The following is a 144,179-nucleotide window of genomic DNA, read 5'->3' as shown; positions in this document are numbered from 1 at the left end:
AACAAAACCATGTCGACTTCAGCCTTATAATTCTGATGATTATGTCACTCACCATTTGTGTTTATTCATTGGCATCAGATACAAACAGATTAGTAGCAGACTAACTTTACCTACACATGTATAACAGCATGGCACCGCAGCAGCAATAGATGTAAGGATATCTGTTTTTGACTAAAAGACGAAAAACTTTGTATATGATCTTCCCACCATGTATTTGTTAATACTGTATAACATTCATACACCACAGATGGATAGCAACAGTTTTTGAGTGTCATTTAGATGTGATACTATCCTGTTGGATATTCACTCTTCCCTTCACCAGTGCAGATATGCTGCTAAAGTATCTGCATAGTTACGGTATAATTAATGACAATAACGCTGAAAATATATTTCACATTATGCAGCCTAACTGCATATGAACATGGTGACTGCGTAGCAGAAACAGTAATTATTACAGGTAACAAACAAGATAAATTCATTGCTTTCTAATCCTGCTATAGACAGCTTGTCCACGAACATAACTTATAAATCAATCACAGCCTGCAGTCTAATGGGCATGAAAGTAAGAGAGAAAACCCACGCTGCGGAGACATACCCGTCCCCACAGATTACACATGACGTGCCTAGTACATGCTACTTCATAGATTTTTTTGCCATCATATCTGTTATTAGGGAAATAGAGGAAGTGTTATTTCGCGTGTTATTACACCCGTTCGTGTTATGCATGGGAAAATGTGCTTTTCTCACTTGGTTTGTTTGTGACACTATTATGGAAAAACTACTGAACAGAATATCATAAATAATGAGTATTCTGAAGACTAAACGGAACAGTTATTGAATTATGGCAGAATAAATCATAGTTCAAGGGTATAATCAGTTAGCTTCTATTTTCAGATATAGACCGAATGTGGTAATAAAGTTGAGGGTCAGCATAGGATGAAGTGAATAATATTTTAGAACTGTTGTAAAAAGAGAAGAGAAACAAGGCAATAGCAATGATTCAGTCCTCTGTCTCAGCTAGCTATTCATTTTGGACAAAACCTAGGAAGGGTTAAAGTCAGACAAGGATGAAGTGATTTCGTTTCGAGGACAATAATTACAATTTTAGTGTCACAGGACAAAGTCAACCCAAACATCTTTAATCAATTTCGAACCAATATTCGTAAAATGGTTGAAGGTCAGGGACACATATAGTAACTGAATTTTACGATACTCCTTCGAGGTAAAGCTTACAGCATAGGGTCAAAAGTTACCACCAGAAACAAGTTGTGTGGCACGGATGCTGCACCCTGAATTCTCCTTATTATTTACTTTGAAAGCAACTCTGCATGCTCCTGGAATACACTCTGATATACACAATAGTTTTGAATATGTTATATTTAATACCAAGCACACATTATATGTATAAGCAGGCCAGTGATGCCTTCTGTGATGCTAAATCTGCTATCTTCCCTTGTGTTACTGAGGAGAATGTTTTTTCGTCGGTGAATATAACACGAGCCCTGTAATTAAAATCTTCCTGCACGTGGTTCTCTGTGAATCTACGTCTGCCCTCACGATACCTACTGTAGATGTTAGCTGCTGTTTTTTGGCCAGATTCCTGTGATGAATAGCCGTGGCATGCAACCTTCGTCACATAGCCTAAGCAGTCACATCTAGCTGTATTTGTTCTCGTGTGGCCGCCGTGTTAGTAAAAGGACTATTCTCCGCAGCTTCTTTTTATCTGCCGATCATCTTAAGCTATGGTCATCCTTGGTGGTTGCCCCCCACCCCCGCCCGGTTTATTGTTCAGGTCTCCACTTTCTGCCCAACGCGTTAGCCATGATTAAGCTGCTGTCTTCGATATTCCTAGGGTATTGGTGATCTCCCTGGTAGACTTCTCACTCTCTTGCATACCAACAATTCGACCTCGAAGGACGAGAGCGTCTTGCTGCCGGTTTATCTTTTATATTTTTGCCTCGTGCTAGGTTTCTAAATTGCCTGGACACCTTGGTTTGGGATAAATATTGGTAACGTCTTAAAATGGCAACACCAGCAACTTCAAACGATCATGAACCAACGTCACCTAAATTATTCTTCCAACGATAAAGATAAACAATATTTTTTGTCGCAGGTTATACTGGAGCTGTTTTCCATGTATTATGTCTATCTATCTATCTATTGCCAGACGCCTCAATCCCGTTTGGGGTGGCCACAAACAAATCGCCTCCAAGTCGCCCTGTCCCCCGCCATTTCACTACCCTGCTCCCAACTCACATCCCCCTCTCTCATATACCTCTCCACCCCATCCCTCCATCTCATCCTCGGCCTCCCCCTCCCTCTTCCCCCCTCCACCTCACTCACATACACTCTCTTCGTCAGTCTTTCACCCTCCATCCTCTCCACATGGCCAAACCACCTCAGTGTGTTCCTCATAACGCTCCCTATCACATCCACATCAACACCACAACGTTCCTTTATATCCTCATTCGTCAGCCTATCTCTCCATGTGACTCCACAGGCTCCTCTTAAATAACTCACTTCCACTGCTTTCACTCTTGACTTGTGTCCTTCCAACAACGTCCAAGCTTCACTTCCGTACGTTAGAGTTGGTATCACAATACTGTCATGTAGTAACTTTTTCACTTCCATGCTCACTTCCCTGTTTCTTATCACTGCTTTCAAAGAACCAGCAACCTTTCTTCCCTGCTGTACCCTTTCAAGCACTTCACCCTCCAAACCTCCATCCTTACTCATCACACTACCCAAGTACTTAAACGTACTCACATTTTCCAATTCCTCACCATCCAACCTCGCTGTACATTCACTGACTTCACCTCTCTCAGAGACCATCACTTTACTCTTCCCTACATTCACCTTCAAATTCCGTCTCTTACACACTCTCCCAAACTCATCCACCAAGCCTTGCAGCTCCCCTTCGTCTTCACTCAACAACACAGTATCATCTGCAAACAACAGTACAGGGAGTTTCCAAACACTATCCTCTCTCACCAGGGCCACTCCAACATCCACTACCCTACCTTGTACCTCTTTTATTATTATTTTATTATGTGTAGCACTATATTCCACGTATGTTAATCTTGTAATACTGAATATTTTATTTACCAGACTTAACGATCTACACTGTGATCTGCCGTAAGGGTACGCCGCTTGCCTAAGAACAGTGTTCATATAAAAATAGTAATTGTTTGTATAATGCTCCATGTTTATTTTGGCAAAAATTACATAATTTGTACTGGGTACACATTTGATGATATAATTACGTTAGAAACGAGATTGTATTAGCAGTTTGCATAATACAGGCGTCTCCGAAAGGCTATTATGCACGGGTGCGATCACACTTGTTGAAGACATTGGATGGCCCAGGTTACCATTGCTGGGCAGACAAAGTCGGAACCTTGTTTGAAACTGTAAGACTTGGTTTCTCTAGTCAGTAAACCTGCTTAGGACAGGTGTAACCGCACTAGAATCTTTAATGCTTCATCTTGTCTTAGCTCGTTAGATATGGGTCTCTTCCGACGTAATATAATTATCAGGAAGTGTTCAGAACAAAGTAACCAATTTCTACCAAGGCAGTGAAGCAGTAATATTCAACAACTTTGTGGAAGGCACTTTTTCTTGTCAAAATTGAATGAAGTAAGCCAGAACAGAATATCAGACGTTCTAAGATGGCAATGAAAATGTTAAATAAGCCTTGGTATATTTTTCACAACACTAAGTATGCCGTCCCAAGAGGTGTACCGAATTTAAAGCAATCTCCTTAACACCCTCAGTTCTTTGGCTTTCTGTTTATTTACTCTCTCAGCCGCCAGATGATTTTATTCGGCACTGCCATGAGCAGACGATTTTTCTAAGCATTTGTTTATAGGCTTGTTCATTGCCTTTACTGATGTAACACTGGTTGGGAGTTTAACTAGATAGACAGTGCTAGGTGAGAACGGGCCTAACCTTTGAGGAGCCGCAGGTAGGGCCGTGGTTGGAGGCCGCATTCCTCGTCAGAGATACAGTATATTGCATTTCTGGAAGTCCTGAGGCCCTGGCGGGGGACCCTTGTTTGACTCTGTGCAGACACACAGACAGCACATAGTTTCAGTCTGGGCCCTGGTGTGGGGTAACCTAATTGTAGGAATGAAGCTGGGAATGGGAGAGATTTATAAGAACAAAACCGCTGGTTAATCGAAAAAGATTTATACCGATCGACTACTGAAGGTCTGCAAACCCATTCTGATGGGTGACGTCACTGATATTTGTTTTCATATTCCAGACGTTGTTATTCAGTGACAGACAACTTCGAACAGTGAAGGCAGATAATGAAAACTATAACTAACCCACCAGTTTGCAAAGTCCCCATGTAGCCAAATATTTCTACTTGAAATCATGATTCATACTACTTAAAGAATCTATCGGATTATTATTACACACAAGCAAATACCAATCAGAGAGACAGCCACTTGGAGGTTAGTGGCTTCTCTGCTATCCCCGCCTCCTCTCAGAGCGCCCTGTGGCACTGTCGACTGCCGACTTCCAATTCTGGTAATATATGATGAGAGGTGGCCTGTGTGAGTGTGTGTGTGTGTGTGTGTGAAAGAGAGAGAGAGCGAGAGAGAGAGAGAGAGAACTAGTCAGTCTGTCTTAAGAATAGCTTATCGACCACACTTGGGGTCATTAAGGTGGATAACCACTACGGGTTGAAGGTGTGAGGAGAGCATATTTTGCAACCTCCACTTTCCTCAGTCAGTGGGGAGTGAGGAAGGCAGAGGAACTGACTGTTTAGAGGGGGGAAGGGGGGAGTGAGACGGGTAGGGAGTTCTGCGGAGGGAGTGGGGGGAGGGAAGTATGGGAGTGAGTTTCCAGCTGACAGAAAGGGAAGGGAGAATTATGTTGTATGATAGCGGTAGTAGACAGTAATCACATCTGTGTATGATGTATTGATTTTTACAGATTATGTCATTTTATAGTTTATGGAAATGATCTAATTTTCGTATCAAATAAAGCATTGATAAAGAGGTTCTTCACCCTCTGGCAACGCAAGACATCGGCGATTTTTAAGATAAGTGAACACCCACTAGATCAGTCTGTGATACGAAGCTTCATAATATCATATATCATTCCATATATCATGTGCTACTGCATTAATAGAAAACACCCGTACGTATGATTACTTATACTAGAGTCCTCTAATCATATGATTCGTATCTACATGTCAGTTTTGTCCAGTGATTGGCAACCCATTCATTCATTCATCTTCCCAGACACAACAGATGCGTTAATACGTCACGGGCTACAGGCCTGCCAACTGCCAGACCCAAGGCTCGCTCATATAGTGTACCAGGTTCATATGTTGCCAATAGTACATTCTCACTGACAACTCTCAATACACCCTCCTCCCACACCAGGAAAACCATACCCTCTCCTCCCCAGACATCACTTTCCATTTGCCAGCACTCAAATTTAGCACCACTTGGTGAAAGGAAACCAAACTCGCTACAGATCATCTCCCTATTATAATTATTATACAGTAGAAGCACAAGCCAAACTAAGGAAATCATGCCTCACATACACAAAATACAAGAAAAGATACTGGGTAAAATTCAGTAAAGAAACAGAAAACATTTCAGCACACTAAACAACACATCCATCAGAACATTATTTGACACATTAAAAAGTTTAACAGTATTATTTCAAAAACCACATTTCAGAAAGCAACAACAGAGATTACAACCCATACTTTACACAGCAGATTCCCCCTCCACTCATATGACAACGCAACAAACTTGAACACAACTCACCTCTCTGACACACCACAAAGCTCAATAACCTAAACACTGAGACAAAAATCTAAATTAGTACAAGAAATCTAGAGATCTGGAAGGCATTTTTAACGACAATCAGGTCACTCAACCGCCCCTCTCGGCTATACAAAATAATTAACAATATAGCTAAATCACGAACATGCACTTCCACAACCCACATCGCCATCACCTCCAACACCTAGCACATCCCTTCCTACAAAGAAAAGGCAAACATATTCGTACACCACTAGCAAACATAAGTCACTAAACACCAACACAAGTTGAGTCTAAAAAACAACCCTTTCAAGGCAGGTAGTCCTTTCCACTTCTTCATTTCTGCCGCATTCTCGGCCTTTCCTCTAACTTTCGCACTGATGAGCACCACTTCTCTGAACCTCACCTTCTCTTCTTAACTGAGACTCAACTGTCTGAGGCAACTGATAGCAAACCCTTTTCTGTATCCTCCTACTTTCTCAATACTCATTTCAATGCCAAAAGTGGCTGTTGTGTATATGTACACAACGAATTACCTTGCTTTCGTGTTCCATAACTTGATTTTTCTGAATTCTCTACTCTCTGGCTTCGGCTATCCTGTCATTCTCTGACTAATTATACCTGCTCTGTGTACTTATCACATAATACTACTGATTATAAAAAATTCTTCAACTATCTTACTTCTACGATGGAACACATTTTATCCATTTCTCCTTTCTCTGAAATCTCCATTCTAGGAGATTTCAGTGTTCACCACCACCTTTGGCTCTCCTGTCCTTTCACTGATCCACCTAGTGAACACGCCTATATCATTTCTATCCTTAATGACCTAGAGCAGCTTGTACAGCACCCAACCCATATCTCTGACTGCCTTGGACAGAGCTCCAACATATATGACCTCTTGCTTACAACTAATCCTTCTACTTACACGTTAATCCTTCCTCGCCGTTTGGCTCCTCCAATCACAACTTATTACCTTAACCTGCCCTATTGCTCTGGTATGGCCTGCGGACCCTTCAAAGAAACGTCGACTGTGGCACTTTGGAACTGCGGATTGGGAGGTCCTCAGGCAGTACTTCTTTGATTTTCCCTGGAATGATTATTGCTTCAATGGCAGGCAGTCATCTGTGTGCGCCTTGCATATTACGGAGGTTATTATCTCAGGCATGAAAGCATATATTCCCTTCTCATATACTTTGACTAATGCAAGAAAGCCTTGGTTTAATCACGCTTGTAGTAATGCTGTCCACAACAAGGAAAGGGCCTATAAAAGGTACAAGAGCAAACCCATCCTTGAATCACATCTTTTTTATGTTTTATCATTCCAAGTCTGTTCTTCGCTCTGCTAAAAATAATTTCATCCATACTAAATGCTCTCAATGTCCAGTTTGAATCCTTCCCTCTCCTTCTGACACCTTGCCAAAAACTTTTCTAAGAACTTTACCTGACCATCCTTTGATCCTCTTTTCTACTTTGATGGCTCTGTAGCTATTTCTTCTACTGATAAAGCAGATCTCTTCACTCAGATTTCTCCTCCAATTCCACCTTAGATGATTCCGGTGCTGTTCCTCCATCACTTCCCTCCTCTGACTTCCTCAAGGCTGGCTTTAAAATTTCTTCAGCTGATGTATTTTCTGCCATCACTGGCCTCAGTACTAACAAGGCATATGGGCCTGAAGGAATCCTTCCTGTTGTCCTCAAGAACTGTGCTTCTCTGCTTACACCCTGCCTAGAGAAACTCTTTCGCCTTTGTCTGTCAACTTGTACCTTTTCTTCTTGCTGGAAGTTTGCTCTCATTCAGTCACTCCCAAAGAAGGGTGACCATTCCTGACCCTCTAACTATCGTCCAATTGCTTTAACATCCCGTATCTCAAATGTTTTCGAGTCTATTCTTAATAGAAAGATTTTAAAGCATCTTTCCTATCCCAACCTCCTTTCTTATCGTCAATATGGGTTCCGTCAGGGATGCTCCACTGGTGATCTTCTCACCTACCTTTCAGACTCCTGGTCATCCTCCTTTCAGGATTTTAGCGAAAGCTTTGCCATTGCACTTGACATCTCAAAGGCTTTCGATCGAGTCTGGCATAAATCTTTAATTTCCAAACTGCCCTCTTGAGGTTTCTATCCTTCTGTCTGTGCCTTCATCTATACCTTCCCTTCTGGTCGTTCTATATAGATGGCCATCGTTCTTCTCCTAGATCTATCAACAGTGGTGGTCCTTATGGTTCTGTCCTATTACCAACTCTCTTCCTTTATTCATGAGTGACCTTCTAAGCTGTATGTCTAACCCTATCCACTCGTACACTGATGATTCCACCCTTCACCTTCCCATTCGGTTCCCGCAACGTCCATCTCAGCAGTTACTTCAACAAACAAGGGATGAGGCTATGGCACACCTAATATCTGACTGGGCTCGTATCTTTGACTAGGGTAAAAATATTCTTGTTTTTTAATTCATCAAGGACACAGTTTTTACACCTATCAATCCGACAAAATCTTCCACAGGAGTCATCCTTGAACATGCTTGGGGTTTCATTCATTAGGGACTATCTTGGAAGATCAAATTACATCTCTTGTAAAATCTGCTTCCAAGAGATTACGTGCGCTAAGCCGACTCCATACCTTCTTTACCCCTGCACAGTTGTTGACTTTAAACGAGGGTTTTATTCGCCCCTGTGTAGAGTACAACTCTCATGTGTGGGGAGGCTCCCCACAGACAGCTCTTCTCAACAGGGTGGAGTCAAAGGCTTTTCGTCTCATTAACTCTCGTGTTCTTACTGGCTCCCTTCAACCTCAGTTTCTTCGCCACACTGTTGCATCTTTACCTCTTTTCTGTCGCTACTTCGATAGTCACTGCTCCTCTGAACTGCCTGCTAGCATCCTTGCACCTCTACGACAGGTGCATAGCATCCATCTACCAACAAACTCTCATCCCTTTTCTGTCCATCTCTCTAATGCAAAAGTTAACCGTTGCTCCCAGTCCTTCATTTCTCCAACAGGTCAACTGTGGAACTGTCTCCCTCTGTCTGTATTTCCTACTTCCTGTAATCTCCAGTCTTTCAAATGCAGTGTGTCCAGGCATCTCGAAGTGAACTGATCTTGAATTTGGCTCTCTTTTGTATTGTTTTTGTTTAATTCTTGGAAGGAACGGTTTGTGGGCTCCTGGTTGGTTCCGTCTTCCTTGCAAAAAAAAAAAAAAACGGCGTCACAGTGCAAACCTCTTCACTCTTGAACAGTCACGTATCATTATCAAGCAAACCTCGGTCAAAAAACACTACAAGCCTCCTCCCCTTTGACGTCCACCCATCGACGTGTTCCTTACATACTGTAGAGTTGACCGAGTTCACCTGGCTAGGCTTAGACCAGAACATTACCCATCTCTTCTCAGTTACCAGCTTAGATTTGAGTTGGGTGGAATCACAGATGCCACATGTCCAGCTTGTTTAGTAAGCTCAAACAACATAGCTGACGTCATGGAACAAAATGCGTGGCACACTGAACACCTGACACAATATCAACGGTCTATGCAATGTATGGGAAAGACCTATAGGAACAACTGTTTATTTGTGGTCAGTAGTTCTGCTCGATCAAACGGACTGGAACTGCTGTACAAAAACTTAATGACAGTCATTAAACGTTGTTGCGATTTAGTTTACTTGATCAACATTTTTCCACAACATATAAGTTTCCCGATTAGTTCAAAATCTGCTAGCAGAAAATCCTGTACAATGCATACATTGCAGTCACAATAACAGTCTCTCAGCAGTCTTTATTTTGTGTATACTGAAATTACCAAATAGAACTAAAATCAAGTGCTTGTGAGGTCCACCCCTCTCTCTCTCTCTCTCTCTCTCTCTCTCACACACACACACACACACACACACACACACATACACACACAGTCAACGTCCTTAGGAGTATATTATGTTTTATTCTCTTCACTCCGATGACATATTATATTATGGTTTGGTAACTTCAGACGACTGTATTTAGGTTAAAAGAGACTTGTTAATGGATAACCTATATGTAACCTTAAATACCGGTAATCATTCCGCAACTAGCATCCACTCCCATGCTAAATCTATGTCTGTGTATTTATAGAAAAAGCATTTTAGTGAAGGGTCCAGAATCCTCACCTGGAGTATAATAAGTGACTGTTGCAGGACCGGCGATGGCGGCTGATCCTGTAAGATTATGGCTTGGACTGGGTATGTCCTGCCTCCTGGTCCACGCTCGCCTGCCTCGCTGCTGTGGTCAGTACACGGGTTAATGCTTAACATTCTCAAGTGCTTAAGACTCAGCCAATGAAATCGTATGGCACCAGCTTGAGCTTTTCCTACCATGCCAGTCTTAATGTTAGCATTATTAATACTACCCTGTCTTTATTGTTCAACTTTACCTAAAATATTCGTCCGACAGTAGCTGGAATAGAATACAAAATTTTTCCAGACGGTCAGCGGGTTAACAGTGCATGCACTACGACTGTAAGGCTCCTATACTTTATCTAATATATTCGTCTGGTATTAAACGGAAAAGGTGACCAGAGTAACCCCGACCATGAAATTCACTGGTGCCAATATTAATACTCCCAGGCAAGATTCTGTTCTTACTCATGAGGATATAGACGTGTGGCTTCAGCCGAAACTGAATACGAGAATTTTCCTAACCATAACATTTATTAATGATCCTAAATTGTGTATACAGACGTTCATACGCCAGTAGTCACCATATAAGAACTACAGTAAATTATTACACCTGCAGAACGGAGCCTGGGACACACGAAAACACTTCCAAAACACATAGTACTTTTAAGGTGTTATAAAAATTGTCTGATTTTCCAGTTTGACAATAAAATATAATCTTTGTATAAATCTTCAACAATAATTTCTCCAACAGAAGAACTAAGTACAAATATTATCACTGTTTAGATGTGAGTGAGTCAGAGAGTGGTATTGGTGCAGCAGTGTCCACCATGTTGACCGCACAGTGGTGTTCCCGCTCCTCTGTCCTTCTTGTCACAGATGGGTCGCACTGGCCGGCTCCTGTGTTGAAGGTGAGTCGAAACCAACCCAACCCAACCCTGGCTAGGCCTCATCACTTAAACAGTGAATAACCGTAAAATTAAGCAGTGAGTGTGTACTGAACAGTGTCACTATACTTCAGTCTTCATTGCAAACACTTTTCGAAAATACATTTCTATCTTGGCAGTTATTACAGAAGGAAATATCGTATATAAACATTTATCGCAGTTAATTTATTTTTTGCCACAAACAATTAAGATTCCTGTGCCGAGCACGGTCTATTAAAAATGCTGTAAAAAATCATTGTACTAGATTTTTTGCATAAGAGCCAAAGCCAGGTATCTCATAAATAAATGTACTTGTTAAAGGACTTACGTCTTGCAAAACAGTACGCAATGTAGGCTACAGAAAAACATTCTCATGCACTCATAAAACACAAAGATTCATTATTACTCTTTGGCTTATAGGACATGACTGTCGTACTAGTTGAACAGGGGATATTCCTGTTATTCTGAGCTCATCGTGGTGTTATGTCTCTCTACTAATTCGCATAGTTTTTTTTTTTTTTTAATTTATGTGAGTTTTCTCTTAGGAATACCTTTTAAACCCAAATACCAACTGTTGAATTTTTTCCTCCCGACTCTGCGATCAATACTGCAGAACATCTTTAAATTTACCACATATCCCAATAATGTCCCATAAGCTAAAACTGTGGATATGTCATATCCTTACCCTGCAGTACTGTTACAGTGACATTAGAGTAAGAGCCAGGTTTCTTGACAATCATGGCAAGATTTGATATATTTTCGTAAAAAACAATCAGTTGGCTTTTAGTATAGCATACATCAAGCAATATGCTACTTAATATTGCAGGAAAAAACTGAGATGCATGAGAGAAACTGGAGACGGATTGACATGTTGCTCTTTTCCTAAGGACCTCATATCTAGAATCAGAAAGACAGATAAAGTACTTTGCAGAAAATTACCAGATATGAAGAGTTTAACCCGTCACGTCCCGAGGTTTTCCGCACCTCCGACATCCCCCAATCCCAAGGTATTTTCGATTTTTTTTTTTTTTTTGCTAAAACCTCCGCTTTTGGTGAGAAACATCGAAAATTCATAGAGAAATCGCTCACCTGAGGTTTAAAATACTCGATCCAGGGAGGAGTTCCTCCTTACCTGACTGGGTTTTCTAACATGATGGCACCAAAAAAAACGAGTTCTATGGGAGGGTATTATTTCTCACAACTCATAAACGGTATTTATTTATTTATTTACTTGGTACAAATTTATATGTAGTATGAGAGTATATTGGTTTTCAAGCAGTAATATAGGCATTATAAGCATTGTTTCAGTCTCTAACTAATCACCATACCTGACCTTTTTTTGCCACATTACCTGATCATTATTTCTGACTGTTTCTTCTTCTAATGCTATGTAAACTTTGTCCTCCACATTGTCATCAATTGGGGAATCACTCTGGCCCTGAATATCTTTACTGGCCAGGTCACTGGTAACATGTGAATTGCCGAGACAATGGCATGAGGGGGGGAGGGGGAAGGTTATGCGGTGTAAGGCATTGTCCCTGCTTGGCATCTTGTAGAGGAATAGAGGAAGGTGTCCCGTGTATACGTACGAAAAATCACGCACGAAAATTGAAAATTGTGCAAATTAGGGACCTTGCAATTGCACGATGTACCAGTACGTCGCCAGGACTGGCAAATGCAAAATGTTGCAACGTACCCACACGTCGACGGGGCGGGGCGAGTTAAATGCCTAAGAGGTGTAAAACACAAGTGTACGCGTTTGCCTCAGTGTGCCTCACAGCTTTATCGTTTAAGGTAAGGCATATTCTTTGACTTGCCTTACTGTGGAACTTTCATTCGAATCATTTGTCTTAAATAATCTGAATTGTAGTCAAATATCCAGTCCACTTTATTTTTATTTTTTTTTTATTTATGTTTTTCAGGACAAGGGTAAACTGTTCACAACCTCACCCTGGGGCCTGACCATGTTCGAGATCAAGACTCAAGTTCATGGCGTCAATGTCACACAGATTACTAATGCAGTATCAGAGGCACGACAGGTAAGTTGGTAGTAAAGGATGTAATCAAGTCAGTATACTGGACGTGAAGGACGGCAGTGTGTGTTGTGGCGTTGTAGGTTGTGGTCAAGATTGAGAGACCTACAGTACAGGTTAACTCGCACGCAACCAGCTGGGCTGTGATGACGTCACAGAGCCCCCTCACCTCGGCCAGTCTGCTGAGTTTGTATGAGTGACTCTTAATAAGAACTGTTTTACTTTATGCGTTATGACTTTTGTGTTTCTTACATTGTGTTCTACAAAGTCTCAGCCTTCTTATGGTATAAAAACAAATTCGAAAATACAATTATTTCGTGGTTAAAAAAATGAAAAGAAGACATATCGTGTGTGAGGATGGATTCCTAAGCCCTCTTTCAAATTAAAATCACAGAAACTCTTTTATTTTATGCAATATCACTTTCTCTTTTCTTTTATCATATTCTACAAACTCTCCCCTTTATAATGGCATAAGAATAACTCTGAAAATACAAATATTTCATGGTGAAAAATGATCAGGAAAGTAGAAGACTCATGTGCACTTGTGTGCTCTTTCAGTTCTTACTCGTCAGGATTATTTTATTTTACGGAATATCACTTTCATTTACCTTTCATCGTGTTCTACAAAGTCTCAGCTTTCTAACAGTATAAAAACAAATACAAAAATCCAGCTATTTCGTGGTAAAATATGATCGCGAATACAAATAATTTGAGTGCCCGGCTGCAGCAGTACAGTACATTACACCCATCAGGGTTAAGAGAGAGGGACTTGGGGGACGGGGGATAATGTACTGACACTCCACCTTTATTGCTAAATAAAGTGTAAACTGAACTCAATTTTCTCACTGCATATCTGATATGCAAATGCCAACATTAACAGTGAAGAGAATACAGACCATTCTCATTGGCTGCCTGGAATGGTTAACATAAACAACAACTGTATGGTAACCCTGTGTGAATATTCAATATAACATTCAAATTCTGTAGCAGAATTTATCTAACCACTCTTTGAATAGAAACAGCATGCATCCCTTTGCTGTATATTATGCACACATCAAAATCACAAGTTTTGCACCTGGTCAAGTGCAAAAGACAGGCACAATGCCATCCTAATATATCGATAGCACACATGACACCTCAAGAAGCCTGAGCAGTATTTATGTGAAAATGCATACCTTCTTATTATAAAGACTGTACTGTACTGCATACAATGGGATTACACTAGTGTTAAGACCTAGCAATATACATTCTCATGAAAGATGAACATCAAATGTAAGGTTGTAGTATCATGCAATTTTTCATCACCTGTAGTGTCAGATTATTTTAAATGAAATGAGCATTGGAACTTTTTTTTTTTTTTTTTTTTTAGTGTTGTGAAAAGCTACCAAGGTTATCAGTTTACTATACTGCCACAGCAATGAAATGTTCAACAGATCAGTTTTAAAACACTAAAGCTGAAAGACAGAAACAGTAAATGAAATTCTTGTAACCTGAACTGTAATGCTGTACACTTTCTGAAATAACTTACCTTTACTAACAATATGCGTCTCACAGCAGTCAGTTTTTTGCTAAACACTAAACCAATTTCAGTTATAGGCTACAGGTACAGTATCACCATTCACACAGCTCACCTTTCCCTCTCTTATGAAGAATACATTGCGTCTCCTTTAACCCCTTCAGTAGAGTAGCATATACAGTATTCTATTCCATTTTTGTAGTCGTTCACATGAGAGACTTTTCAAACTTGAGGGATTAGTTACAGTTTTCAGTAACCCTTTCATTGAGAGCAGAGCTTTGCCAACCTAAGGAGAACAATTTGGTAGTACCCAGGTTAACTTTTAAAAGAGATGCCACTGCACTGCCCATCAACAGTACTTTACTTCAACATTTTTTCCATCAATATAGTTTTCATACAACAATATACTTTTATGAACCTTGGACTGGTAGGCTAGCTAATATACTGTTAGGCTACCTAAAATACCTGTAGACAAATACACTGGTAGGCTAACTAATATACCGGTAGGGTAACAAAAAAAAGTCAGGACATCAAGCAGGCTTACCGTGATTTGAGAGTGGTAGCAGAAGGGTTGGAACTGCATCATCCTTTAACCTTACACGGCCTTTTTGTAGTGGGACGCAGAGAGCTCATACTGAAAATTTCTCTGAAATGCAGACTTCGAAGTGTAGACTGCATATCCTTGCCGTGCTTGGATCAATTCTGTCACCTCTCTTGCAGAGATGGACCTACTTGCTTCTTATAGCATCAGTTTTGGGGAAATGATGGAAGGTAATGATTTTTTTTTTTTTTTTTTTTTAACTGGAGTTACAGCCAAACACTGCACAATTACTCGACATACTTCGCTGTAACTGTTCCCAGTGAAGACCAGATCATATGTTTACTAGAGTGACGATGAATTTCTCGCCTTAATCTGCACAGTTCACGCGGGCGGAGGGGGCCCTGTGATGTCATGTGCATGAGAGGTCACGTTTTAGGCGTGAAGTGAGCTAACCTGTAGGTTTCTCAGTCTTGGTTGTGGTGGTGTGACGTGTGTATAACGAGTTTATTTCTAGCATAAGATAAAAAATGAGGATAAGTCTGTAATACTGGTCAATATGTGGAAACGGAAAGGGCTTTATTACAGATAATGTATAAATAAAGTTATTATTAACTGAAAGTAAAATATATTTCAACTATAAACAAATAACGTATTCAACATAAAACATTACGTTAGAAAAATGTGCGCTCACCAGATGTCGTGGCAATTTTTTTTAACATTTCAGTATAATGAGTAAACCTCTTTCCAAGCTCATCACCTCTGTTCTTCCCATATCGATTGTGACTGTACTATAGTTGTCCTATTTAATGAAGGCAGTTTGGGTGGGCGCTCTGGGACCTCACTCTGTTAGCTCTGTTGCCACATCGTCGCCACACACGTGTTCTCTCTCTCTCTCTCTCTCTCTCTCTCTCTCTCTCTCTCTCATATTAATATACTATCTATCTATCTATTGCCAGACGCCTCAATCCCGTTTGGGGTGGCCACAAACAAATCGCCTCCAAGTCGCCCTGTCCCCCGCCATTTCACTGCCCTGCTCCCAACTCACACCCCCCTCTCTCATATACCTCTCCACCCCATCCCTCCATCTCATCCTCGGCCTACTACTAATTTTATTTTCTTTATTTTCTTTCTTGTTTTCGACTTTTTTCCATACCACTCCTGAGGTAGAAGTCTATAGGTGCGTTTTTTTTATAAATATATATATAGCTTCCATGGCGGGAGACTGACCGAGTATGACCCGCTCACGCAGTGCTGTCACTTGTGTCACCACCTGACAACGTCGCAAAAACAATGCTAACAGGTCTTATGAGATTTATACTATATTATAGCTTTTTTATTGAATTACATGTATACAGAGTTTTTAAAATTCACTTATAAGTAGTTACTAGCTTAAAATAGGAGAGAGAGAGAGAGAGAGAGAGAGGTGAGTACAAGTAATTACACGTGTGTCGGCGGCCATGTGACAACAGAGCTAACAGTGTGAGGTCCCAGATCGACCCACCCAAACTGCCTTCATAAAATAGAACGACTGTAGACCCCCATTAGCAAAAGTGTATATATGCATGTAGGTATGTAACTATATACATGATACATGCATATGTCAGTATACCCTCCCCCAACACACAGTTCTTAGATAAACAGTTTCCATCCCATAATCAGCCACATAACCAATCAGTTTTTAGCGACCTTTTTATGTTGGTACTTAAATGTTATGCCTTTTTTCTTCTCTTTCAGCTCCTCTCAGATTTATTTGCCTCTATATGCTATACACAATTTAAGTTCGTATCATCGCACCTCCCCTTCGTTTCCAAGCAACCCAGCATTATCAGAAATATAAATTATTGCCCTCCTTCTTATTTCAGTTTCGGGCTGATCCATGTATCTTTTCCTTTCTTCTGCCTTACTGCTGGCGTGGGAATTAAGTTCTATATTAGCTGGATGCTATCGAAAATTTTACTCTGCAACCCTGATGTAACTCATGCATTATCTATAACAAGTATATTATAACGACATATTTACTAATTTGCTGCTCATTTTGCATCTAGTTCAAATCAAGACCGTTGTAAAGTAGTCCATATCTGTCAGCTGGTGATATCAAGTATAGTCGGTTTCAACGAGTCTGACGCACTTTTTTTTACCAGCTGAGGACAGATGGAAATGATAACACAGCGTGATCCTCTTGGGGGGTGATTGGTTAATTCCCGTCGTGTTTGAACGTGCCCCAGATTGACTTCGTATTCCAACTAAAACTTATTTATTTGTAAGATACCGGATTATACAGGTGTAAAGTAAAGCATTTATATCTTTAATGATAAATATGCGCCTTTTGATTATTAGATAAACCTTGATGACACTGATAACAAAGCTAAGTCACGACCGGATGCATACGGAGAGCAAATGTTCACACTGCACGTGGTTTTATTATACAAGCGTAGTTCAGCTATTATTTTCTCATGAGGTTTGCTTTTATCTTACTTTCCTTTTTTGTACTGAATCTGATTATGAATACAAACATGAATGCAGAATTTTAAAGCTATTGTTACCTTTGTTTTGTTTTGTTTTTTAATATATGGTCAACTCTGGGCATAGGCTTCACAGCCTGCTTCCAAGGCCCAGTAGTCCTCCTACATATCATACACCTCTACATGTCACCACTTCGGCGCTACCACCGTCCATACTGAATACATGTTAGGGCTGTCTCATACAGTACTGGTGTATTGGTATTAGCGGGGGTATTTTTACGACATGTCGGCAGGTCTTCTGGTCAACGGGTAAAGTCTGCTTTACATGATATTCAAATCCTTAAACTGTTCCCTGCCCCAGCTGGGATTTGAACCTGGGTCCGGTAGGACCGCAGGCCACCTCTACCGATTGAGCCACCGCCTCCCCCCAAAATGTGGAACGCTTCACTTTTTTGCGTGTCATCCTTGCTATGAAGGTAATGAAAATGTGTATGTACAGTACACTGAGAATAGCATGTATTGGTCCCAGTGTGTGTGTGTGTGTGTGTGTGTGTGTGTGTGTGTGTGTGTGTGTATGCTTCCACAAATCATAATTATTAGTAGCTACAGTAAGTGTATCTAGGGTAAGGTTGTATATTGGCAGAGGAGGTAATGAAGGGCATGGTGTAGACTGTAGACCGTGACACTATGTATATAATGGTGGTGGGAAAAACATTCGAGCCTTCACAGGACCTCAGGGCAACCTTGCTTTGAACGTCTGAATTCCCGCCACAGCCGCTAACTGTGTCCGTATGCGTCCAGGTGCTACTTAGTTTTGTTATCAATGTCGTTCAGGTTTATCTCTAATAACTAAATAGGCACATGTTTATCATCAAAGATATCATTGCTTTAATCTGTATCTGTTTAATCCTGTATCTTACAAATAAAGGAGTTTTGGTTGGAATACAAAGTAAATTTGGTGCACGTTCAAACGCGACAGAAATTGATCAATCACCGCCCGAGAACAGCGCGCAGTGTTACCAAATCACACTTTCCTCAGCTGGTAAAATCATTGTGTCAGACTCGCTGAAACTGACTATAGTTGTCTTACCCTATCACCACCAGCTGGTGACATACCTATACTGTGTGACTGTGGTGGTGATTAGCGACGACCCAGCCTTCCTTGCCGCCTTCGCTGAATCCTCCTTCACGAGCCACCTCCTATTGGTCCAGACCACGAGGCTGCTCGCCTTCACTCGCCTCCCTCTCCACCGTTTCCACATCCTCCACCACCTTCACAAGACTTTATCACGCACCAACTCATTACTGGCTGTAATAGACGATGTTTCGAGTACATTAAGGTAATATTATCTGAAGTAAATTAGATACACCTCGGTGAACTGTGCTGAAAGTGTGAACGATACCACTAGGGATTTTGTCCAGTCCTAGATATCTGATAGTTGTATGCGCTTGTCTTCATATATATATATATATATATATATCATCATCATCATCATCAGCCATTGAGGTCCACTGCAGGACCGGCCTATCCCTACCGAAGCAGGGACGAAACAGCCAATGTATCTCTACCTAGTGGCTTAGGCTTTCTGGTAGAGACTGTATGTAGGGTGAGAAGTGCTTGTGAGTGTGACTGTACTGTAGTGTTGTAGTGGCTTTGGATGTGTGTGTAGTCTGCGAATCAAGTGTAATCGGCCCGCCTTAAGCCGATTGGGTGCAAGCATACTAGTATGCGACACTGGTTCAACCACAGCACCCCTTGTGTCCGCCAAAGTAGCAAGTGGCTTGGTGAACGCATCCCAAAGTTTTTACAACTCTGGCGGGAGGCGAACCCCCGCTCACCACCGTGCGAAACGCACACTCTACCACTGTACCACAGAGACCCACTGTACCACAGAGACTATATATATATATATATATATATATATATATATATATATATATCATACAGAAAGGAAGAAATGCAACACACAAATATATCAGCTACAGAATGAAGTAAATGCTTTTAAAACACTTAGTGATGTCCTTGAAGCAGTAACTTTGTACGTATAGAGGAATAAATCTGTCATTGTAGTTGAATAAGCTACACCTTGAGAATCCTATAATCTCTCCAGACGATATTACAGCCTCGTGGCAATCTGATGTAAGGACATTGTTAGCTTTCTCATGTGAGGATATTTCTTGGTTTTAACGATACAGAGTTTCACTACTATGTACAATAATGCCTTCCTCAGGAGTAAAAACTGAACTGGTCTTCTAGCTACAAAAAATAATGAAAGAAAAAAGTTGCTAAAGAAAATTAACTAGTGCATCTTAAAGTTTTTTTTTTTTTTACTTCAAAACCAGTACATCAAAAAAATGAAGGACACCATCTTTTTCCCACTCAACTTTGAAACTGAGGGAAAGTGTTTAGGAAACAGTTGCTACAAGTTCATCCATTACTTATTTATCATATGTCTGCCACACATTTGTTCTTTATTTCATCAATGTTCTCGAGAGCTCTCAGAATCTGTACTTTTGAACATACGCAGGAAGTAAATACTAACCTTTGAAAACTAGTCCTCATCTTAAATTATCCTGTTTGGTTCATAAAAAAATAAAAAATATAAATACCTTAAAGCTAAGCAGTACCATTTCGTTCCTAATGCTCTGGCATCTAAAATATTTCACTTCCTCACTTTGTCTTAAGAGCCAGACATGAATATGGATATTGGCATGTCATAATCGTTATGTAAACAATGATTTTTTTAGTTCACCTCTACCATAAAAATTTATATTAGTCAAGAACAACTCTACAACCAATTCAGAAGCAGGAATAAAGAACATTCCTTGCAAAGATGGTCAAATAATTTATGTAGGATAAACTGGGCGATGTCTGTAAACATGCCGTAAGGGACGCAAATAGGCTATTAAAACGTATAATGTGAACAATGCAATATTTAATCATGTCTGTAAAAATACTGTTAAATTATTCAACAATAATTTAGCGCACCAAGATCTCTTTTTATGCCAAGGGAAAGACGTTCTAACCTGTGTACAGGATATAAAAACAAAACCAATACTTCCATTGAAGAAAAAGCAATAAAGAATGACACAACAAATCAACTATACAATTTGGTGGAAATCCGCCTCCTGCAAAAAAAAAAAAAAATGTCAGACGAATAGTCAGATGTGCCCTTAAACAAGAACGACTGACAATAAGCACCATCTGCCCCCCAGTGCCTAAGAAGAAATGTCTGACACTGGTCCCTCAGACCAAGACACTAGATCAAAAAGTGACAGACAGTAAGGGGAACCACGCAGTCATCACAACATAAGCCCCATCACATACTAGGAACCGATGAGAATGTAGGGAGCACTTAATGCAAAGCCGTGCAACAGCACCATCTAAATGGCGATATGTACAGTTGTAGTCATAAATAATCACCTATCTTCCTGTACCCCGTGCCTCAAACTGGCTCCTTTATGCGCGGCAAGTCACACTGGAGTAAGAGGGGTTGAGAGGGAGGACCAGAGAGAGAAGGGAAGGTGGGTGGGGGGACGAGCGATGATGCTGGGGTGGAATGAGGGAGGGGAGGGAGAATGAAATGTGACGTTGTGGCGTCATAATTTGTCTATTTTCTTACATTCAGGGCTTCATATAAAGGAGTTACTATTCGGAAGGTAAAGCTGCATTGCACCTTGTATAGCGGCGTCAGATAAACTTTAAATAGGTGGTGATGACAAGGACTGGCTCATGAGAGAGATATACTGACGTGACATCAAACATTTGTGCGAGCCAGATATTTGTATTTATCCGTGTATTTTGACTTAAGACTCGGAATGGAAGCTGGATGGCTTTGACTTCCGTAATGTTTGTGTAAGAAACGTCCCCTACCCTTCCATATAATTAATTTTTGGAACTAAATATTATATATATATATATATATATATATATATTCTCAACTCTGGGCACAGGCTTCACAGCCTGCTCCCAAGGCCCATGTCACCACTTCGGCACTAACACCCACCGTCCATACTGAATAAATGCTAGGGCTGTCTCATATGGGACTGGTGTAATGGTATTAGCAGGGGTATTTTTACAACATGTCGGCGGGTCTTCTGGTAGATCGGTAAAGTCTGCTTTACATGAAATTCAAATCCTTAAACTATTCCCTGCCCCAGTGGGGATTTGAACCTGGGTCCGGTAGGACCGCAGGCCACCTCTCTACCGATTGAGCCACTGCCTCCCCCATGCAACCTTTGACATGGCAGTGTCCACAGAAAATATGATCACCCTCTTGGTATACACTCCCTCTAGACAGTCACCATCATGTCAGTTCAATAATTATTTAACCCCTACACCGTGGGGTTGTTTTTGCGCTCCTTGCACGTCCCGCAAGGATATTCGCACTCCGACTGACTTTTTAAAAATATTTGCCAAAAATCAGTTATTAGTCTTTGAATATTATAATTTTATGTGCATATGGCACATACCTTCAGCTTTCTCCTGGGATGTTTGTTGAGCCTTCGTCGAGTATCGTAGGACTTGTGGAGACTTCTGAAGTTGGGTAACGAATTCTTCACTTTACACCTCCTGACACCCCATAATATGATTACCACAGCCTGATATTATCACTAGAAACACTATCCTATGATTTTCAAATAGTTTGGAATCCATACACCAAAAAAAAAACACTGTGAAAGCAATGAAAATTACGAGTGCTTACGAGCTTCCTGCTTGCGCTCGTTCCCTGCTGGTATTCTGTCATTTATGATTCATAAACACACTCACACTTTATATTCCTATTACTTTATTACACTTATATATAAATACAGTATTAATCCATAAGTTTCCTTCAGTAATAGTTTATTTTCACTCCAGGCATTCACTTTCTCATTCAGTAAACTAGCATAGAGAGCAAAGCTTTCATTGCCATTACTCCAAATATTTGTACTCATATTCTTATATTAGTAATTATTTACATTTCTATTTTATATACACTATGTTATACACTGTCACTTCCAGTAAATAAGGGCTCCTTTTCCTTGGAGCCAGGATCAACTTGGGACACTGAAGCACTCGTAGTTTATCACCTATTCCTCCACTGGCTCATCACGATTCACCAGAATGATTGTATTCACTGTCCATCATTAACATAGATAAATTAGCCAGTTCACGCTCCACAGCAGAGTCATTTAGTCCTTTACCCCTTCCCACACGAGTTTTAATAGTGGTAGAGGTCACAAGGCCCTCTAGAAGCGGTAGACATGGAGGGGCGCGAGTGCTGCATATTTTCATCTCAAGAGACAACACTAAACTAAATGACGAGGTGGATATGGGGCCACCAAGGGTTGACAATGTCAGCGAGGTGACAGCTGCTAATTTATATGCTGTGAAATGATTAGCAGGAAATTAGGTAGTTCCAGGTGAATGTAAATATCAATTAGGCTTCTCCCTTCCTTTCTTATATATATTGTTATTATGAGAATAGATTATACAGCATATTTCAAGGGGAAATTACCAGGGAAAACTAGCGAACAAGTGCACGTGGGGTGTTGCCAGGTGATAATTAGCCAACTGCAGGTGTATGGCACTATCAGTTACCTTATTATATTTTTGGTATATATTATTTTGTATAAGAATAGGGGATAGGGCTTATTTCAATGGATGAAATCAGTGGAAAATTCCTGGGATGATTTGCTTAGTGCAGTGCGGCCGGGCAGGTGAGAGAAGAGGGTGATGGAGGGGAGGTAAGGAGGGGAGTCAAGAATGGAGAGAAATGGCTAAATTGTCAATGATGGATTGGAGTACAGATGACATTAGCAGTGCTGACTACTGTTGGACACTGGCAGTACTGACAGATGATAGAAGCCACCACTTGAATGCTGGGAAGAATTCAAAATATACACAGAATCGCAAAAGTGACGCCCTGCGGTATGATCCATTGCGCCTGAGTGTCACGAAAGTGATGCCCCACAGTTAAGGGGTTCTATATGGAGAGGCTATTTAAAATAATTGTGCATAAAAAGGTAAATGAATTTGATATCTGTGCTCATGGGTGGATATGTTAATGGTATCTCTGATAACTGTTAGATAGAAAATGAAACAAAAGCCTACCCAAACTTCCAAAATATATTTATGTCAATGTTTTCCGACACTGGTCAAGCCAAAGCAACCAGAAAAGCCTTAGTAAGTAGTCCAGTGGCCTCATGCCTTCAAAACCTCATGCATGCTTCACGGAACCGGAGAAACAATGTTGCTGATGGTTTGCTGGTTTCGTCTGAACAGCCCCCACTCGTCATTGGTGTGCTGGAGGAGGCAGGCCCATGTCCTCTCGTTCTCTGGCTTCCACACGTAAGGTGACAAGATTCACTGGAGTCATAAGTGGGACATTGTCACGTGTGTGTGTGTGTGTGTGTGTGTGTGTGTGTGTGTGTGTGTATCTCTTTCTCTCTCTCTCTCTCTCTCCCTCTCTCTCTATTTATTTACATATAATGTGGAGAGAGAGAGAGAGAGAGATACAGTGACTTATGCGAGTGACAGCGACGGCTGCTACGCAACACCTCACCTTGAGGCTGCTGATCAAACACTAACGTCTGAAACTCCAGTGACCAATATACAGTACGGTAAGGTGAATGGGCCGACCAAAGTTACAAGTTAGTATTTCAGATTTTATATTAACAGTTCAGTATTTCATTTGGTGTGGACTATGCATAATTTTACTCATTCTTCATGATTTCATAATATATTAATTTTCTGAAATGGGACATTTAGGATAATTTGCAAAAAAAAAAAAAAAAAAAGGGACATTTTAGTCACAATTTAAAAAGCGGAACAGATGTTAAAAAAAAAAAAAAAAAAACGTGACTGTCCTGCCTAAGGGCGGGAACCTGGTCGCCTTATCCACACGTTGACAATCTGGGGCCACACAATCTCGATGGCTTTGCACTAATATTTCATGTGTCACGTCAGTAGACTTCCCTCATGAGCCAGTCCTTGATATCACCACCTATCTAAAGTTTATTATATGACGCCGCTATACAAGGTGTAATGCAGCTTTTTCTACCGGATAATAACTCCTTTATATGATACCCTGAATGAAAGAAAATTGACAAATTATGTGGCAACAACTTCACATTCCATTCTCCCTCCCCTACTTACCCTCCCTCCCCTCCCTCACATCATCCCAGCACCATCGCTCGTCCCCCCCATCCACCTATTCTCTCTCTGGCCCCTCTCTTTCAGCTCCTCTTACTTCAGTGTGATTTGCCGCGCAAAAAGGGGCCAGTCTGAGGCACGGGGTACAGGATGATAGGTGATTATGTATGGCCACGACTGTACCTAGAAAGGAAAATCCTGGACAAAACCTCCCACTGGGAAACCTCCTTTAATTTATTATGAACAAGAGCATCGTACTGTCTCTGGCAAAAAATACGAATCATAGACTTCAAGGGAGATGTCATATCGATAGAAGGAAGTGAATAGATGCAGATGGTCGTCGAGAAGACGCGGCTTCAGCTGATGTAAGAGATATTTCACTACCCTCCAGTTCAGCATCGTCACGAACCCAACGATATTGGACTAATTTTCCACATCGCTGAATCAGGAAAAGCCACTTGATAATGGCAAGGACTAGGGAATGAGCTGAATAAAACTCTCAAGGACAACAAGGTCCTCTGAGAGTCAGTGCTAAAATCATTATAAGAACTAAAACGACGGCACTCAATTCTGAAGTAAAAATAAAGGTAACCAGAGGAAGACTTCCGTCCTTCACGAAATTTGAGAACATCACCCAAGCCTGACACCAATGTCTTACTTTGAACCATCTAGGAATGGACGAATGTTCAAAAACTAACTGAGGAAGGGTCTGTGAAGAGACTAAGGATTTAGCATCCTAAAAATTGTAACAGACTTGCACCTTTAAAACACACACACACACACACACACACACACACACACGTTAATTGTGGCAAATTTATACATGCCACACAAAACACTTGGGAAAGAGGCGAATATGAAGCCCTGGCAGAAAGTACAATTCAGAGTTTAAGAATATTACTACACAGAATGGAAGCGAAATTTGAAAGAATTATATTAACTGGAGATTTCAGTACAAATATAAATTGGAATACTCTAGATGTAAGCAGCCATGAAAGCTGCTTGGATCAAAAGCTCCTGGATATTGTGCATGTTTAAAGAAAACATCAGAAAAAGAGGACATGATGATCTATCAATACTAGATTTTATATTTACAAGGCAAGGAAATGATATTGACAATATAATGTATCACTCTCCACTTGGGAAAAGCGACCATGCAGTATTAAATCGCAACTTCAGGATTGCATATGATGTTACCAGTAATGAGAGTTACAAAAACAGTCTAAACTACAAAACGGGCAACTATCATGACTTAAAGCAGTTCTTCTTAGATATTGATTGGGAAAAGGAGCTTACAGGACAAGATTTTAATATTTTCTATCTATCTATTGCCAGACGCCATAATCCCGTAAGGGAAGGCCACAATCAAATCGCCTCCATGTCGCCCTGTCCCCCGCCATTTCACTACCCTGCTCTCACCTCACACCCTCCTCTCTCATATACCTCTCCACTCCATCCCTCCATCTCATTCTTGGCCTCCCCCTCCCTCTCCCCCCCTCCACCTCACTCACATACACTCTTGTCAGTCTCTCGCTCTCCATCCACTCCGCATGTCCAAGCCACCTTAGTGTGTTTCTCCTAACGTTTCCTATGACATCCACATCCACACCACAACGCTCCTTCACTTCCTGATTTGTCAGTCTGTCTCTCCATGTGACTCCACATGCTCCTCTCAGATAACTCATTTCCACTCTCTCACTCTTGACTTTCGTCGCCCCAGTAAGGTCCAAGCTTCACTTCCATACGTTAGAGCTGGTATCACAATACTGTCATGTTGTAGCTTTTTCACTTCCATGCTCACTTCCCTGTTTCTTATCACAGCTTTCACGGAACCGGCAACATTTCTTCCCTGTTGAACCCTTTCAAGCATTTCACCCTACAAACTTCCATCCTTACTCATCACACTACCCAGGTACTTCAACACACTCACATTTTTTATTTCCTCCTCATCCAACCTCACTGTACACTCACTGACTTCACCTCTCTCGAAAACCATAACTTTACTCTTCCCTACATTCACGTTTAGATTCCGTTTCTTGCACACTCTCCCAAACTCATTCACCAAGCCTTGCAGCTCCCCTTCGTCTTCACTTAACAACACAGTAACATCTGCAAACAACAGTACAGGTGGTTTCCAAACACTGCCCTCTCTCACTAGGGCCACTCCAACATCCACTGCCCTACCTTGCATCTCCTTTATAACCCCATCCATATACAGATTGAACAACCATGGAGACTTGACACATCCTTTTTTCAATCCAACATTCAAATTGAAAAATTCACACAGTTCACTATCCACACACACTGCAGCCTTAGCACCGTCTTACATACTCTTCACGGCCTTCAACAAATTGCCATCTACTCCATAAATTTTTAATACTTTCCACAATCCTTGTCTATCCGCCCTGTCATATGCTTTCTCCAAATCCATGAAGGCAACATACAACTTCTTTCCCTTCTCTAGAAACTTTTCCACTAAGGATCTACGAATAAATATCTGTTCTACACAACCTCTTCCTATCCTAAAACCTCCCTGTTCTACACAACCTGTTCCCATCCTAAAACCTCCCTGTTCTTCAACTAATTCCTCTGTTATTTCCCTGACTCCGTCAATAAGTGTGCTACCATATACTTTTCCTATTGCACTAAGAAGACAAATGCCCCTATGATTACCACACACTTCTTTTTCCCCTTTTCTTTTGTACAGGGGAATAATTATATCTGACTTCCAATCCTCCGGGACTCTACCTTCCTCGTAGGTGAATCTGAACATCTTCCACATCCATTCTACTACTATCTCTCCCCCATGCTTCAGCATATCACCACACACTCCATCAATTCCTGGGGCTTTCCCCACTTTAACTTTATTCATTGCTTCCACAACTTCCATCCTACTGATATCCTCCTCTCTTCTCACATCTCTCCTTCTCCCAGCCATTCCCTAGCCACTTATACTTGCATTACTTTCATTCTCTATATTCAACAATTCCTTAAAGTGTTCCCTCCATCTGCTCACTTTTTCTCCCTTCTCCACTAGTAATCTACCATTTTTATCTTTCACTCCCCAGCTAACTTCTTTGGCACCGTCTAACTTTCTTTACCTCTTTCCAGAACATTTTCTTACATTCCCTCCACTTTACACCCAAGTTCCTTCCAAATTCCTCATCCACTCTCTTCTTACTCTCTCCTACAAATCTTTTCACCTCTCTTTTCCTCTCTACATATAACACTTTCTTCTGTCTCTCAACTTCTTCCTCTCCTCTGTTTCTCATCCACTCACTATATGTTTTCTTCTTTTGTGCCACAGCCTCTCTCACCTCTTCAGTCCACCATGCTGTTCCCTGCACCCCCTTTCGTCTTCTCTTCAACCCACACACCACCTCACTTGCTGCACAGTTTTTTTTTGTGAATATCTTGCTCACACCTTCCACGTCCCCCATCTGCTCCAATCTATATTTACTTAATCGCTCCTCCACTTTCCTCCTATATTCTGCCTTTTTTCCATCTTCTTGCAACTTCTCCACTCTCCTTGTATGTACTACTTCCTCTTGTCCTTCCCTTCTTCTATTTCTCCATTTTATTTGTATTTTAATTTTGACCACCACCAAGTGTTGGTCCGACAGTCCACTCCCCAAGCCTCTATATACTCTTGCGTCCATTGTACACCTTCTCGTCATTTCATCCATACACACATAATCAATCATTACCTTCCATTCATGCAGTTCACCACCCACCCTTCTCATCACCTGCCATGTATACCTGTGGATCATTTTGTGCCTGAAGAGGGTTTTATCTATCACCAACCCCCTCCCGGCACAAATGTCCACTAAAGCACTGCCATTCACATCCATCTCTACAGGCACACCCCACTCACCAACTACTCCATCCACTTTCCCATTCCCTAGCTTTCCATTCATATCTCCAATCAGAAATACTCTCTCATTCCTTTCAAACTTTTCTATGCACGCGTCCACATTCGTTCAGAACTCTTCTCTCACTCTGCTTGCACGATCTTGCGTTGGTGCATACACGCAGACAATAGCCCACATTTGTAGGCCGTCTTAGCCACACAATCCTCGAGTCAACTGATCCATACTGTCTTATATTCTCCTTCCATCTGTTACTCACAACAATACACACTCCTTCTTTTGCTCTCTCATTCTCACCTACTCCTGCACATATACCCCTTCCATACTCCAATTCCCTCACACTCTCACCTCTCCATTTAGTCTCCGTTAACCCACATACATCCACTTTCGCACTCTCAAGCACCTGGGCAACCTTTCTTTCATCTCATCATTTGCATCCCTTACATTCCAAGTCGCCATCCGTATCGTGTCCTTTGTTCGGTCCTTTCTCGTCAACTTTTGGTCAGTCCTGGTCCGAGGATTCTTGTTCATATTTTTAGTTATTTGTTTTCCGGGGAGGGGTACTAACCCTCCACCAACCCACTTGTTTCACGTAGGGAATACGTATTGGTTGGTTATAGGGTTACCACCCAGCACTGTAAATGATTTCCTGGTTTACAGGAAATCATTTGGCTTGTCACTCAGTGTAGAGATAACATAAAAACAAAGTATCACTACAATAAGTGGGTGGATGATGGGTGCCTCCACCTACCCATAATATTATATATAGAAAATTCTGTGATTTTCATGAATTAGGTGTCTAAAATTACATCCCTCAGCACAAACAAACGGAAATGAAATTAAAGGAATGTTTTAATACGGAATGTAAAAAAAAAATCAAAAGAAAAAAGAGATTTGCTGTGGAATAGATACAGAAGACACAATAGTGAGAGGGCATATAACAACCATATACACACAAGAAATTATTTTACAAAGATAAGAAGGGAGGCTCAGAGACTGTTTGAGGAAGACTTTATAAATGAAGGTAGTGATCAGCCTAAGCTATTTTACAGCTACATCTACAACAAAACCACAGTTAATGGTAAAATACAGTTCATTACATATGAGGGGATCATCTATACACAAGTGGAAGATAACTGTGAAGCACTATGAAATGCCCACTTCCTCGAGACACCCAGCGAAGGATGTCGCAACACCCACCCCAGGAAGGACCCATGGCCCCACACCCACCCAATGAAGACACCACAGAGGGGCTTATGAAGAGTGCACCGGGCCTGAGTGAGACAGGTCTAGGAGGCCCACAGACCTAAGCCCCTATTCCACTCAACATGGCCACCAGCAGGAGAGCAGTCCCAGCCAACTACATCACAGCCTGGCCAGCCCTCGCCAGGATCAGGGTGGGACATGTCCACAGAAATTCCCAAGCAGCACCACGGTGACAGCCACTGTACTCACCAGGGAAGGGATGGCCAATGTATGCCCTTCAGCTGTTGCCCCCTGCAGCCCCGTGGTGACGGCCACTGTGTGCAGGACATGATGGCCACTGTATGCACGTTGGCTGCAGTCACCCTTGGAACCAGCCCTGCGGTGACAGCCACTGTATGCACCAGGGAAGGGACGGCCACTTTACACCCTTCAGCTGGTAAACCAGGCAGAGGCAGAACCGCGGTAACGGCCACTGTATGCACCGCGGAAGGGACGGCCACTTTATGCCCTTCAGCTGTTGTTTCTAGGGTCTGTGGAACCGTGGTGACAGCCACTGTATGCACTGAGGAAGGGATGGCCACTGTAAGCCCTTCTTCCACGGCCCTTGAGACTACCCCTTCGGAGGAAGTCCCTGGCTCGGCCCACTACCCATTCGGAGGCCGAGTGGGACATTGCTCTCCCTCTCCTCACAGGTGCAGTCCTCCAGAGGAGTGGCAGCTTGAGGAGTTGTGGCGAGGGCCTCTCCCAGGCCTGGGGATCCATGCCCTGCAGGCCACCCCTGGAAAATACATGATGCTGATGGATGCCATGAAGAAGGGATACCACAGGCAGCTCCTTACAGCGGTCTAACCTAGTGGAGACCACAGCCCCCAGACCTCCAGGACCCCGGGGCAGGACCTCCCGAGCCCAACCTCCAGACGACCCTCCACCAGGCGCTGACACAGACAGGCATGCCTATTGGCTCTGTTTGGTCCCAGTCCTGAGGGCCACACAACAGGTCGAGGCCCCACCAGGAAAGGGCCTCCCTGTACGCCGACCCACAGCCCCACCCAGACGACCTCGTCCTGGCAGTAGTTCCGTGCCTCCTGAGGGAAGACACACCTGACGACCTGCCTCCCACGCCCGGGCGCCACCTGCAACTTTCCCAGGCCCAGCAGTCCAGGAAGAATTGGACAGTGTGTTTTCCTGTGCCTAGTGTTGTGTGCGTCTAAACCTGACAGTGTCCATATCTTTTGGGTTGTATAGTGTCGTATATACCCGGGCCTAACAGTGTTTGTATCTATCTAGCCATATACTATTCTGCATATCCAGGCCCACTAGTGTCCAGATCCTGCAGGCCATATAACATTTGTGTGAACCGGAGCCTGACAGCGTCCATATCCACCCGGCCATATGCTATTGTAATATCGAGTATAGTACTGTGCATAACTAGGCCTGACAGTGTTCATATCTAGCTGGCCATGAATTGTGTCTATCGAGGCCTGACGGTGTCCCTTCCTACGTACCTATATATTACTGTGTGTATCCAAAGCCTGACTGTGTCTATATAATATTGTGAACAGTATATACTTGTTGTGTATTGTTAAGGATAAGAATTGAGGCAATATATGTATAAGGTTGGTCTGTTGAGTTTTATGCTCCGTTCCTCTTGTAGTGTCGTTTTAGTTCAGGTCTAGAAAGAGAATCCTGCTGAGTAGCTAGTGTTCTTAGGACGAGAAATCGACCTAAAAACACCTAGCATAAAACACTAAATAAAATCTTCCAATAAGTTTTTACAAAAGAAAATAATTTTGAAAGAGATGGTGTGGAACAAGCATGCCCATACGTATTACTAGATAAACAATTATCAGAAAAAGAAGTACAGGAAGAGTTAAGTAAATTAGACAAAGGAAAAGCAAATGGTCCTGACGAATTTTCAGGTTAAGTGCTACATGAATGTGCAAAAGAGTTAAGCAGACTATTATATTTAATATTCAAGGAATCCTTAGATCATGAGAAACTATATGATATTGGAAGAAAGCAAACATTGTTCCGCTATTCAAGAAAGGGAATAGACATAATCCACTTACCTACTGACCAGTATCACTGACCAGTGTTGTAAGATACTAGAAAGGCTGATAAAAAAAAAGTTTGGGTAATCCATGTAGAACATCGTATGCTAAAAGAAAGGCAGTAAAATCATGTGTTACCAAACTGTTAAGCTACTATGATAGAGTTACAGATACATTACAGAAAAGATAAGGATGGATGGACTGTACCTATTTAGATTTCAAGACAGCATTGGACAGAGTACATCACCAAAGACTTTCATGGAAACTGTACCATCAAGGAGGTATCCAAGGTAACCTGGACTGTTGGATGAAGGATTTCTCAGAAAAGGGGAAATGAGAACAGTCAATCAATCAATCAATCATTTCCTGTAGCACCCTCGGGGATGCATAGGGCCTCGATGAACTCACACCACCACATCCTATCTTGTGCTAACTCCTCAAGATCTCCCCAACACTCATCTCCAGCTTCCCGTCTCATTGTCCTCACCCACGTCTCTTTTGGCCTTCCTCTACCTCTCCTACCAAGTGCCACCCACCCTGGTGTACCTCGTACTATTCCCTGTCTCCTATACACATGTCCTAGCCACTTCCATCGTGAGAACCTAACATATTCATCGACCGGCTGCACTCCCGTTATTTCTCTAATTCTACTATTTGGTATCCTTTCCCACCACTTAACTCCTAATATTCTTCTAAGTGCTTTGTTTTCAAACACCAAGAATTTATTTTCCATAGTCACTGTGCTGTACCAAGACTCGTGTCCATAAATTAAGATACTCCTAACCATTACCTTATAAAGTTTGATTTTTGTATGCACAGAGAAATTGTTATTATTCCAAATATTTTTAAGCATTCCCATTGCCTGATTAGCCTTCTTTAACCTTTCCTCGAATTCAAAGTTCAAAGAACCATCCTTGGCTAAATAAGTACCTAAATATTTAAACCTATCAACTTGCTTTACAACCATACCTCCAATTACACATTCCTGCGCATTTTCCATATTCTTATTGATTATTTCAGTTTTTCCACAATTAATAACCAAACCCACCTTGCGACCTTCACTCACCAAACAGTCCAACACTCTCTGCATCTCTTCTGGCCCATCACAAATCAACACTATATCATCTGCATAATCTAAATCCAAAAGTTTCCTGTTCTCTCCCCAAAGTATACCTGCACCGGTTTCTGTTCCAACGCGTTTCATAATGTAATCAATGACCAATATAAATAGTAAAGGCGATAGAACACCACCTTGAATTACTCCGGACTTGACATCAAACGAATCACTCAGACAACCATCAACCATCACTTTACAAAATGTGTCCTCATGCATGTTCATAATGACCCCCACAAACTCCTCTGGTATTCCATAATGTCTCATGATCTTCCCCATAGTCTCTCTCGAAACACTATCAAAAGCCTTTTCAAAATCAACAAAACAAAGACTTAACGGTACTCTCATTTCATTAACTTGCTGCGCTGCATCAAATGCCTAACTATAAAGACCTGATCATTGCAACCACGTCCCTTTCTAAAACCAGCCTGTTCATCCCTCAGAATACCCTCAACCACCGGCTCCAACCTATTTAACAACACTCTACTGAAAACTTTCAAAGCTATCGATGACAAAGAGATTCCCCTCCAATTACCACATTCACTCAGGTCTCCCTTCTTTGGAACTTTAACAATTACACCATTCTTCCAAACTGATGGTAGTAACCCCGTCACCCATATCTTATTGAATAGCTTGGTCAAGATCATTATTAATCTATCCCCCTCCACTTTAAACATTTCCGGAAATAAACCATGCTCCCCTGGTGCCTTATTATTCTTTAACTGTTTTACTGCTTTCTCCACTTCTGCAAGCCTCAACTCTCCTGTTTCTATATTTAAATCTTCCTGAGCAGACGGTATATCCTCTTCTGGAGGTATTGGTCTATTAAGAACTGTCTCAAAATGCTCTTTCCATCTATTTTTAATATCTCCATCTTTGGTCAATAAATTTCCTTCCCTTGTTTTGTTGTTGTTGATGATTCTCTCCTCAATTCGAGGAGACCGGGCCTTGCTGTAGCCCGGTTGCTGGTGGTTGTCTTGAGTAAAGGTAAGGGGGGAAGACAGGGCCTGGGGAATGCCCAGCACACACGCCCTGTCTCCTGGCTGAGTTGCGGTGTGTGTGTTTCCTTCCCTGTCTCTAACTGGTATTTCCTTGCGTTTACCTGCATTACCACTCAGTTCTCTAATCGATTCATATGCTATTCTTTGACTCTGTCCATCATTTTTGTTTATTAAGATTTCAGTCTCTGCAACCTTTTCATCCACACATCTTCTTTTATCTCTCCTAGCTAACCTTCTTACTTCTGAATTCAAACTCCAGTACGCAGCTCTTGCTAATTCAATCTCTCGTTCATCAACGCATTGCATCTCACTCTTCAATTTAGCCTCACCTCTCTTTTGTATCATATCCCACGTTTCCTCTGATATCCATTTCTTTCTCCTGAATCTATGTCTCCTTCCAATCGTACATTCAGCAGTCTCATGCAACACTTTGTTCACATCCTCCCACATCTCATCTACACTTCTCTCCCCCTCTTCCAACGTTTCCAACACCAAAAACCTATTTCTGCATTCTAATCTGAATTCCTCCTTTTCTTCTCCTTCCCTTCTAAGCTTAACAATATCGTATCTACCAACACCAGATTTTTCCTTCTTCTGATTTTTAAGTTTAAACCTTATTTTTGCAATGCTGAGTTGATGGTCACTACCAATATCCGCTCCCCGTTTAACATGAACATATAGCAGAGAACTTCTATGCCTCCTACTGATAGCGATGTGATCAATCTGATTTTTATATTTTCCACACGGCGACACAGTACTAAGGGGTAATTATTCATCATTGAAGGAAGTGACTAGCGGAGTTCCACAGGGCTTAGTGCTGGCACCAATTATGTTTTTAGTATATCTATTTGTATATATATGTGACATTGACAGTAACATTGGAAATGGAGGCTATCTAAATATGTTTGCGGATGATGCAAAAATACAAAGCAAAATTACTAACACAGATTCTTGCAAATAGCTACAAGAATTAAATAAGCATCATGAATGGAGCAATAAAGGGCAAATGGAATTTAATGTGACAAGTGTCATGTGATCAGGTTTGGTAAAAGTGAGAAAAGACTAGATTGGGATTATAAGTTAGGAAGATCAAGCCTACACATAATTATCAGAAAGGGAGAAGGACCTAGGAGCGATTACCAATAAGACTATCTCCGGCTGACCACATCAGTGAGAAGGTACATAACATGCATACACTGCTTGCTAATATGAGAATAGCATTCGCATATATAAATGAAGACATGGGGAGAAAAATAATAACATCATACATCAGACCAACCCTGGGGTATGCATCAGTAATCTTGAATCCTCATCTCAAAAAACACATAGATAAGACTGAAAAAGTACAAAGGGCAGCCACCAGGTGGGTACCAAGCTTAAAGGAAGCTACAGAGAATGGGTAGAAAAACTGAATCTACCAACACTACAGGAGAGAAGGAAGAGAGTAGACTTGATTATTCTATATAAATGCATCTCAGGGAAAGGGAAATTAATATAAATGAATATATAACCTATGGGGAAGTATCAGCAAGATGACACCGCAAAAACTACATAAAAAGAGAACGAGGATTACGTAAGGAAATTCAGTTCCCCAGATAGTGCAATCGATCAGTGGAATGCACTATCGAAAGAAATAGTGTGTGCCAAAACTATTAATAAATTTTAGGATATGTATGATAATAATATTTTAATACACGGGACAGTATGAGCTTGACTCATTCCAATAAAGATACAATTAAGTAAGTACAATTAGGTAAGAACACACACACACACACACACACACACACACACACACACACAGAGGAACCCTTGGGAGCCGGATGGGGCAGACAGGTAGTGCAGAGAAAGTCTCCCATAATACTCTAGTGTGCTCATGAAATATTTGTATTGTCTGGCTTAGAGGGTTTTGTGAAAAATCGGGGTATCCCAACATTCCTGAATTAGAATATGTGTATGACTTTCCTTGTATACCAGGCATAGGTTATTGTGGAAGTTTTTCTTATATCATTACTTATATATTAATGTCCATAATTATTACATATCATAAAATATTAATGCTTACACACTCTTTTTTGGTTAATAATCACTGGGATCTGTCACTTTCTTCATTACTGTTTATACAATTTTCCTGAATGAATTATGATTTTGCAGAGTCAGTGTTTTCTCGTTCCTGCCCTTCAGTGAGCCAGACGATATACCGCAGCAAGTGGCCACGTGGACTGCTGGGGATGGTCTCACGCTCAACTCCCCACCAAACCTCTTTCCTCCAAAATTTTCATGGTATGCTGATCCTCGCCATGACACCAATACGTATATTCCAGTCACTTTTTCAGTCAATCGTTTAGCAGCTTGCGCCCCAACCCGCAGTGTATTTTTTTTTCTTTACATAACAGGCGAACGTATCTGAATGTTTTATGGTTAGGTGATTAAAACATCCATTCATTACAGGTTCGAGGCATTTATCTGGTTATAGATTCTGCAAATTTCATTTGAGCTACTTTACAGTATATTTTGTAATGTGGACAATATAAATATACCCTAAAATTTAAATGTTATGCGATTATTAACCACTTCAGTCCAGCGACATTGAATAATTTAATGTTGCTGCTTCCAACAGTTTTCATTATTTTTTTAAATCTTAAAGTTGGCCACGCCATAAACTGCTTCCTTCACTACCTGGGGCCTGTCCTACTGTTAGCTGTGTATAATTGCCTGACGGCAATAAGAATGAATTATAACACTCCATAGTACTGAATGGAATAAGACAACCATCCTTTGCAGGTTCCCCCACCATCCTCACATAGTAATAACTGCGGAGGAGTATCCGACAAATGTAGCAGTGATGGTGGACGACCCCACATCGCTCGGGGGCAAGCGACTCACATTCAGAGGACCCACTAGCAAGATGGTTGAATTCCTCTCCAGGAAACTGAATTTTAGGTAAGATGTCAAACAGGTAACTTTTAATTGTATTCAGATGTGCACACTGCAGTAAGGAAATAGGCAGGTGTAAGCTGAATGTTGGCACTGGTGGCACTGGTGGAACATGTATACTCTAAGAGACTGAGAAGTGTATGCTCTGTGATATCTTAGATGGAAACATATTAACTCTTTGGGTGAGTGTGCGAGAACAATGTACAGCATGCATTTGGGTGCTAGAGGACGATATAAAACTCTGGATCCCGCATCAAAATATCTCGTTGTTTTTTCCCCAAGGAGTCCACACTAGTTCCAGGATTTTTCCTCTATCCCTTTAAGAAACTTTAGAAACAGTAAAAAGAAATCATGTCGTGTTCACATTTCATACTTATAATCAGTATCTTTTGTTTTACAAGTACTTACTTTCACTGTATTTTCTACTCAGTCAATAATGGCCATCAACCACCAAGCCGAGCACTCCCGGCTACATATTTTTTTTTTCTGGTATACTTGGTCATCCAGCCATGTTCGCAACGGCAGTGCAAGTTCCTCGAGAAAAGAATCAGCAACGTTGCACCTTCCTTGTCTCCCCAAGCAAAATAGGTTATTAAGCAAGGTTAACATTACTTTAGGCCTAAGCTGGTTAGGCATTGCGTTGGTTTTATGTCAAAATGCGGATTTTATTATGACTTATGGTTTGATTAGCCGAACTGTCTTCTCTATTCCCAAGCTAAAGCGTGACGTAGCCGTGTCATTTCTCGCCGAGCTCGTTCTGAAGCTGCCAATATATATATATATATAGATATATATATATATTTATATATATATATATATTTATATATATATATGTATATATATATATATATGGCACGGGGGACAAATCTGGCCACACTATGGGGTGGTACTAATACTCTGAGGCGTTGTTGTGTTAGGAAGAATTCTGCCACCGTATTACCTGCGTGTCGTAAAAGGCAAATAAAACGGGCGGGGTAAGGGGACTAGGGATCCCCGTTTCTTTTTTTTTCTTTCTTTCTTTTTTTCCTAAAAAGAGACAGGCCATAGGAAGGGATGGGGGACTGAGTTATCCCCGTACCCTGAAGATTGGGACTGAATGTGCGTGGATGTTGTACGATTGAGGGTAAAAAGGAGGAGATTGGGAGAATGTTTGTGAGAAGAAAGTTGGATGTGTTAGCTTTGAGTGAAACAAATATGAAACGGAAAGGTGAGTCAAAGTTTGGAAGTGTGAATGGAAGATTGCCAGGTGTTGATAGAGGAAGGGCAAGAGAAGGTGTGGCCTTGTTAGTGAGCCCGGAAGTACAGCAGTGTGTGACTGAATGGAAGGAGATGTCATCGAGACTGATGTGAGTGAAACAGAAATTTGAAAGTGAGTTTTGGGTATTTGTGAGTGCATATGGGCCTGGTAGTGAAAAAGATGAAGAAGAAATGGATTCTCTCAGGAATGACCATCAGTGTCTGGAGAGTTTTGGAGCGAATGTGAATGTGGTAATGATGGGAGATCTGAATGCTAGAGTGGGAAATGTAGCAGTTGAAAGTGTAGTTGGTATGCATGGTGTGCCTGGAAGAAATGAAAATGGGAAACGAATGATTGGGCTGTGGCTGAGCGAGAGATGGTGATTGGAAATACTTTGAGAAGAAAGATATTTATAAGTATGCATGGGTGACACTCGCACAGGTGGAGAGTGCTGTGAAGCGACTGAAAAATGGGAAAGCAGCTGGGGTTGATGAGGTGTATGCAGAGATGCTTAAGTATAGTGGAGAGAGTGGAATGAAATGCTTGTTGGAGATATGTAAGAAGGCATGGATGAGTGAAACTGTGCCTGCAGAGTGGAAAAAGACTGTGATTGTACCCCTGTACAAAAATAAAGATGAGCGAAGTGAGTCCAAGAATTATCGTGGCATAAGTTTACTGAGTGTGGTAGGGAAGGTATATGGAAGAAATATTATAAAGTAAGAGAGACATCAGAAGTCCTAGTGAGTGCTGAACATGGTGGCTTTAGGAGTGGCAGAGGGTGTGTGGATCAAGTATTTGCAGTGAGACAAATAACAAAGAAGGCTTGTGAGAAGGACCATAAGGTGTTTAAGGCATTCATGGATCTGGAAAAAGCATACGACAAAGTAGATAGAGAGGGATTGCAGAAAGTTTTGTGCATGTATGGTGTAGATGGTAAGCTGCTAGGTGCTGTCAAGAGTTTTTATGATGGTAGCGAGGCATGTGTAAAAGGCTTAATGGGCATCTAAGTGAATGGTTCACGATGGTGTGGGCGTGCGACAGGGTTGTGTGATGTCCCCATGGTTGTTCAATATATATATGGATGGGGTGATGAGAGAAGTAAAAACACGAGTAATGGAGTGAGAGATGGCGTTGGTAATGAATGGCGATGGATGGAATATCTCAAATTTGTTGTATGCTGATGATGCAGTACTGCTTGGAAGTACCGGACAAGAACTTGGTAGGCTAGTGCAGAGTTGTGCTGATGTCTGTGAGTGTCGTGCCTTGATAGTAAATGTAGAAAAGTGTAAAGTGATGGTTATTGAGAAAGAAGGTGACTCCCAGTGTGTTACAGAGAATGGAGAGAGACTGGAATTGGTGAGAGAGTTCAAATACTTGGGCACAGTGATAGAAAAGAGAGGAAAATGTGCAAAATAAGGTGAAAGTAGAGTGACACAAGGAAGAAAAGTAGCTGGTGCAATGAAGGCCTTGATAAGAAACAGAGGCTTGAGTGTTGCAGTTGCACAAGGCTTACATGAGGGAGTGTTAGTGCCAAGTTTAGCATATGGATGTGAGACTATGGTGTGGCATGAAAATGAAACGTCAAGATAAGAGCAGTGGAGATGAGACTGCTGAGGAATGTATGTGGAGTACAGAGGGTGGATAGGATACGAAATAATGTGATTCGTGAAAGATGTGGAGTGAGGAAGTTGGTGGACACCAGAATTGAAGAGAGTGTACTGAGATGGTATGGTCATGTGGAGCGAATGGATAACAATAGAGCGGTGAAAAAAGGCATATCTGAACGAATTTGAAGGTAGGTCAAGGAGAAGGTGGAGAGATATTATGGATGAGTGTGTGAGAAAGAGAGTTTTGGAAGTCGGTGAGGCTAGGGAACTGACAAGATATCGAGCTGGCTGGATGAATGTTGTGAGAGAAGTACATGATCATGGATTTTGGCACCCCTTGTGAGCGTGGGAGCGTCCGGACTGACTCAGTCGGATACGTTTGTGTGAAGCTACAGAATGTGGTGAATGTTTTTAGCATATTTGATAGAGCCAGGATTCTGGGAATTTGAATGATGAGTGAATGGAAGCGTGGCCCATTGGATTGGGCAAGTTTGGGCTGCCTGGACATTGCTACTCCTCACCCTGCCCTTGGGTGGGAAAGGAGCTCCGGATGATGATGATGATGATGCATGGGTGAGACAGGAGGGTGGAAGGGTTGATGAGAGTATTGATGGACTATGTGATTGTGTCCAGGAATGCAAGAGAAAGATTGTTGGATGTGAGAGTTTTGAGAAGGGAGGGTGGAGGTGTGTCTGGTCACTACCTGGTGCAGGGAAAGTTGAGAGTAGGTAAGAGATGGGTGAGAGCTAGGAGAGTATATATATATATATATATATATATATATATATATATATATATATATATATATATATATAGTGCATACATTGCTAAAAACCATACAAAAGCTGTAATAAATCTCGATAAATCAAGCTTCCTTCAAAATCAAACATCAAAACTACTTAACAACCACAATGATAATAGAATATTCTAGTCAACTCTCAATTCTTTCAATAATAAATTTAACAAGTCACCTTCCATTCCTGCCAGATGGCAACATTACAAATGACCCGCATGGGAATGCGAATATCTTTGTTGGTAAATTTGCCAGAAATTCTACCATACAGGAAGTCAGCCAGAACGTCCCAGTCCTAGAGTTCGACTCTCCCGAGATTGTTCCACTTAAAATACAGACAAGAAACGTAAAATACATCCTAGACAATTTACCAACCAACAAAGCTCCAGGCCCATATGGAATACCTCCAATTGTTTTGAAAAAGTGCTCCCCAGAATTTGCCTCTGTTCTTGCTAAAATAATTATTCAGACTATGTGTATGTACTTCTTCATTCCTAAATTCATGGGCAAAAGCCAATACCCACCCAATTCCAAAGAATGGAAGTTCTTCTGACCCCTCTGATTACAGACCAATAGCTGTCACAGCTTCTTTTGGTAAAGTGTTTGAAATTTTAATTACCCAGCACATATTTAAACATCTTTAATCCAACAACTTAATAAGTAATAGACAATGTGGTTTTCGCCATGAAAGATTCACCATTGGCATACCCAATCTCCTGACTCATACAATCCATCAATCAATTGACCAACATGGAAGAACTCAGGCTCTTGATATTTCTAAAGCTTTCTACAGTGTGGCACAGTTCCCTGTTGTCCAAACTCCCTTGCTATGGACTAACATCTTTTTCTTTTCTAGTTTCCTCATATCTCAGCGACAGAAAAATTAGAGAAAAAGTAGATGATGCATATTCCAATTTCCACTCAATTAATGCCGGTGTGCCACAGGGATCAGTTCTGGCACCAACCCTGTTCCTGATTCATATTAATGATCTCTTATCTGTCACCCACAATCCCATCCAATCATATGCAGATGACTCATCACATCACAGTTCATTCACGCTCAAACACCCAATTACAATGTCTAATATCTCCAACTCTCAACTCAGTACAGCCATCACCATAAATTGAGACCTATCTAAGCTCAATGAACGGGGACAAAACAGCCTTGATTCATTTAACCCTTTAACTGCGGGGTGTCACTCTCGTGACGCTCAGGTGCAATGGATCATACCACGGGGTGTCACTTTTGCGATTCTGCATTATTTTGAATTTGCCCGGGCTTTCAAGTGATTGCTTGTATCATCTGTCAGTACTGCCAGTGTCTAACAATTGTCAGTGCTGCTATTGTCATCTGTACTCCCTTCCATTGTTGACAATTTAGCCATTTCTCCCTGTTCTTCACTCCCCTCCCTACCTCCCCTCCATTACCCTCTCCTCCCGCCTGCCCCAGCTGCGCCGCGCTAGGCAAATCTTGCCTTGATTTCTCCACTCATTTCATCCATTGGAATGAGCCCTATGCCCTATTCTTATACAAAATAATATATATAAAAATGAAAAAAAGTAAGTGATAGTGCCATACACCTGGAATAGGCTAATTATCACCTGGCAACACCCCATGTGCACTCGTTCGCTAATTATCCCTGTTTATTTCCCCTTGAAATATGCTGTATGACCTGTTCTCTTAATAAAAATATATATACGAAAGGAAGGGAGAAGCCTAAGTGATATTTACATTCACTTGCAACTACCTAATTTATTATGTATTGTCTAGACTTCCTGACAATCATTTCACAGCATATAAACTAGCAGCTGTCACCATGCTGACGTTGTCAACCCTTGGCATCCTCATATCCACCTCGTCATTCAGTTCAGTCTTGTTTCTTGACATGAAACCACATCACACTCGCGCCCCTCCATTTCCGCCGCTTCTAGAGGGCCCTGTGACCTCCCCTACTAAACCTCGTGTGGGAAGGGGTAAAGGATTAAGTGACTCTGCTGTGGAACGTGAACTGGCTAATTTATCCATGATAATGATAGACAGTGACTACAATCTTTCTGGTGAATCGTGTGATGAGCCAGTGGAGGAAATGGTGATAAACTCTCAGTACGAGTGCTTCTGTGTCCCAAGTTCATCCTGGCTCCAAGGGAAAGGAGTCCTTAGTTACAGGAAGTGACAGTGTATAACATAGTGTAAATAAAATAGTAATGTAAATAATTACTAATATAAGAATATGAGTACAAATACTTGGAGTAATGACAGTGATAGTGAAAGTTTTGCTCTCTGCGCTAGTTTACTGAACGAGAAAGTGAATGCCTGAAGTGAAAATAAACTACTATTACTGAAGGAAACTTATGGCTAAATACCATATATATATATATTATATATATATATTATATATATATATATATATATATATATATAAATATATATATAATATATATATATATATATATATATATATATATATATATATATATATATATATATATATATATATATATATATATATATATAATGTATATATATATATATATATATATATATATATATATATATATATAAGTGTAATAAAGTACTAGGAATATAAAGTGTGAGTATGTTTATGAATAATAAAAGACAGAATACCAGCGGGGAACAAGCGCGGGTGGGAAGCTGGTACTCGCTCGTAATTTACGTTGATTTCACAGTTTTTTTTATTTTTTTTATTATGGATTCCAAACTACTTGAAAATCATAGAATGGTGTTTCTAGTGATAATATCAGGCTGTGGTAATCACATTTCAGGGTGTTGGGAAGTGTAAAGTTGAGACTTCGTTATCCAACTTCAGAAGTCTACGCAAGTCCTACGGTAGTTGACGAAGGCTCAACAAACATCCCAGGAGAAAGCTGAAAGTATGTGCCATAGGCATATTTAATTATAATATTCTAGGACTAATAACTGATTTTTGGCAAATATTTTTAAAAAGTCAGTTGGAGCGAGAATATCCCCACGTGAGGTGCATGGACCGCCTCCGACATATCCTCGCTTTAGGGGTTAATGCTGGTAAAACCAAATATATGCAATTTACTATCAGACTGATATTGCCAGATTTGTATATTACCTTCAGTGCTACTAATATTCCCATTTCCAAAAGTATTGAAATTCTAGGTGTCTCACTTAACAGTGCCCTCGGCTGGACCTCTCATGTCAGATCACTTGCTAAAACAGCCTCAGAGAAACTTAGATTACTGTTCAGAGTCCGTAACTTCTTCACTGATGAGCAGTTAGCTATAATTTATAAGAGTCATGTGTACTCTCAGCCTGAACATTGCTCACCCTTGTGGATGGATGTGGAGAGGTCACACTAAAACAACTAGACAAATTTCAGAACAAAGCTCTTGAAATTATGAATAACCCTGCAGTTCCAAATAAACTAACTCCCCTGCAAGTAAGAAGGAATGTTGCCTCCCATGCACTATTTTACAGATATTTTTATAGCAAATGCCCAGACGAAGTTGCATCCATTGTGCCATCTCTCCATGCTTTCCCTCGTGCAACCCGGGCATCTGGTAGCGCTTGTAACTGGAATGTCACACAACCATATTAAGGAACTTCTGCCTATCAGAATTCTTTTATTCCCCAAACTGCATCTCTCCATAACTTGCTTCACTAGAGTTGTTTCCCCCAGAACTTCAATCTACTGCTGTTTAAGTTCAGATGTTACAGATATAATTATGAAGGGAGGACGTCAGTCATTTGGTGTATGGATTATTTATTTTTATTAATTTGTTTTTCCTTCCTCTTTTTTTGTTATTTAACCCCTCCCGTCCAGTAGATGTTGTCACAAGCACTCCCCCCCAGCCAGGCATTCCTGAGAGAAATTGGTAAAATCGTATATTTTTAACCCCTTAACCGCGGGGCGTCACTTTCGTGACGTTTGGGAGCAAGGGTTCATACCGCGGGGCGTCGCTTTTGTGATTCTGTGTTAGTTTGAATTCACCCGGGCTTCCAAGTGGGGGCTTGTATCATCTATCAGTACTGCCAATGTCCAACACTAGTCAGCACTCCTAATCTCATCTGTACTCCCATCCATTGTTGACAATTTAGCCATTTCTCCCCATTCTTGACTCCCCTCCCTACCCCCCCTCCATTACCCTATCCTCTCGCTTGCCCGGCCATGCTACACTAAGTAAATCTTCCCTGGAATTTTTCACTGATTTCATCCATTGAAATAAGCCCTATGCTCTATTCTTATACCAAATAATATATACAAGAAAGAAATAAGGTAAGTGAGAGTGCCATACACCTGTAATTGGCTAATTATCACCTGACAACACCTCACATGCACTCATTCGCTAATTTTCGCTGTTTTTTTCCCCTTGAAATATGCCGTATATCTATTTTCGTAATAAATATACATGTAAGGAGGGAAGGGAGAAGCCTAAGTGATATTTACATTCACCTGGAACTACCTAATTTATAATGTATTGTCTAGATTTGCTGCCAATCATTTCAGTGCTATACATAGCTGTTTCAAGAGCGAACATTGGTAGCACTGAATATCCCCTAAGTAGGCCTCTACCCCGACCCTCCGTTATCAGTTTACTCTCATCTTCCGAAGTAGAGGTACGTCTGTTTCTTCTTGCTGACTTCAGGGACTTTTTCACCCCCATGCAAAGGGCCCTGTGACCTTTACCCCCTACTAAACCTTGTGTGGAAAGAGGTAAAGGGCTGACAATTGATAAAAGAGTGACTACGATCTTTCTATTGAGTAAAACAGTGCAAGTGGAATTGTAAATAATGTGTAAACAGCAAGTGAAAGTAATGAATGTAAATATACGTGAACAATGGAAAATAGTTTTATAAGTTACTTCAAGTGACAGTGCATAACACAGCGTAAATAAAATAGAAATGTAAATAACGTAAATAAAATAGAGAACGTAAATAGAAATGTAAATGAGTAGTATTATAAGAATACGAGTATATACCCTAGGAGTAATGAAAGTGAAAGTTTCACTCTAGCATGTCTGAATACTAAGAGTTATGAGAGTGAAGATGAAAGTGACATTCACTCTCAATGCTAGTATACAGGACGAGAAAGTGAATGCTACGTATTTTACTGAAAGAAATTGAATCCCTACAGTGACAATAAACTAATACTACTGAAGGAAACTTATGGATAAAGACTGTAGATATATATAAGTGTTATATAGTAATAGAAATATAAAGTGTGAGGGGTTTTATGAATAATAAATGACAGAGTACCAAGAGCAAACTAGCGTAAGTGCGACGGTCAGACGCGCTCGTAATTTTCATTGCTTTCACAGTGGGTTTTTTTTTGGAGTATGGATCCCAAACTACTTGAAAATCATAGAGTAGTGTTTATAGTGTTAATATCTGGCTGTGGTAATCATATTAAGGGTTGTCGGGAAGTGTAAAGTGAAGACTTCGTTACCCAACTTCAGAGGTCTCCACAAGTCCTACGGTAATGGACGAAGGCTCAACAAACATTCCAGGAGAAAGCTGAAGGTACGTGCCATAAGCATATGTAATTTTAATATTCTAGGACTAATAACTGATTTTTGACAAATATTTTTTGAGAGTCTGTCAGAGCCCGAATAACCCCACGGCACATGCAAAACATCGGTAAACATGCCCGCGGTGTAGGGGTTAAACCTTCATATCTCAGTTAATACTTAACTAAATATAACTAACACGGTGTCATATTACTCATCAATCCTTCGACTTCAAGCTAATTGCATCAGACTGTCCGTGAAGTGCGTGTAGGGAGAGTGAGTGAGTGGAGAATGAGGGCATTTTTTTTTTTTTTGCCAATGTTCGTATGCATGGCTGAGGTTCGGTGACACAACTAAAGCTTACACTACCCCTCCATAATAATAACACTTTGACAACGGTTCCAGAAGACCAAAATCCATTATAAACACTATTTACGTGATTATTATTCCCTATTTGGTCGTCCTTGGTGCTGGTAGGCCAGTAACCACAGCAATGGCCTTGAGGGCAGGCTGTCTGCTCGCCTCCACCACCACCACCCCACATTACGGACAGACAGACTGACACTCGTGTACTCTTTCTCTCTCTCTCTCTCCCTCTCACACACGAGACGCCGTGCAAGCAGGACGTATGACACATCGCTCTGCACTTGTCCAACTCTGGCCATACCTAAAGTTTCTTTATATGAGTCAAGCTTTGTACCAGCTTCTACTAAATGGTATCAAAATATAAAAGAGGAAGTTCTAAGTAAGAGTGTTGTCCAAATAACAAAATAAAACAAAGTCTGCACACCAGGGAATGTAAGTAAAATCTTTGCTCTCAGTATCACAAGATGTCCACCTACTTAGTAAAGCAAATTTGGAAGGAGCTAAGAAAATGGATAAAGGTACAAAGCAGGATGATGATTTCTACCAGGAACTAATTGAAATGGATACGTACAATAACGTGTTAGAACGAATAAACAGATTGGAGAAGACATTTCAGAGTGAAATGGATGAAATTAAGAACAATTGCTCATGCAGAAGGGAAAAAATGAAAAATTAATAAAAGAAGTCAACAAGAAAGACACAACAATAGATGAGCTAACAGTTGAGGTAGGATCGCTTAGAAGGAAGATTAGTGAAATGGAAAGTACTGCTGTCAACCACAAGAGTATCATGGAAGAGTTTAGAAATGATAAAGGGGCAATCAGGCAAGTAAGCAATCTGCCAGATCAGAGCAGTGAAATTAAAAAGATAACCCAGGTGAATGAAGTGATTCAAAGCAACAAAAATGATGTGGAAACTAAGTATTCTGAAATGATGAAAATAATGAAAGACTTAGAAATTAGAGTTGAAGAAAAAAGCACTAAAAAGGAAGTGAAAAGACTAATCCAAAACAATCCCAAATTGGTCAAAGATACAGTAGACATCAACAAATCTATAGTACTCACTGCTATAGAAGAGGAAGAAATTAAAAGAACAAGATGTTGAGAGATAAAAACGAAATGGCAAATGTAATGAGCATATTGAAGGAAGTATCAGTGGAAATATGTGATAAAGACAAACAGGAGCAGGCTAGGAAAATATGAGAGAAATAAGTCAAGGTCCTTGAAAGTAACCTTCCAGAGTGTAAACACTGTAGAAGAGATATTAATAAATGCAAACAAAATTATGGAAGGGGATTTCAAAAACGTATGGATAAAAAGATGCCTAACTCAAGAGAAACTGGAATTACTGAAGGAGAAGAAGGAGGAAACAAAAACAAAGAATGAAGAAAGATCAGAGTAGGAGAAGAATACATTTTTTACAAAGTAATTGGACTGCAGGTACGAAAGTGGTACATAACCAGGAGGGAATAATTAGGAGGAAGGTAGTAGACCCAAGTCATGACAAGTATGTAAACAAGATGATTAAGTTGATGTACTCAACTGTAGATTGAATGGTATCTAAATTATTAGAGATGAATGATTATATCAAAGAAAATGAACTACATATTATCTGCCTAACTGAAACAAAATTAGCACCAAGGATATCAAACAATACCCAAAACCTAGAGGAATAGAATATATGGAGAAAAGATAGGAACTCAAAACAAGGAGGAGGAATTATAATATTAACAAAGAAATACTGCAAGTCAAAGAAATAAAACTAGATATACCCTCACATGTAGAACTAGTTGCAGTAGAGATTAATACATCTGAAGGGAAAGTAATTGTCACAAAATTATACATGCCACCCAGATCAAACACATGAGAAAGAGGCGAATATGAAGATCTGGCAGAGAGTATAGTTCAAAGTTTAACCCCTTAACCGTGGGGCGTCACTTTCATGACTCTTGGGCACAATGGATCATACAGTGGGGCGTCACTTTTGCGATTCTGTGGTATTTTGAATTGTCCCAGGCTTTCAAGTGGTGGCTTCTATCATCTGTCGGTACTGCCAGTGTCCAACAATAGTCAGCACTGCTAATGTCACCTGTACTCCCATCCATTGTTGACAATTTAGCCATTTATCCCCGTTCTTGACTCCCCTCCCTACCTCCCCTCAATTACCCTCTCCTCTCGCCTGCCCGTCTGCGCTGCGCTATGCAAATCTTCCCCGGAATTTTCCACTGACTTCATCCATTGAAATAAGCCTTATGCCCTATTCTTATACAAAATAATATATACAAGAAAAAAAAAAGGTAATTGATAGTGCCATACACCTGAAGTAGGCTAATTATCACCTGGCAACACCCCGCTTCTTTGCTAATTTTCCCTGGTAATTTCCCCTTGAAATATGTCATATAATCTATTGTAATAAATATATATACAGTGTATATATATATATATATATATATATATATATATATATATATATATATACATATACATATGTAAGAAAGGAAGGGAGAAGCCTAAGTGATATTTACATTCACCTGGAACTACCAAATTTCCTGCCAATCATTTCACAGCATATAAATTAGCAGCTGTCGCCTCGCTGATGGTGTCAACCCTTGGCGGCCCCATATCCGCTTCGTCATTTAGTTCAGTGTTGACTTCTTGAGATGAAAGCATGTAGCAATCGCGCCCCTCCATTTCTGCCGTTTCTAGAGGGCACTGTGACCTCTACCCCTACTAAACCTCGTGTGGGAAGGGGTAAAGGACTAAATAACTCTGCTGTGGAGTGTGAACTGGCTAATTTATCCATGATAATGATGGACACTGACTACAATCTTTCTGGTGAATTGAGTGATGAGCCAGTGGAGGAAATGGTGATAAACTACGAGTGCTTCAGTGTCCCAAGTTGATCCTGGCTCCAAGGGAAAGGAGCCCTTATTTACTGGAAGTGACAGTGTATAACATAGTGTATATAAAATAGAAATGTAAATCATTACTAATATAAGAATATGAGTACAAATACTTGGAGTAATGACAGTCAGAGCTTTGCTCTCTACGCTAGTTTACTGAACGAGAAAGTTAATGCCTGCAGTGAAAATAAACTACTATTACTGAAGGAAACATGGATAAATACTGTGTATATATATATATATATATATATATATATATATATATATATATATTACATAAAAGTGTTATAAAGTAATAGGAATATAAAGTGTGAGTGTGTTTATGAATAATAAATGACAGAATACCAGTGGGGAAGGAACGCAAGTGGGAAGGTCATACGCGCCCGTAATTTCATTGCTTTAACCAGTGGGGGTTTTTTTTTTTTTTTTGGTGTATGGATTCCAAACTACTTGAAAATCATAGAATAGTGTTTCTAGTGATAATATCAGGCTGTGGTAATCATATTACTGGGTGTCGGGAAGTGTAAAGTGGAGAATTCGTTACCCAACTTCAGAAGTCTCCACAAGTCCTACGGTACTCGACGAAGGCTCAACAAAGATCCCAGGAGAAAGCTGAAGGTATATGCACATGTAATTATAATATTCTAAGACTAATAACTGATTTTTGGCAAATATTTGTAAAAAGTCAGTCAGAGTGCAAATATCCTCGCAGGATGCGCAAGGAGCGCTAAAACATCACCATGTAGGGGTTAAAAGTATTACTACATAGAATGGAAGAGAAATCTGAAAGAATTATATTAACTGGGGATTTTAATACAAATATAAATTGGAATACTCTAGATATAAAAAACCAGGAAAGCTGTTGCGAGCCAAAGCTCTGGGACCTCGTGCAGGAGTTTTCCTAACACAACATGTCATGGAAAGCACTAGAAAAAGAGGACCTGATGTACCATCAGTTCTAGATCTTATATTTACTAGCAAGAAAACGATATTGACAATGTAATGTATCACTCTCCATTCGGTAAAAGGGACCATGTAGTACTAAACTGCAAATTCAGTATTGTGTATGACAGTCAACAGTCATGAAAGTTACAAAAAAGTCTAAACTATAATAAGGGAAACTACCATGACCTAAAGAAGTACTTCGTAGAAATAGATTGGGAAAAGGAGCTTACAGGAAAAGATTTAAATGTTATATTTAAAAAATTCTGTGAACTTTATGAAATAGGAGTCCAAAATTACATCCCTCAGCACAAAGCAGCAGAAAAGAAAAGAAAAAAATGGTTTAATACAGAATGTAAAAATTCAAAAGTAAAAAAGAGACTTGTGGAATAGATACAGAAGACACAATAGTAAGAGGGCTTATAAAAACTATAAACAGGCAAGAAGTGATTATACAAGAATGAGAGAAGCCGAGAGACAGTTTGAGGAAGACATCATAAATAATAGTAGTGATCAACCGACGCTATTTTACAGATACATCAGTAGCAAAACCAAAGTAAAAGATAAAACACAATCCATTACGGATGAGGGGATCATCTGTACACAAGAGAAACATATTTGTGAAGCACTAAATAAGAATTTCCAATCAGTTTTTAAAGAAGGAAATAATTTTGAGAGGGATGATATAGAACATGCATGCCCACACATATTACCAGATATACAAATATCAGAAATACAGGAGGAGTTAAGTAAACTGGACAAAGGAAAAGCAAATGGTCCTGATGAAATTTCATAATAGGTGCAACATGAATGAGCAAAGGAGTTAAGTAGACCATTATCTTTAATATTCAAGGAACCCTTGGGTCAAGGTAAACCACCTGATATTTGGGAGAAAGCAAACACTGTTCCCTTATTCAAGAAAGGGAATAGACAAAATCCACTCAGCTACCGACCAGCATCACTAACCAGTGTTGTAAGCAAGATAATAGAAAAGCTGTTAAGAAAAGTTCGGGTAAATCATCTAGAAGACAGTATGATAACAGAAAGACAGTTTGGTTTCAAAAAGGGAAACTCATATGTTACTAATCTGTTGAGCTACTATGATAGAGTAGCAGAAATATTACAGAAAAGAGAAGGAAGGGTAGACAGTATCTATCAAGAATTCATGAAAGCATTTGACAGAATACCACACCAAAGGCTTTTATGGAAACTTTACCATTAAAGAGGAATCCGAGGCAAGCTGTACTGTTGTATGCAAAATTTTCTCAGAAAAAGGGAAATGAGAACAGTACTAAGGGGAAATTACTCATCATGGAGGGAAGTGACTAGCAGAGTTCCACAGGGCTCAGTGATGGCACCAATTATGTCTTTAGTGTATATAAATGACATAGATAGCAACACTGAAAATGAAAGCTATCAAAATATGTTTGACGATGCAAAAATACAAAGGAAAATTACTAACACAGACTCTTGTAAAAAAGTACAAGAAGAATTAAATAAACACTCATGAATGGAGCAATACATGGCAAATGGAGTTCAATGTGGACAAGTGTCATGTACTCAAGTTCGGTAAAAGTGGAAAAAGATGTCAATGGGATTATAAGTTAGGAAGTAAAAACCTACACATATCAGAAAGAAAGAAGGACCTAGGAGTGATTATCAGTAACAGACTATCTCCGGCTGACCACATCAGTGAAAAGGTACAGAATGTGTATACTGTACACTGCTTGCAAATATGAGAACAGCATTCACATATATGAATAAAGACATGCTGAGAAAGATAATATATTTCGTCAGACCTACCCTGGAGTATGGATCATTAGTCTGGAATCCTCATCTCAAAAAACACATAGATAAGACTGAAAAAGTTCGAAGGGCTGCTTCAAGATGGGTACCAAGCTTAAGGGATCGAAGCTATGAAGAAAGACTAGAAAAACGGAATCTACCTACACAACAGGAGAGAAGGAAAAGAGGAGACATGATTATGCTATATAAATGCATATCAGGGAAGGAGAAAATAGACAAATGAATATATAACCTATGGGGAAGCATTAACAAGAGGTCACTGCAAAAAATGCATACAAAAGAGGCAATAAAGACGTAAGGAAATTTAGTTTCCCAAGTAGGGCAACTGATCAATTAAATGCAGTACCGAATGAAATAGTGCATGCCAAAACAATTCATAAATTTAAGGATATGTACGATAAAAATGGTTTGAGACACGGGACAGTATGAGCCTGACTCATTCCTGTAGAGATACAATTAGGTAAACACACACACACACACACACAGAAAGATATGTTTGGTTAGCATTGTCGCTCGGTTCCGGCACTGCTGAGTGATTAATAGTCTGGGCAATACAGCCACTAGAAATAATACTATTATTACTACTACTACAACTACAACTACTAGTACTACAACTAATACTACAATTACCACTACTACAACTACTATTACTACAACTATCGCAACTACTACTATTACTACCACAACAAGTACTACAACAAAAAAATTCAAAAAAATATTGTGATCAAAGTACCGGTAGTTATTTACATACTACTCATAACCTGAAATACTTACCACTATGACTTTCTCATTCCTGTGATTTGTACTTATTCATCATAAGAATTATGGACAGGTATAAACAAACATTTTCGAAATAATATAAGGCAGCGACTGTATCATGAAACAAACTTTTGTCTTCCATTATTCACATAACAGAGCAGTAAAAAAAAAAAAAAAAATCTACTTACACACACACAAACAAAAAAAAACATACTGGTATGTACAAAACTAACTTATGCATAATAACCAGACTCATACCACTCGGTCATTGACTGAAAATCGAAGTAACAGTTTGTGCACAGTGCCACCTAACATTCAGCACTCCACCACTTCATCATACGGCGTTGCTGTGGTTGGCACGATGAATTGGCACAAACATAGAAGTGCCGGAAGGCTTCTTTGCCTGCAGGTGTTGGAGGCAGTTTTTCCATGAAATGCCTGCTGAGGTAGTCCCTGCACTACAGGCGGTCAGGCCGTCCCTGCACACTGTACCTCCGTTTCACGGAAGGCTTTACCTGTCCAGACCTCTCCAGAAGGTCATAAATTACATCCTTCTCGAATTGTCTTAGGGATGTGCTAGTATGTTTAACATCCTTGTACAGCATGCAGGCATTCAGAACATAGATGTCCAGTACTTGTAGGAATGCCTTCTTATACCACTTACAACACCTCCTCAGTCAATGGTGCCGATCTGCATATCAGATTTATTGACAAGTCACCTATTCACATTATAGTCGATAACAGCATCAGGCTTGAAGACTGGCTGCCTCCTTCTCCTATCGACCTTGCCTGTGTCAATCAACCTACCTTCATGGACCGTGGAGGGGATATTCACCTTTCTCTTATCGTGCCAGTGAATTGCTAGGAGTTTACCTGATTTCAAGGTCCTGCACTCCCCGCTTCACGGTGCCTATGGGAAGGATGGCCAATGCTTCTTCTTTGCACGGACAGTGTCACACGATCCAGTTTTGTGTTTTTGCAGGTACTTTGCAAGACGTGGTGCAATAATTATCCATGTACATGATACGGTTGCCACCGAAGTACCTGTCTATCAGCTTCTTGACAACTGAGCCAGAGATGCCATGGGGATCGTCCTTCGACAACACCGCATCACTCGCTGTATGCACAATTAAATCTAACATGTACTCAGTCTTGCAATCATACAATACAAAAGAGTTTACTCCAAATTCGATGTCTCTTTGAGAGAATGTACTGAATGAAGGCAAGAAGTCCCCTGAACAAAACAAGCGACTCATCATTAAGAACCTTCTGGAATGGCCTGAAAAATGATTGACTTTTTTTCCTTCATCACCTCCAGAATCGAACAAATTTTCCACAGCCTATGGTTCAGATGTGGGCACATATTCGTGAAAAAATGCTGGTACCTCAGGATGTCAAAATAGTGGTCCCGTGGCATATACTTACCAAATATTGGGATTGCAGCAATATTGTCCATGAGCCAATAATCATGTATATTGTGTTTCCTTACATGAGGCATTAACACAGTCAATGCTAGCCAAACATACATTTCGCTAACATTTGTCAGTGGCTCAATCGGTAGAGAGGTGGCCTGCAGTCCTACCGGACCCAGGTTCAAATCCCCGTTGGGGCAGGGAACAGTATAAGGATTTGAATTTCGTTAAATCAGACTTTACTGATCTACCAGAAGACCCGCTGACATGTCGTAAAAATACCCCCGCTAATACCAATACACCAGTCCTGTATGAGACAGCCCTAGCATGTATTCAATGTGGACGGTGGGTGTTAGCACCGAAGTGGTGACATGTAGAGGTGTATGGTATGTAGGAGGACTACTGGGCCTTGATAGCAGTCTGTGAAGCCTATGCCCAGAGTTGGACACATAAAAAAAAAAAAAAAAATTCTCTGATCTTCGCACTCACTCTCAGGTGCGAAATTTGAGCCCAACTGCAGCTGAATTCCCTGAAACTATTCATTTCTTTCACAATGAACTCCATCACTGCTGTACTGAAAAAAGCAAGGAAGGAGTCCACTGCAGAAGAAGATCGATTACAGAGGAATTCTGGCTACACACCTGTGTTTATGTCTTCAAACACAGGTACAGTCGCCAAACTTTCCACCTGGGCCACCTGGGAGCGAGAGGTGGGTAACTGGTGCTGGCAACAGTGTATCTGTTTGTTCGTGTGTACATGCTCGACGAAAGTTCGGAACCTCAGTCAGAGTTCATCCCAATATTCAGTCGACAATTTTTAGCCGATAGAATTTCAAAGGAGCTTCTTGAAAGTATTGGATAATATGAGTATTGAAAACAATAAGTAAAATAATCGAAAAGACCGCATCTTTAGCCTACATATATTACATATTTATAAACGCATTCTTTTTTATTACTACATGATAAATCCACGGCTTAAAATTGTCTGCTGAATATTGGGGGGAAGAACCGTGTGACCAGCCCTTACGGTAGAAAAATAGATACCGGTGTCTGACTGTTCGTTTTGCATTTCGCCAGTCCTGGGCCGGTCTCATACCTATTGAAATACCATTCTTGATCCGAGACATGATTAGATAAGTTAGGTCATTAATCGTTACAGTATTACTCATTAAGAGGATATTAATTTAAACTAAGTAGGAAAGATAGGAACTGTAGATATCGGAGGTAAATGTGTGACCTCACACATAAGCGGCACCGCTCACAATGTAATGTGTAATTCAATTATTCATTAGATGAATGGACTATAAAGGTGTGCTGTAATGACCATAGTCATATGAAATATGATACGGTAAGTCATTATCATAGCTGATATAACAGCCACATTCGACAACAGTATGCATAAACTCTTTGCCTGTTGAGGTGACGGTATTTTAACCTCCTACCTCTTCGTGGTGCACCACAGAACACAAAAAATCTGCCTGAAGTACTACCAACGAGGAAATAAGCAAACGTGAACAGTGTGTGAACATCATCCTAATATTTATTGGTCAGTGACATTCATAATGTGAATATGACAGGTAATCTTACTTGTAACTGGACGTATATGTTAGGTAAATGCATTGCTCTTCAACCTATACTGATAATGGTATCAAGTGATAACCCTATGAAATGGAATTATTGATATAAGGGGAGTGAGAGAGAGAGAGAGAGAGAGAGAGAGAGAGAGAGAGAGAGAGAGAGAGAGAAAGGCTTGGAGCGATTCCAGTATATGTATTGCATTAACATGTTACGCTAACAATGTAAAAACAACATAAAAAAAATATGTTTAGTTAAGAATGCAAATATTTAGTAGAATGCTACTAGTTCGGCAATTATTATCACTGGTGGTACGAATAACGTAACCCCCCCCCTCCCCACCGTCCGGCGCCTGCCCTGACATTCACCATGCCAAGCTCTTCCCTTAAGCAGCTCTCCCACCGGCTCGACCAGCTGCAGGGAACCGGTCGCTTGGAATTGTTGCGTGCCACATGTTGCACGGACCAAGGTCAAATTAGTATAATATATATTATTGTATTACATATTAATGTGGTAGGTGGGGGCGCTCACCATCCACTCACTTGATGTAGTGCTGCTCTCGGGTGTCTGCCCTTTCCTCTCCTCCATCCTTCTTTCCATCCATCCTCTTCTGTCTTTCTTTCCTTCATCCTTTCCTCGTCCTTCTGCCTGCGGGTGACTTTACACTCCCTTCTGTGTCTTTCTTTCCTTCATTCTTTCCTCTTCCTTCTGCCTGTGGGTGACTCTACACTGAGTGACAAGCCAAATGGTTTCCTGTACACCAGAAAACCATTTACTACGCTGGGTGGTAACCATATAACCAAATTTTGGCTCCTGGTGGTTTAGTGGGTAATAAGGTGCTCCAATCGGATTGAGCCGGTGAAGGTTTATATCCAAGGGGTGGTTGGAGTTTATTGCTCACGTAATGCCACTCAGGGATGAGTGAGGCTGGTCACTCTCATCGTAAATGCCAGGACCAACCTTCCTAGCCCCGGGCTCCTACGCTCCTCATGGGGCAACGTAGGATTAGATGATGGATGGGTGGATGGATGTATTATATATTATAGTATATATTTATATCATATTATATATATTACCTTATTATAAAAATTATAAAGTCATTTATTTGGCCTTGGTCAGCGCGACTTGTGGCACACAACAGTTCTCCGTGCGACCAGTCTCATGCAACTGGCTGAGCCGATGCAAGATCCGCCTTACTCCCGAGACATTTTTCTCCCCACCCAACTCCGTACCCAGCCATCTATGGGATGAACTCTGACTCTGACTGAGGTTCACTACGGACGAAGAAAGTTGATGATCCGAACTTTCGTCGAACATGTACACACGAACAAACAGACACACTGTTGCCAACACCCGTTACCCACCTCTCGCGGCTAGGTGGCCCAGGTGGAAAGTTTGGCGACTGTACCTCGGGCTAAAACCCTTCCCTTCCTCCCAGGCAAAATTTCAAACCTACCAATCACAGGTTCCTGCCTTGTCTACGGTGCATGTGGCCTCCTGCCCTGTGCCCTGCCACAGCCCCTAGAATGGTGGCGTGGTGGCAAGATGGCCGACTCACCACTGGATGAGGCAGGTGATGATGCTGATGACGTTTATCATGGTGGTGATGGCGATGGTGATAGGCGTCGGTGGGCACGTGCCTGCCGGCGTGCACCTGCACCAACATAGCCTGATGTGCTAGACTATGGTGATAACCCACATGGTGAGGCAGGCAGGCGTGACAAGCCAAATGGTTTAGCAGGCTGGCGTGGTGAGCCACGTGATGAAGCAGACTGGCATGGCAAGGCACATGTTAAAGCAGGCCAGCATGGCGAGGCATGTAGTGATGCAGGCCAGCATGGCGAAGCATGTAGTGATGCAGGCCAGCATGGCGAGGCTTGTAGTGATGCAGGCCGGCATGATGAGGCGGTGCAGGTGAAGGTTGTGATGATGAAGGATGGGTGGAAATTTCCATCATAGGCTGCTCTAGTGCACAGCTCAGCCTGCAGCATTTCCTCCTCCAGCCATCCTCCACCTCCTCAGTTTCTTCACTCCCTACCTCCCCTTCCAGCTTCTCCACCAAGCAAATATCACCCTCTGCAGGATCATCAACATCTGACCCTTCATCATTAGAAAAGGCTGATGATCGTGCAGAGCGAAAATATCGCCACACAGTGGAGAACCCACGGTCACCCTCCTCCTCTGAGGAGTACATCCCCACACACAGCATGGTGATGTCACTTTCCTCATAGGAGGAGTCACTTCCCCACTCACTATTGGCAATAACGGCAGATCCAATTCCCTCCCTATCGCAGAATCACTAAAGCCTTTCCTCTTAGGCCTTTTGACTTCATTGGCGTTGATGTCAGCAGTCGCAGGCTGTCACCTGAGGGTCCAGATACAGGAATATCTTTTTGTGTAGGTCTATCCATTACAGAGGTATGCAAGCAACCGGAGTGTGACTCTAATGCATGTGAGAGGGTTGCCAGTGGCGCATGTGGTGGAATTAACTAGCTGAATATTCAAACAGTGTACTATGGGCCAGAACGGTCTGAAAAGTGGGATATATTCTGGCTTTTCATATGTAAGCATTAAAGATCCAATTCTATTTTTCTTTTTTTAACGTGGAATATGAATATGACAATTATTTCCTATATGATAGTAATTTCTACAAGTTTTGCTATATTTGTTGTTATTTTTAGCATGCACAAGTTGTTTAGGATATACGCTCTGTGCATCTGAAGGATAAGATCTGTGATGAATAGCATTAGGGTTGTGTGTGATATATTGCACTATATATTCACAAACTGATACTTTGCCAGTATGATTAAAATAGTAATTCAACAAAAATTAGTATTTCATTGTTGTTTTGCAACCATTAATTGCAACAATGTCTATTTTGATTGGTTGGCTCTACTGAACACCGAACCAATTAAAGCTCGTTTATTCTAACGAGCGCAAGTATGCACAGCAACAGCAAGTGGTAACAGGTAACTAAAGCATTAGTCTAAACAATGAGACAAAAATCGGTGTGTAGGGAGATGCAGGTTTCTTAAATTTTTTTATAATTTCAGAGTTTCATGCTCCCTGTGTAGCTTCCAATATCATGTAACTAACCACTCTGTACATCAATGCCAGACTGGCGATATAGTTCAATGTTTATTCCAAGCGTATCTTCATGATCTTGTCTATCTTGACGCTACGGATTTGTGTATCGTGCTGTGAAATAAGGCAGAGATTTTCGAGAAATTAAAAGTTGCATATTCTGTTCTTAACAACACAGATGAGCATGCTATGGTAGTACAATTTTATGCATAATTTGTGGATATGGGAGCTGACTCATCATCGATAACTGATTACTTTTGAATACTACAAACATTTTAAAGACAATCTGCAGTGAAACCTCCGTGTTTACATGAAATCAAATATTCAAATAATCCCATTTTTCAGATTGTTCTAGCCCATAATGCAATGATGCAAATTACTAGATCATGTATACATGGCCCCTGGACGTCCCCAGGAGGACATGTGTACATGTCACCCAGACAGGATGAGTGAAGCATCTATCTATATATATATATATATATTCATCTCATCAGCGATGAACCCATGGTGCCATAATTTCCATAAATGTTAAATAATGATGGAGATAACACCCGCCAGCATTTTCATTTGATATATTTCTCTGAATTTGTTTTTTAGGATCTATATAAATCTCTCTCTCTCTCTCTCTCTCTCTCTCTCTCTCTCTCTCTCCAGTAATCTTCCCATTATCCAATGTAATTCAGCCAAAGGCATGTCTGGAAAGTGGGTTTGCCAGGATAGTTGGCCCCTGCCTCCTGGACTGGTACTTATGGACCCTAACCCAGCCTAAGTCAGAAAACCACCTACATAACTCCCTACCAGACATGCATAGCACCTATTTAAGGCCCTCTTCACACAAATAACAGATAGCATGAAATATATTAAAAAGAACCACAGAATGAGGATTTAGAGGTATGTAAAATATTTAGCTGTATTTAGGGTACTTACAATATATCCGTGGCCATCGCAATGAATAACCAGCCTCCTCTCAGACTCGTAATAATAAGGTCCACCTGAAGCATTTACAGTAATCCAATGTTGCACTGCACTTAATCATTTGCACTCTGAATTCTAATTTCTTAACACTGTGCATTCTTTTCTCATTTGCCTTCTACTTGATTCTCACCACTGTTGCACTCTGCACTGAAGCCTATGCACTCTGAATTCTAATTTCTTAACACTGCACATTCTTTCCTCACTTGCACTCTGCTGTACTTGACTCTCACCAGTGTTGCACTCTGCAATTAAGCCTTTGCATTCTGCATTCTAATTTCTTAACACTGTGCATTCTTTTCTCGCTTGTGCTCTACTGTACTTGATTCTCACCAGTGCTGCACTCTGCACTTAAGCCTTTGAACTCTGAATTCTAATTTCTTAACACTGCGCATTATGTTCTTTACACTGCACAACACTGTAAATTCCCGTGTGGTCTAGTGGTGAGTTTTTGCTGTTTATTCACTGTCAGAGTCCGAAAGTAGGTGTTGCAGGTGGCCGAGGGGCGTGTCACTGGGATGTGGTAATGGACTTCCCACTGCAGATGACTCTGAAGACAGGCACAAACTCACGTCCAGTGGCAACTCCACCATGGCTGATGTGCTGGGCTGTGGCATGGAGGTGGAAGGCCTGTCTTAGGGAGGCAGTTGTGTGGAGCCTGGGCTGGGCACAGTGGGGGTCACAGGCCTGAAGAAACTGTCAATGGTTAATTGACGTAAGGAACGGCGATTCTAGCGAGTGATGATGCACTGCCTGAAAGCATGCATTTCCTCCACAAGTCCCAAGTGCCGCCTCACCCTGTCACAGTCCGGGTGTTCTAGGTAGTCGAGAACTAACTCAACGTGCTCCCGGAATGTGCTCAGCTTGGGGATGGCTGGAGTAGTGGCGCGCTGAGAGGAGTCTGCATCATCATCACTGTCCTCGTCGGAATCTTCAAGCTGGGTACTTGTACCAGCAACCAAAGATGCGATCTCAATATCAGACATGATCTGAAACCCAGGATCACCCTCGTCATTGTCCAACCACTCACACATTTCATCCACATCAAAACCTAGAAAGTCGTGCACCACATCGACTCTGAGAAGTAGATGAGACTAACTAATTTCCAGAGTCTTGACAGAGACTTCCCTCCATGCACGGGCCCAGTTGTAGATGGCTGACTTGATGTTGCAGCGGCGAAGGTTTTCCACAGTCCACTGGCCTCGCGTATCTCATCCCTCCCTGCACTCGTCCTTGTCCTCAAGAACAACCATCACCTCGTCCAGGAACTTCCAACGGTACAGCCTTTTCATTGCCACCATCACTCCTTGGTCCATTGGTTGGATGAGACCAATCATATTAGGTAGCAAAAATATGCACCTAATGTGGCCATTCTCAGCCACCAACTCCTTGTCACACGGATGCGCAGGTGCATTGTCCAGAAGAAGGAGGGCCTTTACCTGGTCATGTGGGATTACCAGTGTGTTCGTCAGGTAATGGATGACCTCCTTGACGAAATGGCAGTGAAACCAGTCTTTGAAGATCTTGGCTGTGAACCAAGCCTTAACAGAATGGTACCAAATGACAGGAAGGACATCCCTCACCTCACAAAGACACCAAGCCTGCTTTGCACGACCAGCAATAATGGGCTTGAGCCTGTGCATGCTGTTAGCATTGATACAACACAAAGCAGATATTCTTTGCTTGCAAAGCTTGTAGCTAGGTACACGCTTCTCTGTCTCTTCAGCTAGAGTGTTTGTTGGCAGCAAGCAATAGAATAAACCAGTTTCGTCAGCACTGTAGACTTGACCGAGAGAGAGGCCCTTCCTGTCAATCAAGCCCTTCACCTTCTGCCGAAACTCCTCTACTCCCTCCTCATTGGCATCCAGAGCTTCACCATGGGCCTTACGGTTGGTAAGGCCATGCCATAACTTGAAAGCGAGGTGCCAACCCTCAGATGCCTTGAAGTCTAGGGTGTCATATAACCTTGCGAACTTCTCAGAGGCAGCCTTCAACTCCATACCACACTCCATCACTCCAGCAGCATGTTGTTGTCAGTACTAAATCAATGTGGAGCGGTCAATTTCTGCAAAGCAGGGAGTGAACATAACTTTCCTCTCCATGTTGCATTTGGTCTTCAGTGCAAAATCAGCCGTGTACTGGGTAAGCTTGTCACGGGATCTCTTAATATCAAACAATATAGAGTGGGCCAGGTTGAATTCACAGAGGATGCATGACGTCAACCATCCCATGTCCACCTTGTCCAATATCTCCCTCTTCTTCTCCAAAGTCAGAACCACTCGTTTCCTCTTCTCAGGCAGCAGGGCCATAATCACACACACGAGGAAGAGGCAGCAGAAGAACAACAGTGTCTGCAGCAGGTAGGCCACCACCACAAAAGCAAGCACCTGGGTGGCCATGGTGACGAGCATGCACTCATGACGATGGATGAGTGGAAAATGGGGAGGAGGCTAATGATGGATGAGAGGAAAATGGGGAGGAGGCAGCATCACCCTGCTGGACGTTGGCAGAACTACGCAGCAAAACACAGCTGGTCTGCACCATGTGCCTAGATCAAATTACAGGTGGAAAAAAAGTTCAGATTTTTTATTTTATGTTTTTTGGGCCATTTTTGGATTCCGAAGGCCTGGGCCCAAAAATGTCCGGGTAGTGAGGAGTCCAGATACTGGGCATCCGGATATTACAGGGATTACTCTCTCTCTCTCTCTCTCTCTCTCTCTCTATATATATATATATATATATATATATATATATATTCTTGTAAACAAATGAGGTTGAATGAAACTGTTTCTGTGGGATGTGCACTTTATCCTATATCACCATTACCTTCTCAATGGTATTCTTAGTGTTGCGACTGATTGTAAAACCTTTCTGATGGTGAAACATGAAGTTCTTGGGGACACCAGCATTAGTTGACAGGCGAGCACTCAATATAACTTTCTCGGGCTTGCCCAGAAGCCATACTTTTGGACTGCTTCTTGTCATAGGCATGACCAGTGAATGGATCACACTGATAAGCAAGGCATATTTTAACTACCGATAATAATATGCATCAGAACATTATTTTGATAAAATAGCTTCAATTTCCTCCACATAACTGGATACTTATGATTATATGCTGGATACAGTGATTATTATACATTGTGTTTGGTATTAGAATTATTTCATTAATAATGAATCAAGCATTCATCAACAAGTGACTGGTAAGCAGAACATAAAAACCTAATATATCAAAGCAACTTTCTGATAAGTATCATTATCAGTAGTTATAATAATGATATATATATATATATATATATATATATATATATATATATATATATATATATATATATATATATATATTACTTGCCAGATTAAAATAACTCACGGTTCGATGTCACGACACGCTAGTCATCAAGAGCACACCAATGTACGTCCTATTGTGTGGGGAAAGTAATCCAGTGAGTGACTGAGTGACCACTGAGTAATCGACGAGCCATCCAGCGCATGCTGTGGCGTGAATGTGATGTTTTTCCTGCTGTGCCATAGTTTCCAACAGATAGCTGCAGCATACAGCATTGGTAGATGGATGTTACATCGACGAGCCATCCAGCGCACGCTGTGGCGTGAATGTGATGTTTTTTCTCCTGTGCCATAGTTTCCAACAGATAGCTGCAGCATACAGCATTGGTAGATGGATGTTACAATAAGTATGTCTTTCAACTACTGCTCAAGCTTTATTCAATGTTTAGTTTGATAGTTGTCGCCGTTCTACTGTAGGATTGTTCCAAACAGTTCCAAGCCATATATTCATTAGACAATTAGACATTTGTGATCAAACATAATATCAGGATCACATAATCTTCCTCCAGGGAGTGACTTCTAAATATGACCCGATTTTCTTTATTTTTCACATGAAAGCTCCTTAAGTGATATGGAACAGAAGTATCCTTGTGGAGAATTATAAATTTTGAAAAAAAAAGTTTTTTGTACATTTTTGGGGCCACCCTAATGTGTGTGTGTGTATATATATATATATATATATATATATATATATATATATATATATATATATACAGTATATATATAATTCAGACTAACAATTTGCATACGCTTGATTCAGAGATATGCTTTAATCCACACGTAAAATGTAAGACAAAATTGTCCCGAGCGCTTTCCTGTAATCACATTTTTAGTGGAGAACAAAATGAGCCAGGTTCTGTAAAACAGACCTTTCGTACAGGGAGAGAGACAGATTGATGAGAATATTCCCTAGAGATTTCATCAAGTCACTGGTCAGAACTAGTATTATAACGAAAACTACTTCCTTACATCTATGCAAAGCATCACCTTTTCATAGTAGATAATGTATAATTTTAGAGTAATGTTTATAATACAATAATAAAAACAAATAATGAAAAACCTTCAGTATAAATATGTATAAACATTAATATGACACCACAAACAGTAAGGATTATGACCTAGGGAAGAAGAATTCAGGAAAATTAACAGACTAATCTCTAAAGATGATTAAAAGAGTGGGGAGAGCCTACTCGGCTATCCTTATCTTATTCTAGGTCTCAAAACGTGAAACCCATCTCTCTCTCTCTCTCTCTCTCTCTCTCTCTGAAAAAATAAATAAATATATATATATATAATATATATATATATATATATATATATATATATATATACTAGCGGGGGTACCAGGCGTTGCTGAACCAACAAGGCGAACACCCTAATCCTATGTGTTCTAATTCAGTCTTTCTTTTTACTTTAGAATGACTATGTACCCCTAATGCTTTTGAAGAGGGATTATAAGAGGTCCAGGAACTTTCAGTTTCAGCTTTCGCAGACTAATGCACAGTATTTGTCTGCACTTGTTTACAGATACCGGTGACCTCAAATGACCCCTGACTGGTGACCTCAAATAACCTCGGAGGCCAGCTTCACATAGTCCGTGTCCAAACTGGAGGTCATGTAAGTCTCTATGCCAAAAATTGAGCTGCAAGAGTACCTGGCATTGCCCTGGCCTGGTGACCTCAGATAACCCAGATCTGAATTTTGGCCCACACAGATCCATCCCTGCATTGCCCTGATTCAGAATACATATGGTTTGGGGGGTCTCTGGCCCTTGGTTTGGGCGTGATTGAAGGACAAACGAACAAACAAACAACGTGGCACTTTTATATACAATATATACCTTATCTTATCGAAGTGCCGTGCCCCTGCAGACGCTGGCGACAATGGAATGCCACGCCTCTCTATCTTCTGTCATTTCCAGCGGTTGTTCAGCCGTGCATCCTCCCCCTGCTGTTCTTACTATTCCATCCATATACTTCTCTCTTTGCCTGCTTCTTGCTCTACTACCTGGGACTCTTCCCATTAAACTCAGGTTCTCTGTCTTTCTTCTTCTCATAACATGTCCTAAAAATCTCATCTGTCTTCCTCTCAAGTGTGCCAATAATTCTCTCCTGATATCCATTTTCCTTAGCACTTCTTCATTTGGTATTCTCTCTGTCCAAGAACTTTTCAAAAGCCTTTGCCAGCACCACATTTCAAAAGCTTCCAACTTTATGTTCATCTTTTTACTAATATTCCAAGCTTCTCATCCATATAACAACACAGACCAGACATAAGTTTTCACTGCTCTTCTACTTGTTCGTCCCCCACCGTGGGCAGCCACCTTGTTGTGGTGGGGGGGCTTGCGTGCCCCTGTGATCCCACAAGCCTGCCCGTGGATGTAACGACATCTGGCAGGGTCTCCCATGCGGGTAGACTTGTGGGTGAGGGGTCTGACTGAGCGCTGCCCAAAACGTAGGTTACCCGTATGGGTCATTGGCACCGCCCTCCAGAGGGATCACCTTGGTGTTGTCCTGAGTTGGTTGGTTGGGTGTCTGGGCTGGGGGGTGTTGGGGAAGGGGGTCTTTGCACGGGTGGGAGCAAACTTTCGTATCACGGGGTGTCCTTTTGGGGGCACCCTCTGGGGATGAGGTACCCTGCTCCCATCAGCACGCGCTCGGTCCCCTCACTCCCTGGTAGGCGGTTTCCCTTGGCACCTGGTGCCAATTTATGTTCATCAATGTCTATATGGATACACTGAACAATTCTTTACCCACTCGTGTGGTCGGTGACCAGCCTCACGAGTTGGCACCAACTGGTCACTCTCTGGCTGAAGATCCTGTACCCTCCGGGTCGTCTGCCAAAACTGCGAATCGCGATGCCCTTTCTATGGAGCTGTTACCTGGTGTTTTTGTGAATCACTCTTACACAAAATACATAGTCATCAAAATGGATAATGGTACTTCCTTCCGGAACCTGAATTGTTTTCAGATTCACAGTGGTCTAGTTACAGCATGTGGATTTACCCCCAAGGTCTCTTTGCAGGGCAATGGTTCTCTATTGTTAGCAACCAGGAATGAAGAGGAGAGTTCACGCATCCAGTCTCTAACTGTGGTCACCGGTTATCCTGTATCTGCCTCTCGTCATTTGGTCCTGAACCAGTCTCGAGGGGTTGTGTATTCTCGTGACTTGATCTCATATTCTGATTCTTCCCTCTTAGAGGGGCTGGCTCCTCAGGGCGTTGTAGGAGTACAAAGAATAATGAAGAAAGTTTATGGGATTTTAACCCCCACGCCCACTCTTATCTTGACATTTGATTGTCTTACTTTGCCAGAGGTCATCACTGCTGCATGGTGGAAGCTTAAGGTTAAACCTTATGTTCCCCGACCTAGAAGATGCTGTTATTGTCAAAGGTTTGGTCATGTTCACCGTTCTTGCAGGCGGGAAGCGTCTGGCCTTCCTGATGTTTGTGGAAATTGTGGTGGAATTTTTCATGGTATACATGATTGTTCTCAACCCTCTAAATGTTTGAACTGTGGAGGAGCACATGCAGCCTCCTCAAGGGATTGTGAAGTATACAAGTATGAATATGAGATTATTTCTGTCCGAACAAAGGAGAAAATTTCCTTTTCTGAGAAAATTTCCTTTTCTTGAGCGGAACACCTGTATAACGCAATTATAAGCTCAGCTGAGCATTTTTATGGGCTTTTTCCAATGTTTCGCATAAAAAGCAGAGGTTTTATTCCCCCAAAAAAACTTTTCGAAATCTTTCGGGATTTGTGGGGGGTTAGTGGTGAAAAATCTGCCAGGATGCAGCAGGTTAAAGATATTCCAACTTTGACGTTTCCCTGTTCTTTGAGAACGGAGTAGTTAGTTCATTTTCCATCAATTGTGTCAGTTTTCAGTTCTCAGAACTATAGGATGTAGCTGGGTTAGAGGCTAGTTTTATAGGCTACTTTTTGTTTCATATATATTAACAACCTACTTCTCATGGCGTTTGTATGTTTACCGAAATATTTCCATCCATTTGTAATGCGCCTTTTTATTTCCGCATTATGGTCTTTTGTTAATTTTAGTATTTGCCCAGAAGTAATCGTACTCATTGATTTCAAGAATTTCTTTGCTTATTTTGATGACGTTCTTTGGTGTATTTGGATTAAACATTACTTTTGTTTTCCTCCGGATCATCTTTAGCCCATCTTAGAGATTTTCACTATTTATATCGTTTAATAATTCTTGCAGTGTCTCTGATGTTTCTGAGATTAGAACAATGTCATCTGCAAATCTTAAATGGCTTAAGTTTTCTTCAGCTATGTATATTCCATGGTTTTCTGATTCTAGCTTTCTGAAATTAAACTCTAGGGACTTTGTAAATAATTTTGGTTAAATTGTATCTCTCTAATGCAGGCCGTTCTCAATCATAATGAAGTGTAATGGAAAGGATACATATTTAGTAACTCTACCCTAAAATAAAATCAGTCAATGTAGCTATATTTAGAAAACTGTGAGGATCCAGAGAGAGAGAGAGAGAGAGAGAGAGAGAGAGATCTGACTCATTCAGTATTAAACATTCCTATTAAATGTATACCTCCAGACTCTCCTTTTGTCTTCCATTTGGCGAAGAATAGAAACTGTTTCAGTGCAGTATATATCAGTCCGAAGTGGTATGACTCAACAATAGTGCTGTAATTTGGTCTCACAAACCCTCTCTGATAATAATGAAGGCGAGATATAACTCGTTGAGTAGAAGTTGCTGTGGTTCTCGATGAGCATAGCCGTAGGTACTTGCAGGGAGGTCGACTGTAGTTTGTCAAAGCACTGCCAGAAGTATATCGTGAGACGTAGGATGGCTCGAACTTGTCGCTGCTTAGGAAAACGGTGTGTTGGCTAGAGTGAATAGGTAGGTCTCTCTCTCTCTTTCTCACCATCCCCCTTTGTGTATAGGCAAGGTGAGTTAGAGCGCAACTCCTGGGTTAAGGAGGTTTTTTAACATAGTTGTATCGACTTTTGATTTACAGCATAATGTAGCGTGACGGCAAAGCCTCCTGGCTGACCCTAGTGTTATCGGGCCTTGTCTCTAACCCCTTCTGACCTGAAGGGGATCTCTCCGACGTCATATACAGCATGGAGAGGATGTGTGTGTGTGTGTGTGTGTGTGTGTGTGTGTGTGTGTGGTAGATTTCCAATCATGTGGACTAACATACTAGAGCTGGTTACCCCACGTGGTTGAATACATCATGAAACTCTTGGTCGTCTGGACTACAAAGAAATTGAGATATATCATGTGTGAAACATTCTCGATGGTCTGGGACAACAAAATTGTGGATATATGTAATGTGGATCGACATTCCTAGTGAGAAGCTATGTATGTCTCCAGCAGACACTACATCCTGCACATTGTGATATGAGATATATCCTAGTGCCTATATAATGCCCACATATCGCTCGGTCATGCAGCCCTGTCATACCATCGACAGTAAATATTGTCATAACATATTAATCCATATTATATACACATTACACACAGCTTGTAAGCTAAGAAATACGTAGTATTATAAAAGTAACAGAACTGTGATAACATAGTGGTTATAATTTTAGTCATTGTCGGAAGGGTGCAAGGAATAAATGTGTTGGGAAAGTTGAATGATTCTTTGATCACGAAGGAGGAAGTGGAGAAGGCAGTAAAGAAGATGAAAACAGGGGAAGCTGCAGGTATGGATGGATGTGCTGTGGAATGCCTGAAGAGTGGTGGAGTGACTATTATTGACTGGTTAGTAAGATTGTTGAATGTGTGCTTTGTGAAAGGTAGGGTGCCAATTGACTGGGCAAGTGCTTGTGTGGTCCCGTTGTATAAGCGCAACGATGATAAGTATGAAGTACTAGCTTTAGGGGTATAAGTCTGTTAAGTATTGTAGGTAAGGTGTATGGTAAAGTGTTAATTATGAGAGTTAGAGAGGGTACAGAGGAAGTGATTGGTGATGAGCAGTGTGGCTTTAGGAGAGGGAGGGGATGCATGGATCAGGTGTTCGCTGTGAGACAAGTGTGTGAAAAGTATTTAGCGAAAGGCAAGGATGTGTTTTGGGCATTCATCGATTTAGAGAAAGCGTATGATAGAAATGATAGGGAGGCTTTGTGGACTGTTTTAAGATTGTATGGACTTGATGGTAGGTTACTAAAAGGGGTGAAAAGTTTTTATGTAGATAGTAAAGTGTGTGTAAGAGTGGGAAATGCTGTGAGTGACTGGTTTCCCGTGAGAGCAGGGCTGCGACAGGGATGTGTGATGTCGCCTTTGTTGTTTAATATTTATATGGATTGTGTTGTAAGGGAGGTGAATGCAAGAGTTTTAGGTGGAGGTCTGAGTCTTGTGAATGTTGATGGTGGAGAGTGGAATCTGAAGCAGCTGCTGTTTGCAGATGATACTGCACTAGTGGCTGATTCAGAAGTGAGATTGAGACAGTTGGCAGAGGAGTTTGGAAGGGTGTGTAAAAGGAGGAAATTGAAAGTAAATGAGAATAAGAGTAAAGTGATGAAGTGTACGAGGTTGGTAGATGGTAGGGGGATGAATATAGTTTTGAATGGTGAGTTGCTTGAGGAGGTAGATTGTTTTAAATATCTAGGGTCACATGTTGCTGTGGATGGAAGAGTAGATGCAGAATTGAAGTTTAGAATGAATGAAGTAGGTAGGGTGCTGGGAGGAATTAAAAAAGTGTTTAGATGTCGTTCGTTTAGAATGGATGTAAAGAGAAGGCTGTATGAGGGTGTTGTGATACTGACTACGTTTATGGGGCTGAAACATGGAATATGGGTGTAGCAGAGAGGAAAAGTTTGAATGTAATGGAGATGAGGTGTCTGAGGAGTATGTGTGGAGTGACGCGTATGGATCGAGTGCAAAATGATGAAGTGCGAAGGAGAACTGGAGTTGTTCGGGAGATGGCTGATCGAGTTGAGCAGAGGGTGTTGCAATGGTTTGTGCATATGGAGAGAATGGATAATGAGCGTTTGGTGAAAAAGATAACTAGATCTGATGTGAGAGGTGTAAGGCTGAGAGGGAGACCACGAAGAGGATGGATGGACAGTGTGAAGAGAACGCTGGATGTGAGAGGGATGTCTGTTGAGCAAGGAAGAGTGGCTGTGTGTGACAGAAATAAATGGAGAGAAATTGTGAATGAATAAACGATGATGCAGCCCTGAGGGGATATTCTCCTGCATTTGGTCTGATCAGCTAGTCAGGTCAGGTGCGGGTAAGGGGATGGGTCTATTATGATGTGGCAGGGGTAAACCAGCTCTGCTGTCGGGCCCTGCTGCTGATGTCACTGATTGCATTGCGCAGTTGACCCTTGTGCAGTGTGGTGCGGTGAGGATCTGTCCCTTCTCCCCTTTGGGGCTAAGATGCGAATGAATGTGTTTGAATGGATGAGTAAATGGGGAGTGTGTCGTCCTGTCTCGGCTACCTCCCTTTCCTTGGGGGAAGCAGCCTAGGTATATAGATAGATAGATAGATAGTAATATAATTGTTGAAACATAATGAAATTGTTCACGTATAATAGCATTATTAAAATAAAACAATGGCAAGTCTACTGTAGTCAATTATACAGTGTATAAAAGATGGACTTGCTATACATATTCATACATAAATGAGACATATTGGTATAATTAAACTAACCCTATATTATGTACAGTATATCCCATATTTTGTTATATATATATATATATATATATATATATATATATATATTACACTATAGCTATAACCGTGGGTGTGTGTGTGTGTGTTGGTGTGTGTGTGTATTTTGGGCAGCCAAAACTACACATTCAAATCACACCAAAACTGGCACAAAAATCACAAACAATTTGCTGATGTGAAAAATCTTGATCCCATCACGATTGAAAATCTATTGGTATACTTAATGAGCAATCACATTTTGATCAAAAAACGCCACTCCCGACGCCCGGCATAGGACCTCAGTAGAATTTTTTGCCCAGAGGTACAACTGAAATATACTATAGCAGTAGCTGTGTCTGTGTGTGTATTTCGGACTTGCATTCGGACAACTTGGGTTACACTTCCGAAGCTGCAAGTAACACGATCAATTGGTTAGCTGCAAAAAATCCAAGTGACAACGTTAGACTAGAACAGCACATAAACGGACCATCATGGTCCCTTCGATGTTGCCCTGACGGCTGATAGTGACAACGTTAGACTAGAACAGCACATAAACGTCACTCAGATTACCTGAAATGATCGCAACGTGTGCACAAAGGGCGAGGAAATGAGTGAGAAGCTCAAGGAAACGAGTGCCAAGCACGAGAGAGCGAGCACGCAGCGCAAGAGCTCTCTGTAGGAGCAAGTCTTGTGTGTGTGTATATATATATATATATATATATATATACACACTCCAGCAGCAGGAGCCCACTGCAACCTGGTGTGTCCCAGGGTGGCGGATAGGGGAAGGCCTTGTAGATATATGAGGTACCGTATTAGACGGCACAGACCATGGGACCCCCTATAGATATATAGAGCTCCACCGAATATAACGAATAAGGTGGCACAAAAATTACATCTCACCACAAACTATGTGGCAGGGAGGTGAGATTATTTGCCACAATCCTCCCAACCAAACATGAGTTCTGTTGCAAATTATTTGACTGGCGTTCCTGTTGGAACATCGTCTACTAAAGGTCCAACCGCACTGCCTCCTGTGTTTATGGGCAGTGTGCCACCGAAAGAGAGTACGCACTGTGTTGGCAAGTTAGAGACCGGGACATTAAACAATCTGAAATCCATGAAGATCTATGGATACAATGTAAGAAACCTCACAGAAGATTACAAACGTGATAATTTAATGACTGAACTGGTAAACATTAGTTGGGATATTGTAGGTTTGACTGAGACCCGCAGAAAAGATGAAAAAGTAATTCAGCTCAAAGACATCTACCACCCACTTTACTACAGAGGAAGGCAAAATGAAAGAGTTAGTGGTGTCGGATTTCTGATTAACAGAAATCTTGCAGACAACATTGTTAACCCCTAAAGTACACAATTTGCTCAGCAGGTCTGTCCCTCCAGCCGCAAAACAGGGTCGATTTTTCGACTTTCACCAAGGTAAAAATTTTTCTTCCACATTTCAAGAGACTGAATTTACACACCTGAAAATGTAAGTTTCAGCCAGATTGACCAAATAGTTATCGTACAATCACCCGTCAATGATGCAAAAAAGTTACCAATCTCCCATGGGCGAAAATAGAAAATGTACAGAAAATTCATTATTTATGGTAAATAATTATATATAAGTAACTAATGTCAATGTGAAGTGTTCCCTAGGCATGAAATGTCAATCTGGTATATGCCCTTAGCAACGAAACAAGCCAGGCGAAAAATGGAGGTGGAGTGTGTGTAGCTGGAGGGGGGAGGAGGGAGAGAGGAGAAGGGTTACGATGCACACATCACTGTAAGGGGTATGTTGGGGTACGGTTGGTTGGGAGGGGACAGTGTGGAGATGATGCAATGGGGCTGAGGGACGTAAAGTGACGGTGGTGGAGGGGGGTTCCTTCTCCCCCACCTTAGGGGGCCAATCACACCATACCACCCCAGACACTCTAGCTCTCACTGGTCTGATCCCATATACGTCACCAAAGGGGCGGAGTTACCCCCCCTCCCCCAGTTTTTTGTGTGTCTTTATCGATCGTGCGGAATAGGCTGGCGTGTCAAATTACACAACAGCAAGATCGTGCGGCATAGGTCTTTAGGGGTTAAATTCAGCAGTGTATCTGACATAGCAGCAATGGCTGTAATTAGACTGCAAAAAATACACCTTGAAAGTAATACAAGTACATGCACCAACTTCTCAAAGCTCAGATGAAGAAATTGAAACATTCTATGATGACATCTCCCAGATAGTGGAAGAAGAAAATACCACATATACTATACTCGTGTGAGACTTCAATGCAAAAGTTGGGAAATTACCCTGTGGACTGCAAGCCACAGCTTAGGCTGGGTAGTGTCACACTGCAGGCCACAGCTCATGCTGTGCTGGCCATGCGTCACCGTAAACAACTCGACCCCTACGAAACCTTACGCATGGCGCTATGCAAAGATGGAGAGAGAGATTTTTTTTTCTTTTCACCAGGTGATGCCCTGGATGTTTATCTTCAAGTTTATAATAAACGAAAACAAGTTTCTTTTTTCTTCATTTTTCACTACTCCCGTACATAAACTTACACATGGCCCTACGTAAAGACGGAGAGAGTTTTTTTTCTTCTTTTCACCAGATGATGCCCTGGATGTTTATCTTCAAGTTTATAATAAACAAAAACTAAAAAAAAAAAATCCTTCATTTTTTGTGCAACAATGGGTGGGATAAATAAAGGTAACTGCACAATCCACTGCGGATGTATAGGAAATTTTGGAGTGGGAGAAAGGAACGAAAGGGGAGAAATGCTGGTAAACTTTGCTGAAATGTATAACATGAGATTAATGAACACATTCTTTCACAAAAGAACAGGTAGCCAGCGGACCTAGAGAAGACCAAATGGAGAAACAAAGAATGAATCCACTTCATTATAGGAGATTAAAATAACACGATCACAAATGTCACACTTCTCAACAAAGTAAATATCGGAAGTGACCATAGAATGCTGGGTTGCACAGCCAGATTCAGTTTCAAAAGTAAAAGAAAGAAGATGATTAAAGATAAAAGGATATGCCCAATAAAAGTAAACGAAAACAAAGCAGCCTTTCAGTTGGCAATAAGGAACACATTTAGGATCTAAGTAATGCTGAATGTGACATTGGTCAGCTGAATGACAGACTAACAAAAGTGCTAAGAGAATCAGAGAAGGTAGTAGGAAAAACTAAGACAACCAAAGCCAAGAAGTATTCAGAAAAGACACTCGAGCATATTAAAAAAGGGGGGGGGGGGATGAAAGTAAAAGCAAAGAAAGATGAAACATAACGAGTGGAATTAAATAAGCTCATCAACAAAGTACAAAGAGAAGAAAAAAGAGAAACATAGATCAGATCACTGAAACCATCAAACAAGAAAAATGTCTGAAACAGGTCCAAAGTAAAATGGCACTAGGAAAGCAACAAATTACATCACTGAAAGACAAACATGATGAAGTCATTAAATGCAAAGATAAGGTGATGAAGAGAGTTGAAGAATTTTACAAAGAACTGTATGCATCAATGACTGTAGTACCAGTAGCCAACTTTTCAGCTGACACAAGTGAAATACCCGAGGTAACACCAGACGATGTAAATAATTCTTTTAAAAATAAGAAAAGAGGGAATGCTCAGGGAGAAGATGGAACAGTGGCAGATTTACTGTTAGATGCAGGAGTAGAAGTACAAAACAGGGTTGTTCACTTATTTACTCAATGTATGAAAAAGAAGAAAATTCCCAAAACATGGTGTAATTCAGTAGTTATTTTCCTTTAAAAATAAAGGTGACTCAAAAGATCTTAGTAACTATCGACCCATTAGCTTATTATCAACCATTTTCAAACTCTTCACTAAAGTCCTTACGAACAGAATAACTACAAATTTGGAGGAAAATCAACATCGTGATCGGGCAGGATTCCGAAGCTGGAATTCGACTACTGATCATCTACACACAATGAATGAGTTAACTAAGAAAACTACAGAATATAATAAACCACTGTGCTTAAGTTTGGTTGATTACAAAAAGGCTGTCGACTCAGTGGAGCACAGAGCAATTATAAATTTACTGCGATAACAATGAGTGAATGAGAACATTGTAAAACTGCTCAAAAACATATATTAAGAGGGAACTGCTACAGTTAAATTATATAAGGACTCAGAGAAATTTAAGACTGAGAAGGGCGTGCTTCAGGGAGATACAATTTCACCAAAATTATTTACAGCATGCCTAGAACGTATTTTCAGAAAAATAAACTGGGAAAACAAAGGAGTGAATATAGATGGAGAAAAGCAAAACCATTTAAGATTTGCAGATGACATTGTCCTAATATCAGAAACAGCAGAGATATTGCAGGAAATGTTAAATGACCTGAACAGAGAAAGTCTCAAAGTAGGGTTAAAGGTGAACCAAAGTAAAACTAATGTTTAATCCACAAACATCAAAGAGCATCATCAGAAAAAGTGGAGAAATTTTTGAAGAAGTCGAGGAGTACAATTACTTAGGAAAAATACTAAAACTAATGAAAGATAATGATAGCGAAATAAAAAGACACATTACAACTGAATGGAAAGCTTTCGGCAAACATAGGAACATTATGAAAAGTAGCTTGCCAGTTCGTATGAAACAAAAAGTAAATAACGAATCTATATTTCCAGCTATGAGGTAGGTTGTGAGATCCGGAAACTGACACACTCGATGGAAAATAAGTTAATCCTTTCTCAGAGAGCAATGGGAAGGTCAGTGTTGGGAATACCTTTAAGAGACAGGAAAAGATCAACTTGGGTGAGACAGCAGACCATAGTCAAAGATGTTACAGAAGTTATAAAAGAACAGAAATGCAAGTGGGCAGGCCATGTAGCAAGAATAAGGGATAACCAATGGAGCAAGAGACTGACTGACTGGACACCAAAAAATTGTAAGCGTAGCAGAAAAAGGCCATACAGGAGGTGGATAGATGAGATGGAGAAATTTGCAGGGAAAAAGTGGCAAAGACTGGCTCAGTCAAGGAATTCGTGGAGAAGCTGAGGGAGGCCTTTGTTCAGCAGTGGACTTGTAATGGCTGATGATATATATATATATATATATATATATATATATATATATATATATATATATATATATATATATAAAGACACACACACACAATATTTATAATATTTACTCAGTTTGTCTCACTTGTACAAGACAGTTCTTAAACACTGTTTCCAGATTAGCAATCCTTGCTTGCTTTCTGTGCATGGCCAGGAGTAATATAGCAAATACGATGCAGAAAATTACAAAGATGACGGGGGCTGGGCTGTATACATAATATGGGTTGAACATAAACCTACTGTATTCTTCCCATGGCTGTATTGTCTGATTTATTCTGATATATTAGTTGCTTGGCTTCATACTTGTGTGAAGTCATCTTAATGGGTGCACTTATATTCTGGTTCATCCTAGGTAATGGCTGGAAGTACTTACGTGTGTGGTTAAAAATGGCGTAAGGGTGTTAGTGGGCAAAGTAGATAATGTAGATGTCAGAACTGAACAGTAATCTGGTGAGATGTATAAACCAGATGCTGATGTATGGGCAGGAGGTGTTTCTGGGGAAGTCACAAAAACCGGTGTATTATGAGTGAAGAAGAACTGTGAATGTCCAACGTTTTGATGATGGATGAGTGTATCTGGAGCAAATGTGAAGTTGCTATGATGAGGGATGTCGTGATCTTTTATGACAACCATTTGACAAGGGACTGTCTCAGCTGGATGAAACGTGAAGACGTACGCAGGACAAAGGTGAAATGCATGCAATGATGTGCGACATTTGTGTTCAGTTGTTCTTTCACTAGTGAAAGTAACAGCATCCTGTTTCTTGGAGACCATGATGGCTTCTGTTTTGTTGTTGATGGTGAATAATGACCCACCATTCTTGGAAGGAAAAGGTTATATTTGATGGACTGTGAAAAAATCATGTTATGAATGGTACATTTTTTTTTTTTAATGCAAGAAAGAAGGAACCAAAGGACAGGAGCCCACAAGTCGTTTCTTCCAAGAAAAAAACGAAAACAATACAAAAGAGAGCCAAATTCAAGATCCGTTCATTTCGAGATGCCTGGACACTGCGTTTGAAAGACTGGAGATCACAGGGAGTAGGAAATACAGACAGAGGAAGACAGTTCCAAAGTTGACCTGTTGCATAAATGAAAGACTGGGAGTAACGGTTAACTCTTGCATTAGAGAGTTGGACAGAAAAGGGAAGAGAGTTTGTTGCTAGACGGGTGCGTCGTAGAGATGGAGGGATGCAAGCAGACAGTTCAGAAGAGCAGTGACCATTGAACTAGAGCTAGAAAAGAGATAAAGATGCAACAGTGCAGTGAAGAGACAGAGGTTGAAGGGAGCCAGTAAAAGGGGGAGAGTTAATGAGGCGAAAAGCCTTTGACTCCACCCTATTGCGAAGAGCTGTATGTGGGGAGCCGCCCCACACATGAGAGTTGTACTATACACAGGGAAGAATCAAACTCGTGTATAAAGTCAGCAACTGTCCAGGTACGGAGTTGGCTTAGCACACCCAATCTCTTGGAAGCAAATTTTACTAGAGATGCGATTATGATCCTTCCAAGATAAGTCCCGAGTGTATGAAACCCCAAGCATTTTCAAGGATGATACAGGATTGAGCTGAATATTATTAAACATTAATGGGTACTCCTGTGGAAGATTGTATCGGGTTGATAGGTGTGAAAACTGAGTTTTTGATGCATTAAAAACAACAGGATTATTTTTACCCCAGTCAGAGATACGAGCCAAGTCAGACATTAGGTGTGACATAGCCTCATCCCTTGTTTGCCGAACTGCTGAGATGGACGTTGCAAAAACCAAATGGATAGGTGATGGGTGGAATCATCAGCATACGAGTGGATAGTGTTAAATGTACAGCTTAGAAGGTCATTGATGAATAAAAAGAAGACAGTTGGTGATAGGACAGAGCCATGAGGAACACCACTGTTGATAAATCTAGGGAAGAACGATGGCCGTCAACAACAGCGGCTATAGAGCGACTAGAAAGGAAGCTATAGATGAAGGCACAGATACAAGGATAGAAACCGTAAGAGGGCAATTTGGAAATTAATGATTTATGCCAGACTCAATCGAAAGCCTTTGAGATGTCAAGTGCAATGACAAAGCTTTCGCCAAAGTCCCGAAAGAAGGATGACCAGGAGTCCGAAAGGTAATTGAGAAGATCGCCAGTGGAGCGTCCCTGGCGGAATCCTTAACTAACGGTCAGAAAGTGGGTTGTGATAGGAAAGATGCTTTAAAATTTTTCTGTTAAGAATTGACTCGAAAACTTTTGAGACACAGGGTATTAAAGCAACTGGGCGGTAGTTAGAGGGTTGGGAATGGTCACCCTTCTTTGGGAGTAGCCAAATGAGAGCAAACTTCCAGCAAGAAGGAAAGGTACAAGTTGACAGACAAAAGCGAAAGAGTGTACCTAGGCAGGGTGTAAGCACAGAAGCACAATTCTTGAGGACAACAAGAAGGACCCCATCAGCCCCATATTCCTTGTAAGTATTAAGGCCAGCGATGGCAGAAAATACATCAGCTGAAGAATTTTTTGTGTCAGCCATGAGGAAGCCAGAAGGGGGATGTGATGGAGGAACAGTATCGGAATCGTCTGAGGTGGAATTGGAGGAGAAAGTCTGAGCAAAGAGATCTGCTATATCAGTAGAAGAAATAGCTACAGAGCTATCAGAGCAGATAAGAGGAGGGAAGGATGATGAGGTAAAGATGTTAGAAAGATTTTTGGGAAGGTGTCAGAAGGAGCAGAAAGAATTCGAGTTGGAGAGTTGAGAGCATTTAGTACTGAAGAAATTATTTTTAGCAGAGCGAAGTACAGTCTTAGCACAATTCCGGACAGAAACATAAACAAGATGTGATTCAGGGGTGGGTTGGCTCTGATACCTTTCATAGGCGCTCTCCTTGTTGCAGACAGCATTAAAACATTCGTGAATTAACCAAGGCTTTCTTGCATTAGTCAAAGTATATGAGAATGGAATGTATGCTTCCATACCTGAGAGGATTACCTCTGTAATGCGGAAAGCACACTCAGATGGCTCCCTGCCATGGAAGCAATAATCATTCTAGGGAAAATCAATAAAGTACTGCCAGAGGGCCTCCCAATCCACAGCTCCAAAGTGCCACAGTCAACGTTTCTTTTGGTTGTCCGCAGGTCGTACCACAGAGATAGGGCACGTCGGAGGAGCCCAACGAAGAGGAAAGATTAACAGTGTAAGCAGAAGGATTAGTTGTATGGAACACGTCAAGTATGTTGGAAGTCTCTTCAAGGCGGTCAGGGATACAGGTAGGGTGCTGTACAAGCTGCTCTAGGTCATTATGAATAGAAAAAAGTAGGCTTGTTCACTAGGTGGATCAGTGAAAGGAGAGGAGAGCCAAAGGTGGTGGTGAACATTGAAATCTACTAGATTGGAGATTCAGAGAAAGGAGAAAATGGAAAGAATGTGCTCCATCATAGAAGTAAGATAGTTGGAGAATTTTTCATAGTCAAAAGAGTTGGGAGATAAGTAAACAGCACATATATAGTTTGTCAGAGAATGACAGGAAAGCTGAGACAGGAACACGAGAGCAAGATAAGTAATTGCGTATGTATATGCAACAGGCACCTCTGGCTTTAAAATGAGTATAGAGAAAGTAGGAGGAAACAGAAAAGGGTTTGCTGTCGTTTGCCTCAGACAGCTGAGTCTCTGTCAGGAAGAGAAGGTGAGGTTTAGAGGAGGAGAGGTGGTGTTCGACAGAGAGAAAGTTGGAGGAAAGGCCGCAAATGTTGCAGAAATAAAGAAGAAGTGAGTCAGACAGTTGTTCCAGGCATCTCGTTGAGTCGTTGCCAGGAGAGGGGCAGATGGGGGCCTTTATAGTCCCCCCCCCCCTCCGGGGACTCCGAGACCTTTTTGTTCTGTGCCATTTTTATTTTTTATTTTGAAAAGGAAGTGTAGTGTGTACTGTACATGTAGATTGGTGTTGACAGAGAAATTTGTATTTGAGAGCATGCTGACTTACTCTCTGTGTTACCGAAACACTGAAAAAGTTCAGCAAAGGGGTATGGTCAGGAACTAGTCCCGAGGGCTAATGAAACGGGAGCTCCAGCTCTCCCTGTCATTAGCTTTCCATCTACCTTGGGAGTTCTGCCCTGTTCTACTTGTGCTACAGTCTTCTCCTACAGTACATGTACTATTATTGATATTATTGCGAGTGTTGCTTCCAAATATGGACAATATATCATCAGATTTCTTTTCTCAAACAAAGGTTTCAAACCATGCTTATGTATGCCTTGACTAATTATTTGACAGTGATTGCGGATGGGTAGTGAATTAATGGTGATCCTTCCATTACCAACATTAGCAGTTCCTTTCATGAAAGACTGATTATGAGCTCTAGTATTGTCTAAATGTAGTATTATTACGTCATTATGTTGCATGATCAGTGAGAGGTATTGGAATAATGCATTGTTTCCAACTGTGCATTGCTTTCTCCACAATTCCTAGAGTGGACGTTTCTGTTTTTCTTAGGTTCTTTATAGTCGTCAGGTGTTCTGGGTATCATCCAACTTATGTTGACATGAGATAATTTGTGCATTTTTGTAAATTTGTTATTACTTTCCTCCAGATCATTTTCTGTAACCAATCCAAATATGTTGCCTATAATTGCTCTACCTAGGTCGAACAAACCACGTCTGTTACGTGCACCTGTGATGTTTGCTGCTCTAAGTGTGTTACTCCCACCTGGTGGGATGTCCTGGATCATGGTGACCAGTATGTGCTTAACCTGTTCTAGCTTTCAGTCAGTTAATTAATTCAGCCACTTCCTGTGTGGGGTGATCATGAGAGGAAGGACGTGCTAATACCGCTTCCAGAGTTCTTAGTGGTCCTGATATTTTCTTTAACATTATTGGGAGGTCTTGCACAATGTCCAGACTAATTTTGATATTTATTGTCCTGTAAAATTGCCGTTGAGGCTGTTGGGGCAATCAGGCACCCTTGTCTGATTACATGTAGATCCTCTTGATATCAACAGGAACGTGATCCATGAAATAATTCGCCTCATCTTTACTTACCGAAAGAACAACTGTATTAGGGAGCTAAACCACTGTTGTTAGCAAGTTATGCTAAGAGTGATGATAGTGATGATGAACACTACAGTCATGTCGACCTTTTTAATTTTATTACCTATAACAGGAGTCTAAATCGATTCCTAAGTCATATAAATGTCTTGTAATGGTGACTGGGCTAATGGTTGCACCTGTGTTTGTCTGTTTGTATGCGGCAGCAATTTATTCTGATATGTGTTAATTGCTTCCAGTTTTTTTTCACCGTGTGTACAAGGCTTTTGCGTCGTGTCCGGTGTTTATTAATTGGAAGCTAAATTTCTTGAGACCTTTTTTAAGTGATCAATATGAATTTGTTTTTCTTCATCACTCGATAGTGACTTAATCACTGCTTTATTGGCTGTTCTCTCAATGACTTTATACGGGCCTTCAAATTTCGATCACAGTTTATTGTCTCTAATGTGAATGATGTCATAGACAATATTACTTATGCTAATGTTTGATTCTTTTGCCCTCTTATTAAATGATTCTGTCATTTTTTCCTTGGACATCGTTAACTGTTTCTTTACCTTTGTGCGTATTTCTTGAAAATCACATATGCGAAGTTTATGATAATCATCATAACTGTATATGGGAATTTGTTCACCTTCTAACGTCTCATAAGGGAGACGTTTGTCTGACCCGTAAATGATGAAATGAAGTGTGTCTCCTATAGATTTGTTAATTGCACATTTAATTGATGCTTCAACTTTGAGGATCCAATCATCCCAGTTTGCATAATTTTCATTGAGAATGTGCCATAGTACATCTACTATTTTTTTATTCTGTCTTTCCACCAATCCATTGGATGCTGGATGGTAGGCCAAAACATTAACCTTCTTTATATTGTATTGCTTACATATTTCTTGCAAAATTTCAGAGTAAATTCACCACCATTGTTATTTATTAGCACCTTTGGTGTCGTGAACCTGCAGATAACACAATCAATGATTACCTGCATGACTGTTTCTGCTGTTTTATCCTTAATTGGAACCTGGATCACATATCGTGAGAAATGATCAGTAGCAACAAAAAGATATTGGTTGTGATTGGTATTTAAGGGAAATTTAAGTATATCAACCGCAACAATGTCCCATGGTTGGTTAGATACAGGATATTCTCCTATAGGTGCAGGTGATAACGTGTAACCTTTGTGCCTTGCACATGATTCACATTTTTCTTTGTGATTATATACGTCTTTGCATAACGTTGGCCAATAATATGACATCTGGGCCTGCCTGACTGTCCTGTCCTTCCCAGGATGCCGTGCATGTGGGCTATCGTGTATTGTCCTTAAAATATGTGGTATCATTGTAGGGGATGGCGGTGATGGTTCGGACATATATATATATATATATATATATATATATATATATATATATATATATTCAGGTTTAAGCAGGAGTGTAATCTGGTTTATGATAAAAAGTTGCCACATCATTTGGCTCTTTAGGCTAATAATATGAAATTCTTAGCTCTTTTCAGCCTCAAGCTATAGTTAACAAAACACAAGTGACTATATCGTACGAATCATCCCTACCAGTGGTGATAGTTCGGACAGAAGGGTGGAATGGTTCACCCATATGTATTACTCGGCATATTCTTAAAATTATGTGAATTGGATTGGATAAAAGCAAACATTTATTAATTCAAAGACATTTCATTTTCCTAGAGTACAGTATTGAACTTCAGAATCCAAATGAACCATTTGATTTTGTTAATCCCGTCGTACAAGATTATGCGTTTGTCGTCATATGGGTATGGCCGCGACTATACTCGTGGATGCTTTTGGCATCATTAAAACATAAAAACATTCATCAGAGGAAAAGTTTTCAGCTGCTCGGCATTATTTTTGGAGACGTCATAGCTCCCCTGTTCCTTGTCAAAAGTAATGAGTTGGCAACTGTAGGTCCCGATACCAGCAAGAAAGCGGACAGGTTATTCAGTAACAAATGAGCTGTAAGTGGGGAAGATACTGCACGGGCCTCTGTCCCTTTAAATTTCCACTCTTACTCCCGTCCCAGGTATGCAACACATTTCACCATACCACTAATGCTTTTGTATAGCATTTGGGCACTGTTGTGATTAGATTTGGTGTTTGCAATATGATATTTGGTGTCTGTGAAGCAATCCTGATCGTTATCAACCGTTGGCCCAACGAAGATTATGCTACTGTTTTTCTTTTCAACTACACTGTCCCTACCCTGCACCAAATGTGAGTATTCAGCTACAATAATAGTGACAGTGAATCATGTGAACACAGTATGCATATCTAGTGTACAAAGAATTGTGAAATATGTGCAGTAGCTTAAAGGAGGGCAGGAAACTGCCCTACCGTCACAACACGGCATGGGTGCACCATAGTTTTTGGATTTTTCTCGAAAAATATGAGGCCTAGGATCACCGTTATGGGCTCAAATGAAAGCCAGTTAAATTCTGCATAGGATGATAAAATAAAAACATAACAGTGGCACGAAAAGTTTTTCACGAGCTCCCCGAATAAAAAAATCTGTTGTCTGTCGGAAATGGGTTTTACTTTTTCGCTTATTACTCGAACACCATATCTCGTATCAAACTGGGACCTCTGGCATTCGAAAGCTAATAAAATTCTCTTTCCAATGATGGTATACCATGTAAAGGTTGAGTAGTAAACATTCGCCTTATGATGCTGGGAAGTGAAATGTATGCTCTTGAATGTTTATTCACACGGCCCTAACTTATGTATAGCGTGTTTTGTTTTGTTTTTTTGTTTTTTTGTTTATCGTGTAGAACAAACATCGACGAATAGGCATATGTGGGTTTTGTGGCAAATTAAATATGTTTGGGTGGTGAAAATAAGCCAAGAATACACATGTTTGGAGCAAGCAGCAGGCAGGGGAGTGGAGAAAAGCAGGCGCATCATGTTCCACAAAACTTATTAACTTATCCGCGTGCAAAAGGGTAAAAAAATAATAATAATAATACTTTGTAACTCATAAATAACCTTCACCAGATTTGTTAATAACTGACTTAACCTCTTACTTTCTGCTACAAAATTATCCATAATTAGCCTTCCCTCTCTCTCTCTCTCTCTCTCTCTCTCTCTCTCTCTGGAATATTGACTTCACTTTTCACTTTCTAGGCATTATTTCAGACGGACTAACTTAAAACTTTTAACACATATTGCAGCCTGCAAAACTGAAATAGATGTTGTAATACCCCTTCCTTTTTTTTTACACATTGATGAATAGGTTAAATAAACAAAACTATTAATATATATTCCCTGATATTTATTAAGAATGGTGTTTCACTATGTCTTCAAATATAAATGATCTAAAAGTAGCGTTATCATTTGATAAGGTCACGACCTGGTGGTAGTGGAGGGATAGTTCGGACTGCCAAACAACTTCATTCCTCAACTGTCCGAAACACCCCGAATCTATGTACTTAATTGATGGGTGCCAGCTATCATTCGACCTATGGGTCACCTGTGTGCCGGCCATTTTTTGACCTTTTTGGGGGGCTAAAATGATAGATTCTGATGTGAAAACAACGAATTTCACCATTCAAATACTCACCGAAGCTCGGAAATGGGTTTTATTGTCCTGCCTACTCGTATACAGGTATTCCCCAGTCTCTCATGGTCACCACATAGGTGAGAGAAAGCCGTTTTCTATGTCATGTAGACTTAGGTGTTTATGCTGGGAGGGTATAGCAATGTTCAGTACACTTTCCTTATTACCTATTACTTCAACATCTGTCACAATTTTCATGTCTCTGTCACTGTGAATGCATTGTCTTACACTTACTCGAAGATAGGTACAACCTGACTTTACTATGTACAGTCCTGGCATTTACAAGAAGGTATTTACAACCTGACTACACTATGTACAGTTCTTACACTTACAAGAAAATATTTACAACTTGATTTCACTATGTATAGTCCCTAAATTTATGTGAAAATATTTACAACATGCCTTAACTATGTATAGCACTAGGTGAGGCACACAGGCAGAGTGAGGCAGAGCGTGTGTGAGGGGGGGGGGAGTGAGTGAGTGTATGGCCCTGACCGCCAGAGGCATGATAGAGGAACAGTTAACATACCTGCCTGCCAATTTTCACTCACGAATCTTTAAAAATGTAGTCACAGTGAATGTTTTAATTTTAAGCCATTTTAAAATGGCACTGGCACTGACCACAGATTTTCGTCAGACTGTTTTCAAATGGCACTGGCACGTGGCGGGTTAACATGTTTTTCATAGCAACATATTCTACATGCAACATAGATTCACCCTGATAATGTACAGTTCGATGTTTGGCATATTCATAAATGTAGAGCTTACGATATACGCTCAAATTATACCATAGGAGATGAAAAAAAAAAAAAAAAATCTGACCTGCATCAAAAAGTCAGGCATTTCTAGTTTGGAGGTTCTGTGTGGTCGAAGTAAACAAACTCTCCCACTTTCATGCAAGATCACATGGCCCTGGGTCCCATACGTTTCTCAGGGAATGCACTGTGCGAACCATCCCACTGTCCGAACTATCACCACCTTTCCCTACTAGGAATAACTAATTGCCTAATATTCCTTCCATGATTTGGTTGTTCTGGATTTACCCTATATAAGGCATTGTTTACCATTGTGAATTGTTTAAGTGGTACATGTAACTTGGGTAATGGTACATCATCGCCTGACTCGAGATGATATATTACTTCAGACCATACTGGGTCCTGTCTCTGTGCTTGTGAGATTTCTTGACTTGTAGGGATCGTGTCACCATTGTTGGAGAGTGATTACCGTGTCTTACTGTAGCAACATTGATTACCGTGTCTTATTGTAGCGACATGGCTGACAGATTTCGTGATTAGTCACCTGCTCCCAAATTTACTTTGCCTTTTATGCAGTAAATATTTACATTGTAATTCTGGATTTTGCATTTCCATCATGCTCTCCTGGGGTAATAAAAGAGGTACAAGGTAGGGTAGTGGATGTTGGAGTGGCCCTGGTGAGAGAGGATAGTGTTTGGAAACTCCCTGTACTGTTGTTTGCAGATGATACTGTGTTGTTGAGTGAAGACGAAGGGGAGCTGCAAGGTTTGGTGGATGAGTTTGAGAGAGTGTGTAAGAAACGGAACCTAAAGGTGAATGTAGGGAAGAGTAAAGTAATGGTCTTTGAGAGAGGTGAAGTTAGTGAATGTACAGTGAGGTTGGATGGTGAGGAATTGGAAAATGTGAGTACGTTTAAGTATTTGGGTAGTGTGATGAGTAAGGATGGAGGTTTGGAGGGTGAAGTGCTTGAAAGGGTACAACAGGGAAGAAAGGTTGCTGGTTCCTTGAAAGCAGTGATAAGAAACAGGGAAGTGAGCATGGAAGTGAAAAAGTTACTACATGACAGTATTGTGATACCAACTCTAACGTACGGAAGTGAAGCTTGGACATTGTTGGAAGGACACAAGTCAAGAGTGAGAGCAGTGGAAATGAGTTATTTAAGAGGAGCCTGTGGAGTCACGTGGAGAGACAGGCTGACGAATGAGGATATAAAGGAGCGTTGTGGTGTGGATGTGGATGTGATAGGAAGCGTTATGAGGAACACACTGAGGTGGTTTGGCCATGTGGAGAGGATGGAGGGTGAAAGACTGACGAAGAGAGTGTATGTGAGTGAGGTGGAGGGGGGAAGAGGGAGGGGGAGGCCGAGGATGAGATGGAGGGATGAGGTGGAGAGGTATATGAGAGAGGGGGGTGTGAGTTGGGAGCAGGGCAGTGAAATGGCGGGGGACAGGGCGACTTGGAGGCGATTTGTTTGTGGCCACCCCAAACGGGATTGAGGCGTCTGGCAATAGATAGATAGATAGATCATGCTCTCCTCCCAGAGAGGAGTTTTTCTTGGAACATGCCCAAGAGAGGCTTGTGATCTGTGAATTTTGTATCCATACACAAGGTCACAAAACTTCTGTGGAGCAAATATTACTGCTAGAGCTTCGAAGTCTGTTCTACAATAATTTTCTGTGCGGTGGGATGGGAGCTCCCGTTCACGGGCCGTGGAACCTTAACCTACTACTTACGGCAGCCTCAACCCAATGACAGATTTTGATATTTTCTTTACTCACACCTCCTGCCATTAGAATCAACCCAGTCTCCCAAAACAATGAATAAATAGATATTTCATACATTATGACACTGTATCCTCTACTCAGCTAGTTATGTCTCGCCTGAATATTATCGTGGAGGGTTTGTGAAGCCAATTTACAGTACTATTGTTGAGTCATACCACCTTGCACTGATACAGTTTCTTGTTCTTCGTCAAACAGAAGACAGAATGAGAGTCTGGAGGTATACATTTAACAGGAACATTTAATTCCGAGTGAGTCAGATCTCTCTCTCTATCTCTCCCCGGATCCTCACAATTTTCTGAATATGGATACGTTTACCGATTGTACTTTAGCATAGTGTTACTAAACATGTATTCTTTCCATTTCTTTTTTTCACCTATTATAAGGGTGAACAAATCTTCACTATCTCCAGCTGGGGAAGGGGTGATCTTACTATTGAATCGATTATATTATATCTCGTTCGGAAACATTGTAACTATTGCCTTCAAAGTAATATGTTAGTAAATTTTAGAATTTTTGCATCTCGTGTAGTAAGCTCACAGTTGCACCATTACTACTATCAGTCTGCAGAACCGAAGACCGGAAATTATATTAATATACTCCTCGACTCACGGTGTTCAATCTATATTCGAGACTCGATGTTCTGTTCCCAGAGTCGCTGTGTGTGAGTTGGTAAGGTGGTTTGGGCAGCAACCCACCATCAAGTAAGAGTGGTAAGGGCTGAGCGCCCGTCCTAGCAGGTGTCTCACGAATTTGTGAACAGAGCTGTACGTACCAATAATTTAAAGATTTATCATTTAAGACTTAGCTGGCCCTTTTTAATGAATTCTGTAAACCAGATTGTGTGTTTCCTATTTGGAATAATGAGAAAATACATAAAAATTTTTTAAAGCATTTGAAGTTGCATTCAACAATCCTTTGAAAAGAATTATTGGTATGTCCGTATATTCAACCAGACATGAAGCTGCAGGGCGATATAGTATACTCTTTCTGAAGCACCACTTAGCCATCTAACGTGTTGGAACTATAAAAGAATCCAGGGGAGGAATCCTTTCGGGACTTTGGCGAAAGCTTTGCCATTGCACTTGACATCTCAAAGGCTTTCGATCGAGTCTGGCATAAATCTTTAATTTCCAAACTGCCCTCTTACTGTTTCTATCTTTCTATCTGTGCCTTCATCGCTAGTTTCCTTTCTGGTCGTTCTATAGCTGCTGTTGTAAACGGCCATCGTTCTTCTAGATCTATCAACAGTGGTGTTCCTCAGGGCTGTGTCCTATCACTAATCCTCTACCTTTTATTCATCAGTGACCTTCTAAGCTGTACATCTAACCCTATCCACTCATATCCACCCTTAACCTTTCCATTCGGTTCCTGCAACGCCCATCTCAGCAGTTACTTCAACAAACAAGGGATGAGGCTATGGCACACCTAATGTCTGACTTGGCTCGTATCTCTGACTGGGGTAAAAATAATCTTGTTGTTTTTAATGCATCTAAGACTCAGTTCTTACACCTATCAACCCGTCAAAATCTTCCACAGGTATACCCACTAATGTTTAATAATATTCAGCTTAATCCTGCATCATCCTTGAACATGCTTGGGGTTTCATTTACTCGGGACTTATCATGGAAAGATCATATTACATCTCTTGTAAAATCTGCTTCCAAGAGATTGGGTGTGCTAAGCCAACTCCATTCTTTCTTGACCCCTTCACAATTGTTGACTCTATACAGAGGTTTTATCTGCCCCTGTGTGGAGTACAACTCTCATGTGTGGGGAGGCTCCCCACATACAGCTCTTCTCAATAGGGTGGAGTCAAAGGCTTTTCGTCTCATTAACTCTCCTCCTTTTACTGACTCCCTTCAACCTCTGTCTCTTCGTCGCACTGTTGCATCTTTATCTCTTTTCTATCGCTACTTTAATGGTCACTGTTCCTCTGAACTGTCTGTATGCATTCCTCCACCTCTATGACGGGCACGTAGCACCCGTGTAGCAGCAAACTCTCATCCCTTTTCTGTCCAACTCTCTAATGCAAAAGTTAACCGTTACTCCCAGTCCTTCATTTATGCAACAGGTCAACTCTGGAACTGTCTCCCTCTGTCTGTATTTCTTGCTGCCTATGACCTCCAGTCTTTCAAACGCAGTGTGTCCAGGCATCTCAAACTGAATGGATCTTGAATTTGGCTCTCTCTTGTATTTTGTTTTTCTCTTGGAGGGAACTCTTATTGCGGGCTCATGGCCTTTGGTTCCTTCTTCCTCGCATAAAAAAAATAAAATATGTATTATATGGGTCATACCTACAAACCACACAGTCTTGGTTTCAGACTGTTAATGGTAGTCGTTAGATGATAATGATATTGATGTAATTCAGGCACAAGTAAGATGGGTATAAAGGCACGAGCCAAAAAGTGGTGGATACGAATCGCTGTGTGTTTTTAGGTTTATATGATGGGTATTGTTCTTCTAATGCTGTCTTTATCAGTTCTTTATACTTCTGTCATGTATTCCACTATGAGCTTACATTCACTTCTCATTCTTAACACATATATATATATATATATATATATATATATATATACACTATATATATATATATATATATATATATATATATATATATATATATATATATATATACGGTATATATATATATATATATATATATATATATATATATATATATATATATATATATATATATATATATAGTCATCTTCACCCATGAAATATATACTTAGATATTGGTCTATTATTACATATTACGTGATGTAAGTTTCATATGGATTAGCCATTCTGACTGACGGGCAAAATCACCGTTATCTTTTTATTATCGTATATAAGGAATCACTCGTACACAGTGCATCATGTTTGCACCATGTACCCGAAATGAAAAACGAAGTGCTTGATTGATCGACTACCATCACTACCAGTACCACCATTACCATCACTACCAGTACCACCATTACCATCACTACCAGTACCACCACTACCATCACTACCAGTACCACGTATGTCAGTATCACCACTCCCGCTATCACCACCACCCTAACACCACTACCATGACCAACACTACCAGTAACTGCAGTACCACTACCATCATTACTGCTACCAGCATTACTATCACTAACATTACCACCACTATCATCACTACCACTTCCACCACTACCATTACCATCACTACCTTAACATCCACTACCATTACCACCACTACCATCACCATCACCAATAACAACACCGCCACTACCACCACCACCTCAACCACTACGCCACTACCACCACCTCCTCAACCACTACCACTACTACCACCTCCACCACCTCAACCACTACCACTACTACCACCTCCATCACATTGCCACCACCACAACCACTATTTCCATCACCACTACCACCATCAACAATATCAACACTGTCACTACCATCATCACCGCAACCTACTAAAAAACACTGCTACTATCAATGTCCCCACCACTACAACCACCACCACTATTACCACAGCAACCACTACTACTGCTACCACTGTTACCACCACTACTATTAACTGCCATTATTACTACCATTATTATTACAACCATTAGTATTGCAACCACGACCAACGCCACCATTACCACCACCACCACAGCCACCACCACAATAATTAGTACCGTCAATACCACCATCAGTAACACTACCACCACCACTACTATCATTATCGCCACCCACATCACCACTCCAACTAGCACCACCACCACCAACAACAACATTGCCACCACCTCCAATAACAATGCCACTATCACCACCCCATTATCTCTCCCACCATGACGCCTATCACCACCAACACTCCCACTACCAATGCCACTACTCCCTCCGTAACTACTACTTCCACCATCGCCACCACCACCACTAACACCATCACAATAACTATTACTAGTACTACCGTCACCATTACCCCTCCCAATACCATTACCAATGTCATCACGACCACTACCATTACCACCAACAATCCCACCACCACCAATATTAATATTTTTGCCACCATACCACTGCCACCACCACTTCCAATACCACCACCACTACTACCACCACTGCTTCTACACCTCCGCTACTGCTATTCCCACCACTTTTACCAACACTACAACCACCACCACAACCATCACCACTAACAATTCCATTATCAAAGTCCCCACTATCACCATCATCACCACCATCACCATAACCACTAATTGTACCACTATTGCCACTTCTACCACCATTATCAGAACCTCCACACCACTACCATTATGACTACTAGTCTACCACCACCACCACTAACATCCCTGCCACCATCACTAAGATTTCCAACACCACTACTACCACTGCCGTCACTACCACAACCACTACTGCAAGTTTCTACTACAAGTTCAGCTACAGCTACAACAGCCGCAGCAACACTTAACCCATTGCGTCCTGGTGACATGTATACGTGACGACCAGGGGACGTCCTGGTGGCACATATACATGATCTAGTGCTCTGCGTTATTGATTGAATATTCTGTGGGTTATATTCACCATATGCAACCACTGGCAACCCTCCTGCACGCATCTGAGTCACACTTCAGTTACTTGCATACATCCGTAATGGATAGACCTACGCAGAAAATTTTCCCTGTGTCCGGATCCTCAGCTGAGCTCCTGCAGCCACTGACTTCAACACCAATGAGGTCCAAAGGCCAGAAAAAAAAAAAAGGCCTCAATGTTAGTCCAATAGGGAGTGAAGCCAAGGTGAAATTATCGCCAACTGTGAGTGTAGAAAGTGACTCTTCGTCTGAGGAAAGCGACCACCATGATAAGTGTCAATATTTATGTGTCACATGAGGAGGGTGGATCACTTGCATCCTCCACTGCGCCCATCGTTTACCCCTGTATGTTCATGTGATATTTCCGATGATGGGAATGGTTCAGAGGGTGTTGATGATCCTGATGAGGGGGATATTGGCACAGATGAGGCAATGGAAGAGGAGGTAGGGAGTGGAGAAAGGGAGGAGGTGGAGGAGAGAGGAAGAAGTGCGGTGTGGCAGGCCTCGTACCACCACTGTGTCTATTTACGTGAATAATGGAAGCAGAAAGTTTGTTTCATGAAATCAATGCCTTATTTTTTATTGAATGTTTTTGTGTAAGTTTGTTATGATGAAAATGTACAAATCATAGGAAAAAATTCTGTTATAGTGGAAAATGTAGTTGAGTGGAAAAAGGGAGGAGGTGGAGGAGGGAGGGAGGAGAAAGCGTGGTGCGGCAAGCCTTGCACCACCGCTGTGTCTATTTATAATAGAAGCAGAATGTTTGTTTCATGATGAAATTAGTGCCTATTGAAAGTTTTTGTGTGTATATTTATTATAATGAAAAAGTACAAATCACAGGAAAAAATTTTGTTACAGTGGAAAGTATTTTCGATTACGGACAGTACGTGAATACTGTTTTGCTCAAAACATTTTTTATTTAGGTTTTATGTAGTAGTAGCAGTATAGTAGTGGTAGTTGTAGTAGTAGTAGTAGTAGTTGTAGCAGTGGTAGTTGTAGTAGTGGTAGTTGTAGTAGTAGTAGTAGTAGTTGTAGCAGTGGTAGTTGTAGTAGTGGTAGTTGTAGTAGTTGTAGTAGTGGTAGTTGTAGTAGTAGTAGTTGTTGTAGCAGTGGTAGTTGTAGTAGTGGTAGTTGTAGTAGTTGTTGTAGTAGTGGTGGTTGTAGTAATGGTATATAGTAGTAGTAGTAGTTGTTGTAGTAGTAGTAGTTGTAGTAGTAGTAGTAGTTGTAGTAATAGTAGTAGTAGTAGTAGTTGTAGTAGTAGTAGTAGTAGTAGTTGTAGTAGTAGTAGTAGTAGTTGTAGTAGTAGTAGTAGTAGTAGTTGTAGTAGTAGTAGTAGTTGTAGTAGTAGTAGTTGTAGTAGTAGTAGTAGTAGTAGTTGTAGTAGTAGTTGTAGTAGTAGTAGTAGTAGTTGTAGTAGTAGTAGTAGTAGCTGTTTTAATACCCAGAATTCTACAGGTACAGCTGTGATAGCATTGAGGAACAATGCAAGCCAAACATACATCTCCGTGTGTGTGTGTGTGTGTGTGTGTGTGTGTAAGGTAGTGGTGGTGGAATGGTGGTGAGGCGAGCCAGTAAACGGGCCTGTACCTGAGGCAGCCTGCCTCAAAGTTGTTGCTGTGCTTACCGGACTTTCAGCAGCAATCACACCACACTTTTGAAAAACATACACAGAATGGTGTTTGTGGTGGACTGCAGTCTTCTGGAAGTGTTATTATTGCGGAGGACCAGTCTAAGCCTTAGTTGTGTCACCGCACCTCTGCCACGCACACGGACCCGAGCAAAAAAAAACAACAAAAATTGCCCCCTATCCCCACTCACTCTCTCTGGCTACACGCACTTCACAGACAATCTGAAGCAATCAGCTTGAAGACGAAGGATTGATGAGTATTATGACACTCAGCTTTTTATATTTGGTTATATATTAGCTGAGATATGAAGGTTTAAAAAAAGACGATTTTCTCAGGTTGGCAGAAATATATGCCGGACGCAATGGGGTAATACAACTACAATCCAAACTACTATAAAACGACTTTTCCAACTGTAACTTCCACCGCTACAATTAGTGAAACTACAACTACTATGACTCCTACTCCCTGTAATGCCACAACTACTGGTACTATTACCACCGGTATTACTGCTACTACTACAACTACTGCTACTACTACTGATAATAATAATAATAATAATAATATTAATAATAATAATAATAATAATAATAATAAAATAATAATAATAACACTATTAATGATGAGTATGATGGGAGTGAAGTCAGTCACCAGCTTTGAAACACTTCATTATGTTTTGTTCAGAATCAGACGATTAATTACATTCTGCTAAAGAAGCTCAGTTCAAGTATTAATCTGATTTGTAATCTTTCCCAAGAGAATTATTGTACTGTTGCCCTACTCCCTGCCTGCATCCATTCTTTCCCTTCAGACAGACACCTACACTTGCACACTCCTCCTCTCAGTTTCTCGCTTCCAAATGCTTCAAAAACCCACACGGTGGTGTTCAGGTTCACGCCTCAGGGAGTGAGTGGGATACTGACGCTGAATGACAAACTAGGGAGTGGAAACAACTTTATATACTGCTTCACCTCGCAGTGATGCCATGCAGCTGTCAAAACATCAAGCAGATGGACTGTATAAAGTGTGAGAATGAGGGTGGATCTTGCACACAAGTTGCCATTTACTCTCTTAAGGATATGTTCAACCTTAGCCACACATTGATTATTTAGTTTAACATAGGTAAAATTAAACAGATTAAGTATTTCCTTGTTAAACTCTAGAAGTTCCCAGGTATAAAATACACCACGAGACAGATTTAGACAAGCATGAGTGTGGCATAAGACAGGGAGACTTTCAGCCTCAGAAATTCTCTGAAGATGCTCACTCATGGTAGCATCATTAACCTCATACAATAAGCTGCCATCAGCCTAGGAGACAACCTTAGTAGTAGCACCTCATGCCTGAACACGAGCACAGGTAACCTGGAAAATATTTGCTGATGCAGATCCCAGCCAGCAATACTACAAACAACAGTAAACGTTACAATAAAGGCGGGCTGATCATACCACTTGCTGAAGGCTAAGTAGGTTGCTGGTTTAACCGACGAGCAGCAGCCGAGCGGTGGTTTACGGTCAGTTACGGTTCAAATGTGGCCAACAGGGAGGAGGCAACTGAAGATTTGGGAACATTAACCAGGGGCATGGAAGAGGTCGTCTAATGCTTTGTAGTATCGAATGGGCCTGGTAATGGGACTTCATGTACTTTTGATATTAAAATGACTACAGGAACTGCTGTGGTGGGCTGACTCCTAGATTCCACTTCCTAACCTTAGTAACATGGATCTGGCTGTATGCCAGGAGTCCTATCCTAGGAAGTGGACCTCCCTGGAACCGATGGACCACCCCCTAGAGATTGTTCCACCTTTAAGAATTCTATAAAGTTAGGCCTATAAAATCCCATCTGGTCTGAACATCCTCAGGTGTAGATCCCACTACACCCTCCACAAGTCGTCTCGACCGTGAACTCAATGACGTCTTTTCTTTTTTTCCCTCCACACAGTAGGGAATTATCAGAAAAGTGTAAATTTCCAGAATAATTACACCAAAGACATAATGGTGGAAGAAGAGGCAGATGATCTAGGAGAAGAAAATAGGTCCTGACAAAAGTAGTCAGGATGGCAGCAGGAAAACAAGGCCAACTAAACAGGATATCATGACCAAACCATCGACCCTGAAGCCTCTCCCCCCACTAAACCGAAGAGTCAGGAATTGGATGGGTACTCAACGGTGATCAAAACATACAAGTACAACTCTCTTCCATTGAAGTGTGATATGCAACGGTGTTTGGATAAATATGGCTGGGAAAATTTTTAGAAATTTGTTGTCTTGTCTGGAGCATTCATGACTTTCATAGTGTTCATGATTAAGCCCAGCATTTTAAATCTACTGTATGTCTGACTGGTACTTCTATCCACCGAATAACTGAGAAGTTCTGCATGAGACTTTAGCCTTGGTGCAATGAGAAGTGTGCTTTGATAAGGAGCGTCTACAAAGTTGATGGTAGAACTCAGACCGTAACCTCATGGAAAACGTATGCCTTGACTGTCACTTCATCCACTTCCTCACTAGTGATTAGTATGAGGGTGAAGAAGATAAAAGGCAAGCATTTGCCTTCCTCTCCCCTCGTACAGAATGTTCAGGGACCTTCTATATCCAATGCCTTGGACACTCCTTCTACCCTAGTGGAAGCCTTTGACAATGTCTCATGTACAGATGCTCTAAGCTGTTTAGTTATTTCCAGTGTCAACAGGAAATAGTTGGTACTTCACTTCATACTAGTGGAAGGGAACCCAATAATTCATATGAGCTGCTCTCTGGCATCGTAATGACTCTGCTCTTGAACATGATGACACATCTTATGCCACGATTACACTTTACCATATAAATCCCTACTGTTTTTATTATATCTTTGTAACAGAATGTGAGGTGAAGGTATATTACTTATTACTTGGAACATGAGTATAGAGTTCCGATTTCCTAAACCAGGAAACGATCATCTAATGTTGCTACTTACCGTTCCATTTCTTTAACATGTGTGTGTAAGCATTTTGAAAAGCTAGTTAGCATGAAGAATGCTATCTAGAGAAGAATGTGTTCTCTCTGTTATAGAGTGTGTTTTGTAGAATGCAATGTTTAACTAACAAAATTCTCGAGCTTGAATTAACAAACTGTGAGGCTTTTGTGTCTAGATACGATATTCTGGCTGCGTTATTTTACTTGAAATGCAATGATACGACATAATGCTAAACAATGCTCAGTCAGCTTCCAAGTTTTGGGCTGCATAGACACCAGCCATTGATACTTTGTGACATCTTGTCTCACTGCAGGTTTCAAAACTGTATGGGCTCCTCACTCTCGAAGGAATGTTTTCCACAGGAAAGTGTACTGCAAGTGTTCTTATATTTGCTGTTGTCATCACTTGCATAATAGATCCCCTGCTGGAGGGAATGTCTTCCTTCCTTTACAGGAACGATTTCGAAGTATGGTTTGTTGGCCCCTAGATGTCTGTTGAGAGCCAAATGCAGCTAACATTGAACAGGCTCGCTACTTGTGTGGACTGGAGAGATTTCAATTTATTTTTGAGCAGAAGCTGTAGCTAATGCACCTTTGTAGAATCAGGAAATTTCTCCAAGACTCTGACCTGTTTCTGAGAGGGAACCGGCTCCAATGTGTTGAAGAGACAAGTTTTTTGTCCTAGTGTTTGACTGCCAGCTGACTTGGGAATTACATTCAAAACTGCTGAGAGTGTCTTGTATGCAGATAATGAATTTGTTGAAGGTATTGATTCGAACCTGATGAGGTGCTGACCAGATGACACTCCTGCACCCATATCAAGCCATAGTGGGATCTAATCATGCCTATGTTGCGGGATGTACTTCTCTGGTATTATAATGCGTTTAGCACGTTCGATCCTGTGTATCAAGCTGATTTGCGAGTTGCTACTGGTGATTTTAGGCCCTCCCGGATTCCTACCTTGTTGGTTGGGCTGGCGTGCTTCCCTTAGATCTGCAGCAGATGTTATTATTCATTGTTGGAACATTTTGAGACGAATGTCAGACTCATCATCATCTTCATAATCATCCGAACTTCCTCTCCCACCCTGGGCAGGGTGAGGAGTAGCAATGTCCAGACAGCCCAAAATTGCCCAGTCCAATGGGCCACGCTTCCATTCATTCATCATTCAAGCCCTGGGAATCCTGGCTCTATCGGATACGCCATAAACATTCACCGTGTTCTGCAGCTTCACATAATTGTATCTGACAGAGTCAATCCAGACGCTGCCACGTTAAAAAGGGGTGCCAAAAATCCCTGAACATGCACTTCTCCTCACAAAATTCATCCAGCCAGCTCGATCTCTTGTCAGTCCCTAGCCTCACCGACTTCCAAACCTCTCTTCCTCACACATTTTTTGCATCATAGCAATCATTTGTTTTAGTATTGCGATTCTCATCCTCGCATTCCACAGCCTTTTGGTCACATGGCAGGGCAGATAATGAGGACTTAGATCTGTCTCCAGTGCCTGTCTGCACAGTCTGGCTGGGTAGGGATTCTCCATGCTTATTATTTCTAGGAGTGTGGTTCCATAGAGAGTTTTGAGGTAAGTAAGTCTTCAATCTCTGTTCAAGCTCTCCACCAGTTATTACCGAATTCGTCCATTCCCATAGGCACCATCCCTGTCTATTTAGGCAGTTTAACGTTAGACATTGGTGCGGGCTTTGGGGTTGTGTTCCCAAATTTTGTGATTGAGGAATTCTTCCTCTAGATGTGTCTGTTTTCACTGTAGAATCGAATGCAATTATCTTAGCTCTTAAACTGATTTTAGCACACAGGAAACTCCTTGTATGGTCTTTTTTTATTTGTCTCATGATTGTCTTAATTCAGCTCATCTCTTGGTCATTTGTCGTTCTGAAGTGGTTTTTCCTGATTCAGGGACGAGGTAACTAGCCCAGGTTCGCTGGGTTCCTATGCATGCTGGTGTTGGGGGCAATGAGAGGGAGGATACATTAGCTACAGCCGCGTCTTTAAGACCTCCTGCCGACTACCCACTTCCTGCAACCGACATGACTCCCTTGTTGAAGTCTGCAGTTCGTACCTGTTGGCAGAGACAATGTTAAACTGTTTTTAGATTACAAACTAGAGGCGATTTCTCAGAGGATGCACAAAGGGCTCTCCCCTCCATGCCTCAGCAATAAAAGGGAGTTGTTGCCTGGCATTGCACTGGGCAATTGCATCTTACTTGTGGGTTCCTAATGTGTTGTGGGGTTCAGTCATATTATGAATATTGCCTGGTTCCAGTTCCTGTCCAGCATCGGTGGTGGTAACAACTCCTGTCCTCCCAGTCATGCCTTTTCCACCCGTCTCGGCCATCGATCTGTTGAGGGGGGGCCACTACAGGCAGGGAGCAGTCGCCACGAGCCGATACCATCACAGGGACTGTGAAGTGGTATAATGTTAGGGCGGGGTATGGATTCATCCAGCGTCAAGACACCAGCGTCGATATATTTGTGCACCGCCTTGATATCGTTGCCCCCACTTCACGGCACCGACTGCGCTCGTTAGGCAAGGGCGAGATGGTCGTTTTCCAACTCCGCCAGCCACCAAGGGGTCCCGAGGCTAGAAACATCACCGGGGGTGTGGCTGTGCGGGGCTCTGCCTATGCAAGGCAGCGCCCCAGGGCCCGGGGTCACCAGCCTGGAGATTGCTGATGTCCTGGTGAGGTGGATACAATCGTCGCCACGTGCATCGCAATGACGAAGTTACTCTGTGGTGACGACAAGGCTGCGATGCTTGTTCTTCTCCCTGAGTTATTTGAGAAGAATGAGTTGCCGCACCTTGTTATCCCACAGAGCTTCACCTGTGTTTCACAGCCTGTCCCTCGTCAGGAGCATCAAGCCCCCACTCTGCAGACCCTCCCAACACCACGGAAAAGGCTGCAGCTCGGCGCTCCTTTAAACAGAGTGACTACTTCCATCATCACCGTGCCACCTTCATTAATGGACAGCACAGACAACCAGGCTCACCAAACACCGACGTTAGCTGAGGAGAGGTCCCCTTCTCCCATCGTTTCCATCCATTAAGACGAGGAAATCCCTCCCCCTTATCCACCTGTCTGCCAAGATCTACTGCCTATTGACGAAGACCTTCAGTCCTGTGCATCTCCCTTGCTACCACCAATATCGAGGAAGGAAAAGCAGCCAAGGCCACCGCCTCCAGTAGAGATGGACGCTGAAGACTCTGCACCCTCCACTTCCACAGTCCATGACCATCATTTCCCGCCTTGTAAGAACATCAACCAAGCAGATATCGATGACATCATTAACCCCTACACCACGGGGATGTTTTTGCATTCCTTGTGGTCCCCCGAGGATATTCGAGCTCTGACTGACTTTATAAAAATACTTGCCAAAAATCAGTTATTAGTCCTAGAATATTAAAATTATACATGCATATGGCACATACCTTCAGCTTTCCCCTGGAATGTTTGTTGAGCGTTCGTCGTCTACTGTAGGACTTGTGGAGACTTCTGAAGTTGGATAAAGAAGTCTCCACTTTACACTTCCCGATACCCTGTAATATGGTTACCACTGCCTGATGTAATTACAAACACTATTCTATGAATTTCAAGTAGTTTGGAATCCATATTAAGAAAAAAAAAAACACTGTGAAAGCAATGTAAATTATGAGCGCATATGAGCTTTCCTCCCGTGCTGGTTCCACGATGGTATTCTGAGGCGGAGCTGTCATTTATTATTTATAAACACACTCACACTTTATATTCCTAGTACTTTATCACATTTATATATACTATATTTACCTATAAGTTTCTTTCAGTACTAGTAGTTTATTTTCACTCCAGGCATTCACTTTTTCATTCTGTATACTAACGTAGAGAGCGAATCTGTCACTTTCACTTTCATTTCTCCCAGTATTCATACATTTCATTCATTCATTGCCAGACGCCATGTATCCCAAACGGAGTGGCCAAGGGCTTAGACTTAACTGTTTTACAGGGAGGGGCACTAATCCTCCACCAACCCCAATTGACACGTAGGGAGAACGTTATGCCAACAGCATCTGGTGTTCCCAGGTGGTCACCCATCCAAGTACTAACCAGACCCAACGTTGCGAAACTTTCATTTTCATTACTCGTAGTATATATACTCGTATTCTTATATTACTACTTATTTACATTTCTATTTACATTCTCTATTTTATTTACATTATTTACATTTCTATTTCATTTACACTATGTTATGCACTGTCACTTGCAGTAACTTATAAAACTATTTTCCACTGTTCAGTTATATTTACATTCATTGCTTTCACTTGCTGTTTATACATTATTTACACATTATTTACATTTCCACTTGCACTGTTTTAGAATCACCAGAAAGATCGTAGTCACTGTCCATCATTATCATTGGTAAATCAGCCAGTTCACGTTCCACAGCAGAGTCACTTAGCCCTTTACCCCTTTCCACACGGGGTTTAGTAGGGGTAGAGGTCACAGGGCCCTTTGCATGGGGCTAAAAACCAGCAGAATTGGACAGGCGCGAATCTGACGTGGTTTCACCTTGAAAGACGACAGTAAACTGAATGCTGTGGCCTAGGGGCAGTGAAAGGTTGCCAATGTCAGTGTGGTGACAGCTGCTAATATATACGCTGTGAAATAATTGGCAGGAAATCTAGACAATACATAATAAATTAGGTAGTTCCAGGTGAATGTAAAGATCACTCAGGCTTCTCCCTTCCTGTCTTATATGTATTTTTATTATGAGAACAGGTCATACAGCATATTTCAAGGGGAAATAAACTGGGAAAATTAGCGAACGAGTGCACGTGAGGTGCTGCCAGGTGATAATTAGTCCATTCCAGATGTATGGCAGTATGAATTACCTTTTCTTTTTCTTTTATATACTATTTTGTATAAGGATAGGGCAAAGGGCACATTTCAATGGATGAAATGAGTGGAAAAAGCCATCCAGCATTTGTGTACCGCAGCACAGCTGGACAGGCGGGAGGAGAGGGTAATGGAGAGGAGGTATGGTGGGGGGGAGTCAAGGACAGGAGAAAAATGGCTAAATTGTCAACAGTGGATGGGAGTACAGGTGACATTAACAGAACAGAGTATAGCTGGACACTGGTAGTACTGATAGATGATACAAGCCACCACTTGAAAGCCCGGGCGTATTCAAAATAACACAGAATCACAAAAGTGATGCCCCACGGTATGATCCCTTGCTCCCGAGCGTAATGAAAGTGATGCCCTGCGGTTAAGGGGTTAAGACGGACTTCGACCCCGATAAACTTTTAGGACGTCTCAAAGAGGCCGACCCAGATCTCTTTCAAAATTAACCAGGCCCAGCAGTTCCTCATAGAGGATGCTTCACTCGCAACATCCGACAACTCTGGCAGGCTCTCCACCCTGAGCCTGGGTCCATACTATTCTTAATAGTTGGACAAATCATAACAACAGCAACAATCGGGTTCCCCTTACTGTCAGAAACTTTGTGGCAGAATGTCCCTGTCGGGGGAACCTGCGTAAAAGGTTTCTCCATGGACATCTATCTTCCATGCTTGGAAATACAATCACCCACAAAAGTCGTGTCCTTTTCTCGAACCCTGTAAATGTGCGAGCAGGTTTGTCGAAGCTGCAGGGAGACACGCATATCTGGGGACAGTGTCAGTGGGGGCTTGGGTAATTGGGGTTGAAGGGGGTGGTGCAGTAGTTGGCAAGTTGTATGCTGTAGTCATCATCTCATCGTGTAGCTTTTCCTCCTCTTTGCTGCGACTGTTCTATACAAACAGTGGCGATGGAAAGGGACAATGAAAACTATAATATATTACTACATACAAAAACAGACATGCATCTTCTAAAAATCTAGTTGAGTTGCGAGTTCCTCCTGTCCTCTCCACACACTCCCCGTCCACATCAATATTGCCTTGATTCCCACCGCTTGACTTCTTTTCCTTGGGAAACTGTATAGCGTATTGTCGGCAAAACATTGCAACATAACAATAAAACAAAGAAAACATTGCATTATCGGTTCACATGTTTGTAATATGAGACGATGTAGCCGAACTTTATTTTATAGTGACATCTGAAGCCGTTACAGTAATTGAGTGTCAAACCACTTATTAACCGAAAAGATGGAGGTTGGTGATGGTGGGGAGTCTAAACTCGGGTACAAACCCAGTATGTTTTGTTATATAAAAAATTATGACGAAGGATTGTATATATGACGAAGACATATCCGTGCCATATATATAATGATTTGACTGTGAACAAAAACAAGGAGAGGTAACTGCATGTCAAATCGTTTACTTGTTCCTTTTGGGTTGAAATTTCTGGGGGAAGTTTAGTAAACATATACAGTGTATCTGAGTGTGTTAATACTGAACATTATGAAAAATTAAATGCTGTTTTACATATGATATGAATACATGACTACTACATTTTGGACCATAATGTCACAATCTTACGAAGGTTTTGTCTGCACTACTTGGGAAACAACATGCCTATAGGGTGGTTAGTTTCCATAAGCAGTGCATGGGGGATATTATCAAATACCTGCCTACAAGACATTACTTCCTGTAATCAACAGGGTAAACACTGAAAGCTTGATTATGACTACTTTCTTGTGCCACACTAATATGAAATAAATCGATAATATAATTATCATCCATGTCTCCATTGCATCGTGACTTTGCCTGACAATTGTGGTGCTTACGCCCTACATCACAATGCTCTATCACACTGCATCACAGCTGTGGACTATACCTGAGTTTAGACTTCCCACCATCATCAACCAACATTGTTTCGGGTTAATAAGTGATTTGGCACTCACTATATTACTGTAACGGTTACAGATATCGCCACAAAATAAAGTTCTGCTACATCGTCTCAAATTACAGACATGTGAACCAACAATGCAATGTTTTCTTGTTTTGTTGTTATGTCGCAATGTTATGCCGACAATGCGCTATATAGTTGTCCTTGAAAAAGAAATCAGCTGGCGAGAATCAAGGCAGTAATAAGGTGGACGGGGAGTGTGCGGAGAAGGCAGGAGGAACCTGCCTGTCGCAGCTAAACTCGATTTTTTAGAAGCTGCATTTCTGTTTTAGCATGTGGTAATATATTATAGTTTTCATTAACCCTTTCCATCTTCATTGTCTGTACAGAACAGTCAAGCCAAAAACAGGAACAGCTACACAATGGCATGACGACTGCAGCATACAACTCTCCCATTGCTGCACCAACCCCTCCTTTCTCAATACCTTCAACCTCCACTGACAGTTCCCAGGTGCGTGTGAGTTTCCCTGCAGCTTCGACACACCTGCTCGCATATTTACGGGGTTCAAGAAAAGGACGCGACTTTTGTGGGTAACTGTACAGTACCTCTCCCTGGCTGTCTGACAATTTTAATTTCAGGAGGTGGCGTACCTCCTTCACATTTTGTAGTAATTAATTTTTTCCCCCAAACTTTATCTTTTGATATGTAATTTATTCTTCCAAGCGGATATTGATTTACAGTCTAGTACGGAGACTTTAAATGCTTCTTGGTGCCATTTAACCGAGTTGTTGCAATTTCCACTGATTGTTTTATAATTTGATTCATTTCATATGCATTAATCATAACTATCCTTATGTGCATCCAGTTTCGATACATGAGATCAGCGATGTTATGTTGCATTTTAAACACATCTACTTGCACTTTATCTTCTTGCTTGACGTTTGCTTCCATTAAGCCTATTTATAGAACGTTGATGCTTCCAGCTACCTATTCCCCATTTACTTTAATCTCATATCTTTTAAATCAATGATTTCCTCTGCAGCAGGATGAATTTGAGGCATCATTTCTTTCATAACCTTATTTCTGTCTGTGGGTATTGTTTCGGCGAGGATACTCCACTAAGGACTTTTTACATTAATCCCAGATTCTGGGTCACCTTATTTTATTGGTTTTATGAAATATTTGCCTTTGCGCTACTGTCCATTCCAACTGGACATCTTTGTTAGCCACGTCCCCTTCCTCTTCGTCATCCGAGCTTGGTTGGCAACTATTAAACCGTTGGAAGCGACTTCGCGGCACTACCGCCACTTTCTATCCAACAGCTTTAGTGATAACATCACCAAAGCTTTTTCTCTGATGCAAAACTACTGACTCTGTGAGCTTGATCTATTTTCCTTAATATTCTACCTTCACGGCAGGGAACTCTAATGTGTGATTCATGTAGCCGGCAAGTTGGGGCCTCTACACGGGGGTTTAATATGCTCATTCTGAAGAAATTCAACTTTCATATGCCGGGGAGAGGGGCGAAGAGGATCTCAAGACCGAGAGTACTTTTTAAATAGGTGAAGTCTAAGGCTTTCCACCTCAGTAGCTCCTTGTCTCATTCTGTCCAGCCTTTCCACCCGCTGTCCCTCTTTCTTTGTTGTGTAATGGCATTAGTGACGACGCCTCTTATGGACATGTTGGTGGGATTTAAGGAACGCGAGAAAGAAAGCGTGGCTTATGATTTTTTTTTTTTTTAATTGGACCTGTGAAATTCGTTGTTTTAACACCAGTGAAACACACGTCCCCTTCGCTTGTACAATGAGCCAGGAAATAAAGGAAGTTACTGCATATAGCAGTCCTGTATATCCCTGCACTTTAAATTAAGCATGTCTTGAATTTGCATGTGAATTTCCCAAGCCCTCAGTCCATAGATTCTTGGATATGACACTGACAAAATTTATGTATATATATTAGTTTCAATGCAAATTATAGGATGTGTTTTCATCATTATTTTTGTATTCAGTAATAAAAGTTTTCTTCGATCACCCCTTGTACTTTTTATCTTATACTGTTGAATTAACACAAAAATTTTATTACTTTGTCCACAATACAGTATAATGTACACCCATGAGCAAAATTTTTTGACACTCTTCCTATACCAGTATTGTCTTGCCTCCACCTTTCTTTTGTTGAGTTTCTTTCCTTCTCATACTCTTCTGCTGATCGCTACATCCCATTATCACGTAAAAGTAGTTCTTGTAGTACTTTCCATTACCACAACCAGCAGATGGTGTCGGCGAACTTTTCGTCGTGGTTGTAGCTTTGAAATTCGTTGTAGAACATGACTAGCATATTTTGTACGGTGCGATCAAGCCATAAAGCAAATTCTTTAGATCAGACGTTGGCAAATCTGGCAATCAGATTAAGGACACAAATGTGTCTTTATTTTCTTTGTCTGTGATATATATTATACAGAATACAGAGATTCTGTTAATGACATTCCACTTCAGATACACCTACGTAAGACCTCCAGATCGGAAATGGGGTGATTTGCTGCAGAATGGCTCCTGGACTGGCATGATGCGTCTCATAGTCGAGGAGGTGAGATCCGCTATGTTTCTTATAAACACACACACACACACACACACACACACACACACACACACACACACACACACACTGGAAAATACTTAAGCTGCTTCTGTCCTCTCCATAGATGTTTGGAGTACTATTGGAAGCAGCAGACCGTATATGATATGGACGAATAGAAACCTGTATATCATCGGTGAGAAAGATGTAGGAGGAGGACATCCTACGTCTCCTCTCACGATTAATTCGTTTATGCTTTGCAATACCAGCGCAACCAAACAAAACTCGAGTGTCTCGGGATATTGCTCACCAACAGACATCTGCTTCAGTCCCTATTCATCCATCCCCTAAGGTTAATGTAAATGGAAAATAATGGGAAGGAAGGAGACACAGTGACTATGGATGGAGCAGCTAACTTTTAGCCAGCCTTTGTAGTGACCCTATACAAGCACTCCAGGATACCCTCGCAGAAGGAATTGTAATGGATACATCTACCGACCAACATTAGTACACCCTTTGACCAATATGGTACCTTACTTTGTATGTCAATATCTCCACAACCTTTTGACTCATTTTTTTTTTATTTATGTGTCCGACTCTGGGCATAGGCTTCACAGCCTGCTATCAAGGCCCAGCAGTCCTCCTACATACGATACACCTCTGCATGTCACCACTTCGGCGCTAACACCCACCGTCCATATTGAATACATGCTAGGGCTGTCTCATACAGGACTGATGTATTGGTATTAGCGGGGGTATTTTTACGACATGTCGGCGGGTCTTCTGGTAGATCAGTAAAGCCTGATTTTAATGAAATTCAAATCCTTAAACTGTTCCCTGCTTCAGCGGAGATTTGAACCTGGGTCCGTTAGAACGGCAGGCCACCTCTCTACCGATTGAGCCACGCCTGGAACCATACTTTGTATGTCAATATCTCCATAGACTTTTAGCTTGTGACCTCCTTACTCTAGCACTGCACCAGCACCATATCCTGTCTTTATGTCTCTCTACCCCTGATACTAGCTTGCGCATTTCTCCATCCACTCAGATGAATCTTCCGAACTCGTACCACATCCAGTCATCATGCCACTGTCTTGCACAATGCTCCAGTTACCTCTTCCTTGTGCTCTCAACACCCACAAATAAATAAATAAATATAACAACCCATTCCAAACGTTAATATGTTGATGGACGCCCATATACACCTTTATTCAGTAGTCCACCAGAATGACTCTCCCTACTCCACCTTGGCAAATTCATCTGCTGGGAAGATTCAGTATAACCAGAATCCATGGCTTTCAGACAGACTATTACATGCCCTGGTACCCGCCACATCTCAGCCGCCGATACTGATGACCATACAACTGTTAGTATAGATGTTGTTGTGGCCCCATGATCAGCTGGATGCGAATCCAGTGGACTACAAAGGGTTATCCACTTCAGTCTGGTGCTTCCTGTTATCTTTTGCTGAGGTTGTGCAGAACGATTGTCTACGTAAAATATCGTATGTGTTAGTACTGATGCAGGAAAAACTGTTGGCCACATCGATGTCTATGTGGGTGTATTCGTGTCTCCTGGAGTGGCAGTTACGAAGGAATAAACGTCTGGTTGGGAATAAAAAAAGGATGCTGTCTGTCTGAAGTTATTAGATGATTGTAGTGGCTACGCATTATGTTTGTGGAGGAGGAAAGATGTTGTTGGGACATTCTGTAGTGTTGGGGAGTTGTTTGATTTTTATTATTATGGTGAAGAGGTGATGGAACACAGAACGTGTTTGTGTTGAATCACCTTCGCTGAAGCAACGAACTGTGTTCAGACGTAAGAGCGACAGTTATTCTGTACGTTCCACTGGAAGCCACACACGGTATTTTCCGTGAAATTGTGCTCAGTGTCGTCTAGAAAGTGCCGCAGATAAACTATCCATTATTTTCTAGTCAACATCCTTTCCTCTCTGGTCTATCACTTTACAGCTGACACTGTATTCATCTCATGTTATATGTGTATGATTTTAAGTACCACAGTATTGCTTTTACCAGCGGTTGTTCTAGTGTTTGCAGAGCCAGCATGTTTTTCTCTCAGTCTTAACACACTGTTATGCATCAGACTCTAATTTTTATGGGGAAGGAGGTCTTCAAGTGTCTTCTGCCTAAAATAATGTTTAGTTCCCATCTGAAGCAAAGAGTAGTGTGATGAATTGAATTTTCTTAAGACATACATAACGAGCTTTCTCACTACCAACCGAAATCTCAAATGCAAATATCTCCCCTCCCCACCAAGTCCGAGCAAACTGAATATGCAGTGTTGATGAAGGGTATTAGTAACAGACTTGTGACATCAAATCGCGTCGCATAATGAATGCTGAGGCTTATGGAACCGACCGTCACCCCTGTACGTAAAATTAGACAAAATAATATTATTGCTGTAAAATAATAATGATGATGATAATAATAATAATAATAATAATAATAATAATAATAATGGTAATAATAATAATAATAATGATAATAATAATAATAATAATAATAATAATATTTGTAATAATAATAATAATAATAATTATTATTATTATTATCAGTATTAGTATTAATATTGTTATTATTATTTTATTATTATTATTAATATAATAACAATAAAAATAATAATAACAATAATAATAATAATAATAATATTATTATTATTATTATTATTATTATTAATGATATTGATAATACCTAGAAGACTGTCAAATTGTCCACTGGTATTTTTCATTAAAAAACAAACAAACAAACAAAAATCCACAGTCATTGCCAAATAGAATCCGATCTATGTAGGGTCCATGAGGTCAAGGTCACTAATCTTGTGCACGTCACCTTAGGTCTTCACATTTTACAAACGCACAGTTTGGTGGCTGCAGATTTAATCCTTCAAGGAAAATTAGGAGACATCTGGAATAATCGGAGAAGTCCCAACTTATTACCATAGGCGACCTCAGATAATAATCAACTTATTGGAACCGTACTCCTTGCCTCAATGCGTCCGACATATAGCTGCTTCGTTGTAAAAATTCAACTTACTAGCTTAAGCAGTTCTCGAGATAGCATGTCTTACTCACTTTTCTGTATTCCACATAATATCCAGGATCCGGTTGACAGACTGAAGCCGCATTTGGCCCAAGGAAGTGGACAACTGTCCGAAAAATTGACCAAATTTGAAGGTTCTAGGCAAAATAGCCATTAAATTTAAATGTCGCAATAAAAAAAAAGTAAGAATAATATTAACATTGACAAGAACAAGAAAATATCCCACAGGGATCTGTGAAGTTTTAATAGTAACAAGAAGATTGTAAATTTATACAAGGAGTATTTTGACTAGAAACAAAAAAAAATCCCATGCCCACTGCCGACTAGAAGCCGAGATATAAAGGGAGCTTGAGATTAAGGTTATGAATCTTGTGCAAGTCACCTTTTGTCGTCAAGGTCTATAAGTCCAACAAGTTTGGTGGCTCTACCCTTATTCTTTCATGGAAAATCAGTTGACCACTGGAATATCTACAAAAGTCGCATTTCTTTTTTTTTTCACAGGCGATCTTGGAGCATATTCCATCAATTTAGATCATACTCCTTCCAGACCTGTAGCCGTCTTAAGGCTATATTGCAGTAAAGTTTCAGCTCTCTACCTTAAGCAGATCCTGAGAAATCTTGAACACAGTTAAGTGTTGTTACAGCCTTGTCCCACACTGCCACAGGCTATAACAGCAGTAGGTCAGTAGAGGAAGGATGTCGCCCAGTGAATCGTTCCTCGAAGGGTCAGCCTTTCAATGCAGACAAGATCAACTTAGAGGTCATAACAACACAAGCTTCTCAGGTTCATAGTCTTTATTTTCTAAGTAATTACACTGCCTGCTTAACTAATTTCACAAGTGCCAGAGCTACACTAACTTCACAAGGGCACAAGTAAACTGACTCCATTATTCTCTCCCCCATCCTTTAAAACCCTCCTTGCTACTCGAACGTTCAAGGTACTCATAGCGGCAACAGTTCCAAGTTGGAGACATCCAGTTTTCTCACATTATGTAACGCTCTAAATGCGGACAAAGGACAAAGGACATTCTAAGGGTGGGGACGTGGAATGTGAGAGGAGTGAATGATAAAGTGAAAGAGAGAGAGAGATTGTTCAGGTGCTTGAGGTGTAAGAGTGGTTGTATGTGGATTGACTGAAACTAAAAGGTAAGGTGAAAGGGTGAAAGAATGGGAACACGATTTAGGAATATGTGCGGGAGTGAGAATGAGAGGGCAAGAGAGGGAGTATGTCTGTTGATAAAAGAAATGGAAGGAGAATATGATAGAGTATGGAACAGTGGGTGCAAGGATTGTATGGGTACGGATGAAAGTAGATATACAAGCTTGGGCGACTGTATGTGCGTATGCGCCGAAAGAGGACCGAGTGGCAAGAGTGAAAGATGAGTTTTGAGCAAGTGTAGAAGCATGTATGGACAAGTGTGAGAGGAGTGAGAGAGTGTTTTTGATCGGTAACATGAATGACAAAGTTGGGAATGTACGAGTGGATGGAGTGGTTGGTCAGTGGGGTGTGCCAGCTGAAGTAGATGGGAATGGTAGTGCTTTGTTGGACTCCTGTGTTGGTAAGGGGTTGGCAATAGCCAACACCTTCTTTCGGCATAAGATGATCCACAGGTATACATGGAGAGTTATGAAGAGGATGGACGGTGAACTTGTTGAAAGAAAGGCAATGATAGATTACATGTGTCTGGATGTGCGAATGAGAGGACAAGTGGTGGATGCAAGAGTGTGGACAGGGTGGGGGAATGGAATCTCGGACAATCACTTAGTGATCGCCAAGGTAAGGCTGCAAAGAAAATGGTTGAAGAGACGAAGGGAAAGACAGGAGGAAACAGCTCCTGTGAGAAGAGTGGAGAAGTTGCAGGATAGTGAGAAAATGGTAGAGTATAAGAGTGTAGGGGAAGAAAGATTGGGAAGGTCTGAGTTAAAGCAGATGGATGGGGTTGAAGGTGTATGTAAGATATTCACCGAATAGATAGGTGCAGCGTGTGAGGTAGTTTGTGGGGTGAGGGGGAGATGAAGGGGTGTGCGAGGGACAGCATGGTGGAATGATGATGTGAAACGAGCTGTGGAACAAAAGAAGAAGGCATATAGTGAATGGCTAGCGAGTAGAGGTAGGGGAGAAGATGAAAGAGAGAAGAGAGAGGTATATGTGAGCAGGAGAAGGGAGGTGAAGAGACTGGTGAAGGAAAGTAAGAAGAAAGTGGATGAAGAGTTTAGGAGGAATCTGAGTGTACAATGGAGGGAGAGTAAACAATTGTCTTGGAAGGACGTAAAGAAAGTAAGACAGTATGAAAGGGGAAGTAGTAGGGAAGTGAAAGATGGGATTGATAGATTGTTGTTGGAGAAGAAAGAGAAATTGAGGACATGAAAGGATCAGTTTGAGGATTTGTTGTATGTAGGGAGTGAGAGCAGTGCGGGTATAAGTGGTTGGGGAATGGCTGAGAGAAGAAGAGATGAAAGGAGGGAGGAAGAGATCAGTAGGGTGGAAGTGGTGGAGGCAATGAAGATCAAGATGGGAAAGGCCCCAGGAATTGATGGAGTGTGTGGTGAAATGCTGAAGTATGGGGCTGAGATTGCTGTGGAGTGAATATGGAAGTCGTGTAGATTGGCTTGGGAAGAGGGAAGGGTTCCGGAGGACTGGAAATCAGGTATAATTGCCTTTATACAAAGGAAAAAGGGAGAGAGAAGTATGTGGTAACCATAGGAGTATTTGCCTTCTTAGTGTGACTGGAAAAATATATGGTAGAATACTCATTGATAGGGATAGGCACATAACGGAGGAGTTAGTTGGAGAAGAACATGGGGGATTTAGGAAGGGAAAAAGGTGTGTAGATCAAATATTTGTTCTAAGATGTTTAGTGGAGAAAGAGAAAGAAAGTGTATGCTGCCTTCATGGACTTGGAGAAAGCTTATGACAGAATAGATAGGCAAGGTATGTGGAAGGTATTAAGAATATATGGAGTGGAGGGGAAATTGTTGAGTGCTGTGAAGAATATGTACGAAGGAGCTTGGGCTACGGTGCGAGTGGATGGTGAGATGAGTGAGTTCTTTGATCTAAATGTGGAACTGAAACAGGGGCGTGTGATGTCGCCATGGCTGCTAATTATATACATGGATGGGGTTGTACAGGAGGCGCGAGGTAGGACAGTGGATGTGGGAATGGCTCTAATGAATGAGGGTGAGATGTGGAAGATATCGGTGATGCTGTTTGGTGATGATACAGTATTGTTGAGTGAAGGTGAATGGGAGTTGCAAGGTTTAGTGAATGAATTTGGGACAGTGTGTAGGAAGAGAAATCTGAAAGTGAATGTAAACAAGAGTAAAGTTATGGTGTTTGAGAGGAATGAAGTCACAGAGTGTGCAGTGAGGTTGGATGGTGAGGATATGGAGAATGTGAGTGCATTCAAATACTTGTGTAGTGTGATGAGTAAGGATGGAACTTTGGGGGATGAAGTACGTGAAAGGGTACAGCAGGGAAGGAAGGTTTTTGGTTCACTGAAAGCAGTGATGAGAAATAGGGAGGTGAGTATGGAAGTTAAGAAGAGTATGGAAGTCATTGCATGATAGTATTGTGATTCCTATCCTGACGTATGGAAGCGAGGCATGGACCTTGCTAGAGGGGAACAAGTCAAGAGTGAGAGCTGTAAAAGTGTCCTAGAACAAGTGTAATACAGACAAATTTCTCACAGCAAATACTAATTGTCAAACTCAGGGATGGCCCAAGGAGATTTTAATTGGGGAAACAGGTAACCTTAATTTTGACAAACTCGCCGCATATTTGACCAACTTGCCCTTCATTTGACCAACTCGTCCCTTATTTAACCAATTCAAACATATTTGACCAACAGATTAGATATAGTAGTTCTGCGATTTTAAGAGTAAGAAAGAGCCCTAGGATGATCTTATATAAATATATATATATATATATATATATATATATATATATATATATATATATATATATATATATATATATATATATATATATATAGCCCCCCCTGTAGCGGGGGGAACACAATCTGGCCGCACTATGGGGTGGTACTACTACTCTGCGGCCAGGTTGTGTTAGGAAGAATACTGTCACCGTATTCCCTGCGTGTCGTAAAAGGCGACTAAAAGGGGCGGGGTGAGGGGACTAGGGACCCCCTCCTCTGTTTTTTAGTTCCTAAAAAGAGACAGGCCAGAGAAAGGGTTGGGGGATGGAGTTATCCCCGTACCATGAAGATTGGGTTTATGAATGTGCGTGGATGTAGTATAATTGAGGCTAAAAGGGAGGAGATTGGGAGAATGTTTGTGAGAAGAAAGTTGGATGTGTTAGCTTTGAGTGAAACGAAGATGAAAGGGAAGGGTGACTCTATGTTTGGAAGTGTGAATGGAAGATTGTCAGGTGTTGATAGAGGAAGGGCAAGAGAAGGTGTGGCCTTGTTAGTGAGTCCGGAAGTACAGCAGTGTGTGATTGAATGGAAGGAGGTGTCATCGAGACTGATGTGGGTGAAAGCGAAATTTGAACGTGAGTTGTGGGTGATTGTGAGTGCATATGGGCCTGGTAGTGAAAGGGATGAAGAAGAGAGGGAGTCATTCTGGAATGATGTTGATGAGTGTCTGCAGAGTTTTGGGACGAATGTGAATGTGGTAATGATGGGAGATCTGAATGCTAGAGTGGGAAATGTAGCAGTTGAAGGTGTAGTTGGTATGCATGGTGTGCCTGGAAGAAATGAAAATGGGGAACGAATGATAGCGATGTGTGTTGAGCGAGAGATGGTGATTGGAAATACTTTGTTTGAGAAGAAAGATATCTATAAGTATACATGGGTGAGACAGGAGGGTGGAAGGGTTGTTGATAGAGCTTTGATGGACTATGTGGTTGTGTCTAGGAATGTAATAGGAAGATTGTTGAATGTGAGAGTTCTGAGAGGGGAGGGTGGAGGTATGTCTGACCACTACCTAGTGGAGGGAAAGTTAAGAGTAGGTAAGAGATGGGTGAAAAGCTAGGAGGGTTAGGTGTGGCAGGGAGGTTTTGAAAGTGAGTGAGCTGGATATAAGAGAGAAAAAGATAGAGTATCAGGAGAAATTGAAAGATGAGTGGAACACAGTGAAAGATCAGGAAAATGGCAGTGTGGAGGAGGAATGGCAGTTGTTTAAGAGTGTTGTGGTGGGGCATGCAGAAGAGGTGTGTGGTGTGAGACGTGTGGGTGGTGGTGTAAGAAAAGGAAGTGAATGGTGGTGCGAGGAAGTAAGTATGGCTGTGGCTGAGAAGAGACGTGCATATGAAGGATGAGTTGTCATATGAAAGGTATAAGGAAAAGAGGAATAGGGCGAGAAGGGCTGTGCGTGATGCTAAAGTGGCAGCAGATGAGAGGTGGGGTAGGCGGCTGACAGAGAATTTTCAACAGAATAAGAAAATGTTTTGGAAGGGGGTGAAAAGGGTGCGAAAGGGAGAGTCTGGGAAGGAAGAACGAGTAAAAGCAGAGGATGGAAGGATGTTAATTGAGAGGGATGCAGTAGGGAAGAGGTGGGCAGAGTATTTTGAAAGATTGTTAAATGTAGAGGAGGAAAGGGTGGCTGAGATTGTGGTGGATGGAAGGGTGCAAGGAATAAATGTGTTGGGAGAGTTGAATGATTCTTTGATCACGAAGGAGGAAGTGGAGAAGGCAGTAAAGGAGATGAAAACAGGGAAAGCAGCTGGTATGGATGGGTGTGCTGTGGAATGCCTGAAGGGTGGTGGAGTGACTATTGTTGACTGGTTAGTAAGATTGTTGAATGTGTACTTTGTGAAAGGTATGGTGCCAATTGACTGGGCAAGTGCTTATGTGGTCCCGTTATATAAAGGCAAGGGTGATAAGTATGAATGTACTAGCTTCAGGGGTATAAGTCTGTTGAGTGTTGTAGGTAAGGTGTATGGTAGAGTGTTAATTATGAGAGTTAGAGAGGGTACAGAGGGAGTGATTGGTGATGAGCAGTGTGGCTTTAGGAGAGGGAGGGGATGCGTGGATCAGGTGTTTGCTGTGAGACAAGTGTGTGAAAAGTATTTAGCGAAAGGCAAGGATGTGTTTTGGGCATTTATGCATTTAGAGAAAGAGTTTGATAGAATTGATAGGGAGGCTATGTGGACTGTTTTAAGATTGTATGGACTTCATGGTAGGTTATTAAAAGGGGTGAAAAGTTTTTGTGAAAATAGTAGAGCGTGTGTAAGAGTGGGATATGCTGTGAGTGATTGGTTTCCTGTGAGAGTGGGGCTGTGACAGGGATGTGTGATGTCGCCTTGGTTGTTTAATATTTACATGGATGGTGTTGTAAGGGAGGTGAATGCAAGAGTTTTAGGTGGAGGTCTGAGTCTGGTGAATGTTGATGGTGGAGAGTGGAATCTGAAGCAGCTGCTGTTTGCAGATGATACTGACACTGGTGGCTGATTCAGAGGAGAGATTGAGACAGTTGGTAGAGGAGTTTGGAAGGGTGTGTGAAAGGAGAAAATTGAAAGTAAATGAGAATAAGAGTAAAGTGATGAAGTGTACGAGGTTGGTAGATGGTAGGGGGATGAATATAGTTTTGAATGGCAAGTTGCTTGAGGAGGTAGAGTGTTTTAAATATCTAGGGTCACATGTTGCTGTGGATGGAAGAATAGATGCACAAGTGAAGTTTAGAATAAATGAAGTAGGAAAGGTGCTGGGAGGAATGTAAAAAGTGTTTAGATGTCGTTCGCTTAGAATGGATGTAAAGAGAAGGCTGTATGAGGGTGTTGTGGTACCGACTGCGTTATATGGGGCTGAAACATGGAATATAGGATTAGCAGAGAGGAAAAGTTTGAATGTAATGGAGATGAGGTGTCTGAGGAGTATGTGTGGAGTGACGCGTATGGATCGAGTGCGAAATGATGAAGTGAGAAGGAGAACTGGAGTTGTTTGGGAGATGGTTGGTAGAGTTGAGCAGAGGGTGTTGCGATGGTTTGGGCATATGGAGAGAATGGATAATGAGCGATTGGTGAAAAAGATAACTAGATCTGATGTGAAAGGTGTAAGGCTGAGAGGAAGACCACAAATAGGATGGATGGACAGTGTGAAGAAAGCACTGGATGCGAAAGGAATGTCTGTTGAGCAAGAAAGAGTGGCTGTGCGTGACAGAAATAAATGGAGAGAAATTGTGGATGAATAAGTGATGAAGCAGCCCTAAGGGGATATTCTCCTGCATTTGGTCTGATCAGCTAGTCAGGTCAGGTGCGGGTAAGGGGATGGGTCTGTTATGATGTGGCAGGGGTAAACCAGTTCTGCTGTCGGGCCCTGCTGCTGATGTCACTGATTGCATTGCGCAGTTGACCCTTGTGCAGTGTGGTGCGGTAAGGATCTGTCCCTTCTCCCCTTTGGGGCTAAGATGCGAAGGAATGTGTTTGAATGGATGAGTAAATGGGGAGTGTGTCGTCCTGTCTCGGCTACCTCCCTTTCCTTGGGGGAAGCAGCCTAGTTATATATATATATATATATATATATATATATATATATATATATATATATATACAGTATATAGCCTATATATATATATATATATATATATATATATACACAGTATATAGCCTATATATATATAAATATATATATATATATACCTAGGCTGCTTCCCCCAAGGAAAGGGAGGTAGCCGAGACAGGACGACACACTCTCCATTTACTCATCCATTCAAAGACATTCATTCACATCTTACCCCAAAGGGGAGAACGGACAGATCCTCACCGCACCACACTGCACAAGGGTCAACTGCGCAATGCAATCAGTGACATCCGCAGCAGGGCCCGACAACAGAACTGGTTTACCCCTGCCACATCATAACAGACCCATCCCCTTACCCGCACCTGACCTGACTAGCTGATCAGACCAAATGCAGGAGAATATCCCCTCAGGGCTGCGTCATCACTTATTTATTCACAATTTCTCTCCATTTATTTCTGTCACGCACAGCCACTCTTCCTTACTCAACAGACATCCCTCTCGCATCCAGCGCTCTCTTCACACTGTCCATCCATCCTATTCGTGGTCTTCCTCTCAGCCTTACACCTCTCACATCAGATCTAGTTATCTTTTTCACCAATCGCTCATTATCCATTCTCTCCATATGCCCAAACCATCGCAACATCCTCTTCTCAACTCTACCAGCCATCTCCCGAACAACTCCAGTTCTCCTTCGCACTTCATCATTTCGCACCCGATCCATACGCGTCACTCCAAACATACTCCTCAGACACCTCATCTCCATTACATTCAAACTTTTCCTCTCTGCTACACCCATATTCCATGTTTCAGCCCCATATAATGCAGTCGGTACCTCAACACCCTCATGCAGCCTTCTCATTACATCCATTCTAAGCGAACGACATTTAAACACTTTTTTCATTCCTCCCAGCACCTTTCCTACTTCATATATTCTAAACTTCACTTCTGCATCTATTCTTCCATCCACAGCAACATGTGACCCTAGATATTTAAAACAATCTACCTCCTCAAGCAACTCACCATTCAAAACTATATTCATCCCCCTACCAACTATCAACCTCGTACACTTCATCACTTTACTCTTATTCTCATTTACTTTCAAATTCCTCCTTTCACACACCCTTCCAAACTCCTCTACCAACTGTCTCAATCTCTCCTCTGAATCAGTCACCAGTGCAGTATCATCTGCAAACAGCAGCTGCTTCAGATTCCACTCTCCACCATCAACATTTACCAGACTCAGACCACCTAAAACTCTTGCATTCACCTCCCTTACAACACCATCCATGTAAATATTAAACAACCAAGGCGACATCACACATCCCTGTCGCAGCCCCACTCTCACGGGAAACCAATCACTCACAGCATATCCCTCTCTTACACATGCTCTACTATTTACATAAAAACTTTTCACCCCTTTTAGTAACCTACCATCAAGTCCATACAATCTTAAAACAGTCCACAAAGCCTCCCTATCAATTCTATCATACACTTTCTCTAAATCCAAAAATGCCCAAAACACATCCTTGCCTTTCGCTAAATACTTTTCACAGCAAACACCTGATCAACGCATCCCCTCCCTCTCCTAAAGCCACACTGCTGATCACTAATCACTCCCTCTGTACCCTCTCTAACTCTCATAATTAACACTCTACCATACACCTTACCTACAACACTCAACGGACTTATACCCCTAAAGCTAGTACATTCATACTTATCACCCTTGCCTTTATACAACGGGACCACACAAGCACTTCCCAGTCAATTGGCACCATACCTTTCTCAAAGCACACATTCAACAATCTTACTAACCAGTCAACAAGAGTCACTCCACCACCCTTCAGGTATTCCACAGCACACCCATCCATACCTGCAGCTTTCCCTGTTTTCATCTCCTTTACTGCCTTCTCCACTTCCTCCTTCGTGATCAAAGAATCATTCAACTCTCCCAACACATTTATTACTTGCACCCTTCCATCCGCCACAATCTCAGCCACCCTTTCCTCCTCTACATTTAACAATCTTTCAAAATACTCTGCCCATCTCTTCCTTACTGCATCCATCTCAATATATATATATATATATATATATATATATATATATATATATATATATATATGTATATCTTTCTATCTATCTGTCTATCTACCCATATATATATAAATATATATATATATATATATATATATATATATATATATATATATTCACGCACTGTAAATGCACCCTGATGATTTAACTGTGATTATTCATTGGAGTTCACAATATACTCTGCTCTATTTGCTGAAAAAGCACCATTTTTTTTTTTTTTTTATACCAACTGTGTTAAAGTTTGGCCAACTCTGAGCCATGAATTAGGGGGCAACTCCCTCCTCCCCCCCCCCCAGTCGGGCTATCCCTGCTTGTACTTGAAGCCACATGAACTTGGACGCCAGCCTGGTTTATCGTTGACAAGAATATAGGCACAATGTAAATTATTTTGTAGTCTGATTAAACTAATTCACCCAGTCATGACATACGGAGTTATTTATGACCAGACCAGTAGCAGGAGTGCATACAAAATTGCCCCTAACCCCAACCCTCCCCCCACACCCTATGCCACCGTTCTATGGTTCTATGGTCTAGATCAAGGCACCTTGATTAGTATGGTATTTGATTTTGGCTCAGAGTATTTTCCTGACAGGACGGAAACTTGGGTATTTTGTCCTCTCTCTCTCTCTCTCTCTCTCTCTCTCTCTCTATATATATATATATATATATATATATATATATATATATATATATTAGAGAGAGAGAGATCTTACGTAATAAAAGATAAATCTTTGTGCTCGCGGTGACCTCTCCATTATATATATATATATATATATATATATATATATATATATATATATATATATAAAGTCTCCACTCTCCATTTCTGGCCAACTCAGTAATTTCTTGACCAACTCAGAAACAAACATTGGGGGGTGACTCCCCCCCACCCGTTGGCCATCCCTGGTTGAGCTATAAAGGCACCTTGAGATGAAAGCCACTTACCTTGTGCAAGTCACCTTAGGTCTTCACAGTCAATAAGTTCACCGAGTTTAGTGTGTACCCCCTCCACAATATGTCTACCCCCGATGTATATATGTCCCACCCCCCAATGCATACATGCCCCCACTAAACTTGCTAGGTCAGCACGCTTTCCCAGGACCTGAAGCCTGGGCAGACGACGTTATTGCATCAGTTCTTAGCAGGCAGCCAAGACGGGCAGACTATTTTACTGTGAGCTTGTAATAAACTCCTTATCTAACTCTTTGTACATGGAGTTTCTATCACCAAAGTATTGCAAGTTACATTTGGTAGCAGCGGTGTTTCGAACCATCAGATTCTGACTGCCTCCACCGATTTTTAGTGACATCACAAGATAAACGACGTCTCGCATCTCCCAGCCTCGCACCTCCTCAGTGCCTCTAGTGGTGTAATCCCTGGCTGTGCTTTCCGAGTGTACAATTTTTCTCACCAGTGCTCACCTCTCAAACAACCCCACCCACACGCCTTGTTCCTGACCGCAAGTGTCACCGTCGCCGACCTACGCACCTGTTGCACCTGTTCCCAGCACCTGTTCCGAACTCATCCTAACTCCTGCCCCCACGGTGCCACTTATCACTGTCTGCCCACTGCCTGCCCACCACCATTCTCTGCATTTGCAACTCAACAGCTCTACACCTGCCTTGAACCAACATCTGCCCTCACAACCCACCACCGGCCTCCGCCACCGCCGCATCTGGTCTGCATTACGGAGCCTCCTAAGACCGCCACTCCCTGCCGGTGATTCATCGCGGCGTCTCTTCTCCTCTCCGCTCAGCTGTCTCTCCACCGCCGCCCGGCCTCACCCTGCCCAGCCCCGCCCTGCCCCGCCCCGCCCCGCCCCGCCGCAGCCCAGCTACGCCCAGCCACCCCTGCACGTCATACATATCGACACTCCCATCTCTCCTGTGTAACTATAGTGTCTCTTTCCTTTCTATAGAGATTATCCTCGATTTTCTCTACAGATTGGATATTGTAAATATTCCATCTCATTTCCATTACCCAGTTTTCATCTTCACCTACATTATTTATAATCCATCTCATCCTTCACCTTTTATTTAAACCATCCATACCCACACCTTCATTCATTTTCACACCTACTCGTGTACTCCATTCTCTCATTGTTATATTATACATTTCCACCTACGTATCCATTTTCATCCATTCATCTTCCATTGCCGCATTAAATGCCATACTTTCCACGTCAACCGCTTACCACCAGCCCTCTCGACCCGGAAACATCACCTGCTCATACCCTGTCTGCCGACTCTACCACATTCACTCATTTACGAAGTGGCAAAGAGTACCACCGCCCTGTACCTGAGCCTCCCGTTTCACTTCCCACAGAATCACTTACTACCCATCCTACACTCGTAAATCCAGATACCTCCTCCTCTACTCCTGCCTCTACACTCCCTTCTTCTTCCTCTACTCCTTCCCCTGTCGTTCCCTCTCCTGCCTCCCTTCATACCCCGTCTTGCTTGCCACTTCCAGCCATGGCCAACCCTCCACAGTCTATCTATCTCGACGATGCCAATCGTCCCAAATTTACCGGCCAGGACCCAACTTGGTCTGTCTATGATTTCCTCAGAGAAGTCGAAACAGAAATACACAATAGACAAATAACCGATGAATCGCTCAAAGTAGCCTACCTCCTAGGTCGCTTGCACCACGGCAAATCGGACATTGGATCCGCGATCCGTGCAGGACATTTCGATAGCATTCGTACCTTTGCTGATTTTCGTACAGAACTCATCAGCCTTTGTTGCCAGCATTCAAATACCACGTCTCTCATGGGATTCATTAATCTCCTAAACCACCTAGATGAGGACTTGCGAGTCCCAGCGCAATATGCCAAGCTCCGCGAAGCTGCCGCCGCCATGAAAGCAACTAGTAGCGAGATGCTCCAATTACTGGTAGGCACGAAATGGTTAGAAGACAAGAATGGCGTTCCAATGCTTTCACTCACTAACTTTGCTGACTTAATTGGTTACCTGAGATTCCTTCACTGGCTTACTCCTAAACAGCGAGAGCTAGCCTTGGAAGTCGGTTTCAGTCCAGGAGATAAAATTATTCAAGTCACTAAAGCCATTCATGAAAGAACAGATTCGAACTACACGCGTCAGGGCACCACCCAACCCTTGGCCTCCTCAGTCTGTCACACCTCCACTACCCCAGACCAATCTCACTACCGTCCCACCGCACGCGGCAGGCCTGCCACACATTGTTCTCCTACCGCAGGTCGTGATCAATCTAGCGTCCGACGAAACAGACAATCTTCGATTCTTTGCTGGCACTGTGATCATCCTGGACATTGAGCATCCAGTTGCGACCGTACATACAGACGTCCTCACTCCCACACCAGACAGCGTACGCCTTCCCGCTCACGTCGTCCACACTGCAAATACCACAAATCAAGCACGACTCACACCACTGAGGAATGTCGTTACCTCAACCGCCAACAGTCGGGGGAAGCACTGCATCCGTATCGAACCAATATCACGTAGAACCAGACACCCAACTCCCCATCCGCCATGTAGGTCCCATAACATCCTCGGGTTTAGTCATTCTCGGATGCAGTCATGACATACCAACGTCATTCTTCTTGGACACAGGATCTATAGTAAATCTCATCTCCGAAAATTCCTTACAAATTATTCATCGACATCACAACCACGTCAGTTTCCTAGAACCACCAGACATTCGTCTATGTGGTGTTAACGGCTCAGAGTTTAAGGTTAAGGGAAGAGTCACCCTTGAAGTCAAACTACACGGAGATTTGCCCCCTATCCCCATTGAATTTCATGTCACTAATGACTTGCAGTATCCCGCAGATGCCCTTATTGGTTTCTCCACCATGGCATAACACTCCATTGCATTATTACCTGCTTGTGGTAGTATAGCCATTTCTGGATTCCCAGTTTACACTATGGAATGTCCCCGTCCTGTTCTTAGGATCAAATCAGTCCTTCAGTTACTTCTGTCCCTATCACTACCAAAAAGTCCAACCCAGCCCAAACCACCAATATCATCATCTGAGAATACAGAGATCATTCCTTTACTGACTGCGAGCAAGGACATAAATTCCTCAATGTCTCCTGATACATCATATCAGCCCTCGAACATGGCTCTTACCTCCTCTCCTGACAACACTATCGCTGACTCAGACATGTCTCAGTTACCTACCTCACACAGTCTGAATGATCTTCTCCAACACGCAGAGACGAAACGTGCAGTAACGAATACGTGCACAATTTTGTTACCGCATGAGTTCACCAAAGTCTCTGTTTGTGTTGCCAGTGCGAAAGAAGGAGTGGATGTACTAACACTACCTGAGACGTGTTGTGTGAATGGCCTGACTTATGAGTCAGCTTGGTGTACAGTCTTAGAGGACAGTTTATGCTACCTGTACTTGCTCAATGTCACAAATGCTCCACTAAAACTTAAAAGTGGTGTAAAGATTGGAGACTTCCTAGTATACCCAGTGGCCGTAAAGGTGTGCCAGGATTCCTCAATTCCTACTATTCAGACTGATGATAGTACGCCAATCGGTGTATGTACTATTAACTCTACGGGATCTGTGCCGACATATTCACCCGATATGCTCTCACATCTCACTTGCACAGATTTCCCAGAAAATACACCTCAACTCCTTGACCTTCTGACCTCGTACAGAAACGTGGTTGCCTTACCCGGTGAACCGATGGGTAGAACAGACCTTGTCAAACATACGATTGAACTACTATCAGGAACTCAGCCGATTTACATACCAGCGTATCGATTTCCTCACAGCCAGAGAAAGCAGACAGATCAAATGGTACAGAACATTTTAGACCAAGACATTATTGAACCCTCCGTCAGTCCATGGAATAGCCCACTTTTCTTAGTACCAAAGAAGGACGGCAACTTTAGACCAGTAGTCGACTATCGTAAGGTCAATTCTGTCACCGTTCCAGACCGTTTCCCGTTACCCGTCCTCACTGATTTGCTAGAATCCCTTGGTGAAAATAACGTAGTCTTTTCATCTTTAGACCTCCTCAGCGGGTACTGGCAGGTCGAAATGGAAGAATCCTCTCGCCCAGTTACAGCCTTTAGCACCCCTTCCGGACATTTTCAGTTTAAGAGACTCCCTTTTGGTCTGAGAAATGCTCCTTCCGTGTCCATGCGACTTATCCATTCAGTCTTCAGCGTATGATGGGACACACTCTTTTTGCTTACCTAGATGATATCATTGTTGTGAGTAAATCCATCCCTGATCATTTTACCAAACTCCAGGAAGTCTTTGAACGTCTCCAGCTCGCAGGCCTGAAAATCAGTCTCAGTAAATGTGACTTCCTGCGAAAGAAAATCAAATTCCTAGGCCATGTCGTAGATGCACAAGGCTTTCATACTAATGAGGATAAAACTAAGGCGATTATTAACTTCCCAGAACCTACCACTACCGAAGCTGTACGAAGTTTCCTGGGCCTCAGTGGCTATTATCGTCGATTCATACGGGATTATGCAAAGATCGCCGCTCCTCTGACCCACTTACTCAAGCAGAATGTGCCCTTTGTTTGGACTAACGACCAGTCACGGGCCTTCCAAAAGCTAAAGACAGCTCTCGTAAATGCCCCTGTTCTAGCGTTCCCTGATTTATACCACACCCTTCCTTCTCTGCACAGACGCCTCAGGCACTGGACTTGGTGCCGTTTTGACGCAACTCGATGAAGCATCAAGGAAGCGCATAATAGCGTATGCTAGTCGCACCCTTACAACCGCTGAACGTAACTACAGTGTCACAGATCTCGAAGCGCTAGTGGTAATCTGGTCCTTGAAACATTTCAGAGATATAGTCTATGGTTATCCAGTGCATATCCAAACAGACCACCTTCCACTATGTGATTTGTTCAAGAATCGCAACCTAACAGGTAGGCTAGCTAGATGGTCTGTCATCATCCAGGACTTTAATCCCACTTTTCAATATGTACCAGGCAAGTTGAATGTAGTCGCAGACGCACTCTCACGTCACGTAGCAGTGTAACACTACAGCCTGAAGTAACCGAAAACACTACACTAACGTCAGAAGTTGTTTGAAACTTTCAGCGCCAAGACCCCATGTGGTCCAAAGTCATTTACTTCCTAGAATCTGGCGATGCTTCGACCTTACCTACTCTGCCAGTATCACTAGATGAGTTCATGCTAGATGATGATCTCTTGTACAGGAAAACTCTGCTAACAGGCAAAGATATGCCCAATCGCGAAGTACGCCAACTTGTTGTCCCCACTGCCCTGATACCAAAGGTTCTTCATACTGTTCATAATACTCCTCAAGCTTCCCATCCAGGTAAAGACCGATGCTTGCGCCAAGCACGTCTCAAATACTATTGGCCAACCATGCGCCGCGATATCAATGCCCACTGTGACTCTTGCCTCTCCTGCCACCGCCACAAAGGATCAACCGGCTTACCAGCACCTCTCTTACAATACCCAATTCCATCACGACCATGGGAAACTGTCTCAATCGATCTCTTAAAACTACCTCTCACAGAATCTGGCGCTGAGTACTTGTTCGTAGCGGTCGACCACTTCTCCTGCTACTGTGTCCTCGTACCCCTCTCCGACAAGACCGCGAAGAGCGTTGCACGTGCCTTTGTAGATCACGTAATTTGCCTGTTCAGTACCCCTCATACCATTCTTACTGACAACGGTATGGAGTTCAACAATAGCCTTCTCGATGAGATCTGTCGCCGCTTTCATACCAGTAAGTGCAATGTCGTGCCTAACCATCCGGCTTCCAATGGCCTTGTAGAACGCCACAACCGAAAAATCTTACAGTGCCTCAGACATCTAGGCTCCCATAGTTCGTCCTGGGATGACTGGATTCCCCAAGTGGCATCCTCCATCAATAGCTCCATCAATGCATCCATCGCTGAATCTCCCTTCTTCATCCTCTTTGGTTTTGACAAGGACCTCCCATACTCTCTCTTATCCTCAAAGCCAGAACCCATCTACAACATGGATGATTATGTTCAACTAAAATTGGCCAACTTCCAGACAATCCACCAGTATGTCCAATCCACTTTGGCTTCCTCTCGGGAGGACATGCTGCAGCGCCAACATAAATCCGCCTCTCCTATCACCATCAATGTAGGCGATCTTGTCTTTGCTCATTCCCATACGCGTTCCTTTAAGTTGGATGACAAATTTACAGGGCCCCACCGCGTCCTCACTCAACAAGGCAACAAATTTCACCTCCAGGACCTGTCCACTAAGGACACCAGATGGGTCCACGTCGATGACTTAAAGCGAGCACCCCGTGGCCTCGTGTTGGAAGAGTCACTTACACAACCTCCTGCCCCCTCTTCCCCTCCACACATCCCTCAGTCTACCTTGTCTCCACCTACACCTCAGTCTCCTTTCTCTCCACCTCCACCTGCTCATTCATCAACCAATCAATATCGGTCCAAACTGCGCTCTGCCCATCAACCTCTTCACGACCTCCCCCATTAACTCTACCCTGATTTTCTAGGTACGATGTTAGCGATCTCCCTGCTGGCAGTGCTGACCCTCCTGGGGTCTGGGTCAGGTCAGGACGATGGTGGAGTACGTCCCGGGACCTTGGTCGGCTCAGGAGGCGAGGTCTCCTTGCGCTATGATCTTGCGCCCCTGGCCGACGTAGCCATTGCCCTACCTGCCTACGCGCACCAGCTCCACGGAATCAGGAACCATCTCACGGCCCTCATGGGGACACACAACCCGATTGAGTATCTCTATAACCTTTTGCTCCCACTCTCCTGGCAATTGCAATACATAAGTAACAGATTCACTGAACTCCATGACCCATTTTCCATTCCGACACCCGTTGGTCGTTCTCGTGTGAAATGAGGTCTTCGATTTTGGCGGTGAGATTCTGAGTGGCTTGTTTGGCGTTGCTACAGCCCGTGACATTTCTGGCTTCAAATCTGATCTTACTCATTTAGCTTCAGCCCTAGAATCACAATGCCGAGTCATTAAAATCCAACACACTATGTTACAGAAGCTCACAACCCAACTCAATGAAGTCACGTCCACTCTAAACAATTTCACCGATATCTTACAATGCCACCTTTCAGATCTCAACGTTATCTCTCAGTTCTTCTACCTCAGTCTCAACATGGATAATCTCCAACTGGCCTTTGACTCTCTCCTGTCTCAAGTCTCTACCTTGGTTCGTATCCTGGTCAATGCTATCAATGGCCGTGTCACTGATGACTTAGTACATGTGTCAGCTCTCCGTTCTGTCCTGGAATGGGCTCACTCCACCTTCGGTCTCTCCCCAGTCCTCCCCTACTCCTCCCTTGAACATTACTGTATTATCCTGTTCTCGAAGCCACTCTTCTCACCACATCCGTCGTCGTCCATATTCCTCTCCATTCTGCCATAACCTTTAACCTTTTCCATATTATTCCTTTTCCTTTCCGCCTCAACAACTCCTTGTTACAAGTATCTGTTCCTTCAGAATATTTCCTCCTCTCCCATGATCATCTTTCCGTTGCCTTCCTTTCTTCCACAGACCTCCAGCAATGTTCCTCCCTTCCTCCGACCTCTCGTCTCTGTGCTGCCCACCTTTTCGCTATCTTCCCTAGCGGTGCTACACCCTGTGAGTCTGCTTTAGTTCGCAACCATTCCATCTACTCGGCCTTTTCTTTTCTTCCAGCTCCTGACCTCCCGGTCCACCATGCTCACCTCACCCATGTCCAGTACTTCTTCTTTGCTGTTCCCATCTCTGTCACAATCATGTGTCCAGGTTCTTCGGTTCGATCCGTTCCCACTTGTGGTCTCTACAAAGCACCTGACTATTGTACCGTCTAATCAGAGTCCGTCATCACTTACGCCACTCGCTATCACCAAGCTGTCCGTAAACACTCCTATGACATCTTTCAACCAATCGACATGCCTTCAACCCTACCATCTGCCAACATTACCAACACCTCCCCTAACTTGTGCATGCTAACCTTCCTCAATGACAGTGATTTCATTATGGATCAATTTTCTCTGGCCTTCATGGGTTCATCCAACAGTTGTGTTTCCTCCTGTGGTTATCGCTTTCATAGGTTTTCTACTCATCCTATGTGCAGTGCATTGTTGTGTCAGAAAAATGGAACGTTGACTCCAGGAAATCAGTCGCTACAGGCATAGTACGTCCTACACACAACGTAGAAACTCCCCGTACTTAGTGCCCTCACATTCAGTGACTACCGATGCCATCTGACAATTAACCAAACTGTGAACAGAACTCTGCCTACTAGAAAATTATGGTATTTCTTTAATGCATTTCTGAGTGACAGTGTATCCTATGGAAAATACAAATAAAAAAAAAAAAACAATAGCTCTCTCATATCTACTCCTTGTTTATCACGTATCCAACTATTTTTGTGTAATTCCCATTATGTTTATGTATACCTTCGGCCCTTACTGGACTCGTACCTCTTAATCCTTGTGTATCTTATATGTATATATCCTTCTAATTCCCTCCCCTCAACATGGCCAAGTCTCCCCTACTGCCCCTGTATCATACGTATCCCTTGTACAAACCTCCCCGGTCCTGCCTTACTACTATAATCAAACCCCATTTAACTCCTGGTGTCAGGAGACACCATCTCAGCTACCCGGGGGAGTAGTGTACCCCCTTCACAATATGTCTACCCCTGATGTATATATGATGTATATATGTCCCCCCCCCAATGCATACATGCCCCCACTAAACTTGCTAGGTCAGCACGCTTTCCCAGGACTTGAAGCCTGGGCAGACGGCGTTATTGCATCAGTTCTTAGCAGGCAGCCAAGACGGGCAGACCATTTTACTGTGAGCTTGTAATAAACTCCTTATCTAGCTGTTTGTACATGGAGTTTCTATCACCAAAGTAATGCAAGTTACAAGTGGACATAGCATTAATCCTTCAAAGAATATTTTGTGGCGACCATAATATCCAAAAATTTTTCATTTTTTAACCCCAGACTACCTCAATGAATAATCAGTTAACTGAACGGAAACATACCCTTTTACACACTACATCAGTCATAACGCTATATTGTAGTAAAAATTCAGCTGCTCAGATTAACACCTTTGCGGTCTTTGGACATGGATCTGCATCCAACCTTAAAGTATGCAACCAGGTCTTTAAATGTAGATCAGCATCCAAACGAAGAAATACTCACCATAAACGAGGAATTAAGTCTAGCGTCCTGAAATTTGGTCTGATATTACCCTGATTGAATTTCTACTTTAATGATACTATTTTCATTCATGGGAATATTCGAAAGCGTAGCTATAAAATACTTTGAAAAGTGGTATAAGTATTCATACGTGTTCATTCAAATTATACATGTCAGAACTAATTAATTTGTGCACTATCACTTTCTATTTTCTTTAATCTTATTCTACAAAGTCTTAGCTTTCTAGCTGCATAATAACAAATCAGCACATCCAAATATTTTGGGGTGAAAAAATTATCATAATAAAAAAAAAGTGAGCGCACAAATTGGTATAAACATTCTAATGCGCTCCTTCAACTTATACTTGTCATAACTATTTTACTTTGTAATATCATTTTCTTTTATATCATTCTACAAGTTGTCAGTTCCCTAACAGCATAAAAACAAATTCCCTAATCCAAATATTTCGGGGTGAAAAAAATATCGAAAAAGAAAAAACTTGAGCATGTGGAGGAGGGAGGGAGAGCAGGGTGGGGAGAAAGCAGAAGGGTTCTGCTGGCTGCGGGGGGGTTGGACTGAAAAGTGTTCAGCAGTTCTTGACTGACTTACTTTTCTGTGTTCCAGATACAGTTCTGAGATTCGGTTGGCAGACTGCCATCATATTAAGCAAAACTATATAGAAAGCTGCCCAGCTAATCTGACCAAGTTTGATAGATTTAGGCCAAGTAGCTTTTGAAATATCGCAACTTAAAGTTACTACTACTACTACTACTACCACCACCACTACTACTACTAATACTACTACTACCACCACCACCACCATTATTATTATTACTACCACTTCCACTATTACTAATCATCATCATTACAATAATAATAATAATAATAATAATAATAATAATTTGTTTGTGTGGAGAGTGTACTGTGAGTGTAAGACATGTATAGTAGAGGTAGAGCTACTTTTAACCTACAATTCTGATTCATGCAGTTAAAGGTTTGTTGTCTGTTAATAGTAAATGCTATCATTCTCGACCGGTTCAGAGTTTCTGATTATCAGTGGATACCAATTCTGAAAATTAATATAGATCAGAGTGAATGGATAGTTGTTCAATAGTAATGTTTCTTATAGTGTGGTGTGCTGGTGGATGTAGAGAGAAGAGAGTAGGTGGATAGGTAGAAGAGACTATGTATGCTAACAAGGTGATGGAAAAGGTAGTTTAATGTATATAGTTAAATATATAATATGGAGAGTACAGTAGCCCAAGGAATTTAATTGTCTTGTGATGTGACAAGAACAAAGCACTGAGAACAAAAGCTTCATGAGGATTACACAACTTTATGATAGTGCCTTTCTTATTATATACAGTAGGTGTGATAGCATGGTATGTCTTGAGTATCAATATTCAGATACAAGAAAAAAAAAGCCGTTAAAGAATGCTATTAGGAAAGGAAGTATTTAACGATGAATGCATTGGCTTTTGACACAGTTCACTGGGTTTTTCGGCCATGATTCTTTATCTTGTGTTTTTGTGTCCCTGTATTATACTTTGCACATCCACATTTACTAGAATTTAAAATCAATGTGATGAGAATTGTGTGGAATATTCATCTATATGATGTTTGTTGAGGTTTCAGGAAGCTGAGTACAGCCCCGGTCCAATCGGTATTACATATGAAAGATATAAAAGCATAGACTACACTACTAGCGTCATGATGACCAAGTACAAAGTTTTTGCTGCACGTGGTCGTCCTGAGGTGGATCCGTGGGGCTTCCTGCTGCCTTTGTCACCGCTGGTGTGGGCGGGCGTGGTGACATCACTGCTGGGAGTTATCACTGTCATGCTGATCCTGCCTTCATGTCTTCCCACACACACGCCACACACAGACAGACGAAACACTAACATCTTCAACTGTGTTCATGTCCTACTCCAGGAAGGTACTTTAATGCATCTATGTATTCATTCCGTTACATTGAATGTTTTTGTTAAATACTGACCATTATATTAATATGCATAATAATGAGATATTATGTGTTCCCTGACAGGCGTGATGAAAACTACTGGTTGGTGGTGGTGGGAGCGAGTGGTGCTGGGGGTGTGGATGTTGATGATTGTGGTGCTGACACAAAGTTACACAGGCAACCTAATGTCCCTCCTGGCCGTCAGGCACATCGGCCATCCCTACCAAACCCTGAAAGACGTCCTGGATGACAGTGGTGTTGGAGTAATTCTCGCTTCAGGCTCGGCGAATATCCCATTTTATCGTGCAAGTACTACAAGTACTTTTTTTCAAAGAAATGCAACCAATGTACTGCCATGCCTTCAGTCTGGGGTGCCACTCCCTGTACTCGTGGATATTTGTAAAAACTGCATTGTTCAAACCATGATATCTCAGCAACTGCACCAGCTAGAACATTCAATTTACAAATTAAACAAAAACAAAAACAAAAAAATGTTTCATCTCTCCACTGCAAGTGTCCTGAGGTGTATGGATGTATTGTGGAGCATGGAGGTAAAGAGAGGTCACGTTTGGAGTTGGGGCGAGGCTGCGCCCCAATGAGCGCAAGAGTCTTGGGCTGGGGTGCTGTCCAGGCAGACCTGGGTGGCCTATGCAGGATGGGTAGTCCCGCCATCACTCCACCATGCCCCACTAGTTTCCACACTTTTCCTACTTAAGAATAATGCACTTTTTTTTTTTTTTCTAAATCCATACTTCACTACATGAATGGTACAATTTCGAAAAGGTTATTTTGGTCAAATTATTTTCTGTACCATAGTTTTCCATATCTTCCAGTAACTTAAGCACATTCCACTTATTTTTCAAAGATCTTTGTTCACTAGTTGAATTTCATTCTTTACCTTTATAATAACACTTACTTTTACACTGAAATATTCCATCGCCTGTGTACAAATTTACACAACAGTAACATTCTGTAGCACCAGTCGAGCAGGGCAGTACTTCCAAGATGGATGGAATGGTGATGACAGGGAGAGCTGGAGCTCCCGTTTCATCAGCCCTCGGGACTAGGTCCCGACCATCACCTTTTGCTGAACTTTTTCAGTGTCTCAGTAACACAGAGAGTAGGCCAGCATGCTCTCCAATACAAGATTCTCTATCAACACCAAACTACATGCACAGTACACACTACACTTCCTTCTCCAAAATTTAAAAAATCATGGCAGCTCAACAAGTGGCATCGGAGTCCCCGGGGGTGGACCATAAATGCCCCCACCATCCACCCCTCTCCCGGTGATGACTCGAGCTGTCTGGAACCACTGTCTGACTCTCTTCTTCTTCATTTCTGCCAATTCGCGTCCTTTCCTCTAACTCTTGCTCTGTTGAGCACCACCTCCTTCTCTAAACCTCGCCTTTTTCTAACTGAGACTCAGCTGTTTGAGGTGACTGACAGCAGACCCTTTTTCCATATCCTCCTACCTTCTCTATACTCAATTCCAAGCCAAAGATAGATGTTGTGTATATATATGCAACGACCTATCTTGCTCTCGTGTTCCTGAACTCGATTCTTTTGAATTCTCTACATTCTGGCTTTGGCTTTCCTGTCATTCTCTGACTAAATATATCTGCGCTGTTTACTTATCTTCAAATTCTATTGACTATCAAAATTTCTTTTGCTATCTTACTTCTATGATGGAACGTATTCCATCCATTCCTCCTTTCTCTGAAATCTCCATTCTAGGAGATTTCGATGTTCACCACCACATTTGGCTCTCCTCTCCTTTCACTGATCCACCTGGTGAACAAGCTTTTCTATTCATAATGACCTAGAGCAGCTTGTACAGAACCCTACCCATATCCCTGACTGCCTTGGGGAGAGCTCCAACATACTTGACCTCTTCCTTACAACTAATCCTTCTGCTTACACTGTCAATCTTTTCTCTCCGTTGAGCTCCTCTGATCACAACCTTATCATCTTAACCTGTCCTATCGCTCCAGTACGGCCTGTGGATCCTCCAAAGAAACATCATCTGTGGCACTTTGGAGCTGCGGATTGGGAGGCCCTCAGGCAGTACTTCTTTGATTTTCCCTGGAATGATTATTGCTTCCATGGCCAGGAGCCATCGTCTTGCGCATTACGGAGGTTATTCTCTCGGACACGGAAGCATACATTCCTTTCTCATATTCTTTGACTAATACAAGAAAGCCTTGGTTTAATCACGCTTGTTCTAATGCTGTCCGCAACAAGGAGAGGGCCTGTAAAAGGTACCGGAGCCAACCCACCCTTGAATCACATCTTTTATACATTTCTGCCCGGATTCGTTGTAAGTCTGTTCTTCGCTCTGCTAAAAATAATTTCATCCGTACTAAATGCTCTCAACTCTCCAACTCGAATTCTTCCCGCTCCTTCTGGTACTTCGCCAAAAACCTTTCTAACAACTTTACTTCATCATCCTTCCCTCCTCTTTTCTACTCCAGTGGCCCTGTAGCTGTTTCTTCTACTGATAAAGCAGATCTCTTCGCTCAGACTTTCTCCTCCAATTCCCCCTTAGACGATTCTGGTGCTGTTCCTCCATCACTTTCCCCCTCTGACTTCCTTATCGCTGACATTAAAATTTCTTCAGCTGATATATTTTCTGCCATCATAGGCCTCAATACTAATAAGGCATATGGGCCTAATGGAGTCCCTCCTGTTGTTCTCAAGAACTGTGCTTCTGTGCTTACACCCTGCCTAGGCAATCTCTTTTGCCTTTGTCTATTAACTTGTACCTTTCCTTCTTGCTGGAAGTTTGCTCTCATTCAGCCAGTCCCAAAAAGAGTGACTATTCCAAACCCTCTAACTAGTGTCCAATTACTTTAACATCCTGTATCTCAAAAGTTTTCGAGTCATTTCTTAATAGAAAAATTTTAAAGCATCTTTTCCATCACAAACTACTTCCTGATCGTCAGTATGGGTTCCGTCAGGGATGCTCCACTGGCGATCTTCTCACCTACCTTTCAGACTCTTGGTCATCCTCCTTTTGGAACTTTGACGAAAGCTTTGCCATTGCAATTGACTTCTCAGAGGCTTTTGATCGAGTCTGGCATAAATCTTTAATTTCCAAATTGCCCTCTTATGGTTTCTCTCCTTCTATCTGTGCCTTTATCTCTAGCTTCCTTTCTGGTCATTCTATAGCTGCTGTTGTAAAAGGCCATTGTTCTTCTCCTAGATCTATCAACAATGGTGTTCCTCAGGGCTCTGTCCTATCACCAACTTTCTTCCTTTTATTCATCAATGACCTGGTAAGCTGTACATCTAACCCTATCCACTCATACGCTGATGACTCCACCCTTCACCATTCCATTCGGTTCCTGCAACGTCCATCTCAGCAGTTACTTCAGCAAACAAGGGATGAAGCTATGACACACCTAATGTCTGACTTTGCCCGTATCTCTGACTGGGGTAAAAATATTCTTGTTGTTTTTAATGCATCAAAGACTCAATTTTTACACCTATCAACACAATAAAATCTTCCACAGGTATACCCACTAATGTTTAACAATATTCAGCTTAACCCTGCATCATCCTTGAACATGCTTGGGGTTTCATTTACTCGGGACTTATCTTGGAAAGATCATATTACATCTCTTGTAAAATCTGATTCCAAGAGATTAGGTGTGCTAAGCCGACTCTGTTCCTTCTTTACCTCTGCACAATTGTTGACTCTATACAGGGGTTTTATCTGCCCCTGTGTGGAGTACAACTCTCATGTGTGGGGAGGCTCCCCACATACAGCCCTTCTCTATATTGTAGATTCAAAGGCTTTTCGTCTCATTAACTCTCCTCCTCTTACTGACTCCCCCCAGCCTATGTCTCTTCGCCGCACTGTTGTATCTTTATCTCTTTTCTGTCGCTACATCAATGGCCACTGCTCCTCTGAACTGCATGCATTCCTCTACCTCTACGACGGGCACGTAGCGCCAGTCTAGCAGCAAACTCTCATCCCTTTTCTGTTCAACTCTCCAATGCAAGAGTTAACCGTTACTCCCAGTCCTTCATTTATGCGACAGGTCAGCTCTGGAACTGTCTCCCTCTGTCTGTATTTCCTGCTTCCTATGATCTGCAGTCTGTCAAACGCAGTGTATCCACGCATCTCGAAATGATCGGATCTTGAGTTTGGCTCTCTCTTGTATTTTGTTTTTCTCTTGGAAGGAACAGTAATTGCGGGCTCGCGGCCTTTGGTTCCTTCGTCCTCACATAAAAAGAAAATAAAAATCAGCTTAAGCCATGTCGGATGCTGCAGATTTTCGGATGACGACAAACTACCCCCTGCCAACCCACTAGCCGGAGTATAACCTCAACAGAAACTTTATTCTATACCGTAGAACTATCTGGACATAGAAAAAAAAATTAATACAGTCATCCTGACATAAAAACATTATATAGTATATTGCACCGTGTAACTGTACTTTACAGACAACATACTGTACGTACATTAGAGTATAACTGTACTCTAAATACAATATACTCGGAGTCTTTGAGTATTTTCTTGTGTGTATTCAAGGATGAGTAAGGATGGAACTTTGGGGGATGAAGTACGTGAAAGGGTACAGCAGGGAAGGAAGGTTGTTGGTACACTGAAAGCAGTGATGAGAAATAGGGAGGTGAGTATGGAAGTTAAGAAGTCACTGCATGATAGTATTGTGATCCCTACCCTGACGTATGGAAGCGAGGCGTGGACCTTGCAAGAGGGGAACAAGTCAAGAGTGAGAGCAGTGGAAATGAGTTACTTGAGAGGAGCATGTGAAGTGACATGGAGGGACAGGTTGACGAATGAAGAAGTGAAGGAACGTTGTGGGGTAGATGTGGATGTGGTTGAGAAGATTAGGAGAAATACACTGAGGTGGTTTGGACATGTGGAGAGAATGGAGAATGAAAGACTGACTAAGAGGGTGTATGTAGGTGAGGTGGAGGGAGGGAGAGGGAGGGGTAGACCGAGGATGAGGTGGAGGGATGGAGTTGAGAGGTATATGAGGGAGGGGGGGGTGAGTTGGGGGAGGGTAGTCAAATGGTGGGTGACAGAGTGACTTGGAGGCGTTTTGTCTGCGGCCACCCTTTGCGGGATTAGGGCGTCGGGCTATACATAGATAGATAGATAGATAGTATTCAATTTCCGATGTTATTATGATTTCTTTTATGAGTGGTGAGCAGTGTGTAAAAGGCAGTCTTTCTTTACAGTTCCCATTGTCGCCCAAGACAGACAGACGCCATCTTCTGATGCACCAACGACAGAAGATGCCATTTTAAAATGCCATTTTTGGCATGAAATTACCCTTTTGATGCCGATTTATACAAACCTAACCTAATTTTTCGTAACTTAACTCCTCCAAAATAAACTAACCAATGCCACCGTATCGCTTACATATTATCCTTGTTTATCGATGGATTCTCTTCATACTCGAAAACACACTGTTGTACAAAGACAAACGTCGTGTCACTGTTTTGCCCAAAGATTACGTGAAATACACGTGAAACATTATGAGAGCCCCACCACAGTTAGCCTACATATTCCTAGTTGGCTAACCTGATTTCCAGAAGCTTCGTATTGGCTGCTGATGGGGTGACGTTATAGATGAACCCAGAAAATTCCGAATCCTTACCATCGACTCGGTAAAATTGCTGCGTCCAAGTGAGGAAATGTGAAACAAATTCAGTCAGATGATAATCGCCTGGCCGTTACATTTTACATCTTACACAAAACGACAAGCAAACCTAGAGAATACCTTGGTATGGAATGGGCAATGCAACTTGCATCTACCTACTAGGGAGATGGGAGATGGCTTCATCGACCTTTATCTAGAAGGAGAGAATCCCACAGATGGTGAAAACATTCAGCGTAAGCAGAACCGTGGAAAGATGCATTAGGTGATTTCGGGAGGACGACACAATGGAGAACAGTCATCGTTCAGGTCGACCTAGTGTTGCCACACTGCTACAGGACCATGAAATAATCACAACGATGGAAGGTAGCACCTGCAAGCAATGCTTACGCCATAAAAGCCGGACTGCATCTAGAATGAAGCACATGAATAGCTGTGCACTGACTTCAGTCTTCTGGGCCCTGATTTACTAATGGCTGCATGTTTTTGGTGCCTCCCTTACCGGAAGCACTGCTCCCTTTCGGCGATACACTGGCATGCACAGACTGTGTCTGCCGCCATTTTGTGGTGTAGAGTCTCCTTTTTGCTAAGGGACCTCCAGACCACCCTTTCTGGTTTGTGACTCGGAAGTAGAGGCTCTTAATATCGATTACATGACTCCCAAACAAAATAATGGTTAGTTATCTGCTATGTGGAGGGTATTTCCTCACATACAGTATGTAGGCACCTCTGTATGTCCTTTTTTATGCACCTGTGTACCTACTTACATATGCATTTATGTACAGTCTGATGTGCTCTTCCCTGAACACTCTGAAAGAGACACTCCATGGCAAAACACAATCAGGTTGGCAAGCCTGTCACAGCAGAAGGTCATGAAACGAGCAGACACGTGACCAATGACTGGCTGACTAATACACGAAGCTTTTTATCAGTCATATTTGCACTTGAAGCTAAGAGTGCAAGCTGTGTATATGGATGTGATGAGAAGAAATCAAAATTATTGGTTGTCTTATTAAAACAGGAAACTAAGAGAAAATATTTAAGTGTCTGAATCGTCATACATCATCCATCATGAAACGTGACAACTTGGTGAGAATGGATTCCCAGTCCATTGCTTGGCCAGGCCAGTCGTCACCATGTCCAACCAGCGAGTGACATCCACCACCTCTGCTCATGCCTTCGACCCATTGAGGGGGGCCATCCCGCAGCAGATCAGAGCTGCCGAGAGCCAAGAAGATCGTGGGGACCGTGAATTGGTTCAGCATGAAGGCTAGATACGGGTTCATCAAGCGCCAGGACACTGGTGCTGATGTTTTCGTACACAGCCTTGGGATCGTTGCCCCAAATTCACGGCACCTCCAGTACTGTCTAGGAGAGGGTGAGACGGTGGAGTTTTGTCTCCTTTGGTCTCCCAAGGGTCCTGTGGCTAGTGATGTCATTGCACCAGGGGGTGTTGTTGTGCAGGACTGCTTATGCACGGCGATGCCCCACGGCCCGGAAACGCCAGCCTAAGGGTTCTGGGAGTTTGGGGGAGATAAACACCATCGTTGCGATGTGCATCACGATGGCGGAAGCTTTTTGTGGGGGTGACAAGGCTGTTTTGCACGTTCTCCTCCCTCAAATCTTTGAGGAGAATGGGTTGCCACACCTTGTCATCCCTCGGAGCTTTGCTGGCAATGCATGTTCCGCCCCTCGTCAGAAGTGTCAGGCCCCGCAGCTGCAGCCACTACGACCCCGCAGCACACCGCGGAAACAGCTGCAACTGGATGCTTCTCTCAACAGGGCGACTGGTACTACTTTGATCATCGACCTGGTACCATCTATGGACTTGGAAATTGGATCTACCATCGTTGAGGTCCACCCTCCGTTGTCAGCGGCCAAGGGGGGACGGGCTGCTTTTCTCGTCCTTTCAGTCCATCTGGATGTTAAAAGCCCTCCCTTCTCGGTTTCCACATCTACTGCTGGGAGTTTGGTGGACCTCACACCGTGTGCTGCATCTCCTGCTGAGGCTCCCGTGTCTTCTTCCCCATCTCCACCTCCGGCAAAGAAGAAGAAGCAGAAGGGCAAGGGCAAGCATAAGTGCAAGGACGACCCTTCAACTATCACCCAGCGCATTGCCAACGCCCTTCCATCCCTCGACGTTGTGACGGCTGCCCACTTTGCCTCGCTACCAGATTCGGACCTCCAGGAGGTGTTGCTCGACTTTTTCACCCCAGCCGACCCTGATGACCCTTCAGCTCTTCACTATCGGCAGCCGTACGTCGACCTCAAGGAGGTGTACATTGATTAGGAAATCTTTGCTGCCCTGGAATTCCGCCTGTTTGCTGCTTTGCCCTCGACCCTCCTCGTTGTGTTGTGATCGATTTCATTGTCACACGGCTGCTCTCTTAAGAGCCGTCTTCCTGTTTACCTCTCTGCTCCTGCCCTTGCCACCTTCCTTGGTCTACCTGTTCACATGCCCCATTTTGCTCTCCTTGAAGAGCTTTTCCTGCCAGTCCTCTGACGGGCTTTCCTGTTTGCCCGTGCCCCACCGATGTTGTGGAGTGAATATCACCAAACCAAACCAAAAAAAGATGAGAATGTAAGATAGAAGAGATAAAGAATTATTATGTAATTAATACTTCACACAGTGATATACCCACTGTCTAAAAATAGTGTAATCTCAGGTTTTATTTCATTCCTGTCTCTCTTCATACACTCCCTCCACTCTTAAGTGACAGTATCGAACACGGACTCACACATTCTTCTTTCGTCCAGTCCTCTCCTACCCTTACTGCAGAAAAAAAAAAAATAGTGTTCTCCTCATCCTCTGGTCTCACTACAGATCATAGCAAGACACATGATGAAATAATCCACATGTCATGTCACGTCTTAGCTGGCTGCTGTAGTGTGTGTGTTTTTTATCTCCTCCCTCCTACTCAAACGAGACGTCGCCATCACTACCACCTCCCCTCCCTCTCTTTCTTTCTCTACAGAAGCTTAGAGTAATGGGGTATATTTCCTTTAATGCTACGACTCTCACGTGACCATCGGTTATAGCCACTGTTTACTGGCCATAACCAAAACTGTGCCCATACGGGCTGGCATGTTCGTGGCTAGGGTAACTTGGCCGTCTACTACCCGGCCCAAACAGGGCTGTCCTGTGTCTGCATTTACCTTTGCCCCTCTAGTCCTTCCCAGTCCTCTTCACCTTCTCCTGCCACTGCACCATGAATAAATCTCTCACACTCTGTTCAACCAGCTCACTCATTTTATTTGCCCAATTCTCTCGGCTGTTCCAGAGTGACACTGTGCCATATGGTGTGTGGGAGGGGAGAATATCAAGGTTAATATAACACTTTACTTGGCACAAAGAGTATTTTATACATGAGCATTTTCTGTACACGTGCCGTAAAAGGTCACTTTAAATTTTCTTCAGGCTCATTCATTACTCCTAAAGTTTCCCTAGTCTTCTTGCATCTTGTGTATACAGAGCACTTATTTGGCTAAATTCTTACTTTCATGTGCGAATGGTAATAAATTCTAAAATGTTTTTGGTCACATTTTTTTTTATATGCTTTGTGGTCATTTTCATTTTCACTTGAGCTCGTCTTTTATATCACGGTTTATATACTACACTACAAAACCACTGTGCAATGCTTGCCCCAAAAGATTACTTTTCACTTCAACACTTGGTTTCTATACCAGATGATTAAAAGAACACTGTACAGGTTAGGTCATACCATTTATTTTTAGTACTGTATTTTTCCTTATCATCTGTAGCTTAAGTTTTTTTTTTTTTTTCTGCAACCTGACTTCACTAAAATAATATCAGTCCTTACTTTCGTAAACACTTATACTATACACTGAAATGTTCCTTATTTCTCTATAACATATTTTTTTTATTTTTATGTACAAATTTACATTTTATATGTTATACTTCCCCACGAGCTTGGGAAGTGTCAGGCTGGGCAACTGTTGATCGTTGTGAGAGGGTGTTGGCACATTGGCACCACGAAGGCTAGAGAACAGCGAAGCGTGGGCAGAGCACACTATTTTGCACTCTATATAGTAACTTCCGCTCTCAGACATTGTCTCTCCACTCAGTGTTGACGATACTATCGTCTCTAACACTCTCTCAGTCGCACTATACCTTAACCATTTCCCTGCATGAAAGGGAGGCATGGTAGGGATGGACGTGGCAGGGGCTGGGCAGCCACCTGTGGTGACCAACAAACTGGGCTACGCAGAACCATAAAATCATTGTTCCTATCCCTCCTGTTTCACAAGGACGACTAGCAGTGTAGCTTATCCATCACCTATATGCCCACATTAGGCACTGGGCACCATAGTGAATGGGAAGGACTTCCAAACACTGGCGGGAAATGCAAAGCAACTATGCCTGCCATCCAAGTTGCCCCGAACACCTGTTCTGTGATGTTCACCATCCGAGCTTTAGGGGTTATGAAAATATAAATGTGTTTTAACTGCATAGAAGGATTTTATTTTTTTTTTCCATAATTTTTTTTATCTGGTAGTATTACATGCATGAATGAGTAATATGAATAACAATGTGAGTTCACCTACATGTTAGGGAAATATTTTGTATACAATTACATTACAGCGTATTTCAAAGGAGTACTTATTGTTCTGTTCCAAATTATAAATTTTCAGACTGTGAAGACAGGCATATTCCGTGAGCTTGGGGATCTGTTGGACAGTGAGCGAATCAAATGGACTTCATACCCCACCTTCTGGCAAACCGTTGACACAGTGGTCCGATCTGGTACTCATATTATATTCGACAGTAATATCAATTTTTGGAATATGATGGCAACTGACTTCTCTGACAAAGGTTACTGTATATTTTTCATCGTTTTAGCAATTCACGTAAATGCTATCACTCTTCTGTAGGACCTGTTATTCCCTGTTCAGCATGGAGGTTGTATCACATGTATCATAAATATTAATTCGAAGTAACAGTAGTAACAGCAAGTACGGTCAATCTGTTCAGATGCCTCCTGGCATTCCTAATTTACCTAGCTGTACCCAGCTGTTGTGAGAATTGCCAATGAAAATAGTGACCTGTGATACTGTTCTGCTAGTGTGTTGTTGTGACCTGTGATAGTGTTGTGCTGATGTGTTGTAGTGACCTGTGGTGGTGCTGTGCTAATGTGTTCTAGTATTTCTATGGGAGATGGCTTCCTCTACAGAGAGTTGTGTCCCCGCTGCAAGTTTTGAGAAAGACTGCCTTGAGTTAAAGAAACAATTTCTCAAATAAAACGGGAGATACATGTTCTCAGGCAGAAATCACAAATGAGGGAACTGAGTGAAGGGGATGGTGAAGGAGAGGGAGAAAAAGGCTGGACGTTGGACGCTTGTTCACGAAGGTGCAACAAAGTTCACCCTTAAGAATCAAATGGAGACAAAAGTCACAAATGCATTCGACACGTTATATGACGTAACGTGTAAGACGGGCAGAGAGGGAAGTAGAGGAGGAGGACGGCGGGAGAATTTCCTGAGATCAAGAAAGGTAAGAAAAATATTGTCATTACTGGAGACTCCCAGGTAAGATATCCAAACACAGCAGTGTATACTCCACTCACTAAACATGTGTGTCTTCCCGGGGCCAAGGTGGGTAACAGGAAACTTTTCAAATATCGTGAAAGATAGTGGAGATAAGCCCACTGTTTGCCTCAGTGTAGGAGGCGTAGGAGTGAGATACTGTGGCAGCAGTACAAGGATATGTTGGAGAAGGTTAAGGAGAGGGGAGGGACCCCTGTAGTACTCAGTGTTTTGCCTGGGAGGTAGGTTGGGAGGGAATGATTGAATTGGGTGATAGGTTTTAATTGCTGCCTTGAAAGGTGTTGCAAAGTTAATGTAATACCTTTCATAGACAGCTGCTACCGGTTTTAAGGACAGAGTATCATGTATAGTTGGGATGGGACTCATCTAGCAGGTAGGGAATTACTGTTTTAACTAGAATAATAAACAGTTAAAGGGGTTTTCTCGAGGTTGAAAGTTAGAAGTACAGGAAGTTGTAACAACTCCATTCAGAAATAATTGTCTTCAAGTATGGATAGACGCATCGAGACTTGCAAAGATAAGAACAGTTTAACCATTAGTGTAGATACATCCACTCACGCACTTCAAAATGACCATGTGATGATAGAGGAGAGAGCAAATGATAACTGAGAAGGGATAAGTAACAGTACAAAAAAAAAAAAGTATCAATAGAGTAAAGAGTTTCCCATTAACAAAACAAAAAAAAAAAAATCTCAAAGCAGAGGTATAACTACATGTAATAATCTGAAAGTGTACTAAACAAACAGCAGGACTTTACATAATAAAATAGATGAACTGAGGGCTTTTAATTTGTACAGAGCAAATAGAATTGCCGTTATTAGTGAAACTTGGATGAATAAGTACACTCGAGAATTTTTAGCGGAATAGCATATAAAGGACTATAATATTTTTGTGTCAAACCGTCTAGGAAGGAAGAGGAGCAGGGTAGCTATTTATGTAAAGGATTCATTAAAATTTTACAATAAAGCCAACATTAAAGTAAATATAGACACGGAAAGTCTCTCTGTTGAAGTTAGTAACAACAGGGAGAAATTAGTCTTAGGAGCTATTTACAGATCTACACAGTTAAGTAGAGCAGATAGTAAATACCTCTGGGAGGAAATTAGGAGAGCATCACAGTTCAGCTTAGTCATAATTGTAGGGGATCTTAACTTGCCAAGGATAGCGTGGCGAAATCAGACAGGGGATGCAGAATGAGGGGAAATTCTAGAGGTAGTACAGGATAATTTCCTTTATCAGTATATCAGTTGGTGGACAATGTGGTAATAGCAATCATGAAGAAATTAAGCTCAAATTTATGTTGTGTCAGTTCTTTTGAAGATCCCTCGACTGTTCCTATTTTTCGTCTAGGAGATTTCGATGGATTAAGAGATTATTTTAGAACCGAATTCCATGGGGGGGAGGGCTAGTTACTTTAGGGAGAATTAGGTCAGTGGGAAACCCCAGGACATAGGTGAGGGGCAGGATATGGGAGGGAATGTGTGCCAAGTCTCGGGGTTTGGGTCATAGATAGGGACAGGATATAGTTGACAGTGTAGTTCAGGTGACGGAGATTAACTCAGGTCCGGTACCTAGCAAGTGAGAAATATGATGAGGTAATAAATATAATACACAGAGGCCAAGATAGATGTATCTTTTGAAAACCGTTTAGAGCGAACAACTCAGAACCAAGATAGTTAAACAACAGATTAATATCTCTCCTTGGCCAAAGGAAAGGAATATATAGAAAAATAAAATGTGGAAAGGAACACTTTCATAACCGGTATGCAATTTTGACTAGGGATGTAAAGAGGGAGATACAGAATGTAGAGCGAGGTTATGAAAGTAAGGTTGCTGATGAATCGAAAGAAAACCCCAATGGGTTTTTCCATATGTATCGTACGAAAAACAAAAACAAGATAGGACCTCTCAGAACAGAATCAGGAGACATTACTAGTGAATATAAAGAAATGTCCTGTATCCTAAATAAATATTTCATATCAGTATTTACCAAGGAAAATCTACACCTGATTCTTCGAGCAGCAAATATTTACAATGATAAAGCAGGCAAAATTCTTAGTAAAATAACCTTTAGTAAGGAGGACGTATTGAAAGAAAATAAGTTTAAACCTAAAAAATCACCAGGTCAGGGCGACATATATGTCAAAGTTGTAAAAGAAACCTAACAAGAGTTATGTCACCCACTTTTAATGTTATTTAACCCGAGACGTCCCATCGACGTATGGGTACGTTGCAACATTTTGCATTTGCCAGTCCCGATGACGTACTGGTACGTTGTGCAATTGCAAGGTCTCTAATTTGCACAATTTTCAATTTTTGCACCTGATTTTTCGTACGCATACATGGGACACTTTCCTCTATTCCTCTACAAGATGCCAAGCAGGGACAATGCCTTACACCGCATAACCTCCCCACCCATTGTCTCAGCAATTCACCTGTTACCAGTGACCTGGCCAATAAAGACATTCAGGGCCAGAGTGATTCCCCAATTGATGACAATGTGGAGGACAAAGTTTACATAGCATTAGAAGAAGAAACAGTCAGAAATGATGATCAGATAATGTGGCAAAAGAAGGTCAGGAATGCTGATGAGTTAGTGAGTGAAACAATGCTTATAATGCCTATTTTACTGTTTGAAAACCAATATACTCTTGTACTACATATAAATTCATACCAAATATATAAATAAATACCGTTTATGGGTGGTGTGGAATAGTTATCCTCCCACAGAACTCGTTTTCTTTGCAGCCAGCCTGATAGAAAACCCTGTAAGGTAAGGAGGTACTTCTACCTGTATCGAGTATTTTAAACCTCAGGTGAGCAATTTCCCTATGAATTTTCGATGTTTCTCACCAAAAGTGGAGATTTTAGCCAAAAAAAAAAATT

The 144,179-nt window shown here is 41.7% G+C and overlaps 1 protein-coding gene across 1 annotated transcript; it reads left to right on the top strand.

Annotated features, from left to right (window-relative positions):
- The first annotated feature begins 29,741 nt into the window (after positions 1 to 29,741).
- LOC145406962 (glutamate receptor ionotropic, delta-2-like) lies at positions 29,742 to 136,621 on the top strand. Its single transcript, XM_080278014.1, has 8 exons — positions 29,742 to 29,848; positions 30,312 to 30,446; positions 35,937 to 36,095; positions 36,567 to 36,725; positions 105,271 to 105,361; positions 129,768 to 130,068; positions 130,177 to 130,397; positions 136,514 to 136,621. Exons 1-8 carry the CDS (start codon positions 29,742 to 29,744, stop codon positions 136,619 to 136,621), a joined length of 1,281 nt encoding a protein of 426 aa, XP_080134140.1.
- The last annotated feature ends 7,558 nt before the right edge of the window (positions 136,622 to 144,179 follow it).

Source organism: Coenobita brevimanus, chromosome 8 (genome assembly GCF_032717465.1).
Source record: "Coenobita brevimanus isolate Jiangsu-jjx chromosome 8, ASM3271746v2, whole genome shotgun sequence".
NCBI classification, from domain to species: Eukaryota; Metazoa; Arthropoda; class Malacostraca; order Decapoda; family Coenobitidae; genus Coenobita; species Coenobita brevimanus.
This window is presented reverse-complemented; position numbering and strand designations above follow the sequence as displayed.

What these genes read in the sequence shown, in the direction of transcription:
- LOC145406962 (XM_080278014.1), top strand. Translation starts at nt 29,742, where the DNA reads ATGGCCACCAGCAGGAGAGCAGTCCCAGCCAACTACATCACAGCCTGG. An exon ending in ATGAAGAAGGGATACCACAG is followed by an intron (nt 30,447 to 35,936) that starts GCAGCTCCTTAC and finishes ATGATTTTGCAG; the next exon opens with AGTCAGTGTTTTCTCGTTCC. An exon ending in CGAATATCCCATTTTATCGT is followed by an intron (nt 130,398 to 136,513) that starts GCAAGTACTACA and finishes ATTTATGTACAG; the next exon opens with TCTGATGTGCTCTTCCCTGA.